The sequence below is a fragment of the Molossus molossus genome, unplaced genomic scaffold (genome assembly GCF_014108415.1).
Source record: "Molossus molossus isolate mMolMol1 unplaced genomic scaffold, mMolMol1.p scaffold_m16_p_14, whole genome shotgun sequence".
NCBI classification, from domain to species: Eukaryota; Metazoa; Chordata; class Mammalia; order Chiroptera; family Molossidae; genus Molossus; species Molossus molossus.
The window spans coordinates 62266433-62410611 of record NW_023425349.1 but is presented as its reverse complement, the minus strand read 5'-3'; positions in this window follow the sequence as shown (position 1 = coordinate 62410611).

Here is a 144179-nt window from a genome sequence, read left to right as displayed (position 1 = left end):
GTAAAATGCTACAGCAATTTTGTGCATTGTTTAGAAGTTTCATATAGAGTTACACCCTCAAGTACCATAGAACTGGGAGATTGCTGTTTCTACAAATTATATATATGTTAATATAAGAGTGGTATACTCATGCTTATAGCAACTTTAATATACACAGATTTAGGAGAAACACAAATGTCTATCATAAAAATCAATACATAACCTAATGTATTATTCACAGATGACAACAAATTTTCATGCTATAGCAAAATAACACAAACCTAAGGTGCCTTTAGAAATATCTGTCGTAGAGGCCACATGTTTGGACCAAAACCTGGCACTGTTGGCACCACAGAGTGAACACAACACGGAAGTGATAGGCCATGTTCTCTTCCCTGGGTGCCTTGGCCTTACCAGCACTGGTCATGTCTGAAATTCATCGTATTAAAAAGTTCCTGAACTTCCTTTGCTGCTGGAGATAAAGTGGAAAGCCACAAGAAGACCAAGGGGGCTATTTTGCTACTTAAAAACGTTAAGGCCTGATATGATATAGAAAAGGTCCGTGCCTGTCAGTGAATGAAAGCTGGCCAGGGCAAAATGAAAGAACGCCTTTGCCTCCAGCACTGGGACCTTCATCATCTATAATGAGAACAGCAGTATCGGCAGAGTTCAGAAACACACCTGGAATGACTCTGCTTAATATAAGCAAACTGAACATTGAAAAACTTGCTCCTGGGGGGCATGTTGGCCATTTCTGCATTGGGACTGAAAGTGCTTTCTGCAAGTTAGATGATCTGTGTGGCACTTGGTGTTAAGCTGCGTCCCCAGAGTAACTCCAACCTTCCCATGCAGAGATGCTCAATATAGACCTCAGCTGAAGCTTGGAAAGCCCAGAGATCCGAAGAGCCCTTCCTCTGTTCTCAAAACCAGGACTGTTTCAGTGCTGCCTCTCTCCAACTATTCTTCCATAGTCACACACTTCTGTGTTGTTTGGGTTTTGCAATGAAAACTACTAATTAAAAACAAATTAGAATGGACTTACTCTGTAACTCAGAAAGTCCATTTCTAAGAAAATATTTTCTTATAGTTGGAATCAGAGATCCATGCAACATTTATATGCAAGAAGATTCATTTTATAATGTTGAATAGAGAAACCAGAAGCAGCCAACTATCCAAGAGTAGAGGTAGCATTAGATTGTTTGGATGTAACAATGAGTTACTATCAGTCATTGAAATGCTTTTATGCTAACAGTAGTTTATGGCACAGGAAAGATGTAATATAAATAAAACTAAGATACCATTTTTAAACATATATATATATATATATATATATATATATATATATATATGCCAGAAAATACTCAAAATTGAGTAGTATTTCTGCAATTACCAATAACATTTATTATTTATTTATTTCTGTACTTTATAAGTCTAATATAAATGTGTGTTACTCTTATGCAATGAAACAAAAAGTATGTGCCTGCAGCATAACAGATGCTAAATAAATACTAGTTGACTAAAAATAAAATTAAGCAAAATGTACAAAGTAGTGCAATATGACTGGATAAGTTTAGATATTTCTATTGTGTGATAGGAAATAGAGAAAGGACTTTTATTAATGAATGGAGACTTAGGTTGCTTCATATTTGTGCATCAAATTATACTATATGAAATTGCTAGTTCTGGAGGTACAAATAGTCAAATATTAGCAATTTTCTATTTCAGTTTAATACATTGAGAAGATATGTCAATATATATGTTATGGAGATAAAACATCCACAAGCAACTCTTATGGGAAGAAAATATCCATTTCTGCCCCAAAGCAGTCATAGTTATATTTTCAGGTTTGAAGAATCAAAAGGACTTTACTAGGCTATATTTTCCATGTTGATCAATTTTTTTTTTCAATTTTTAGCTTAGATTCAGATTTCATTTTTTTATAGTAGCAACAGTATATGAGGTGATAATATCCGCAGTGCAACTCACAAAAGCCTATTTAACCCACAATGTAACTGAAATATAGTAGTAATTTTCCCACATAAAACCATGTTCATAATAATGTTGCTATAGGGAGTTGAATGTAGAGTTTATTTCTAATGGAAACATTAGAAAACATGGCTCCCTTGGGAGGAGAACCCACGTTCCCTTTGTTGTTCATTTCAGTGTGGAAAAAACTGCCCTAAAAGGCTTGTGGCCCCACAAGAGCATGTTTTGCTTTAAGCATTCATGGGTTGAGCCTGGTAATGCATAACGTTACTGCTTCAGCCTGTTGCCCCTAGAAGGTGAGAAGCAGGCCAGGCATCTGCCAGTTTGGGCTGGGTCTGTTTTGGTCCCAAATTGGCTCAGTGCCTTTAGTCAGGTCACTTAAGTGTTGTGTGACCAAATTCCCATCTCTGAGCAAAATATACTTCCTAACAATGTATTCATTGTGGTTGCTAGTAAATATGATGGAATCGATTAAATATTGTTTACATAAGTTTTTCTGCAGTTTTATAATAAAGACTCACATTAGCCAACTAATTTAACTCTGTGGATCCAAAGTACAATTGAATACTATCATAAAAGCACCAAAATATGTTCTCTGCATGTGTTGTTTTATTGGGTTATGTGTGTGCTTGTTTATTTTGTATTAGTACTTAGAAGAAGGTATCAAGGACAAAGAAGGGCAGAATAACCAGGGGGAGATACATGCACACATACATAAACACACCCTGCAGTGAAGGAGATAATGTGACATTTTATAAATAAGGGATAGATACACTGTTCCTCTAGTGGCATATCAGAATAATGAGTGTGGTTGTCAGGCCCTGTGCAATGTAATAGATTATTAAATTCCTATTGGAAAGGGAATTTTTCAGATATTATATTTATCATGTATTATACATACATTATATGTAACAAATATTATTTACTGTATATATTTGCTTTGTTTTACAATAAAGCAAAATAAAACAAAGTTTCATTGCAGTTAGAGAATACAACCCATATATGAAAATGCTATACAGCTAACTATGCAGATTATTTAGTCATGAATTAGTCACAGCCTCATTCATGTAGCACTTGTACCTTTGATACAAAAAAATTTTAGTATTTAATTTCAAATTTCTTTTTCTTTTTTATATGTGAAAGCCATGAGCCAAATGTGGCTAAGGAAAATATATCTGTTTTTTGTTTTTGTTTCAATTCCTTTTCCATCGGCCCTGTATGGCATTTTAATCCCATTGGGTCTATTTGGATGGTTATTTTTGCTATCAAGAGACAGCATAGGGTATTGGTTAAGAGCCTATCTCTAATACTAGACTCTTTGTGTTTAAATGCCAGCCCTGTCATTCCTACCTGTGTGACCTTGAGAAAGACACTTTATCTCTCAAAGGTTTGGGTTCTTCATTTGTATTATTGGAAATGGAATAGGGTTAATGAGAGGATTAAATGAGTTAGTGCACTTTGTACAGTTCTTAGAACATTTTCTTCATTGAATAGATGTCAACTCTTTTTTTCTCTTTTGGAATTTTGCTAAGTGTTCTCTGACTGTTCTTTCTTTGATTCCCCTAGTTTTGGGCATAATAATACTTTTAATAATGAAATAACAGAAAACAATGTTTATTGAGCACTTACAATGTGTCATGCATTGTACTAAATGCTTTAAATAAAATGTCCACTGATATTCACAACAGCTGTGCAAAGCAGTTTAAGGAACTTGTAAAGATCAGGTTACTAAAAAAGGTGCTAAAATTCTATTAGATCCATGCATAATACTTATTTTAACAGATGTCTAAGTAATGTCCTTTGGGTCCCCACTCTCATATATGCTGTATTCCAAATAAGCCTGACCACACGCCAGAGAACCCATTGCTATCTCTCCTTCTTATCCTGTGTCTGAACCATAAGGTCCTATGATGTACTTTTTATTTCACTGTGTAATATTTGGGCTATAAAATTTTTGTGTACAAAACGTTACAGCTCCAGATTTTGCTCAAATGCATAAACACTCCTTAAAACATTCTGACATGTAGCAAGGAGTGTATATTTTACTATTTAATAGATAGAATGGAAAATTAACAGAAAATTAAAAATGACTGAGTTGCTATAATTTAAGGGCATAATATCAAATTAAAACTGTGTAAGTACATTGCTTTAGGAAGAGAACACTACACAAAGTTGAAGTTAAAACCTGGTTATAACAAAGTATTATTTAGCCCACATAAGATGTACATGTGTATGTGTCTGTGCATGCACTTGTGCATGAATGAGCATTTTATTTTATTTTAGTGACATTGGGCAAGATATGGACTGTCTAGTTTACAGAGTTTACTTCTCCCTTCTCTGTTTGCCATGAACCAATACACAGCTAGACTAATCGACACCTGTATTTCCCCTTTGTGGGATTATTAAGCCTTTGAGTTCTAATTCCTTCATATAATAAAAAAAAGTCAGTATAAATAAGGAACTGAATATTTTCTGTGGGAGACTTCTAGTTTAGGACCACTTGATTACTTGCTTATACATTCCTCTCCCTTCCAATTCCAAGTAGGACATGAGAAGACTATTTGGGATATTTAATTTTTTCAGCCTCCAAGTTTTCTTACTTGATTCAGTTATATATAAATAGAAAATCTGAGATACACAAATAAGGCAGAGAATCTGAAAAGCCATCCCATTTCCTATCTGGATCAGCACTTTCAAGAAATTTGATTGTGTGCATCGTAATCAGAGATATAAATATATGTGAGTGTGTGTGGGGGTGTGTGTGTAATAAAGTGTGAGCATATGAGTGTTGACAAGATGCTTTTGGAACAAACATCTGCCAATTAGATATAGATTTTATTTGAGTTTCTGAGACTAAAATATTCATATATGTTTCCCTATTTGCTTTTGTGATGACTTAAAACAAAATGAATATATGCATATTAAAATCAAGATCAGGAAAAAAACACACAGATAAAATGGGTTAATATTTAATCAGAAGGGTATTCACTGGGAACCATAATTTGTGTTGTAACATGAAGCTTTCCATTAAATCCTGTTGTAATTTCCTCTCAAGAGTAATTCTGGAGAAAATATCTCTAAAGAGATTTTCTAAAGGGGATGGTGACGGGAAGAGGTGCCAGTACTGAACAGGAAATCCTGCGGTGCCCACTAAGATGAAGGCAAATAAACATAGTAGAAAATATTCTTTAATTTTTAATCCTCTGAGTTTTGTGGCTATCAGGATTTAGCATTTCGCCTTAATCACTCATCTCATTTTATTTTAACATAATGTAAATCATTTATTTACTAGCTGTGCCTTTCCTGTTTCACTCATTTATTGCTTATTTATATGAAAATATTTATTCCCTACTCTATTCCAGGCACTAAGGAGAGAGGCAGGTATACAATAGACAGACCCAACCTGTGGTGGACACTGTCAGTGTGTGGTCTGTGATGATCGGACATTATTACTGGGTGCTCTGTGTGATTTCTGCCTGCCATTCTGCATCTGAAGATCACTTGTGCTGGAACTGCAGGACTTCAGCTACCCTCCCCAAGCAGGCTGGAAGTGGGAGAAATCAAGGGCCCTTGGGAGCAGTCTTTACCAATGACTCTCTGGAGTTAGTATATAACTCCTTTCCTTGTTAGTAGGATAATATTGAAGAATTTATGCTGTCGAATTTCTCAGTTTCCCTATGGGATTAGGCTTCAGCTGGCCACTGTCTATTAGGACACCCTTTATAAGCTCCATCTCTTCCCCATATTGCATTTCTACTCCTCTTCTCTTCTCTAGTGGTTTAATCTGGATTTCCCAAATAAACTGCTCTCATTTGAATCCTAGTCTCAGGCTACCTCTTGGGAGGACCAAATTATGACAATAGTACCTGTCGTCATGTAATTTATACTCTACTACAGTGCATCTCATAATTAAGCCAGACACTACCTGCATCAAAAGCAATCTGTATGCTTGGGAAAGCGCAGTACTCCAGACACACTGAACCAAAATCTCTGTGGGAGGAGTTTAGTAATGTGGACTTTTAACCTCCCTCTGGTTGGTTCCTATGCTCTCTCAACTTTGAGAACCATTGGCTTAATGAACAGCTCTGTGTTTGCAAGTCTTCTGGCCTTTACTTGTAAAAATATTGAGTCATAATTATTTAATTTATTTTTGGTCAAATATTTAATATTAAAGGAATGAAAATATGTACAATTAGAGTAAAAATTTTAAGAAAAATAGTTACTTTTATTATTGTATTTAAAACATCAAAACCTATTTGAAAATCATGGGTATCTTTAAATTTAAAATTCTAAAATTCTTTAGAATGAAGGTTTAGGCAAACTTTGCATATGCTAAGAGTAGAGCCATAGACAGTAAATACCATTGTCATATTTTTGCTATGATAAGTGTATTTTGTGTTTTTAACTAAGCATTTTTTAGCATTTATTTATTTGTTTATTCACCCTTTAATCATTCAAAAAATATGTACTTAATACAATTAGATACTAAATTAAAATACAGAGATACGTAAGTGAAAAAGCAAGACATAGCCCCCATGGCTAAACATAGAACATTTCTATCAGATCTAGGACATTCCTACTGAAATATAAACTTGAAAGAAATTCCAAAAATAAGTATTCATCATAAATATCACATGGAAAAGATAAGATATTGTTAGTGATTAATATTTTTGGTTTCCTATTTTTTAAAAAAAGCCCTTCACAACTTTCTGTACACCTTTGTCATTTCCTAGGAACTGTAGTTAGTGAGAGGGATATTTACTTCGTGATCAGAAGAGATGACATGGTGTGTAGGAAGATGTGAGTTTTTCTACCTTGTATGTACCTAAAAATTCTCTAAGTGGAAATTCTATTGTTGTTGTTGTTTTTATCATATGCATAGCACAGAGAACTTGGCAAATTCTACTGTTTCTAGTGACTTCAAAATACATGCTTCTAATCAATAAGATTAGAAAGATTATTTATCTCTTAGGTGGCTGTCTAACTTTTCAAAAGGTTAGGCCTAGATATATGGAAGACAAATAGTCTGTCAAAATACAAAAACCACATTTGCATTCTAGGTTTAACCTACTATTATACTTACATCTCATAATATTGAAATTTTGGAATTTTAGTTCTGGACATTGTAAAGAAATCTGTTGATATTTAATAGCATTGTCTGAAACAAAACAAATAAGAATAACAATAATGTTTTGTACAATATGGTTATACATTTAACAGCCCATTTTAATAAACTTAAATGCTCATTTGAAATACTGTCTTCATCTGTATACTGTCCTGTGTGTTCACCAACTCAAGTTAGGTCTCATTCCATCACCATTTATTCCCCCTTTACCTTCTTCTTCTTCCCCCGCCCCTCTTTTCCTCTCATAATTTGTCTGTCTCTATGACTTGTTTTTTTCTTAATCCCTTCACCTTTTTCACCCACCCTCTAAAACCCCCTCTCCTCTGACAGCTATCACTCTGTTCTCTGTATCTATGAGTCTGTTTCTATTTTGTTTGTTAATTTATTTTGTTCATTAGATTCCACCTATAAGTGAAATAATATCGTAACTAGTCTTTCTGACTGGCTTATTTAATTTAGCATAATTCTCTCCAGGTCCATCCATACTGTTGCAAAGGTAAGATACCCTTCTTTATTGCAGCTGAGTAGTATTCCATTGTGTAAATATACCACAGCTTTTTCATCCACTCATCTGTCAAACCAATACATTTGATAATAAATAAATACATAAATAAATAAATAAATAAATAAATCCTTTAGTACCATCAAAGTGATATTCCAGCCAAAAGCGCCCACAAGAACCACTAAGCAAATGTGATGACAAACTGTTTTGTAGAAGAAAATTCTTATGTAGCCTCACAATTCTTGACTGTCCAGTTTCTGTTGTGTTCCTTGATTAGCCTGATGGAACAGTGCTACATAAAATATAATAAAATATGTATATAATGAAAACTATTATTTGACTAAAAACAATACTCTTGTGTCCATTTCTTTCTGTATAACTACTTTTTTTTCTCTGCTAAATCATGTGCCCATTTGAGTTTTGCATTCACAAGTCATCTTCCCTCCCCACCTCAAATGTATGTCTTGACTGCATTTCCGTGTCCTAAAACTTCCTTCTGCCACTTTGATGGTTATTTTTGTGCCTATTCTGCTCTCACGTTTTTTTTCTGCTACCTCTGGTTTATATTGTCCTTTTTCTGAAAATAATATGCAGGTTTTCAGAATTGTTCTCTGTTTTCTGATTAATTTACATAAACAACAACATTTATCAATATTCAAAATGATAGCATATTCTACTGGGTATCAAGGAAAGGACAATATCAAAATAAATACCTGCCACTGAAGTTGAAGATGAGGAAAAATGTTGGTCATCTTAACATTTTCTGCATTACTAGATTTTCATCTCACCATTTCGTAGACAAAATGTGGAAAATGATTTTATTGATTAAGTTTATCCTTCACCTCTGTGGTATGCAATGTACATTATGCATGCTATAGAGAATCTTCCATTGAAGGGAGTAGGAATTGTTTACACCTTAAAATTTTACAGAGGTTAGAATTACACAGGTATCAGAAGCTAATAGGTAAATTCAGAAAGAAAGGGAATCCACATTATGATTAGGAAAAAGCAAACAATGCAATTTTATGAAGAAATGAAAAAAAATAAATAAATAAACTGTGTAAGAGCAAAGAGAGACAGAAAGATTTTTAAAGGATTTAAAGTGAACTATCCCATATAAATAAATAATGCATGGACATACACATGTATTCTAAAAATGACCTTTGTGGATGACAGTGTTCTCAAAACTGTAGTACATGTGTGGACTGGAGAAGGATGTGCATAAAATAAGAGGTCCGTAATTTCTTCATTTTTTTTTTCTTTTATCTTGTGCTCACGTGGTTGAGATAGAACTAGCAAGTCTTTATATACATACTGCCTTTAGTGTTTAAATTATTTTCCCTAGCTTCAGCCTAATCAAAATATTTATGGAATGAACAAGTTGTTTTGTATGTTGGTAAAGGAGGAAAAGGAGGAAGGAAGCTTCCCACTTTTGATAACTGTTGATACGGCAGTTGAGGGTGGGACAGGTCAGAATGGTGCCGGCAGTGTCATTTCAAGTACAGGAGAGACACAAATTTCAGGGGAAGACTATTAGGCCCACATGGTCCATGTGCCTCTCTTCATGAGGACATTCTCTTTCCAGTGGTAACTTAGAAGTTTTAGGTTGTATTTTATGAATGGAGACCAACCTCAGGTAATTCTGATAAATCAAATATATATTACTTCTGCTTGCTCCCCAAATCACACTAAAATGTCAGAAAAATGATAAAAGTTTATGTATTCATCCATAAGATCAAAACATGTGAAAGGACAAACAGTAATACTTTGTGGAAAATGGAGAACAGGTGAAACATAACCGTTAGCACCAGAACAGAGGACTCTCCATGCAGCAAGGGAGAGTTCAGCGAACAGCAGATTTGACTCACAGAACCACTAACATTGGAGGCACTTCTGAGGGTAGGGTGCTTATCAGGCTAATGAAAAGGAGGATTGTTTGGAAAGCTGTATAAAGAACAATCACCTGCATTTAATTGAAGGCTAACGATCTGAAGAGGTTGAGCCATGGTTGAGACGTGGGCAGCAGGCAGAGAAGAGGATGCAGGTACGAAGAGGAAACCAGAGATGTGTAACAGCCCATATAGAGGTTAGTAAAACTGCTTCTCGCACTCGGCTCTGAGAACACTGGCTGCTGGGCTTGGGCCTACAGGCAGGATATGAAATAATCTACCTCCAGGGAAATTGAGAGATGAAGAGACTTTGACAGGTGTAATTCCCCCAAGAAACACTTTAAACCTGATCACCATACCTTGGAAGTACAGGAGAGACATGAATTTCAGGGGAAGACTATTAAACCCACATGGAAGTGGGCCTGGAAGTCAACATATATAAAAATGAGAATAGGTAGTATGTTTATAAATTAAGAAAAAGGGCTGAAAACAATAGAGAAAATTTTTTTGAAAATTAAGATATATTAAGAAAAATGAAATTTGCATTCAAAGTGTTGAAAAACAAAGTTAGCAAAACCTCCCAGAACATGGAAAATACCTGAGAAAAAAATGACATTGGATGACTTACATAAGGTATCCAACATCCAAACAATAGAAAGGGATAAACAGTGAAAAATATAAAAGGATAATAGAGAAAAAGAAGAAAAGAAATATATGTGTCACTAGAAACTAGAATTCTGTATCAAGTTAAATTATTAATCACATGTGGTGGTAGAATCATACAATTGCGTGGTTGTATGGTGTAGGGGTTAAGACATGGACTCTAAAGCCTGATTTTTATGCTGATGTAGTAACCCTCTCCATGACTTAGGATTTAAATTTAAATTTCTTAAATTTATCTTTGTCCCAAGAAATATGGGTCAACTATCTTACAGGGTTGTTTTGAGGACTAAATAAGTAAATAAGTATAAAATGCGAAGAGCAGTCTCTGGCGTCTAGGAAGTTTTTAGTAAGTGTTAGCTGCCATTGTTATTTTATTTAAAGGCATCCAAGTCATCAAAAATTTACTTTTTTTAATCCATTTTCAATAACCAACTATTCTATATGATCCATTATAATTAAAGCCATAAATCAAGAATAAGGAAAATTAGGAAATCCAATTCTGTAAGAAGTTGATGAGAACCCCTATGATGAGATTGAATGGAGATCTGAGGACAAAACAACAGTTATCTTGCAAGATTAAAACACCGACTTTAGAACAATAAAGAAAAGGAGAGAGCTTCATGAAGTATTTATCAAGAAAAAAATTAAACCAATAAAATATGTGATGTGTGAACATAATGAAATTATAGTTAATCTTTTGGAGGAGGGTTATGGGTTGAGTTAATAACAAGTAATGCTTAACCACATATAGATGAATAAAATAATTATTAAATGCAGTTAAAAGAAAAAGTTTCATGGAAAAATAATAGATTAGAAATGTTAAATATATATTTAATAAGTAATGCAATGTATGTAATTATAACATGTGGACTTTAAATATTGACGTAGTAAAACTATTTGCGTAATTTTATTGCGATCATCGTGTTTGTATATGTATCTTCATTTGGCGTGGTGGAAGTGGTGTGATAGGCAGTAGGAAAAGAAAATTCCCATTATTCATAGTAAAAATTCAGTGGATAACATCTGAAATATTAATAAATGGAGAATAAATATTTTATTGATAAATATAAATTTAAATTCCAGAAGAAATAGCCAAAGAAAATAACCAACTATTTTGGATAATGAAGATGTTGGAATTGGTATCAGAAATTCGAGGTGGGAAGATTGAGGCAGGGATACTGTACATTTGCTTATAAGCCTCATTTAGTTATTTGATATTTTAAACTATGCACTGGTAAAACTATTCATGTAAAAGTGCAGGACCATTGCTACCTATAGATAATTTGTGTTAATTATCTAATTGGCAGGTACAAGTGGTAACAGAGGTGGGTGAGTGCTGTGTGGGCCAGATTTCAGCATTATCTGTACCCTCAGTCAAAGACCCTTGATCAATGGAAAACCTGCACCACCATGCACCAAACCACCGAATACTGTGCAGCTATTGAAAAAGACTACCTGTGGCTTAATGATGTGGAAAGGTGTTTACTATTTTAAATACAGAGGATAATGGATTATACAGATTATATAAATAATATAATTTTGGTTACAATGAACTTTTAATAATTTCTTTCAAATTGCATTAATATGTAATTATTCTCTCTCAAAAGATACATTTCATATTTTTCGTTATCTCTAAGTAATAAAAATGTGATTAATTTTAAATATCTTTATTTTGTCATTTTATATAATGAAAATAATGGGGGGAAAATAATCTTAAATACCCCAATACCAAAAATAAAAGTATCTTAAGTTTTGTCCTTTGTTAGGATCCATGAAACAAAATGTGATATGTTTTGGAAAGGCAAAATTAGAGAAACCTTTAAAGAAAAACGATCCATTGTTGCTGGGAAGACATTATTCATAAAGAAAAATGTGTCTAGGGTGCCCAGGGTGTCAAGGCAATCGCTACATTTAGGGCAACACAGATAGCGGAGAGTTAGAGGATATTGCCAATCATACTCATTCCTGGAGGACTGGTAGTCTTTCAGACCAGAGTCATAGACCTGTCCCGGTGAGGGCATACTCATCTCTATGACATTTTTAAGTGTAGACCAGGTGGCTGAGAACACAAGAACTAGGAAGTGATCAATGATGAGGTGAATTAAGGTCTGCCCTTTCAAAATGCAGCCTATGGAATTTCATGAAAAGAAGCAGGTCTCCATAACTTATAGGACAGTTTATCAAAGGAAATCATGTCCAACATAAAGTGATGTATTATGCCAAGACTAAAGTGCAGAAGATAAGTGGAGTCTTTCTACCCCTAACCGCAGAGATAAGCAAATAGTTAATATGCACTTGATGATTTTTTTTTTTTTTTTTACCAAAGAAAGTATTATTATGAGCAGAGCTATGCTAGGAGAAGGAATTAATTCCTCTGCAAGAATGTAGGAGGTAATTTAATAGAGGAGAATTCCGTTGTGGGGAAAAAAAGGAAATTTAAGAAGATATTGCAAATGTCTAGCTATTAATTAATAGCTTTTATGTATTGGTGATTATGAGAATCTCATAACATATTAACTCAAACATTATTCAATGATTTAAATTTGATTACTGCAGAAAGTGACTAAGATATTTGTACAAAATGTATTTACAATTAAATTATAATCAAACAGTAGTTAAGAAGAATTGGAATAATTAATGAGAACCAGAACCAGATATGAAGTGACCAGGAGAGAATTTGCTTTGTTACTATATCTATACCCACATCAAAAGACAGATTTAATCATTCTTGAACATTAAGGAACCATAGGCAATTTTAAGCTGCCAGATGAAAATACTTTTCTCAGTAACATCTTCCCATTTAATAATTCTCCCTTGCAAAGACAAGTTTAGTTACAGTGTACCTAATATCAGTATGCTGCAGAGAAATATCATCTACCCCTTTCTTAATCCCCAATGGAGAAATTGGCAGATGCTCCTTTTCTTTAAAATGTAACTATTTTTATATTTTGTAACTATTCTCCAATATCCCCTCAGTCACCTTTGATTCAGTTTTAGTAATCCAAGTTACTCTAATCTATCCTTAGAGGCCAATTTTTCCAGTAGTTAATTATCTCTGTATCTCTCAACTGAGCACACTTTAATATTACCACATCTCTATTTTGCTCCTGAGCTCAGAATTGAAGATGTTATTCTAATGAGGGTTTGACCAGTGTTGAGTATAATATGATCATCTTTCAGCTATAGTATTTCCCAGTACATGTGTAGTTTTACTGTATAATTTTTTCATTCACATTTTAGTGTTTCTAATTCATAATTGACTTGTGATAATCTATTATCTCTAGATCATTTCCTATTGTAATTATAAATAACTTGAATGTATTGATAACTGAAATTTTACAGTCTCTTAGGAGTATTACTTTTACATGTTTATTTTGTTCTTGATCTAATTTTGTTACTTAAGATTTATAATACATATTTTACCCTTTAAAATGTATAATTTTTAACTTGGTATTAGTAATACATAAGCCATATAATCACTAGAAAAATAACAAATACAATCCTAATTTCAATGCCAAGTTTTGACTTTAATTAAGTCTCATTTGGAAAATACCATTTAACATGTTTTGTCAGTATTCTCCCCATAAAATAAGAATGTTGGAAGAGGAACATCTAAGATTTCTGTATCTCTAAAACTCTATAATTTACAAAAAAAAATTCTTTCCATATCTAGGATAAATATCAAATGAATATTTATTGAGCATTTGCTTTCTATGTGTCACGCACTATACGATACCTAGAATAAAGCAATAAACAAAAAATGCAAAAATACATTGTTGACATTCTATATAGGGATATGGGTGATAAACAATAATAGCACTTATTAGTCCTAAGGAAAAAAATATAAAGAAGAGAATTTGGAGTAGTGAAGGGGTGGATTTTTAAATAGAGTGAGCAGGGGAGGTTACACTTAGATAATGATCTGGGAGAAACTACCTAAAGAAAGCCAGCAAAACTATTATCAAGGGAAGAATGAAGAGCAAATATGAAAGTCTTGGGGTAGGAATGTGACTGGTATATTAGAACAGAAGCAAAGAGGTAGGTGTACCTGGAGCACAGTGATAGAAAGAAAGGATATTAAGAAAGGAAATTGGGGTAGTGTCTGATAGTGCATCAAGAAGACCTAGGTTTCATTTTGAGTCAGATAGGAGCCAAGGGAATGTTTAGAGGTCAAATGTGACAAGACCTAGTGGTATCACTGTGGATGCTCTATTAAACCAATCTGGTGCAAAAGCAGTGATCAGTAGGAGGTTGTGGCAGTAACTCAAGTGAGAGATCATGGTAAGGGGCTGTTGCACGGCAATTTGGACCAGAGTAATAGTATTAGAGGAGTGAGAAGTGATTTAAGTCTGAATATATTTCAAAGTTGCAGCAGACAAAATGTCCTGATCGGTCAGATGCAAGGTGGAGTAAAAATAAAATGTACACAGTAGTTATACAGTGATATAAATGTATATCTGTGTGAACATTCTTTTGTAAAAGGCATCAGATACATATAGGATTTGTATTTCCTAATCATTTTTAAGGCTTTCATCTTTTATATGTTATTAAAGGAGGCAACATTTTTAACATTAATATGTGAAAATATTTTTATGTAATTAAAATATATTATTTATTTGGAATAATTTGATTCAAATAAACCCACCTTTATACCATTTCCAGATGGTGTATCTCTATGTGTCTGTCTCTATCTCTACATCTAAATAAATATCTATGTCTATCTAGGTAGAGATACAGTTACATTTATTCTAATCTCAAAACAGTCTTGCATAACTAATAGAGTTAGAATTTGATTATTTTCACTCTATTTTTTAATCATCACTGTAAAATCTTCTGCCATTTGGAGTTTCTGCCCCCAAAAAATATTTTGTCTTTTTTTGGCCCATAAGTATGCAAAATTGCACAATGGGTACAAGTTCCCTAGAAGAAAGTTGTTTAAAACCTTAGAGATTTTGCTTGTTGGTTATCAGATTGCTTGAGGGAATCTTCTCAGTATCTTCAGATAACTGCATGCATTCATAGATTTTTTTTTTAGGATAAATATGGATATTTAATGCTTCTAAATGAAACCTAAGAGGGAAGAAAGCCTATTCTCTGAATAAATGGTGATAAACATGCTTTCATTCTTCATTACGATGTGTTAAAATGAAGAAGAAAAAAGAAAAGAAAGTGGGAAAAGAAATAACAGAGAAGAAAATCCAAAATCTTTGCCAAAGCAGGCTTTTAAAAATATCTTGACTTTAAAAATTGATAGATAGCTACATCCAGAACTTTTAGGAAAATGACATTTGGACTGGAAGCAAAGACATTCTTGAATTATTTTCTCTCATATTAATGATAATCTTAACTTCAACAGCCCGTTCTCTCTGGGTAAGTCCTTTCAAGTATTACTTGCTTTTAAAATTTTTTTGTATGGAGTTTTCATCACTATGATAGAAACTATGAGGCTAATATTGCTATCTTTATTATTAGATGCAGGGAATTTGAGAAGTAGACTCTCAAAAGGGATAAAAAAAAAACTGACCTACAGTCATAATCATAGCACTTAAGGTCTGTTCAATTTTTTATTACTGCTTTTACTTCACACCCACTGTGTTCATACTGAGCAGCCCTGAGAATGCATTAACTGCAAGCACTGGTACTCCCTACAGCTCGGTTAACAACATATCCCAGTCACCAGGATTCATCGGGGCTCAGCAGACAGTGTTAACAAAACACAGTTATTGAGCAAGGCTAGAGGACGCACAGAAAATCTCAACTCAATGACTCTGATATTCTTTCAGAATTCCCAGATTTTTTTTTTTTTTTTTTTTATCTATTCTCATTAGAATGTTGCCCTTCTATTTGAGAGCTCGGCCAGAGTACAAAGTATTTCTTTTTATTGTAATAGTAAAAATCTGCTTTTATAATAAATGAATTTAATTTTAAACTTGAAAAGACACAGGATGCTGTGTTTTGGTTGGGTAGACCAACAGAATATTAACACATGTGCGTGTGTGCGTCACACACACACACACACACACACACACACACACTGCTATCATCTCCCTGATCATCTATTGAATCTTCACTATAGTTTTCCCTAAGGAATCACTTTGAGGTGATATATAAAGTTTAACTTTTTTTTTTTTTTTTTTTAGTTTTATAAGACCCATCAACAATAATACAGTAGCAAATTGCTTTATATTTCATTTGTGTGTGTTTGGGTTTTTCTTTGAAGCTCTTTGTAGGCCTAAATATTTGACAACCACAAGTGAATGCAGTGTGTTATATACGTGCCTAAAATTAAAATGCACCCCCCTCCGCCCCGAACTTTTCAAATGAATGTGATTCTCAGGTTACACATTCTTTGGTTATATGCAATAAAGGGGACACTTGGAAGGTATAAGATACCTGGGCAACAGATAACATATGAAAATGTATCAAGTAGTAACAATTCAACTGGAAATGTTTTAGTTACCAGATTTCTAGAAATAAAACATAGAACAAGTTCACTTACCTTTTCTTTTTAATCATTCATTTTGTTTTTCCTTGTGCCTTATTTTATTTATTTAATTTTACTCAACATCTCCTAAAAATTTTAACATGGAACACTATTTTGTTATTGCTGTTACTATTTTAAGGAACTAGTGTTTTTTTTAGTTCACACTTTGAGTTAACACTGTGCTGTAGTGTATATTTTGATGGATGATCTCTGAACTGAAGTCACTGAGTTACTGGCAAACTATTCTTTGACCTCTGTGTTTAACTATTGCACTGGTTGGTACCATATGCTTTTTTTGATTATCTGTGTTTTCTTCTAAAAAATGTATTATTTCCTTTTATATTTATGTTCTGTTAGATTCTAGGAATATAATAGAGAGCAAATGCAGACTTTACCCTTGTGTTCATAAAAAATAAAGTTTAATTTAGGATGCAAAAATATATATATATATTTTTTTAATGGCTATCTTTGTTTTTTAATGGCTGTCTTTTTTCTTTTCTTTATGTTTATTATTGTAAACTGTTCCATCACTCAACAAGGAAACCCTGCATCAAAAGTACTCACTCCCCACTCCTCCTGCCCTGGCAACCCCCGATCTGCTTCCTGTCTCTGCGCCTTCACCTGTTCTGGATGTGTCCTATGAACGGAATCTTACATAGGTGCCGTTTTGTGTCTGCTCACATGCTTTTGTTTGGTTTTCTCTGAAAGAGCATTTTTGTTCAAGTCTGAGGAATAGGGTAGGCCCAGAGACGTGGAAGTAGGGTACAGACTGACAACCCTCAGAAGAGGGGGTGGTGAGGGGAGGGAAGAGGGAAACCACAGAACTTACATGCATGTCCGCATAACCGATGGACACGGACAACAAAGCTGGGGTCAGGGTGGGGGCGATGGGGAGGAGGCTGTCAATGGGGAATTAAAGGAGAAACATCTGTAACAAAAATTAAATAAATAGATAGATAGATGGATAGATGGATAAATAAAAAAATACTAATAAAATTAAATAGTATTTTTGTTATTTGAAAGGGAAATCCCAGATGGATTAGAGATCAGATGTAATAAAAGAAGCCCTTTTCGTAAGTGTGTGTATCATCTCGGGGTAGGGACCACTGTGCTAAGTGCAACCCCAGGGCCAGAAGCAAGTCAAGACTATTCCAAAAAATTCAAGAGGATAGAAGACACCCCAGCTTATTTTATGAGGCCAGCATTATCTTATTCTAAAACCAAATAAAGACATTACAAAGAATAAAAAAATACCCCTGATGAACATAGAAGCTAGATTAGTAAACCGGATCCAGCAATGCATTAAAAAGATCATACACCATGATCAAGTGGGATTTATTTCGGGGATGCAAGGTTGATATAATATCCACAAGTCAATAAATGCAATACACCACACACGAAAAATTCTTGACTCTAAAATGTTGTTTCAAGAGACACCACCTTAGGGACATGGTATGAATAGTCAGTAGAAAGCCGGAAGCTCTTACTCTTTAAAAGGAACCTACTACAAGGGAGATGAAAATAAGGACAAAGGCAGTGATATATAAAGTCATCCACATTGATGACTGAGTTTTGGAACATCAATCAGCAGCAATTAGCATCTTCAGTGATCCTCAGTTGTGACTTGTTAATATTTAAGACGAACAATTCTGATTGATTGAATTACACAAACCAGTTCAGCTGCTTAAAAGAGATTCATAAGCATCCCAGCACATTCCTTCTTACAACAAAGTGCTTGTGCTCACTTTATTTGAGGCTTTTGCATCTGAGATAAAGGCGCTTTCATAGTATCTTCCTTATCTCTTTCCTTCTTATTGTAATATAAGCCCAGCTGACTTTACCTCTCCTTCCCAGTGACAGCCCTCTGGGGAATGAGGCCAGATTCAAGTGCATTTGCTAGGAGTGTGGCAGGTCTAACCTAAATGGGCATATAAACTTGTAGGACAGTCATGGGCTCATGTAAGAGCTGAACTGACCTTGTGTTCTGTTGTCTCTGTGCCATTGTAGGCATCACACAATTTACAGAACTTGGGCCATTGATTTAGTTGTGTTCTGTCCAATATATATCTTTTAAAACTTCAAATGTCACTCTGAAAATTTCTATTTTTATTATACTTCTAATTTTCAGAAGATACTTATTTGTCCAAAATTGTCTTGCAGTTTATAAGGAATTGAAATAATTTGAAGGCCATAAATGAATTTGAGCCCTGGTGGGTTTGGCTCAGTGGTTGGAGCGTCGGCCTGCAGTCCAAAGAGACCCGGGTTCGGTTTCCGCTAAGGGCACGTACCTCACTTGCAGTTGGTCCCTGGCCCTGGTCATGCGGGTGGCAGCCACTTGATGTGTCCCTTTCACGTCGATGTTTCTCTCTCTCTCTCTGTTCCTCTCTCTCCCTCCCACTCTACCTGAACAAAAAATGGAAAAATGTCCTCAGGTGAGGATGAAAAAAAAGAACTTGAATGCATTTCTTAGCATCTGCTTTTGCCCAACATCTGCCCATTTTTCTCTGATAAGTGCATGCTAGTTTTGCTTGGGGAAACCAACAAATAGCTACCCCCTTGAACTTACTCCACGAGACTATTAACAGTTGCTCATCCTCCTCTATATCAGAAATTGAGGCACATAATCCCCAAAGCATTTTTTTTTTAATTGACAAGCAAAATGTTAGAAGTTGAGCAATGATAGCATTGGGATATGACTAAAATTTTAAATAAAATAATGAATAAAGCTCTCACTGAGAAGTAGATATTTAAAGAGAGACCCGAGGGAGGTAACAGGAGAAGATGGGAGAACATATGGGAAATTGCAGCTCACTGAGATAGGATGGGTCTGCTGTGCTCCAAACCCAGCAAGGGGGCCTTTCTGCAAAGAGAACAATGGTAAAAAAATAGAAGAAAGACAAGACATTGTAATGACTTATTATATTTTACTTGCAGTAATTAGGTGAGATGCCACTGGGAAATTTTAAGCTGAAGAGTGATATAATCTGATTTCTGCTTTAATAGGATTATTGGGTACTATTTGAAGGGGGATTCAAATATAACCAGGGTAAATGCAGATATATATATCTATATATATTTTTTTTTGAAGAAATAATGTATTATTTATTCATATGTATTTGATAACTACCTGCTTTTATCATTTCTTCCTATAACTAAAACATATATTTTCTCATTGCATTGACTGTGGGCTTGGCAATAGACCTGTTTTGGTCGATGAAAGATGCGATGTGACTTTTGCCACCTTTAAATAGAAGTTTTAAATGTACCTGTGTGTAGTAGACTTTTTTCAACCAACCCCCCTACTCTGTCCTCAGACAACTATCATCTTTCATGAGATCAGCATGCCACAGATAGTAGCAGTTTCTTCTTCCTTGATACAAGAATAAAAGAATATCAAACTCATGCCTGGCTATACCACAACAAGCCAAGCTAGGCCCAGAAAGTTCAGCAGAGCCCAAGAGAGCTACAGGCATCTCTAACCACCCATGGAGAATAAGCTAGAAGAAATGTTTGTACCTGAAAATCACTGAGATCTGTAAAGTTGTTTGTTGTTACATCAAACCTGAATAATACCAGTTGAAATATTGAAAGAACTCAACCAAAAGAGGCTCGGGCCAGGATTGTAGCAATGAATATGGTAAGACTTTAGGTATATTTTGAAGGTAATATCAGTAAGATATGTGGGATATTTATTGAGTAAGAGAAGAATAAAATATCATTACAAATATTTGAACTTCCAGCTGCTCTATGAATTTATAATCACAGAAATATTCAAGTATATTTTAATTTATGCAAATTATTATTCATTATTAACAAAAGACTTTCAGGCACAAAATATATACTTAATTAGATTACAATTTTGTGGGTGACCTATTTAGAATTATTTCTACTTTCTGAATGTAGACAGTTCATGATTGAAGTCTGTGAGCATTACATTTTATGGTATTTAGATCCCACTGACTATATTTTAAAGAATAAATGTAGCAGTTACATTTTATAAAGTATGTGTTTATAATACTTAAAATTACATTCTTTACAGTTAAATTTTCCAATATTTGGCATGTATGAGCAATATAAGCAGTTGTACGCTTTCTCTATATTTTAAAAAATCTTTGTAAAATCCTCTTCTTTTTAACATCACTAGCTAGAAATGAAGGAAAGTTTAATTCATTTTTTTAGCCATGAGGCAATATTTTCATGCCATATACACTTGATATTCCATGAGAGTAAATGAGAAAATTATGCTATTGTCTTTCTTCCACTTTTTTACTCTGAAAGTTTGTAAGTAATACTTAAGTAAATGTGGTTTCTTGGGTATATTGTCTTAAGTTTAATAATAAACATAGAAATAATTCAGAACCTTAGCTTGTCTCTGCATTCTTACTTTAAGATAAAACTCATTCTTAGAAATCATTACTTCCATTGTGATTTTAATAATGCTTTCCATTTTCATATTCTACACTGGTCTCTTTATTTTAGGCAAAGGAAAGTGGCTGAATATATAATCATATCTTTAGATTTCAGTAAAAAACATTTATTCTTCTAGAAGCATCTAACGGCAGAGTGAGCCAACTTATTAAACAACCCTAATTTGTTTACATTGAATTAAATAGTTCAGTGTGTTAAGTTTCTAGAGACTGTTTACCTCCTGGTCACACTGATCTTTGCTATAGATTTCCTAGGCTGAACGTCATCAACTTTGTCTTGACTGGTCAGGAGTGTGATTGTATGGGTAGCAGAATGTTTCCAAAGATCCTGGAGAATGATCTGAGAGAAAACATACCCCTTTTCTCCTGCCTGTGATATCCACATTGCTAACACTTCTAACCACTTCTAACACTGCTGAGGATAAAATTAACAAGTTCATATTGCCTGCTTTGATGTGTGAATATATTTGTGTGCGTGTTCTGTGCATATGTGTATATGTGTGTGTTTGTACATTTGACTAACTTTTTATTGAATATCTTTAGAATAATTGCAGATATAGACTAGTTGACTTATGAGGATCAGAATAAATAACTTCCACAAAAAAGAGATATTGTATTGATAATGATTTTTTAAAAAGAAGAGAATGGAAATTTATTTTTAACCAGTTTCTATGTCTCAGTTCCATGGTATATACTGTACTTACACTTACATGTATACTACTTAAAGAAATACTATGTAATAGCTATCATGAGCTTGATTTTTCAAATGAGACAGACAACTGCATTTTAGAGATATTTAATAATCCTCTAACATGCATAGCTTGTAAAGAGTAGTACTCAGGTGTGAACAAAACCTGACACCAGAGCCTCTGTTCTTTTTAATAAGTTGTATTCTAAACAGATAGCAAGGCAACACTCATCTCAAATTCCACAGAAATCAGAACGATATAATTGACTATTACATTTCCTTTTTTTTCAGGCAAAAATCTATGCAGCAAGCAAAAACATCTTCCCTGGGGATGATTTCTTGTCTATAGCTAATGTATATTTTCTAAAGGTCTAAACACGAGAAGACCTTTTGTTTGTATTAAGTGGTTTAGTTTTGGAGACATGGATAAGGAGCTAGGGAAAGATTGTCACTGCTGATTTTTCAGAAAGGACTGTTGATAGTGCCTTGCCAGCACTTTGTCTATAGCTAGCAGCAGAAAGCAGATAGAGTCTCTCTCATAAGGTCAAATGGCGAAAGCAGTGTGAAAGCAAAAGTGGCAAAAGTCTGACGGACAGTGTTAGAAGAGCTCCTTTTTGCATTCTCTATGCGATTTGGGGATAGATTTATACTCCAGGTTGGCTGCATTAAAGAGCATCTTCACAAATAAAAATCACCTTTGCATTTTGCTTTTTTCAGTTAGCAAGGCGAATTCAAATATTGTAGTAAGTTTTCTAATTCTCTATCAGCAAAGTGTGAATTTCAGTAAAATTACTCTGTAACTGTTCAGCAATACTAATACAGACCTCCTTTTCTTTTAGTATATTTTTTATGATGTCAAATTCAGTCCAATGCTATTTTCAAGGACATTTAATTTTCCCTAATATGGGGTATCACACTTATTCTAATTTACTTTTACTCTTTGTATGTTGACTATTCCAACTAAGCAACTTAGAGTTATGATAAAATTTTGAATCGGGAAAAAAAAAAAAAAAAAGACTTGTTTTCTCTCTAATTACTACTAAATGTAAATAATGATAAATAATTTCTAATACTATCATCAATATTTTTCTGTAAGTGTGGGCTAGATGTGAAGTTTCATAGTTTTGTGATTTTTAGTTTTGACATTTTTTTCTATGGTTGGCTTGTTGGCATTTTGCATTGTTAAAAATTTGTGGATATTGGAATGAAATGATATTCAGGATCATATTTTTAATTATGCTGTCTCTGTAGTTCAAATGAAATTTTATTATCTAGTCCATGATTTCCCTAAATGGTTTAATGATTTCTATGAAAGATTTATATTCTGGGTGAATTAAAATATAGTAGGTATCCTAAAAGTTAATGTCCATGGATGCTAAATTAAGTGAATTAAATTTCTTTACTGAAGAATTATCAGAAGTTTTTAATGAACTGTATATGTATTTCTCTAGAACACCTCTTACTATGATCTGGAACACAATTTGAGAAACACTTTTATTTTTAGATTGATCTGGATCAGCCATCTCATTCTCTTTCCCTCCTCCTTCCTCTCTCTCTCAAAATCAATTAAAAAAAAAAAAAAAAAGTCTTTAAAAAATGCTATTCTCAAAGTGAGAATATGTAGAGGTTAAGAACAAATTGTGACTAAAACACCAAATTATTATCCCAGTGACACATAAAACAGTCATCTGAAGCCAAGATATGGAAATGTTTGTGGATATACAGGGCCTGATTCTCACTTGGTTGCATAAACGTGCTTAATTTTTCAGTAATGATATTGAACTGTGCTTTTAGTTCTGGATCTAAGAGGTGATCGTTACTGAATCATGTAAACGTTCCTAATGGCTGAAACATGGTTGTGTAGAAAAGGCAATCACACATGGGTACTTGAGTGGTTGTTTACCTTGAATAGTGTAAGCATCTAAACCTACACAGTTTTGCCCTGGCCAGTTTGGCTCAGCGGTTAGAGCGTCGGCCTGCGGTCCGGAGAGACCCGGGTTCGGTTCCCGCTAAGGGCACGTACTTCGGTTGCAGCTTGTCCCCGGCCCTGGTTGGTCATGCGGGTGGCAGCCACTCGATGTGTCCCTTCACGTCGATGTTTCTCTCTCTCTCTCTCCCTTCCACTCTATCTGTACAAAAAATGGAAAAATATCCTCGGGTGAGGATAAAAAAAAAAATTAAAAAAAAAAATAAACCTACACAGTTTAGCTACAATCCTCTACCCTTTCTCAAATAGGACACACTTGTGTACAGCCTCCAAGTAAAATGCCTTCTCAGGGAGACTAGAAAGCTCCATTCTGGAATATATACTTCCACTTCCTTTTTGTTTCTGTGAGACAAATATTATGGTTAGTTCTTATGAATGGAGAATTTAAAAACATTCTGCATGTGTGTGTATGTGCATTAAATACTAAGGCAATGTTTTCTTATGAGGGAGGCATATCTCTTCAAAGCGGACAGTCTCTGAATGATATTTCCATTATTGGTAACTGCTTCTCTTTCCTGGCTGCTCTGAGTGTAAAATTTAAAGCCAAAGGGTAACATATTTTCTGCAAGTAGTTTTCTGTATTTCCTAGTATAAATATCATACTTGCATACATACATACATACACAGAACCTTAGGTGTGTTTGCTTTCAAGTTCTGATTGATACAACATTCATTTTTAATATACTACTACTACATAATTGCTACAGTTTTTCATGGTTGATTTTTTTACATACGACTGTTTTTTTTTGACTTGCAGTCTGTCCAAAGACAGAATTCTAAAGCATACTGAGAAGCCATCAGGAATAGGGAAATGTGTCTAGTTTGAATAGGGTTATACTTTGGCAATTGATGTTTTAAAAGAGCAAAGTTCAGCCAGTCAGTGTCGTTCAGTGGTTGAGCATGGACCCATGCACCAAGAGATCACCGGTTCGATTTCTGGTCAGGGCACATGCCCGTGTTGTGGGCCAAAACCCCAGTGTGGGGCATGCAGGAAATGGCCAATCGATGTTCTCTCTCATCGATGTTTCTGTCTCTCTGTCCTTCTCCCTTCCTCTCTCTCTCTAAAATAAATAAAGAAAAAAAAATTAAAAATAAATAAAAATAAAAGAGCAAAGTTCATGAAGGTCAATGGGATGTTACCTATTAGATAAAAAAACATTTTCAGTATGCTATGTTTTAGTATCAAAGTAGAGAAAAGAGTATTATGTGAGCATCTCTCAAACTGTTTATTTCAAAACTAGTATTCTGAAATTATTTCATGTAACTAAATTTTAAGTAGATTCTGTATTAAATGAGAAAAGTGTTTGAACTCAAGACCCGTTTCTTTCTAAATTACATAGTTTTTTATGATTATTTAACTTTTAATTAAAGGTTTAAGCAATTTTTTTCTCAAAAAGTGTTATAACTATAAAGATTAATCAAAACTTGTAATAGCTTTTAAATTAATAGGGCCTTTGGTTTAACAAATCTTTGTGCAGTAGGCAAGAAATAATTACATTTTATTTCTCTTAAATGTGTTAGTAATTAACGTTTCTAATTTTGTAAGTAAAGTAAGTGCTTTGATTTCAGTGTGAAAGGACATTGACAAAGACTGCACATGCTGTAATTTAAACTTAAGTCATGTGATCTACCTATTCATTTATTAACATTAAACTTTTCTTTAAACCTTTGACAATATTTGTAATTTTCTGAAGATGTAAGAATTTTTCTGACAAAAATATTCTTCAGATTCTGTTCTAGAAACTGTTGCATACACCTCTGAAATAAAATAATCTAAGGTTGAAAGTGTTAACAATGACAACAAAATATATATAGATGTGAACAGGTTCAGAGTATGTTTCAAATGCAAAGACCTGGCAGCACCTTTATACACTTTGGAAGATAGTTTATTGATCAAAGTGCCTAGACATACTTTAGATAGTAAAACTACAACACAAATTATAGGCCAGCACCATATCTTATCACTTGAAAAGGTACTGAAGTATTACTAAGTGTCATCTTGGGATCATCGAGCATAGCTCACTATGGATTGCTAACCAGAAGTTTAGTGTGTCAGACCAATATGTACCAAATTTTACTCATATGACAACTGATTAAATTTGCTAAATGAATGAAGACATATAATTATTTTCCTAAAAAACTAAAAGCAATTATTATAAATAAAAGCATAAAGTTAAAGTTGTAGGTATCAATTAATTCTTATAATTATAGTTTTAGTATATATATATATATATATATATATATATATATATATATATATATATTTTTTAATCTTCACCCCGGAATATGTTTCCATTGATTTTTTTAGATAGAGTAGAAGGGAAGAAGGGAAGGAGAAAGAGAGAGAGAGACACACACACATTGATATGAGACACATCAATTGTCTGCCTCCTGCATGACCCCAACCATGGCTGGGGATCAATCTGCAACCAATGTACATGCCCTTGACCAGGAATAGAACCCACAACCCTTCAGTTCATGGGCAACTCTCTAACCGCTGAGACAAATAGCCATGGCAGTAATATATAAAGTTTTTAGTTTATCTAATGTTAAGTTTGGTCAATAATTATTAATTGACCACTTTAGATGGCATTTCTGATTAAAATATTCAAAGTGATCATATTCATTTTCTGGATTCTTTTTTTCATTCTTAGTCAAATTGGAATATATGTTCAGGTAACAAGCCAATTTTTTATATATTACACTTAAAAATTCAATTTTCTTTTTTACTTTTAAATCTGTACAAAACAGCAAAGTTGTTTTCATTTCTGCAGATTTAGAATCAGTCATAAATATGTACCACAATGCTTTTTTATGACTTTTTAGAGAAACCTTTTGAGTAATAAAATAAAATCAGACTGAAAATGTCATTCTTGTCAACATTTGACTAAAGGGCTCACACTCTGTCTTCTCAACATTTCTCTTGTATTGACAATAAAAATAAAAAAAAGAGAGAGTTTAAATATAAGAGTATGGAGTACTATAGATAGTCTTATTCTGGAAGATTCTAATATAAATGCTTCAAATGATTAAAAATTAAACATTTCTCTTAACATTTCATTCCAAGAAAAACATTCTATAATACCAACCTATTTAGATAATTTATTAAATCCAGGGGTTATATAATCATTTAGATTAGGATTAGCCACAAAGTGAATGAAAGAATTTATTTAAATTTGCTTTTATTTTATCCTTTGTTTTAACATAATGTTGTAACATGTCAGCGAGATAACCAGAGACGCACAGGCACAGCCCAATTGTAAATGAAAGGAGCACTTTATTCACCAGTGGGCTGCAGGGAGCATAGTCTCCCTAGATCAACAGCCCTGCCGACAGAAGCCACATTCCCTTTTGGCTTCCCCTCAGGGAACCAGTACAATAATGGGTGCAAAAACGGTTATTGCAAAAGCTAAAATAAGCATTGGTCACTGGGCTCATGATTTTCCGTTTCTGATACTCAGAAACTGCAAGATACATCCCACTTACGTAGGTCAACCATAACCTTAGGCAAAGTTCCTTTACTTCTAGGGGTAATCAACCTATTATTGAAAAAATACTGAGGAAGATCCACTGCCCATACAGATGGAGTCACTAGTCTCCTTAGCTCAGGGGCCTAGATAAGAATGGAATCTAGTCGCCTTAGCCTCGGGGCCCAGCTCAATAACAGAAATAAAATAATTAAATGTAAATCTTTGAATAATATAGTATAATATGTTTTTAAGATTGATAACTTTTATTTTAAAATAATAAATTCTACTCTGGCCAGTGTGGCTCAGTTGGTTGAGTGTTGTCCAGTGCACTGAAAGGTTGCTGGTTTGATTTCTGGTCAGGGCACATGCCTGGGTTGTGGGCTTGATCCCCACTAGGGGGCGTGCTGGAGGCAGCCGGTTGATATTTCTCTCTCATATCGATGTTTCTCTCTCTCTCTTTCTCTTCCTCTAAAAATCAATAAAAATATATTTAATAAATAATAAATTCATCAAGGAATTGTGACATGAAGTAAATAATTTGTAGTTAAATGTTGAAAAGTAAGTGAAATTTTTTAGTTAGGTAATAGGTAAAACTAATTATTGGCCTGGTATATTATCTTCCATTAGAGTATAAATTAGTACTGAGGGACAATGAAAATACTATTTTCTTTTACTTGTTTTTCCTTTCAGTGTAACCTGATAAAGTTTAGATGTATTTCCCCTCTGAAGTTACTTACATTTGAGTATTTTAAATTGATAATAATGCCCCTGATTGATTTATATATATATTTTTAATTTTAAAGAACATTTATTAAAGCTAGGTACAGTGAAATAAGGAAGGGCTGGAGAAAGATCCCAGGCTGGTCTGCTTTGGCTCACTAAGAAGTCAGGGAAAAAGGGGCTTTGGGGACAGGTTGCCCCTGATTGATATTAACCAATGAATGTGGATGAGGGGATGGGGGAAATATAATGAGAGACTAGAAATACCTGGAATTATCGTTGCTAATCCTCTCATTGGAGTAGCAAATGGGAGTACAGTCCCCCTGTCCTAGAATCTGGTGTGAATTTAGTGACTTGTTTGATTAATAAAATGCAATGGGGACCAGATAATAGGAAGGTCTACACCTTCAACGCAGGGCTCCTGGAATATTCTCCCTTTGAGCCATCATGAAGGAAGTTCAGCAACCACGAGACAGCCACAGAGACACCAGAGGGCCATTTCAAATCTACAGTTGCTTCAGGCAAAATACTCTTCTTTTCTAATATTAGGGTTTTCTTCTGTAGGCCTTTTCATTTCATTCTTATAGCTTGCCTGGACTCTTCTTTTGTAAGACTCTTAACTCAGAGAGGCAAAGGCAATGACAATTTTTGGCTAAGGGAAGAGGAGAAAAACAAAGCTCTCTCTTCCTGAAGAAGTAACCCTCTTAGGCCCAAGGAATTGTACTGCTACTACATGTAAGTCTTATTCCACTGAGAGAGGAAAAGGACATTTCTGCCCAAGACCAGCTATAAATATAAAGCAAAGTTTGGATGCCATTACGAGGGGAAAAAACACTGGACACTCACTTATGTAATCATTTTTACATATATTTATATGTATATGTATCATTACATATAATCGTGTGTATATTATTTTAGACAAAATACTACTGTTCTCTTCCTTAGGTTTTCCACCAGGAAAACCATCATTCTACCATCAAAATATATTTAAGTCACAGGGATGGATTGTGACTGGGAAAGAGAAGATGGATGTAAATTGTATAAAACTTTTGGATCTAGATACAATTTTTTGTCTTATCTGTGAATTATTTTTCAACAAAACATCTTTTGAGATTTCATTTTAGATTTGCAAAGAAAGTGAAAGAATGTGTTCTTATAATATTTACAGACAATTCTACTAACTCAAGTGATCTAGGTAGTTGACACAAGTACCTGAAACTCTTCACTTTTTTCTAAAGTCTTCCTCTGTCTTCACTAAAATTTTTGTTAACTTTGCTAATCTTCTAGCTTGCAACTACCATATCTGTGAATCTACTTACTCTTGATTTCTCACATCTGCTTTCTTATTACAAATTATGTTTGTCTTCCTTCACCAAAGTAGAAGGCATTATAACCAGCAAAAATCAAAGGCAGAGCCCTTTTTAAGTTAACGTAAACTCTTTTGGATTCCTAACATTTGACCTCCGTCATCTTTAACCTGTTCAAACTCTGTTTCATCTGATCCCAGTAGAGGCTTTATTTTTAAAAACCATACCTGATGCTCTGGCTGGTTTTCTCTGTGGTTAGAGCATCGGCCTGCGGATCGAAGAGCCTTGGGTTTGACTCCCGCCAAGAGCAGCACATACCTTGTGGTTGGTCCCGGTGTTGGTGGGGGTTATGCGAGAGTTGATCTGTCTCTGTCTCTCTCTCTCCCTCTTCTCCGCTCTATCTAAAGATAAATGGGAAAAAAAAAAAATCCTGGGTGAAGATTAAAAAAAAAAAAAAACATATCTGAGTGAAACCCTGGCAGTCTGCATCAATAGCCTTTATTGCACACCACACACTTCTTGTAACTTCTTTTGCCCATTTCTGCTTTTAAAATACTTTTCCACATATCAGGTAGAGCTGTTGTGAGGACATTAGCTTGTTGAAAACTATTTTGTACAATGCATTGTGTCCTTGGGAAAATGTGCTTCCTTTGGCTCATTTTGGGAGCAGATCAAAGATTTAGTGGAATATTGTGCGTGTGTGTCCTTGGGCACCTGAAAAGATTGTCTATTCAGTTATTGTTGAATGGAGTGTTCAAAGAATGTGAATTAGTTCATTAGTTGATAGTGTTATTTAGGTCATATATATCCCTTCTGGTTTTCTGCCTACTTCTATCAATTACTGAGAAGGAAGTGTTGCAGTTTCCAACTATAATTCTGGATACTTATATTTTTTTTTTCCTTTTAGATCGATCACTTTTCTCTCATGTTTTGAAAATCTATTTTTAAATACATACAAATTAGAATTGTTGTCTTTTTTTGAAGAATTAACCCTGTTAGGAGTGTGTAAGGTGTCTCTTTGTTCCTGATAATATTCATATTTCCTCCTTAAAGTTTACTTTTTCTGAAATCAATACGACTAGTCCAGTTCTTTTTAATTAGTATTTGCGTGGTATATCTTTTGACATCCTTTCATTTTTAACCTATGTTTATAATTTTTAGTGGGTTTCATTGAACAAACTGCTAGCTTAATATTTTATTCAGTTTATGTGACACTCATTATATCTTCCTTAAGCAAATATTCTGTTTCTAACTGCAGGTATCTGTTCTGTTCTAAATGTGAGGTCAGTGGTTTTCCCCGTGACCTCAATTCTTTGATGGGTTCAAGAAATATAATTAATTTGTAGTTTGTTCTAATTTATTACTTGTTGTAAAGGGATCTCTTTATATATTGCTGAGTTATTTTATACCTTTAAAAATACATGTATTTCTTGTTTTGCTTTAGTTTTCTAACTTTGTATTTTAGTACAATGCTACTATCTATTGTGATCATGAACATCTCTTTCTTTTTTCAACTTCAGGAAGTAATGTTTAAATTGTTCATTATTAAGTATTTTTCTGTTAGCTCTTTGTAGATTCTCTTCATTAGGTTCTAGAAATCTCATGTATTCAATGTTTTCTGTCATTGTCCTTAATAAAGGATAAACTTTCCTGTTCCTAAATTATATTTTAATAAATCTGTGTAGGAAAAAAAATGTTCACTACAATTAAATTCTTTGCCCATATCTTCTGAAGTGTTAATATGATTTTTAAAATCAATTTTGATCACTTAATGTGATGACTTATATGATATTCACATATTAAACTCACCTTACATTTACATTCTTGGAATTTAAAAAACACATAGTTGTAATGTATTATACATTTTTAAAATATTTTAAGAATTATTACACCTTTTTACCAATAATTTACCTTACTAAAAATGAATGAGAGAGTTTTTCTGCAATTATTTTTCCAATATGTTATTCTCAGGTTTGGGGATCTAGCTTATGCTGGCCTAATAAAATAAGTTGTATAGTTTTCTCCTTTCCTCTTCTCTATAAAAGTTTGTATAATTTTTTGTTAGGAATTTCTTCCTCAGATGTTTGGTAGATCTGAATGATACACTCTTGTGTATCTGGATATTTTGTTTATGGAAATAACTTTTCATTAAATAAACAACCTATTTAATAGATATAAACTATCATGATTACATTTTTAATGAACTTTAAGTGCTTTTCTAAAGAATGTGCCTCTTTTGTTTAATTTTTATTTCATTTGAAATATTTATTTATAATCTACAATTTTTTTTGTTTAATGCTTGAAAATTGAACAATGGTGATATCTTTTTCTTTTCTGATATTATTAATTTCTGTCTTTCCCCATTTTTACTTGATCATATTTTCCACTGGATTATCAATTTTATTAGGTTTTACAAAGAACCAACTTTTTGCTTTGTTGATACTTATATTATATGTTTCTTTTATAGCTTTTTTATTTTCTATTCTTTGTTTCCTTAATTCTTGAGAAAAATACACAAGTCAGCGGTTTTCAATCATTCCTTTTTATAAATTTCATTTAAGGATATATATTTCCCTCTCAACATTTTATTTAGAGCATTGCATAGGTTTTGTTATAATGTAATTTACTATCATTCAATTAAATATGTCATTTATTTCTAATTTTTATTGATTCTTCAGTCCATGGATTATTTATGTATGTAATGCTAACTTTCCTAGTATTTAGGGATTTTTTCTTATAAACATTTTCTCACTGATTTTTGTTATTTCAAGAGTAGAGAGACACAATTCTCAGTATGTCTTAAATTGTTTGAAATTTGGGGATAGTGCCTTAGGTCCTAAACAGTGGTCCATGTGGATGATTTTCCACATGAACATGAAAAGAGAGTTCATTCTGCAGTTGCTTTGTGCATATTTTCTAAATAGCAAGTCAATATAAACATTCAGTCAAATTTTTCAAATTCTCTATCTCCTTACAGATTTTTAGATAAATTTTCCACACATAACTAAGAGAAAAATTTTCAAATCTAACATCACTGTTCTTCATTTTTCTATTTCTTCTGATACTGTAAAGTTTTACTTTGTATGTTATTTAATAATGTTTATTGTTGAGAGTATTATAGATGCCCCCATTGCTCCCCTCCTTCTGGTTCCCACCCTATGACAGGCCTTCACCACCCTATTGTCTGTGACCATGGGCAGTACATGTATGCATATAAATGCTTTGATCAATTTATTCCCACTCTCCTACCTCCTTTCCTTTCATATTTCTTCAGTCTGTTCCATGTTTCCATGTCTCAGGTTCTATTATATTCATCAGTTTATTTTGTTCATTAGATTTCACATATAAGTAAGATCAGGTATCTTGTCTTTCTCTGACTGGCTTATTTTGCTTAGCATAATACTCTCCAGGTCCCTCCATGCTGTTTCAAAGGGTAAGAGTTACTTCATTTTTACAGCTGCATAGTATTCCATTGTGTAAATGCACCACACATTTTAATCAGTTTATCTGTTGGTGGATACTTGGGCTGTTTCCAGATCTTAGCTATTATAAATATCACTGCTATGAACATAGGGGTGCATATATTCTTTCTGACTGGTGTTTCAGGAATCTTAGGAAATATCCCTAGGCATGGGATCAGTGGGTCAAACAGCAGTTCAGATTTTAATTGTTTGAGGAAATTCCATACTGTTTTCCATAGAGGCTGTACCAGTACCAGTCTGCATTCCAACCAACAGTGTACTAGGGTTCCCTTTACTTCACATCCTCACCAGCACTTGTTGTTTGATAATTTGTTGATGGCGGCCATTCTGGTAGGTGGCCATTTGATACGTCATTGTCGTTTTAATTTGCATCTCTCTGATGATTCGTGACTGAGCATTTTTTAATAAGTCTCTTGGACTTCTGTATGTCCTCTTTGGAGAAGTATCTATTCAGGTCTTCTGCCCATTTTTTAATTGGGTCGTTTATCTTCCTTTTGTTAAGTTTGATGAGTACTTTGTATATTTTGAAATTTAACCCTGTATCTGATGTGTCCTTGGCAAATACATTCTCTTTTACAGTGGGTTCTCTCTTCATTTTGGTGGTGGTTTCTTTTGCTGTGCAGAAGCTTTTCAGTCTGACGTAGCCCCACTTGTTTGTCTGCTTATTTTTTTTTCTTTGTATTTCTTGCACTAGGTGATGTATTGGTGAAAATTCTGCTACATGAGATGTCTGAAATTTTGCTACCTACATTTTCTTCTAGCATTTTATGGTTCACACTAAACTTACATTTAAGTCTTTTATCCATTTTGAATTTATTTTTGTGTCTGATGTAAGTTGACCAACTTATACCTTTGTATGTTTTATATGTTCACAGGAATACACCAATTTAAAATTGCTATATATACTTGATGACATGTTTTTATCTTTATGAAATATACTTCAAAATGTCATAACAATTTTGCTGAATACTTATACTGACTAATATTCATATTTTTCTGAGGTATTTTCTGTTAGTTTATGTGGTATGTTATTCCACACTTTCACTTTCACACGTTCCTGTTACTTTTAAGATGTTTTCTTTTAAGCATCACAGAGTTTCTTTCTACAATATAGGCAGGTAAAAATATTTTTAAACCATATACATTTTTATTTAATGTAATCATTGATTTATTTTACTTTAAATATATAGTCTTTGTTTTACTTATTTATATTTCCTTTATCTCTCTCTTTATATGGTTATATTTTGCTTAACTAACTTTTCTTTGTTAAATCAGTCTTAATTTTCTTCTTTATTGGATATGCATTTTTAAAAATATTATTCCGTTTTAGTGTGTACCATAGGTATTGTAATTTCTCTTTCATATTTGATTTCTACATAAAATATTAGTTTGGAAAATTTTGGATGCATAAGGTACTTAGAACACTATTTCTTCTATCTGCTTTTTTCCTGTTATCTTCATTCAACTGATATCTTAAAGTTGGTAAGATAATATTGCTATTTTACATAGCAAATTCTCATATGTATTTACATATATATATATATATATATATATATATATGATTTTCATTGCTTTGAATTCCTTTGTCTATGTATTGCTTACAATTATTTTCCCAATAGTACTACTAAAGATTTATTTCAGTTTATGTATGATAAAATATCTTCTAATTTTTTTTAATACACTTAATTTTGAAGGGAAATTATATTTGAAGTCAAATTCTGACCTGGTAGTTGTTTTCTCTCAGTACTTGGATCATGTATTTTATTATCTTTAGGATGCCATAATTATAGAAGTGAATTTAGTTGTTAGAATTACTATCACTCCTTTAAAGGCAACAAGTCTTTTGGTCCTTTCTTGATACTTTTATATCTTTCTCTTTGTCTTGTGGTTTTAGTAGTTTTGCTCTGATGGTTCTAGCAGTGGCTTTCTTTGGGTATATCCCACTTGGTGTTGTTTAGAACTCCTTATTGTCTTTTTGATTTTTTTTTTTTTTTTTTTTGTCTTTTATCAGTATAGAAAATTTTGGGCTATTATATCTTCTAATAGTATTTTTTCCTTGTATTTTCTTTCCTCATTTGTAACTTCATTGAAACTCATGTCAAAACTTTTCACCATTGTGTCTTATATTTATATAATACTATTTTATGTACATTTTAAACTTTATTCTCTACACCTGGGTATTTTTCATCTCAAAATTTTCTATGAATTTAGTGATTCCTGTCATCTTTTATATCTAATTTACTCTTAAGTCTTCTAGTGTTTTTCTAAATGCCAATTGGTTTAGTCTTTAATTTTATGATTTCCATTTAATAGTTACTTTATAATTTTCACCTTTTTAAATGAAAATATCTTTCTTGTCAGACTTTTATTTCTCTCTCTCTTTCTTCTGACTACAATTTTTGGATCACCCCTGTGTTGAATTTCATTGTTTGTTTGTTTTCCTTTTCATTCATTTGATTTTATTCTCTGGCATGCTCGTCATTTTTGCTGGTCATTTTATATGAAAACAAACTGAAATAAATGGAGACTCCAAATACAGTTAACTTTGCCTTGAAAATATTGTCATGTTATAGTCTGAGAACGGGAATAGATTAGTTTATTTCACTTTGAAATTGAGTTTGGCCAAAGCTGTTTTTCAGCCTTTTGTGAGGGTGTCTATTTCCAGTTTGTTTTACTCTTATTTTGTGGTACTGTGTGGTATCGTGTGTGTGTGTGTGTGTGTGTGTGTGTGTGTGTAGTGTTTATCAAGACCTTTAATACATGTTGGCACTGAAGCACATTTTTTCCTCCTCAGCCCTATGAAACTCCTAAAAATACTCACCAGCTTTGTAGCCTATCAGGTACCCCTTTCTCTGGTGTTAAGTCTGTCATAGTGGGACCACTTAGAAATCAGTAAATGCCTTGACTTTAAAAAGTGCCTTCAACTGTTGGGCTCACTTCAAAGTGCTTTTTTTCACCCTAATTTATTAGTCCTTCATGATTTGACTGAGTTGGCAGTCTAGAAACTCAAAATTTGTCCTCCTGCTTTAAGAGAGTATGAAAAGTTCACTTCTATTTACCAGCTAAAGTCATCAATATTCTGCTTGGATTTTTAGTTTCTCCTTTGGTGGCTGCTTCCAAAAAGGGTAAATGTCTTGTGGGGGAAGCACTGAATAGTTTTGATATGCTTTAATATTCTTTTCTTTTCTTTGAGATTCTCACCCCTCAAACCCTGGATGTTTTATACCTCTGATGCCTTCAAAGAGAGATTTTTTTTTTTTTTTTTTTTTTGCATTTTATAGTTATTATCAATGGGGATTTGATGTGCAAAAAGCTTATATGCCATCATCCCACCAGTTTCTTTATTATCATTTTTAAATATTATGTGCTGATCTCTGAGTGTGCAGCTTGTTTTTTACAAATGTATTTCACAGTACCTACATTACAGACTTTCACATATTTTACCTTATTTTTATATTTATACTTATCAATGTATAAATATGAACACTATGCCTCAGAAAATCAATTGTCTTAACTACTAAATTAAATCAAATTAAGTGTATATATAATGAGGTTGCCACGGTAACATAGTTTTTTGGGGGAGAGTTATTTACACTAGACCAAAATTACCTTTTCTTTCCTTTTCCTTGGCACTCTCCCCTACACATTTGGGAAAATTTTATACATTTTAAAAATAATGAGTAACATTTTTGTGCCATAGTGTAGTCAATTTTGTTCATGCTGCTGTGCAATCTCAAAAAAAGCACAAATGAAGAAATGGGGAATTGTTCCTGCTATTTTTCTTTTAAGTTGGGATTTTTTATTGGTGAATTTTATCAAAAGACAGGGGCAAAGGAATGACATAGTGTCTGTTGTTGTTATTCTAGTATCAATGTGACTAGACCAGAAAGTGAGACTGTCTTTGCAGTGGTTAAGAGAAAGATGATACTAAATTACAATACCCTATGTGGATTTTACAAACAGGAAAGAAATTCAGATCCACACTTTTATAATACCTTGTCTTTATTTTTTAAAATCACCACGGACCTTACCTGTGTGGGCAGATTAATTCCATTAGGTTAAAGTGCAAAATACATACATACATACATAATTGAATGAATGAATGAATAAATAAATAAATAAATAAATAAATAAAACCAATTTCAGAAAGGTTCTGTTTCTCATCATTTTTAATGATCATAATGCTCTTATTACTGATTAAATTCTAGTCTACAACATGTCAATGTGACCACTTCATAGGACATTTTACTCCTTTGGTAATGGAAAAATAATGGAGAAAGGATGCAAATATTTTAGAGGCAATTACAAATGACCTTGGAATAGTGCATTGACACACTCTGTAGAATCAATAACCAGACATTTTCAGTAATGTGTCCAATAAGGTGAAAGGGAACATTGTGAAGAGAGAGGGCTCTGAAGGGGGGAAGGTGACTACTAGGAAGAGGGAGTATGAGCAAGAAGGATAAGCCCAAGTGATACTGATATTTCCATTTTTTTATATATCACTTTTTTTTGGTACCTCTTTCTTAACTCTTTGGGTATTTTTAAGACAGATATTTGAAATTGTGTATCTAGTAAATCAGCCATAAGGCATCTTTCAGGGACAGTTTCTGTTGATTTATTTATTTTTCTCTTTGAAGGGAACCATATATTCCTATTTCTTGGTATGCTTTTTGACTTTTGGTAAGAAGTGGACATTTGAAACAAATATCGTGGTAACTTTAGAAGTCAGATTTTCCCACCTTACTCAGGGTTTGCTTTATTTTATTGTATTTCTTGTTTATTACTTTGGTTTTGTGAGTTTTTGCTGTTGTTTTGTGCTGTGTCTGTGCTGAGAATCAGCCTAAGGTATACAATTAAGATACATTCAGGTCTTTTCTCAGCCTGTACCTTTCCCTGGGCATGCACAGCGAATATATACAGATGCTTATGAATGTGCTGTTTCTGGCTCCCAAATAAGTTAAAAGGTAAAAATGAAGGGGGTTGGGAGCAAAGGTGCTTGCCTTTTAAATCCCCTTGAAGTCACTTTGGCCAGATACCCCTGCCTTTTTGTACCTCAGAGATCAGAAGTAGCAATCAGAGCACAGATACTCAATATTTGGAAGACGGGGTCCTTTTTCACCTGGCTCCCAATATTACATGCAAACTATTCTTGGAATCCATGCATGGCTGCCTGTATCAAGGCTGAGGGTGGGAGGTGGGCAGATACTAATGCACTGAGAGTTAAAATTCACTAAAATTGAAATATGGCATTCATTTACTGGACATTTTTATCACCGAACACTACTAGAAATGTAATAACATGGGTACTATCGGTGTGTTTGTTTTTTTCTTTTCCAAATTCTACAATGATACATCTGAGAAATTATCAGCCAAGTTGTATTTGAAGGGAGGTGGGCAATAAATCTTGCTTGTACTTGGGTTCCAGGTAACAATATATTGCATTTAAAATGAGGAATAGCAGGATTAATTGAAACAATGTGTTATAGATATCATAGAAGCATTAGATTCTATAAGGATTCTATAGTTCATTTATTCTAAATAACTTTTTTTAATGAAAAATGTAATCAAGAAAGGAAGTTTTTGTGTCTTGCCCAAGTTCCAGTGACTTCATAGAACTGGAGGTAGGATTAATAATGCTCATACATTTAGACAAGAACTTAATTTTAGTCTTTAGTTTTAATCATAGATATGAGTGTGGCATATTTTGCTTTGTCATTATTTTTAAAACAGAAATTCAGGTGAAATAAGTGTGTCTGTGTGTCTGCATGCACATTGGTATATTTGTACTCTCAAGCCAATTCTAAAAGTAAGATTTTTTTCCCCTAAAGATTGACTAAAATAATTTTTCATCTTTATAATTAATTATATTTTATTCTGATAATTGTTTTTACAAACCAATAAATTATATTCTCTCCATGACCATAAGGTTTCAGCAATAATATGACTGTCAGACATTCTTTCCTACCACTTTTGTTCAAGTAAAATTATATGTATCTTCATATACTGAGTATAGACCTCTACAGACTCTATGATACTGAAACCTTATAAACCAAGCCACTGTAGACTGTAAAAGTATTACCAGTACATGTACCTGAAATAATCTTTGAACCCTATCTTGAAGGAGAGAGTGTGAAACTACAAATTGAGTCTATTATTATGTGTACCTCATCTAAACATGTATGCAGAGTGGTATGAATCAGGATTTAAAGTCTTCCTAGGAAACATGCATCAGAAAATAAATAGAATATTGTAAAAGGTGATTATTAGTTATTAATTATTTAAAATCTTTTATGTATAGCCTAATTCTTTTGGTAATTAATAATTATCCTCAAAATAAAATTGCAACCCTAGCTGACGTGTTTTGGTTGGTTGATTGGGGCATTGTCCCATGCACCATAAGTTAGCAGTTCCAATTCCATCAGGGCAGTGTCTGGGTTGTGTGTTTGATCCTGGTTGGAGCATTTGAGGGAGGTGACCAACTAATGTTTTCTCTAACATTGATGTTTTCTCTTACATCGATGTCTCTCTCTTTCTCATCTTTCCCCTTTCTCAAAACAAATTGCTCCTCTTTTTAAAGGGTACCCTTTCTTGCCCAGCTGATGTTGCTCAGTGAATTGTGCGCCATCCCATAGACTGAGAGGTTCTGGCTCCATTCCCAGTCAGAGCACATGCCAGGGTTGTGGGCGCAATCTTCAGTAGGGGGCGTGCAGGAAGCCACAGTACATGTATCTCTCTCACATGGATATTTCTATCTCTCCCTTCCTCTCTCTCTAAAACAATAAATAAATAAAAATAAAAATCAATAAAAACATTAAAAATTTAAAAATAAAGGATACAATTTGTTGAAATTAAAAAAATGAACTCACTCTCTACTTCCCTTGCACCTCCCCCCAAAAAACAGATTTGACACATATTTCAAGTGAATTTAATATAGAAGTACTGAATTAGACTAAAATGATGCCTAACCACTGAGCCACACTGGCCTAAAATGAAAAAAATTTTTTTAAAGATTTTGGAGTGTGATAGTCCAACTATGGGCTAATTCTATTGCAATCAAAAATAAATTTATTTCAGAACCTTTAGGAAAACAAGTGAGGAGAAAACTATGAGGGTATTCTTTCATTCCTGCCACTTTTATTCACTTATAAAACATTAATTAATGTGCTAGAAACTGCAGTAAATTTACAGAAATATTAAAGTTACAGTGTATACTTTTCAAAAGGAATCAATGAATAAATTAAAATCTGTAAACAGCAGTATTTAAAAAGAATAGCATATTTTCAAATACAAAACATTTTTATTTTTCTACATATTTATCATAGAACATTTTAAGACTAAATAAAAGAAGACTATTCTGGCATTATATATATGTTTTGATATCCTGTCTACATTTATGTAGAGAGGAATATATAAACATTCCAACACATATTTAAATTTTAAATATCTGAATTAATCTGTAATGTCGTACCAAAGTATTGCTTTATACACAACCCATAGTTCAGACAAATATTTCTTTTGGTAAACACTTTTTCCATTGCTGTTTTCTTATATTATAAACAGTAGTGTAATAAATGCCATTATAAATATATCCATTTTGCATCTGTGATAACTATTCTCCAGAAATGACTTTCTACTGCAAAAAAGACAAACAAACATAAAAACCCTAGACACAGACAACAGTATGGTTATTACCAGAGTGGGGGTGGGTGGAGGTAGAAGAGGGTTTGGGGGGATAAGTGATGACTTGGGATGATGAACACACAATACAGTATACAGATAATATGTTATAGAATTCTACACCTGAAACCTATATAATTTTCTTAATGAATGTCACCCCAATAAATTCAATTTAAAAAAAAGGAAAGAAAAACTAGATGAACTGCCTAGCTGAGGCGTTCCAAAATCCCTTATTAATATAATAAAACAATGAATAAAATAAAATGATTTGGACCAAAATTTAGCCATGCACCTGAAATATTTTATTTTTCAGCTTTATTGAGGTATACTTGACAAATAAAATTGTTAGATAAATTAAAAATCATGAAGATGTGATATACATGTATATTGTAAAACAATTCCTCCCATCTAGTTAATCAACACATCTATTACATAGATAGAAAGATAAGATAGGTAAATACATAGATGATAGATAGATAGATAGATAGATAGATAGATAGATAGATAGATAGATAGATGATAGATAAAAAATGTTGAGAACACAAGTTGTATTTATTTGGCAGATTTAAATATACAGTACAGTAGTATCATTTATATTCACCATGTTACACATTAGATCTTCAGACATTGAATTTATAACTAAAAGTTTGTACCCTGTTAACAATGTTAACAGAAAAAATATAAAACAATGATTTTTCAGACATTGCACATTAGGAAATATTCCCTGAGATAGGGGAAACAAAGAGAGTTTTCTAATTACCCTAAGTTGGAGCCTAGAGAGAGTTTTCAGAATATGGTACAGAGTAGTAGAGAAAACCAAAGTGGAACTCAGTGGTCTCCTTAATATAAGGATTCGAAGTTAGGAAAATGAAAAGGCCAGGAGAGCTGTAGTTTGCTTAGCAAATTATCAGACAGTGGAGTGCTTCACCAAAATAGAAATCCAAAGATCTGCCAGAGTATTCCCCTTGAGTCTTCCACTGAGTGAACTGGTATCTGCATGAGTAAACCGAAACAGCCTGAAGGTAGGGGAAGGGCACTTGATGAATGAAAAGAAGCAATATCTAGAGTTCCCATAGGACTAGATACGATTCCTATTCCTACTGGTCAGAGGGGGAAAACTCATAATTTACTGTACAGTAGTTAGAAAGGTTTTACTTCAGTGGTGAAGACAAATTACATGTAGAATGAAGACTGCTCTGATATCTACTAATAAGTCTTAAGAGTCAAAAATGTCAAATGGTTTTCAAGTATTTTAACTATATCACAGAACAAAGCTCCTGCCTTTATTTATTTATTTATTTTTCTAATCCTCACGCGAGGATATTTTTTCATTGCCTTTTAGACAGAGTGGAAGGGAGAGGAGGAGAGAGAGAGAAAAAAAACATCAATGTGTTTGTCATTGATTGGTTGCCTCCCACACAACCCTCACTGGGGACAGGGATCAAACCTGCAACCCAGGTATGTGCCCTTGACCGGTAACCGAACCTATGACCCTTCAGGCTGATGCTCTAACCACTACTGAACCAAACCAGCCAGGGCAAGGTTCCTGCTTTTATTTATTTATATATATAATATTCTGACTATTATACCTAATGTGTATATATGTGTGTGTACATGTGTGTGTGTGTATATGAAAGTCAGTATCTGATAAAGTAAAAAAAAAAAACAGTCTGACAGCCAATAAAATAATACTAGACATACAATGAAGCGGGACAATAAAAAAATAATGATCGATGGAAACTGTCCCAAAAATGACATAGATGATAAATTTAGTAGGAAAAGACATTAATAAAATTACTATAACTAGATTTCTGGTGTGTTCATGAAGATAGTGAAAATGTAGTATGTATGAAATAGAGGAATGGAAGATATATTAAAAAAAAAAAAGACCCAAATTGAAATCCCAAAGATGATAACCACTATATCTAAAAAGAAAAATACCTTGGAAGGGAATAACAGTATATTAGACAATGTAAAAAGAAAAAAAAGTCCACTAGGACTTGAAGACCTAGTAATTGAAACTATCCCAAATAAAACACAAAAAGAAAGGAGACAGATAGAAATGAACAGAGGATCTGTGTTCCGTGAGATAACTTCAAGCAGCTACGTGTAATTGTAATAGAATTCTCCAAAGGGAGAATCGAGGCAGATAGATAATTATGTGAAGAAATAATGATTAAAGCTTTCCAAATTTGATAACTGTAAATACACAAATCCAAACTTAACAAACACCAAAAACATAAAGATAACTATACCAATGCCAAACAAAATAATATATACGTTTATAGAGCCACTAAATTTTTTGTTTTGTTATGCAGAAAAAAAAACCAAAAGACAAAAATGGTATTCTTTAGTTTAAAAAAAATCATAAAAATGGCATTAAAAGGGGCAAATGTATAAAAAACATTTAGGTCTTTACTAAGTACAATTTATTCTTTTTTAAAAATATGTTTTTATTGATGAGAGAGAGAGAGGAAGGGAGTCCAGGGGAAAAAAAGAGAGAGAAACATCAATGTGAAAGAGAAACATCAGTCAGCTGCCTTCCGCACACCCAGCCATGTGTCGTAACCAGGAATCAAACGGGTGATCTTCTAGTGCATGGGATGACACTCAACCAACTGAACCACACTGACCAGGGCAATACAGTTAATTCTTGAACAATGGAAGGGTTAGGACACCAACCACCTGCTAAGCAGCTGAAAATTTAGGCACAATTTTGGCTCCTGAAAAACTTAAATATTAATAGCCAACTGTTGACCAGAAAACTTATTGATAACATAAATGGTCAATTAACACATATTTTATATGCTATATGTATTATATACTGTATTTAAAAATAAAGTAAGTTAGAAAAGATAAAATGTTATTAAGAAAATCATAGGATATTATGTGTTCTGTGTTTATTGGGTAAAAAACAAACCTGTCTATGAGTGGACCTGTGCAATTCAAACCCATGTTGTTCAAGGATCATCTGTTTGTCAATATTGTACTTTAGGAAGTATGTTACAATTTGTTCTCCCACTGAATGTGAGAAAATGTGCTACTTTTCTTATTTTTTATCTTTTTCATTTTGCCTTAAGAGTTACTGTCATTTGTGTGTTTAAGAGCTTAGCTTCTGGAGTGAGTTTGTAACCGAATGCTACTTTGGCTACCTTCCACAACAAAAACCAAACTCGTGAGCTGGTGAGAAGGAAAGCAGTTTAGTCAAGTACCAGCCACCTGAGAAAATGAAGGACTCTTGCCCCAAAGCCTGCATTCCCATCTCAATACAGGCAGATATTTTTAAAAGGAGAGAGATTGAAAACAAAACAAAGACAGCAAGGGGAGGGAGTTGAGAGTTATGTATTGGGGGACTATGTGCAAGCCAACACAGTCTGTTCAGGTACCTGTTTGAACACCAGAAAATCTCCTGGAGCTGGAATGTCTGAAGGTCAGAGTCTGTGTCCCCTGAAGTCAGCTCCTAGAATTTTCTAGAGCAAATAGGCCACTTATCTGTATTCACACATCAGCCCAAATCAACATTCACAGAAACAATATCAAAAAATGGTGAGTGGGTTACAGATTGATCATGTGTAACATATCTTTTATATTCTTCAGAAAGTAAAATAACTTTTATGTGCTTGTTTTACATTAGATTTCAAGTGTAAAATGCCAGTAATAGAAAGTACTGAAATAATATCAGGTATTTTATTAAATAATGTATAGGTATTGAAAAGTTGCACTTTGTAATCTACTGTCAACCGTTTTTATTCTCCTTGCTATTACTATTTTATTTTTTGTTAACTTTGCTACTGTTATTTTTTTCTTTAAACTTATATTTATTGTTAAATGTATTACAGATGCCCCCCCCCTTTTTTCTCCCACTGACACCCTCCACCCCACTCCTGTACCCCTCCTGCCTTCTCCACACTATTATCTGTATTCCTTGGTTATGCATATAAGTTCTTCGATTTATCTCTTCCTGCCCCCTCCCCCCTTCCCTTTGAGGTTCTTCAGTTTAACAACCAATTTGTACTTAATCCTTTCACTTTGTTTGCCCATGCCCCCAACCCCCTCCCATTTAACAAACAACAAAAAATTTTCTTTATCTATGAGTCTGTTTCTGTTCTGGTTGTTCATTTTGTTATTTTAGTGTACAGTTGGCTCTTTGTATCTACAAATTCAGTTGGCTCTTTGTATCTATAGGTTCCATGTCCCCAGATATAACCAACTACAGATTTAAACTATTCAGATAAAAATTTTACATTGTTTGCTGATGTGTACTATGTAGTTAGTGCTATGTAAGATGATGAATTTGGCTGAACTGAACATGTACAAACATTGTTCTTGTCATTATCCCCTAAACAATACAGTACAACAGCTATTTACATACCATTTACATTGTCATAGGTATTATAAGTTATCTAGGGACGATTTAACATATCTGCAGAATGTGCATAGGTTATATGCAAATACTATGTTATTATATATAAGGGACATGAAAATCTGAGGATTTTGGTATCCATGAAGGTTCTTGGAACCAGTCTCCTGAAATTACCATGGAACTGTTGTGTTCAAGAAAAGAAGGGAAACTATACATATGTGCCAAGGCCAGGAAGCTCTTCTTATCAGGGCCAATTTCATGGGCATGATACCAGCACAAGTGTCAGGGCCCCTTTTTCAGAAGTTTCATCCTCTGAGGTCATCTAAAAATTTATAATAACTTGGCATTTAAATTTTAGAAGTTTTGTAACTGTTTTATAAATGAAGTCCAATTAGGACAATAGGGCACGTGCTGGGACCCTAGAGTGTTAGCTTATACCTTGTAGGCCTCCTACAATATACCGATTGCCCTGGTGGGGTCTTACTTTTTTGTTCACTCCCCTGTGCTCTGGCATCCAGCCCACCGAGCCTCTCCCTCTACATCCCTACCCAACCTGTTGCTATCCTCTACTCCTAATAGTGTCTGTTCACAGGCATAGCATAGAGTGAGGGTCTGGTTGGTACACACTGCAACATGTCATGGCAGGGTCAGCATGGTGTTCCCTGCCCTGGAGTGTCAGCAGGTAACTCAATGGGACAAGCCTGTCACCCACCCCTGAATCAGGTATCTAGAATTTCCTAATACAGAGGTAGAAATACACATGATGTTTACCTGTCCTTATTGGTTGGGTTTGGGTTTTGAGCCCATGATAAGGAGAGATGCATGGGTCAACTCTGTCCCCATAGATACATAGCCTTTCCAATAGCTGGTTTAGTTGAAGGGTTAGAATAGGAAGCCATAAATGTTTGCACTTGTTCATCAGTATACCTATGTGTGAAGGAGCACTCCCTAAAGCTACTCTGGACCTCAAGGGACCTTCTCTTCCTCCTTCTACTGTTGCTGGGTCTTGTTTGAATTTGTCTCACCTAGTTACCTTGAGCTATACTCTGTGGTAAGCCACAAAATACTAATTGTGTAATTTTGGTGACACCATATATAAGTTAAATTCCCTGATATATGCATTAAAACTAAAATTTCACACTAGATAAATGGTAAATGTTGTGCTAGTTGAAAATTTTATTTCTTCTTTAAATTTGGCACTTAACTCAAATCACAAAATACCACGAGGGGAGAGAAACCATGCAAGAAAAAGAAAGCTTTATATGTTAGTAATTAGCTCCTTTAAAAAAAATGAAGTAAAATTGATATGCAACGTTATACTAATTTCAGGACTATAACTTAATAATGTGATATATATATGTGTGTGCATATATATATATATATATATATATATATATCACAATAAATATATTCCAACACCTCACATATTGACTTTTTTGTGTGTGTAAGAACATTTAAATTCTCTCTTCACAAATTTCAATTACACACACACACACACACGCGCGCGCACGCACACACTAGAATGATCCTCACAAAAGTCTTAACATCCATCTCCATATATAGTTTTTCAAATTATCTTAAATAGCACTTTTGCTTGCTTTTTGAATAAGTAAACTTACATTTTCATTTTGCACTGGGCTCCACAAATTATGTATCAGGCCCTGCTCTTTTTAAATACTGAGTAGCAAGATAGCACATGGTTTGTGGGGCCAAACCACCTGGGCTCGTTAGTCTCCCCTAAAAGTCTTTACTATGAATGAGATCTCAGGTAAAATAACTTCTCCATTACCTCCATTTCTCTTATCTGAAAGTGGAGAATAATGTTATAAAATTGAATCAGTTAAGATGTGTAAAACTCCTAGAATAATGTGCAGGACGTAGTATTTAATACATTTTAGATAAAATGATTATCCATTAAGAATATTAAACTTGTCTTATATATAATTTTGTTTTCTAGTTGATTATTTTTTTTTTTTAATCACACCAAAGGATGTATTTCCATGAAGTCATACCTTAAAGATTTTTTTTTCTGGTGACATACTTTGTTATTCCTAAATTTATAAAACATCTATGAGTCAAAGCAGCCCCGCCTAGTCTCTCCTGTTCCTTCTTCTGTCCTAAGCTTGTCCTCGTTTCACTTTTCCCAGCTTTAATAAACATACTCTCTAAATAAATTTTTTAAAAGGATTATCTCATTGAGTTAATAAATATATTCCAACACCTCACCTCACTTATTTACTTTTTTTGTGTGTAAGAACATTTAAATTCTCTCTTCACAAATTTCAAATATATAATACAGTGTTACCAAGTATAGTTACCAGTTTATACGTTAGGTCCTTAGACCCTATGTATCTTGTACCTTTTTAAACAGCCTCCATCTATTTCTCCCACCCCTCAACCCCAGGCTCTTTTCCACTCTGTGTTTCTATTAGTTCATTTTTTTTTTTTTTTTAAGATTCTACATATAAGTGATACCCTGCAATATTTGTCCTTCCCTGTCTGGCTTGTCTCACTTAGCATTACATCCTATGTATGGGTTTATCCATGTTGTCACAAATTACATCATTTCTTTCTTATATTCCTTTGGTATGTATATAATATCTATATCTAGAAAGATAGATGGATAGATAGATAGATAGATAGATAGATAGATAGATAGATAGATAGAGATATATGTTGATATATGTATATATATATATACATATATATGTGTGTGTATATGTGTGTGTGTGTGTATGTATAATACATATAGTATTTGTCTTATCTCACTTAGCATAATACCCTCAAGGTCCATTTCTGTTGTCTTCAATGACAAGATTTCCTTCTTTTTATGGATGAATAATATTCCATTGTGTGTGTCTATGCATGTGTGTATGTGCATCTGTGTATTTTTTCTTTATTCATTTCCTTTATCTAGTCATCCATTGATGAAAACTTAGGTTGTTTCCACATCTGGGATATAGTAAATAATGCTGCAGTGAACATGGTGGTACATATAGCTTCTCAGGAGGTTAATATTTGCTTCTTTTCTTCATATAAGTACCTAGAAGTAGAGTTGCTGGATGATCTGGTAATTTCAGAGGGACTTCACCAATTTATATTCTTGCCATCAATGCACAAGAATTCCCTTTTCTCCACCACCTTACCAACCTTATTTCTTGTCTTCTTAATAATAGCCATTCTAAAGGTTTGAGCTGATATCTCACTTTGGTTTGATTTGCATTTATCTGTTGAAATGCATATGCTGAGCACATTTTATAGACCTGCTGGCCATTCACATGACTTCTTTGGAAAAATAATTTTATTCAGTTATTTTGCCCATTTTAAATTGGATTATTTGTGGGGGTTTTCTACTGAGTTGTATGACTCCCTTGCATATTTTGGATATTAACTGTTTATTGGACATGTAAACTATAAATACTTTCTCCCATTGCATAAGTTGCCTTTTAATTTTGTTGATAGTAAGATAAGTGATAATGGTTTTGCTATTGTCAAATGTAATGAGATCATATATTTTCTTCTACACAGGCAATTGAAGATCTTATATTTTTTTAAAAATTGTGCAAGCATTCTTCATATGACTATTATTGTACTGACCCCATATGAAAACCAGAGATATGACACTATATTGTTTTTTCTATTCTCTCCATAAAAAAAATAACCAACCACCACCTGGCCAATGTGGCTCAGTGGTTGGGCATCAACCCATGTACCAAGAGGTCACCAGTTCGATTCCTGGTCAGGGCACATGCCCAGGTTGTGGGCCCCATCCCACGTGGGGGGCATATAGGAGGCAGCCAATCGATGTTCTCTTTCATCAATGTTTCTTTTTATCTCTCCCTCTCCCTTCCTCTCTCTTTAAAATCAATAAAGGGGAAAAAAAAATACCAACAACTTAGTGGTCTGAAACAACACAAATGTATTACCTTAGAATTCTGTAGATTGCAAGTCCAAGTACAGTGTGGTAAAGCTAGTTTCTCTGCATAGAATGTTCAAGGCAGAAATTAATGTGTCGACAGGACCGATTTACTTTTGGATATTTTGGAAGAGAATCCACTTTCCATTTCATTCAGGTTGCTGACAGAATTCAGTTCCTCATGATTATAGAATGAGGTCCTTGTTTTCTTCCTGGCACTTGGCCTGGAGTTCTTCTCAGGCTGCAGAGGTCACCCTCATTTGCGAGCTCTGAGCCCTTTCTACATCTTCAATATCACCAAGTAGGGTCAAATCCTTTCCCTGTGCTTCTGACCTCTCCTTTTGACATATCTCCTTTGCCACTTTTTCTGCCACATCTTTCTGACTGACCAAGCAGAGCAATTTCTCTGCTTTCAAGAGCTCCAGTAATTATACTGAACCCACCCAAATAATCCTTGATTATTTTCCTATCTTAATGTCTATAACCTTAATTCCATCTGCAAAGTCCATTTTGCTATGTCACCTAACATATCTACAGGCATGACAAGGGACAAAGATTATAGAGGCCAAAATGCTGTCTAGCACAAGTATCATACTTTAAACTAATGAGCATATTCTTATTGTAAGCCAAGTTAATGAAGATCTACAAGAAACTAAGCCAAATACTGGTAATCAAATTTATACAGAAAAGGGGATATAATAAATCATAGCTGGTTTTTCAGATTACCTTATTTAGTAGCATTCATTTTAGGTAGATTTTTGGCAGAGCTGTGGGAGCAAAAAGTTTAGGCTAAACTTACCTGCAAAAACTTGGATGCCAAATATTCTCACAGAGATCCATATGTTTTGTATAGCAGATGTTCAAGTGAAAAGGTTGATATCCTATGGTGAATTAGGAAATGCTGGTCTGTATTCACACAGATATCATTAACACAACACAGGAAGGAGTCACAAACTAATTATCTTTGCAGATATACCCCAAATGGTAAATTTTTCAAAAGCCTTAAGAAATATTCAGAAAATTGGGGAGACATTCGAAAACATTTCACATTAAATAAGCTAGGTATACAAAATTTTGACCCTATCCTGTTAATGTCATTGCTTCTTTGAAATGAGTGAAAAATTTGAAATTGTGGTGAAATTGTATCTAGCTTTGGCTGAATTAGTCACTTAAATTTTCATAAGAAAATCTATTTAAATGAAATACTTTCAGATTTCTAAAAGTTTTTACTTTCGCCTAGAGAACTAAGTGTTTTAATATAATTTTAACAATTTTCTGTTATTATAATTACTTTTTTCTCATTAATAAAAGTATTATCTTCCAACTGTAGATAAAGTTTAAAATTATAGAGGGTTGCCCGCCTGGTGTGGCTCAATGGATGAGCATAACCCATGTACCAAGAGGTCGCTGGTTTTATTCCTGGTCAGGGCACATGCCCAGGTTGTGGGCCAAACCCCCAGTGGGGGCCATGCAGGAGACAGCCAATCGATGTTTACTGTCATTGATGTTTCTCTCTCTCTCTGCTCACTTCCTCTCTCTCTAAAAATAAATAAAGACACAAATTTAAATGAAATAAAAATAAAATTATAGAAGGTTAACAAAGAAAAAGAAAATGTATATAAATCTGTGTGTGTACATATATATATATATATATATATATATGTGTGTGTATATTTACCATTGAGAGACAACTATTGTTAATATTTTCTTATCATTTATATATATTTTGCATAATTTCAAATGGCTCATAAATTTTTATGTCCTTATTAAAAGTTAAAATTACCATGTAAATAATGCACTTTTTCCCCATTAACAATTTAGGACAATGTTCTATCTTAGAGCATTGTCTACTTATTTCTCCTGTTTTCAACTTTTTACCAACCAACATTATTTTTATTCAACAATGATAATATTCATATTTGCAAAAGAGAGGTAAGATAGTTGGTTGTTTCATTCTCATGGTCAACCAATATTAAAATTATGTTACAAGCTGGGTTGCATTATATGGTAGTGAATTGTCTTTATTTTGAAAAGAATTCAAAATTGAACACATGTGATCATACCCTAAAAGAGCCTCATTCCCCCAAAATCTACTTCCAATCAAGACTTGTGTTCCATCAGCTCACAGCAATGATGTATTTTCTTCCAAGAATATTCTTTTCTTCAAAATCTTTGTCTGTCTTTGTTCAACAGCCCAAGCTCAGTAAGCCTCACCATTCTATTCTCAGGGGCTCCTTAAGTATCCCTTGTAGTTCTGTCTGACAGGAGTCCTATCCATCCTTTACACACTTGTCCATTTTCAGACTAAGCCACAGAATAACATCTTGAAATACTTCGGTGCTAATAACTAATTTCCTAAGGTGACAGCCTACATATAACCCACAGTATTCTATCACTTTCCTTGCATGATGCTGCTATTTCCTGAATTCCAAGTTGTTTTAGGGCTTGAGTCCTGACCAGAATGTTGTCAGATGCTCATTTACCTGGAAGCCTTATATTTATATTTCTTTGGCACCTGTTCTAACATGTCTTATATATCTTCTTTCAGCTACGGTTGTTTTTCTCCTTAATGTGTGACTTGTAGTCATTCTTCACCTCTGACATTTTCTCATTCTCTATTGACCTTAGAGCACTGTTTCACTTATAATTTCACCTTTATTGGTGTGATTATTTTATCCATAGCTTTTCCCCTCAGTTGAGTCTTATCTTTATGAGTTCCATCTGCTGCTGCTTACCGTTTCTTGGCTGCATGTTCTATGATCAGGGTATAGAGATATGAATTGAAAGAAGTAAATGAATACAAACTCTGTTGAGCTAATATAGCTGATAGTTATTCTTGTAAAAGCAATGCATATATTTATCTAAATAGCATTCTATCCTGTGCACAGTTTATTAGTACAAAGAACATGAGTAAGCCTTATGCATACCTACAAAGCACAGGCACTATCTGTGATGAGAATTTTCATGCATTTTATTGTTTGTAGCACCTAGGACTCCTTGTTAGATTAATTATATTGCTACTTTTTGTATGAAAAATGCCTCCGAATAATCTGATTAACAAGCTTTCAAATATCATAAATGTAGTAAGTAGTAGATTTGAACTTAATTACAACCAGAACCGGAACTGATACTTTATGGATGTATTATACCATACCTAAAATGGGAAGCAAAACATGTTCAATAAAAATATATACAGTTGCCCTTGCCAGGTAGCTCAGCTGGTTAGAGTCTTGTTCCCATACACCAAGATTGCCATTCTGTCCCAGACAGGGCACATACAAGAAGCAACCAATGAATGCATACATTAGTGGAACACAAATCAATTTTAAAAAATAATAATAAAATAAAAAGTACAAACCATAGTATCCTTAGCAAAAAAGAAAAGTGATCCTTGTCTGGACTTCTGATTAGCCCCATTTTACTTTCTAATTTGAGAGAGTTAAGTGTGCACATTTTACATATCACATTTCACAGAAGAAAAATAATCAACTTTTAATTTGCATACATCATCATTTTGCAGAATGCTGAAAACCATTAATAAAGTGACGCCCAGGTTCAAAGCTTATAGGAGACAATGTGAGCTGAGGGGAATCTCCTGCTCTAAAAACAAGCACACTGGGACCAAACAAGAAGACTCCTCAGGCTGCTGAAGGAATTACTCTAAAACATGCCTCACTAAAAAGGACCTTTATTCCAGTGCGAATTCTATATTTAAGAGTTCATTTTCTCACAGAACAGCTGTGAAGAGAAGCTGAGAGCCTTGGTCTTTTTAATGGCAGGTCTCTCAATCTAGGACAATTGGCTTTCCTGCTCTGCACCCTGGCTTTTTAAAACATAAAACTGAAAAATCAACTCACAAAATTTAGTAGAGATTAAAATAGTTAATGTTAAAATATTATACATTATCACTGAAAAATACTTGACACAAGTTAGCAATTCATTAGCAACATTAACAAAAGCAAAATTTTAAGCACCTGTTTTCTGTGAGTTTTTTTTATTGCGTTTTAGAGAGAGAGAGGAAGAGAGATAGAAACACCAGTATCAATAGACTGCCTCCTGCACAATCCTGTTGCTGGGGATTGCTCCTACAACACAGGCATATGCCCTGACCGAGAAATTGAACCTGGAACCTCTTGGTGCATGGATTGACACTCAACCACGGAGCTATACCATCTGGGCTGAAGCACTTATTTTCAAATGAGGCACTTTGCTAAATTTGATGGGAGGTACATAGAAGCCTGAATGATAGCCAGAGCATCCAGGTTTATGCAATTTACTCAGGAAAAAGAACCAGGGAAACAGACTAGAGACTTAATAGAAACAAACATAAATGTTGACAGGCTGAAATATTTAATCAATGACCACAGCATTATCAGTCAGGGCAAAATATCACTTCCTGCTGATAAATGAAGAATCTCACCTAGAATCACAAAATGTGACAGAGTATCAAGTCTGCTCACACATTTGTTTATTTTATATTTAGTCTTAAAAAAAAAAAAAAAAAAAGCTCTGTTTGTTCTCCCTGTCAACTCTATGTGTATATAGTGTTGCTTTTTGTCCAATCATACTACCTCATTTTATTTTTACGTATTTCTGAATTTTTTCCTACTGCAGTCTTATAAGGATCTGCAGAAACAACATGCAGCTGTGATTTAGATTAGACAGCAGAAGCCCAGAGAGCAAAAGTGGTTGTCTGAGACCATGCACAAGGCAGAACACTGACTTCCAAGTATCCAGATTGTCATCTCATTTGAATTTGTGGCATTGCTACTTCCCATGAGTTGTTCATTATTGCTCCAAGTATACAATTATAAACCCCAAAACCTTGTTTTAAATGCTCCATTGACTTCACCAATCTTACTTGCCCTTGAAACAAAATGACATCCCCTGCTTCAATAATAACATTTGTTTAATTCACTACTGATAATGTATAACTTAGAAACTTCAGGATTTGGGGAGACATGAGACATTTTCTAGCACATTGATTGACACATAGTAGTTGTTTAAGAGGTCTACATATAATATCCATTATAATTAAGGTTCCAAGTTTTAGTAAATAACACAGAGATACAATTTAATGGCAAAGCTAACTCTTGCTTGCAGGCCCTGATGACCCGGTATAAGCTTTTTGCGGATCTCTAGTCTGCCATATTTTGGATAGCCAGGTTCTCAGATGAAGTCTAATCTCTGGCTGCTTTCCCATGGGGAGCAAGAGGAATGATAATTGCATAATCTGTGGATGCTTTAAATTGTGCACAGAGCCTGATGTAAGGTAGCATGAGCACTGGAGGTGACTGAGAATTTAAATATAAATGGAAAGGCTAGAATGATCTGGAAGAGATATACTTGGATATTTAGATTGCTACACCAGACAAGAATACAAAAGGGGACAAAGTTCATTGGTCAGTGCATTATTCCCTCATTGATTTTCCCTGCCAGTTCCTTTCAGCTCATTGATTTCCATTGCTGATTGAGTCATGTTCATGGGCGGCTAGGAGGGCACTTTATTTCCCTTTTGCTCATTTTTTTCTGCCGACTCGGCACTCCTCCACATGTGTGTGTCACTTCCACTAATCTCAATTGTCTGCTGTCAACAGGGTATATTCTTTTTGCACAATGAGCCATGAGATCCAGGGTGGGTGGCTCAGACAGCCACTGCATAAAGCTGAACCAGAACACACAGGCTCCATGCGGTCTGCAGTCACTTGGGAGTTTTCAGTTCCTCTGTATTAAATTTAAAGGTATGCCATGCGTATGTCCCCTGTGGTCATAAGCAATACACCCTAAGCTGGCAGGAGGAACTGATGTCCTGATCTCTGAAAACAACTGCTATCACAGTGCAGAGAGTCACAAAACAAAGATACCTAAAGGTCACAACGTTCTTTTCTCTGCCAAACTATCCAGTAGCCCTTTTGTTTCAGCAGTGTATGATATCGTAGGCGCACTAAGATCCATTCATCAGATGGAGGGAATAGTATATTTTCAGTAATAACATTTTGTATAATCTGTTTCAGCAATTTGGATTTTATTTATTAGCATACACATTTCAAAATACAGTTAAATATTTCCATCAAAGTATCACAAGAGTATGAGTATGTAGATTTGGTCTGTACATAGAAGGCATACACATTTCAAATCATAGTGAACTTTAATCACAGATACAATCCTTAGGAAAATAAAACCAGTTGGATAGCTGTGCAGTTTTATGTTACGCAAATTCTAAATGCATTAGGGACAAAGTGGACCATTCATTTCCAGTCTAAAGTCACAGACATATTCACAGAGAAGATAGCAGAAGCTTCTTTAAGACCAAAGAGTTACTATCTTTAATGAGATAGTTTTCAGGTTTGTTTAAACATTGAAGATTATGCCTTTAAATTTTTTATACCACTTGAAGATGTCATTTACTTTGTATTTATATTTAGTAATTGGCCATGCAAGTTTTGGTTTTAAAATTTATTATGCAACATTCAACAAGACAAATAGTATTAAATACTAATCAACTTTTAATAAGAATTATAAATGCTATCTCCTTGCTCAAGACAAGAAAAGCAATCACTGCAATCAATCAGGTAGTCTAATCAGTTTTCAAAATGGAATTAACCATGCATCATGTAGGGGAAAAAAACAACTTGAAGAATAGAATCGTATACTGTCTTTACTACAGGAGATAGGCTCAGTTTCTGCATGATCTAGCTGCTTTGATGAGTTTGCAAGGATTTCTGAGATTTATTCTTACATGTCTTTTCAGTGACTTGATGAGGGATGACAAAGAGTCAATAGATATATGTTATGAGAATGTAATTTAATATTTGCAATTTTTCTCCACATTAGCTCTTATCCAAATTATATCATGAAATGAAGTTCAGTTGCTCTACAATTCACCCACTTCCTAAAATGGTACGAACAATAAAAAATTTAACACATAGGTATATTTTATGAAAACAAGTTTTCAAACTCATAAGAAAATTATTTAAGTTGCTTCCCAAACAAGAAGTTTTGTCAAAGAGTGTTTAAATAAGTCTTCTCAAGTAATATTATGTTATATGAAGATGAGCCATACAATTTATTCAGTAGATAAGGAATGCAGGACCATGATGTACCAAGCAATACTCTAGGCACTGGGAACACCAATATGAAAAAAAGTTGCTGACTTTAAGGAACTTTAAGGCCAGTGAAGGAGACAGCTAGATAAACAGAATAAAGAAAATAGTTGCTAGGTGAAATGTCCTTTCTAAGAAATTGTACATACCTGACTGGTTAAAAAAAAGAGTTTTTTGTGTTTTTTTTTTAATAAATATTTCATACAGAAGTAAGTCTGTGTTATTAATAAAATAATAATGATAGTAATAAAACTTCTATTGAAAAATATTAAATGTTAGTTGTTCTACATAATTTACATATACTATATTATTTTATTCTCACATGATATAAACGAGCTTATTGTTATCATTATACTCATATTTATTTTCAAAATGAGGAAATCTGAGTCTCATAAAGTTTGAATAACCTGTCCAAAGTTACAAGCTACTAAATGGTCAACCTGGTATAGAAAATTATGAATTTGACAGTTAAGTCACCTAGATGCTTAACTGTTCTGTTGAGACACATTTAAATTCAAAGTTCAAAAGCAGTCATTTAACTCACTCTTTTCTTTGAGGCAGAAACCCATGAGAATACCCTGAAACCCCACTTACTGTCATTTCAAGTCATTAATCTGGTATCTAACAATGTGATACACATTTTAAATGTTATTTTATTATTAAAATTACAAAGACATTGAAATAAGCATTTGAAAAGTTGGGGACAATCTGCATAACAAATATGCTTTCTGTAAGATTCTACCACAAAAGGAGTTTGAGTAGGAGAGCAAGCGTACTTGACAGGAAGCCCAACATTATCCATTAAGGATACACACTTGACATGTCAGTACTTGACCAAGAATAAACAATAATCACTATTACATGACTTGAAGATACCTTTTTAAAGTAGCATCTAGCTTGTTACTAAAAAGACTCCTAAAAATCACTGAGGCATGCATAACTAAAAAATCCTTTAAAATTACTTTAAAATGTTTTCTGATGCTATTATTTTATAAATAGAGAATAATTTTAATGTTACTATTATTTAGAACATGTACCTACATCCATAAAGAATAATTCATTCTAAAGCATGGTAAACAGGGGAGGCAGAAATGACATGCCCGCTTATTATCTCCATCAACCTGAGAATCAACCTTGATATCATTATCCCCACTTATTCAGATATGGAATATTGGATGGTGGAGGTTAATGAATAAGCCAGAGTCTTGTAATACAGCCAGTTTCTGGGAATCCAGGATTCATATTTAAGACTAAACTTCCTACATTATTTTCCACAACACATTGTGTTCTAAGCTTCTTTAAAATTAACCAGAACATTTAGGATTATTTACAAAACAAAATTAAGCCTTAAATGTTTTATAATATCAAGACTTTAAAGCTCCAATGTCAGAACAATTACATAATTTGGCACCAAATCTACCAAGTAAAATTTAATCTCTAGCAAGCACATTCGTGTCTTTTATGACGTACAAACATGCCCACCACTCACACAGGAGGTGCCTGCAGCTCAGTGAGTAGTTCTGTACATAGGGAATCATTCCCTCCTAGACACCTAATTTCTTTTTCTCGCTTCTGGTTTCTTACCACTGACAATGACAAGTACTCATATCTTTCCTGCCCTTGTTACTTTCCATCTCTCTTTATGCATGTAGTCTCTGTTTATTGTATTGGTTTTTCTATATATAACCCCTTGTCAATACAAACTCTACTCAGTAATGAGTCAAAATGTTGCAGTACACCGACAAAGCCCTCACCATCATTATATTTACATTTTAATTATGGATATAGAAAATAAATAACTCATCTTGTAGTAATTCATCTTAAAGAGATAAAAAAAAAAATGATGTGAAAAGCATAAAGTGGCTTAAATGTAGAGGATCACTGAGAGATGGGCTATTTCAGATACACCTGTCAAGAAAGAGCTCTCAAGAAAGTAATATATTCTTTCTTTATTGATTTTAGAGAGAGAGGAAGGGAGAGGGAGAGACGGAAATATCAATGAGAGAGAACATCGATTGGCCGCCTTCTGCATGCCCCCCACTGGGGATTTAGCCCATAACCTGGGCATGTGCCTTGACTGGGAATTGAACCTGCGACCTCTTGGTTTATGGGTCGACACCCAACCACTGCTGGGTAAGAAAGTAATATTTAAACAGAGACTCACAGAATGAGAAAGAGTAAAATACAAGGAGTTTGTTGTAAGCCATGTTCTAGAAATTGAATCACTACAGGTAAAGTCCCTGAAGCAATAACAAGCTTAGTTTGCATGAATAAAAACAATCAAGAAAATCTTTGAACATTTTGATACAAGAAACTATGTTAATGACATTACTGTTGATAAAGGTGAAAGACCAAGAGCAGGGACAGTTTGGCATTGGTAGAAGTTGGATAAAAAGTTCTGGCTTGACCCTATTAGGTCAGAAATACCTGTTAGATAGGCAAGTAGAAATATTAAAAATGAGCTATGATATGTGATTCTAGCATTCAGTAGAAAAGTCAAACCTTGAGATACAAACAGGAATTTTTAATCTGTAGATAGAGTGCGAAGCCACAGGACTGCATGGGATCACAAGCAGACATAATATAAATAAACATATGCGGGTCATGGAAAATGATTAGGATGCTTCAGTCTTTAGGAGCAAAGCATAGGAGGAAGAACTATGAAGGGAGACTCAGAAGGAAAACTGTGGTGTAGGAACACAATTAGATGACAGTAATGGGCTAGAAACAAAACAAAGTGTCTCAAGGAAGTGACCATGGGAAACTGTGTCATATGCATTTAAGAAAATGGATAAATATGAATATTGACTATTAGATTTCACATGAGGTAGCTGTTAGTGGTGCTGACAAAAATAGTTTTACTGAGAAATGTCAGACAGAAAAAGACAAATCCCACATGATTTCACCAATATGTGAAATCTAAAGAACAAAACGAATGAAGTAAAAATAGACTCATTGAAACAAAGAACAACTTGACAGTTGATAGAGGCGGCAGTTTGGGGGTGCTGAGTGAAAAGGGTAAAGAGATTAAGAAGAACAAATTGGTAATTTCAGAATAGTCACAGAGATTTAAATTACAACATAGGAAATATAGTCAATAATATAGTAATAACTATGTAAGGGGCCCAGTGGGTTCCTGAAACATAGGGGGCGACACTTTGTAAAGTACATGATGTTATAACCACTTTGCTGTACATCTGAAACTAATACAGAATAATATTGAACGCAAATTGTACTTGAAAAGTTTTTTTAAAAGCCAAAAAACTAAAAAAGTTTCACTGAAGTGATGAGACAATTATTGACAAGACCAAAAGGAAAAACAATTATATTTTTAAAAAATAATGAGGGTTCCTTTTTCTTCACAACTTCTCCAACACTTGTTATTACTTGTATTGTTGATAATAGCCATTCCAACAGGTGTGAGGTGGTATCTCATTGTAGTTTGACTTGCATTTTTCCAATAGCTAGTGAGGTTGATCATCTTTTCTTATATCTGTTGGCCATTTGTATGTCTTCTTAAAGAAGTGTCTGTTTAGGTCCTCTACCCATTTTTAATTGAATTTGTTGGGGGTTTTTGTTGTTGTTATTGACTTGTATGTATTCTTTATATATTTTTGGATATTAACCCCTTGTCAAAATTGTTGTTTGCAAAGATCTTCTTTCATTGGGTAGATTGCCTTTTTGTTTTGTTGGGTTCTTTTGCTGAGCAGAAGCTTTTTACTTTGATGTAGCCACTATGGAAAACAGTCGGGTGGTTCCTCAAACACTTGAGAATAGAGTCCTAACCAGTGTGGCTCAGCTGTGTCCCATGCACCAAAAGGTCACAGATTCAATTCCCAGTCAGGGCACATACCCACATGGTGGGTTTGGTCCCCAGTCAGGGTGCATACAGGAGGCAACAGATTGAAGTTTCTCTCCCACATCAATGTTTCTCTCTCTACCTTCTCCTCTCTCTCTCAAATCAATAAAAATATATTAAAAAATAAATAAACAACCAAAAATACCCTTAAGAATAGAGTTACCATATGACCCAGCAACTCCTCTCCTGGGTATATACTGCCCAACTTTGAAAACATTTATTCACAAAGATATATGCACCCCAATGTTCACTGTGGCATTATTCACAGTGGCCAAGATATGGCAACAATTTAAGTGTTCTGTAATAGATAATTGGATAAAAAGATGTGGTACGCATATACAATGAAATACTACTCAGCTGTAAGAAAAAATGAAATACTGCCATTTGTGACAACATGGATGGATGTTGAGAATACCATGCTTGGTAAAATAGGCCAGACAGAAAAACTCAAGAATCAAATGATTTTACTCATATGAAAGGTATAAAACTGAAAGCAACTAATGAAAACTCAAGACAGAAAACAAGCACTCATAAGCACAGACAATGATATGGTGGTTACTAGAAGGAAGGGGGCTGGGGATATGAATGGTACAGGGGGTCAAATATATTGTGACTGAAGGAGATTTGATTTGTGTAGTAAACATACAGTGCAATATACAGATGATGCATCATAGTATTATACACCTGAAACCTATTACATTTTATTAACCAACACCCAGAATGACCCATAATGTAAACTATGGATTTGAGGTGATTATTATGTTTCTATATAGGTTCATCAATTCTAACAAATGTACCCCTCTGGTAGGTGAAGTTGATAATGGAAGAAGCTCCTCATGGTGAGAGGGAGGAGGTATATCAGAAATCTCTGCACCTTCTACTCAATTATGGTGTCAACTTAAAACTGCTCTAAAAATAAAGTTTTAAAGAAAGAGTTTACACTCAAGAGAAAAAATAAATAATGAGATAGATAAAGGCAGTTTGGGGTCAAAATAGGATGATAATTTTCCAATGGGACATTTGTTTGCATGTTGGTATACCAAATAATACTAAGGGCACAGATGAGAGAGTCCAAGAGAGGAGAGAATGACAGATTGATGGAGGTTCGCAGCAACAGTAGACTTTGATAAAATAAGTGAAGAGTCAGCCTAAAACTGAAGGGCCTGGCATAAGGTAAAAGTAAGTATATTTCTTCATGGTAACAGGAAGAAAAAATTCTGAGCACTAATACAGATAGCCCTTAGAGAAAGAATTAGGGGGATAAAATAGTTATTTCTATTTGCTTTTTTTTTCAGCTCATCAATTAAGAACAAGTGAGGACTGAATGTTGGCGAACTGAGAGGTGAAGAGAAGATGTGAATTTAGAAAGAAAATGTGGTAATATGAGAAATCAAATATCCAAGTAAACTGTGTTAGGATTATGGTTTATTCTTTATTGCTTTTCCTTTTCTTCCAAACACTTTTTGTACTATTTCAATGTAGATACATAAGAGATAGGCAGAGGCTGAATTACACGAGACTTGGATTTTTTCAGGTGAAAAGGCAAACAGATTCAGTACCTGTATGATTATATCTCTTAGCAGAAGTAAACGTATTTGACCACCACCCCCTTTCTAAAACTATTCTCTTGGATTTAAGTACACCATGATGTTTATTCTCTGTTTTCTTTTTGTGTTCCTTCTACTCTGTCTAAATATTTAGTACTGGAATCCCTCAGCTTTTAATCTTAGTGTCATTGTAAATTTTTCTGTAGACTATATCCACTCCCATAATATCAGGTACCATCTATCTATAGAAAATGCTTCCTAGTTTTATACCTTCACACCTGATGTTTCTTCTCAGTCCCAGATCTCAAACCAAACTGCCTCCCCTACATGCATCTGCATTTGGATGTATAATAGGATCCTCAAACTCAACATTTTAAAGCAGAATCCATCTTCTGACTAAAAATTTACTCTCTCCATATATTCCCTGTCTCAGTAAATGCCATTCTCTGTCCCATGATAAAAATCTAAAATTTGTCTGTTCATTCTTAATTCCTTTCTCTTTCTAATCCACCACACCAAATCAATCAAGTCTTGCCCATTCTTCCTTCTTTTTTTTTTTTTTATCCTCACCCCAGGACATTTTTCCATTTTTTGTTCAGGTAGAGTGTGAGGGAGTGAGAGGAACAGAGAGAGAGAGAGAAACATCGATGTGAAAGGAACACATCTAGTGGCTGCCACCCGCACAACCGACCAGGGCCGGGGATGAACTGCAACCGAGGTACGCGCCCTTAGCGGGATTGGAACCCGGGTCTCTCAGGACCACAGGCCGACGCTCTAACCGCTGAGCCAAACCGGCCAGGGCCATTCTTCCTTCTAAGTATTTCTCTAATCTAGTAGTTTTCATCTTTTCCTGAACATTACAATGGTCTGGGAAGCATTTTTAAAATAGATACTTCCCTGCATCCCATCTCTAGAGATTCTGATTCATTTGGTCTGATATAGGTCCAAGGTATTGAGATAATAATAATTTTAAACCTAAGGAAAATTCTAATACATAACCCGAGGAAGTTCTAGTAATATATTATTGTGAACCACTGCTATAACATTTACTTCTCACTATTCCAAATCTCCACATCCTAATACAAACTAATATAGCCTAAAAATAATCTCATACTTGGGTTGTTGCTACAATATCTAAAGAATCACCAAGCTTCTGTGTTTCTACTCTGTTTACTTTCTTTTCACTGCAACAGGAGTGCTTTCTTTATTATTTAGTATTTATTTATTTATTTATTTATTTATTTATTTATTTATTGGCTCATATCTGATCATGTTATACCCATGCTTGATATCATTTAGTTACATCCCACCACATTCATGTTAAAGACTAAAACATTATGTGTGGTTCAAAATAATAAGTGTAGTTTACCCAGGCTCATGCTTTGCCATGATCCCCTCTATTTTTTACATTCCAACCACAAGATCCTTCTTTCATTTCTTCAAAATTCCATAATTTTTTCTGCCTTGGGAAGACTTGCTCATGCCAATCTTTCAACTTGGGTTGAAAGATGCTCCCCTCTCCCCTATGCCTTTGCCTCGCTAGCTCCCTAGACAAGGGTATACCTCTTGTTTAGGATCCCCTGAGCGCCCTTCCCTGGCCTGCACACACTACAAAGCACCCATCACAAAGACAATATTTGTATTATGAATAATATTAGCAGAAACGTATTGAGCCTTACAATGTGCCAAGCACTATACAAAGTGTTTTACAAACACAATCTCTTATATTTTTTAAAAATTATTTTTATTAATTTATTTTTGTTACAGATATTTCTCCTTTCCCCCCATTGAAACCCTCCTCCCCATCCCCCCCCACCAGCTTTGTTGTCTATGTCTGTTGGTTATGCGTACATGCATGTAAATTCTGTGGTTCATCTCTCCCCCTCCACCCACCATGCCTTCTTCTGAGGTTTGTCAGTCTATACCCTACTTCTATGTCTCTGGGTCTATTTTGTTCATCAGTTTCTTTAGTTCATTTTATTCCACAAATAAGTGAGATCATGTGATATTTGTCTTTCTCTGCTTGGCTTGTTTCGCTTATGTAAAACACAAAGTAGTGCTCTAAGGGTTGTACTATCAACATGCCCACATTAAGATGAGCAAACTGAGGTCCAAATAGGTTAATTACCTTACTTAAGATTATATGGCTAGCAAGTGGTGGGGATAACATATAAATTCAGGACACTTGATTTTAGATCACACTGTTACAACCCCTAAACTCAAGTACCCAATTATACATTTTCTGTTTTAAATTGAGAGCTTTTTAAAAATTTTGTTGTTGTTGTTGTTACAGATGTTTCTCCTTTTTTACCCCATTGGCTGCCCCCTTCCCATCCCCCCCCACCCCATCCCCAGCTTTGTTGTCCATGTCAATTGGTTATGCATACATGCATATAAGTTCTGTGGTTTATCTCTTCCCACCCCCTCACCCCCTCATCTGAGGGATGTCAGTCTGTGCCCTACTTCCATGTTTCTGGGTCTACCATATTCCTCAGACTGTTATGTTCATTATATTCTGTGATATTTGTCTTTTTCTGCTTGGCTTATTTGACTTAGGATGACATGTGATTGATATAAAAAAAAGTTTCACATATTTAATGTATATAATTTGATAGCTTAGAAATACACATGTACCCATGAAACCACCACCATAATCAAGATGATAAAAATAACTATCACTGCCAAAAGATGTGTGTACCCTGTGCTGTATGTGTCCGGTAAGAACAATAACATGAAATCTACACTCTGAACAGATGTATTAAGTGCACAGTGCAGTGTTAACAATAGGTACCATGTTGTACAGTAGATCTACAGAACTTATTCATCTTGCATAAATAAAAATGTATACCCATTGAGCAACTTCCTATTTATCCTTCCCCCAGCCCCTGGCAACCACCATTCCACTGTCTGCTTCTATGAACTTGAATATTTTAGATACCTCATATAAGTGGAATCATTAAATATTTGTCACTGGCTTCTTTTAGTTAACATAATGTCTCTAAGTCCCATCCATGTTGTCACATAATGCAGGGTTTCCTTCTTTTTAAAGGCAGAATAACAGTCCATTATATGTATATACCATATTTTCTTTATTCATTAAATTTAGTAGACATTTAACTTTTGTCTATATGTGGTCCATTATGAATAATTAAGTAATGAACACAGAAGTGACGATATCCTTTCAACATACTAATTTCAATTATTTTGGATATATATACCCCAAACTGACATTGCTGGATCATACAGTGGTTCTATTTTTAATACTGCTTTTCATATGGATGTATCAACTTGGACTCCCCCAAACAGCTCATAAGGGTTTCAAATTCTTTATATCCTAGATAACACTTATCTTTTGTTTTTGTTTTTTGCCATCCTAACAGGTGTAAGGTAATATTTCAGTGGTTTGGATTTGCATTTCCCTAACAATTAGTGATGCAAGGTACCTCTTCATAGATCTGTTCAGCATTTGGATGTCTTCTTTGGGAAAAATGCATATTAAAGTCCTTTGCCCATTTTTTACTGAAATTTTGTTAAATCTTGCTGGTTTTCATATACATTTCATATGCTAGTTAGTAAAATTAAAAATAAAAAGTGAATGACCCTCTTACTTGTTAATATTAAGAAAAAAAAATTATATTATTGGGACATAGAACGCATTGAATAGAATCCCAAATTAATTTCAGATATAACCTAGATAAACACGTCTTACTAGTATCCTTTCAATTCTGTGTTAACTACAATCATCAATAAAAAAAGCATTGATTATCAACTCTTGTCAAGTCATGACAGCTTTACAATGAAATCAGCGATGGCTCAGCCAGTGTGGCTCAGTGGTTGAGTGTCGACCCATGCACCAAGAGGTCACCGGTTCGATTCCCGGTCAAGGCACATGCCCAGTGGGGAGCATGCAGGAGGTGGCCAGTTGATGTTCTCTCTCATTGATGTTTCTACTTCTCTCTCCCTCTCTCTCTAAAGTCAATAAAGAAAAAATATTTAAATAAAAAATAAATAAAATGTAATCAGCAATTGGGCAACAGTAGGTCTACCCAAGAAAGTCCATAGTTATAATGTAGGTGTGTACTGTGTCCAAATTCAATTTAAAAGCTTGTATATGGATAAATATATGACTACTTCCACCAACAACAAATAACACCTAGCCACTACTATGAACCAGGCAGTATAATTTAATACACTTGAATGCTTCACTTCATTTAATGCAACAACATTGAAGTGTGCACCATTATAATCCATACTTTACAGGTGTTGATAGAAAGTGTTATAGTGAGTAATGTATTCAAAATCACACAACACAGCACCAGCAGAGCCAGAATGAGAAACCCAGAGATGCTGAATTTAAAGGCCATGCTTATGTTTACTCTGTTATGCACACTTCCATAGAAGATGTGAGTTCTGGGTGGTTTGGTGAATTAGATGGGAAAAGACAGGTTTGGGAGTGTAAGAAATTCATAAACACCTGAAAGTGAATGGTAACAAAGTAAAAATTTTTCTGTATAAAGATTAAGACTGTGGAACTTGGCTAGAAATATGTTTCACAAAAAGCTTAAAATTAGATCTAAATTCAGCTGACATTTTCATGTGCTCCCTTATAGAGTTATGTTTTATGTATATATTCCTTCTCTGCAAGAAGTATCTGGCCTAATTAAGGGCAGGGATCACCTGTTACCCTTTGCATCCTACCATGTAGCTCCTTGATTCACTGTCTTGCTACAGGAGGTTACAGAAATTAATTCATATCATGCTCTACATATAGAAACCATGAGACAAAATGAATATCAGGTACTTACAGTTTGCTGACCTCAAAAACACAGCAGAATTCAAGGAGCAAATGGTGTAGGCAACATTTATATATACAAAATATGTTCTCATGTTTTTAATCAAAATATAACTGAGCAGAGATGTACTACTGATCCTGATGCTTTATGATTCTGATGATTTAGAAAATATGATCTTGAATATCCCAGTTGATTTTTTAAGAAGTGTCCTATTTTTTCTTAGTTTGTCTGCACCTGCACCTAATAGGATGACTTTTGTTTTCATGATTAAATTTGCAGTTGTTTCCCTCCTTCATACAATGAAGCACAGAAAGTTGATAAGTATTAATGAGGTATTTTCAAAGTAGCTTTAATATTTGGGGGAATAACTAGTGTGAGAAACAGGATGTTAGCAACAAACAGACACATATAATGGTCCTGTGATTTAATTAAAATCTTCCAAGTTTATTTCATCAACTCATCTAAATGTGCCTTAATTTTAGTCACCTTCTATTATTGGGGAATTTGCAAGAGTGAAAATAATCATACCAGCTTGTTAAGGAAGGCATATGTATATGTTGATGAGAAAGGCACACTACTGAAGCCATATTCCCCCTTGCTTCATGTAGGTCTGCTTTTCTGAAATGCCTCAAATTATTATTCAGACATTGAGGGGACTGTTCTGACAATGAAACGATTAACACCCACTCATTGTTCTGTCATCACTATCAAAATGGAAGGCAACTCACTTTAGAGAGATTAAGTAGGTGAACAGGGATTATGATTTTCAGCCGCTTAAAGCACCATGCTGCATTGATGTAGTCAAATAACTTTTAATATATTCTGATCAAAAAATAATCACTAAGAACCTAATAGAACATAATAGGAAAAAAAGACTTAGTATGGTAATGAATTCAATTGCCTTGAAACTACTGTTTAAAAATTCTACACCTTCTTTACATGTCAGGGTTACTTCTCTTGATGAATACTACAACTCTGGTCAGCTGGCCTGTTCATGTTTTCACAGAATCAATTTGTTACTGTTATTGGTTTATACTTCCCTCAAGCAGGAAATGTACCTGTTATTATAATATTATCATGAAAATTTGTACCCAGTATTCAATTAACTTGATGAAAATTTTCAGGCAACTCTTTTAAGCAACATTTTTCATAGGCAGGGCTTTTAAACATGTTAATATCTGTCCTCAACCCATTCAGAACATGGGCAAAATAATCACCCACTTTGAGTTATAGGGATTTGTTTTCAAAAAAGGAACTTCACCCAAGACGTTGTTTTTCAAACACATTTCCAATTCTCATTTAGTAGGAGAAACTGAAGACCCTATACCTTATCAGCAATAAATTGCTCTCATGTTGAACTGGCTGCTAAACAAGGAGCTACAATCCTATTAAAATCCAATTAAACATGCATCACATTTGATAGATATAATTAGAACAACTGCAGAGGGTAAATGGCTTCAAGCACTGTAGCCGGAAGAACTGTAGATTAGTGTTACAAGGCAGAATAATATACAATATGCTGGGGATTTGTTTCTGCAATGATACCTTCTTATTGTGGCAATTTTATTTATTACTGTTTAGCTATTTTTAATAGTTTATATAACTTGTGTGGAAAAGTATTGCATTTCTTCCATGTTTGCTTCTTCTAATAAGGATATTGCATCTGCTTTCATGGGGTAAATCCAACAGTGTAGTAATGAAATAGCAGATCTTGCAAAATACTCTAAAACTTGCAGTGTTTAAAATATTTTTAAATCATTTTGCAGGATTTTAAATGTACTCATTGCACCATATACAACTTAGGTACAGATCTCTCTAATTGTCTTTCTCACAAGGATAAAGCCACTAGAGACTGCTAACCTAGACATTGTGACAAGTAAATATGCACTTACTTGTTGCCTTATGCACTCATCTATTCTCCCATAGTGGCTTTTGACAATCTCTTTGCTGAATCCTTCCCAGTGATTCTTAGCAATAATTTGTACTCTTTGTCTCCTGTTTTTGTTCATTAAAATGTAAAGGAATGTTTTTGACTTTACATATGTCTATAAAGAAAAGCTCCTTTTATATTGTGGTTAAAAAGAAATATTCTAACCAGAGCCATGACCATTACACAATCTATGTTTACAAAAGATGACAAATACTGTAAATGCAACCATGTAGCATATAAATAGATTAACATCAGTTTACTTACACTGACTTGGTAATATTAAAATGGAGTATTCAGATAATAAATGTACTATGAGATATCAAGAACAAATCAAAGAGGATGATACTTGATCATTTTTATATGTTCCTTCCCACTAGTTAAATATCAGCTTATTTTTAACTATTAGCTATTATAATACCAAAATACTCAATCCTCCTTAAACAACCTTGTAATTTTGGTTCCCACTTCAAGGCTATGAATAATTTGGTCTTGGCACAGTTCACAGCCTGCATATCTATTCATGGACATATCGGATGAGAAAAATTGGACAAGAAGTTGGGAACTGGAGGGTCCGCAATTTATGAATTGTTCATTATCAGTGTTCCTCTCTCTTAAATCTTGCATTTCTGTCCAGCCAGTGTGGCTCAGTGGTTGAGCATGGACCCATGCACCCAAGAGGTCGCCGGTTCAATTCCTTGTCAGGACACATGCCTAGGTGGTGGGCCTGATCCCCAGTGAGGGGCCTGCAGGAGCTGGCCAATTGATGTTGGCCAATTGATATTCTCTCTCTCATCGATGTTTCTCTCTCTCTCTCTCCCTTTCACTTCCTCTCTCTCTAAAACCAATAAAGGAAAAAAAAATTTTTTAAATCTTGTATTTCTGTTTCTCCACAATTGGCCTCCTTTTCTCTTACTGAATATATTGTTACTGAGGGGGAAAAAAAAGGCGAAGGTAGCTCTCAACTCATTGTAGTATAGCTAGACAAAGGAAAAGAAGTTCACCTACCAACTCACTGTAGAAAAACTCCTGGGAAAGGATACAAACGGGCCCTCCTTGGTGCAAGTACACGATCTCTGTGACCATGGCTGACGCAGACCTTGTCTCATGCCCACTGATAAATAAGGAGGAGGATTCCATTACTGGAATTTGGGTTCTAGACAGGAATATATGTGCAAGGCAGACAGAAACCGTGGACACATTGGGTCTATTCCATGCTGCTTCTGCCAAGTATTCTTTGAGTTTTTTTCTGCCATCAGAGACTTCCTAGGCCTTCTCACACCACAGACAGCACGTGGGCTTTCTGTAAAACCGTGGTTTCTAGTTAACACACCTTTCTTGGTTCCTCAAGAGAGAAAGGAGGTGAAGCTATGTTCATCTATATTCCTGGGCTTTCTGTCTTTATCAATTCTGTTTTTCCTTTGCTCTCAACAGAGAACTCTATGCTATACTGTTTATCATCTAATGGCTCCGCTGTTCTTCAACCTTCCTCTATGTTTCTGTAATAACACCTTTCACATTAGTGTTAATAAATGTACAGTTATATTTTCTTGCAGTTTCACTTGAAAAAATGCTAACCAAAAGTGGCAAATTTATTCATATAAATTATTAAGATCAACATATATCCATATTTCTTAATAGAATTTCCCCCAAATCTTATGTACATACAGAATTTTTTGAATCTTTGGATTTCATCTAAGAATAAACTCTTATGATAGGGACATGTCTAAATATTTGGAGCTTTAGAATGCACAATATGAAATTTTAGGAACTATCAAATTATTTATATTTTATTTAAAATTTAATAAAATAATTCGGTAGACACACATTTAAAATAATAACTCATTTTGAACAAACTTGCTTTTGAGAATTTTTTTTAAATGCCATAAAGGTTATGCTAACCCCCAAATTGGTACATTGCTTATTAATTCTGTCTAGAATTATTATATTGTAAAGACATTTTAAGGTATGATATTTGAATGTTTATGATGACTTGTGTTTTATGACATCAGAAATGTGAAAGAATTATCCCAAAAAAAATCTTAGAGTGATACTGACTTTATAAGAGCAAAAGTACATTTAGTTATCAAATTATTTTAAAATTAAATAATAACATAATTTTCCATGAATTTTAGATTTAGAAAAGCATGAAATCTGTATTTTATTCTTTATTTTTATTTGTTTATATACATTGACCTGATGTGCCCTTATTTCAAATTAATACATATTATTTACAAAGTTGAGTGTTCAACTGTAAATACATGACTTTAAAGAGGAAAATATTTCATGAAAAATAGGTAGGTTAGTATTTAAAATGTATTTTGTGAAAATAACACATAAAACCAGAAACTATCATTTTTAAACTGTAAAAGACACAAATATATTTCAAGATATATAAATCAAATTTGTACTTTCATTCTAGCTACATAATAGAAATCTTAATTCATGGAAAAGCAATCGTGTGAAATTATGTGTAAAATTAGGCATGCTTTCAGTCTAAAATTAAAATTTGTGATGTTTACTAAACAAATGTTTCTAAATAATTAAAACTAAGACATAAACTCTTATAACATTTGGTGTTTCTCTTCCTAGTAAGCTGCTGGAACTTTCCTTTCAGAATCAGTGTCAATGGTTTAAAAAAAAAATGTTTAATTTCCTTATTCTATAATCTGTACTGTCAAACTGTACTGATACTAGAAGTTGCAAGCATCCATTTGCTATTTGGCCTATGCTCTAATTTTCCTATAGTCAACTTCTAGTCCTGAATAATATATTTTTTAAAGATAGGAAATAGATTAAAAAGTACAAATTGGTAGTTGCAAAATAGTCATGGGGATGTAAAGTACAACAGAGAAAACAGAGTCAATAATATTCTAATAATTATGTATGTAGCCAGGTGGGTCCTGGAAATATTAGTGGAACACTTTGTAAATTACATGATTGTCTAACTGTTATGTTGTAAACCTGAAACTAACACAAAATCAGAAGAATATTGAATATTAACTATAATTGAAAAAATAGAAAACAAAAATAGGACCAGCAGTTTGGGAGAGGTATGTGAAGTATTTGAACAATAATACTTGATTTTTTACTTATTTTTTTCAATATGTGTGTCTGTATACAGTAAGTAAGTGTTAGCAATGAAGTGGTGGTTGTTGTGATGGGGAATACAGTAGTCAATACAGTGGGAACTGATATTTATGTATACAATATGTGAATATGAGAAAGAGAGAGAGATGTGTACATATCTACATATTTATACACAAACCAAGTGGATGTATTTCAAATTTTATGTCCCCTTATCCTGATAATAAAAATTAATACACATTCAGTATAGGAAATATATAAAGTAGAAGACATTTATAAAATAAATTTACAGCCCTGGCCGGTTTGGCTCAGCGGTTAGAGCATCAGCCTGCGGTCCTGAGAGACCCGGGTTCGGTTCCCGCTAAGGGCATGTGCCTCGGTTGCAGTTTGTCCCCGGCCCTGGTCGGTTGTGCGGGTGGCAGCCACTCGATGTGTCCCTTTCACGTCGATGTTTCTCTCTCTCTCTCTGTTCCTCTCTCTCCCCCCCACTCTACCTGAACAAAAAATGGAAAAATGTCCTCCGGTGAGGATAAAAAAAATAAAAAATAAAAAATAAAATAAAATAAAATAAAATAAATTTACAATGAATGTATTTCTATCTTTGACCACTTACTCCTATGTTTAATAGTTTCATAATCACAACCAATGTTTGGGAATACAACTTAAGATTGTTTTGCATGTTATCTCATATACTATTTTTCACATTATTTCAAGCTTAAATATATTCTTAATATTTTACCATAACATTAAACATTTAGTGAAAGCATGAATGTTAATTACTATATAGTAGACCATAATATAATTCATTTTATTCGATTAACTTTTTTCTTTACTTTTCTCATTATATGTTCTTACTACTTTAAGTAGAATGAAGTTATAATCACTGTTAATTTTTATGCTCCATCTTTTTGGAATTGCTAAAAAGTGATTAAAAGAGTGTAAGATTAAAATTTAAAATACTTTAATATATATTTGTAATGTGGTATTAAAATACACTTCAAAAGTTAAATTATCTCCTTACATTTAAGTTGAGCGAAACCTCTCTGCCATCAATTATTTTTTTTTTTGCAAAAATAATTAGCATTCTCTTCATAAATTTTAGTATGGGAAAGAATCATAATCTTTTGTAAGTAAAGAAGTTCACTAATCAAATTTTGAATTGTCTTTTTAACTCTAATATTAGTATGGAGAAAATGTTTTAAAACTGTTGTGCAGTGAATAGAACATTTTGATTTGTATTGAGGAAGCACTGGATAATAAAAAGACTACAAAATTAGTGGTATTAATTCAGTTACATGTCTACTAAGTCTTACCAATTTTCAGTCAGCATATAGAATGATCTATCATTCCCTCTCTCTGGGATAATTTGATTGACATTAATCTGTTTACTTATCAGTATAAAAATTCCAAGTGTTTATGGATGCTAACCATTCTGGTTGGCCAGTGTGCATATCATTTAGATTTGGGCCTCCTTCCAATCAACCAGAGTGAACTTTTAAAAACATAAATGTCATGATAAATATTTTACTACTAAATTTTCTCTAATGGCTTCTTATATCTCTCAGAATAACATCTAGACATATTCTTATAACCTATAAGACCTTGATGATCCACCTATAACAAGCTAAACATGCTCCAAATTTAAAACCTTTGCTCTCTCTTTTTTTTTTTTTTTTTGCCGGATTAGTCTTCTCCTAAATGTTCACATGTGTTACTGCATCACTCAGTAGACATCTTGGACAACAAACTGGGGAAAGGGCAGGGAGGGAGAGGGAGGGGGGAATCAGTGGGGGAAAAAGGAGAAACATCTGTAACAAAAATTAATTAATAAAGAAAAAAAATGCCACTTTCCCAATGAGGCTTTCCCTAACCACCCTATCTGAAATAGTACTGTCCCTCACATCATACTCTATTCTCTTTCCCGGAACCCTCTCTCTTTGCCTTCTTTACCAATACTTGATGCTACATGTTTATGTATATGCTTGGTTTCTATTTGTCTTTACTACTTAAATGACAGCTCCATTACATCAGGTACTTTTTGTTTGTTTATATCTGCATGCTCAGAGCATGCCCAGCACATGATGATTGTTCAATGAAGATCTGTTGCAAGGATGAATATTTAAACCCATATGTTCAAAAAGATACTTAATCCATCCAAGGCTTGATTTTCTCATTTGCAAAACTGGTATAATGATAGCAATATCTATTCCACTAAAATTCAGTGAAGATCAATTAATATAATGAATGTGAAATTACTTTGATATTACAAAGAACAATTGCGTATCTCTGAGAAAATATAAATCCTTTAGAGGAAAATCTTTACTAAATTCATTTAGTTTTCTACTTTTTTATTTTCTGAAAAGTTTCTTTTATCTCTCAATATCCAGAAGTGACAGAATATAACTTGATTAATCACATATCGTAAAATAAGTACAATACTGGTAATCCATATATATTTTCATGGAAATGACCTCATTCCTCTTAGAAAAGAAAATTAATAGCATGATCTTAAACACCTTTATAAGACCTTAAATTACTGTAAATAGGATAAAATTAGAATGCTTGCAATATAGTCTGTTAGAATTAGCAGAAGAAACTTTCATAGTAACAAAGTAATTTTTCATCAATATTTTAAATACCTCCATTATGTAACTATTATTCCTGAAAATTGTGGTAACTATGGTTCTCTATAATTAGGAGGCTTATGCCAAAATAAAAATAAATAAATAAATAAATAAAACATTAGCGTGTATAACTGCTAAGATTCATCATCTTTATTAATTTACCCTCATAATATTATTCATTGTGTGAATCAATTCTCCTAATAAACAATGGACTACTTATTAATAAAACATGCAATAGCTCTTCTGGCATAGAAACTTTACAATTGTTTCTTAAATGTTTTATTTTTTATTTATTTTTTTATCCTCACCCAAGGACATTTTTCCATTTTTTGTTCAGATAGAGTGGGAGGGAGAGAGAGGAAGAGAGAGAGGAACATTGACATGAAAGGGCCACATCGAGTGGCGCATCTCTGGGCCACAGGTCGACGCTCTAACCTCTGAGCCAAACCGGCCAGGGCTCTTAAATGTTTTAAATACCATATATCAGGGGAAAATAATAAAAATGATAGTGATCTAGCTATTTTGGGGAAAAAAGCTCCACTTAAATGACTTAAATTAATTTGACTTCCTAGGAGAGGACAAATTTCCGAAATTAATGTATCTTTATCTTATACTTAAGTTCATAATTGCATCCCCAAAATTAAATAACTAATATATTTATAGTTCTCTTTACTGGGGATGGGGCAGGGGGGGAGAGGAGGAAGGTGTCAATGGGGGAAAAATGAGAAACATCTGTAACAAAAACAAATTAATAAATAAAAATTAAAAATAAATAAAATATAAGAATAAAATATTTTCTAAAGTTATAAATATATTATATCCAGAAACTCATTTGCATTATTTACTTTTACCTGAAGTAAACTTTTATTGGAAATACTTAGATATAACTTTACATAATACATTGCACCTATAAAAATGCGTTAGATTTTCTCAAGAACAATAAAATTTTTATTTTAAATTTAAGTACATCAAATGCTAAAATTAAAATAAAATCTGCACTAAAATTATGTTTCTGGTATTATAATTATATATATTGTCAATTAAAATAATAATTATATAGAAGCATCCCTTATGCAATTTAAAACCATCAATATGGTATTAATCACTATAACTTCAAAATATGATTATATATTGAATTTAGTTTTAATGAATTTATTTATACCCTCAACTATAAATTTCCTCCTAAGAATTATGAAGAATGTCAATCCTTTAACAAAAAGAAAACTAAAATATATCTGTAAAATTAAAAAGATAATTATTAAATTTGTGTTTATTCCCTTCCTTATAGTAATATTCCAATGACAAAATGAAAGGAAAAAAATGTATAATTGAAGACCTGCTAAGTCCTTTCAGCAGTCACATTCAAGGGTTTCACATGAGATCTTTGATTAAACATACAACCACTATCAACATATGCCAGTATTATAATTTGGTGTCATATTTATAAGGAAAAATTGCTAATAACTATAAATGCTTAAGTGTAATAAGCTTTCAATTAAACACAATGAGTCAAGATTAGGAAAAGATAAAGTACATCATCAGCATTTACTGGTGCTCATTGCTACCAGAGCCAGTGAGTTACTTGTTATGCATCTTGAAACTGCCTACTTTTGTAATTTATGGTCTATTTCTTTTTACATGGGGTCAAGATGAACTTGTCTTATATTCTATTTTCTCATTAATGGCTAATGTGAAAGGGAAACCCTACGATTTTTAAAAGCCAGTGACAAAGAGACAGGACTGCGGTTGGTGTTCTGGAATGCAGGCAGTCCAAGTCTGTGGCATACAGGCTGAAAGCCAGGCTGCCTTCACCTTGAGAAAGGGATGTCATTGCAGGATACGATGGAAAACATATCTGTAATCAAGGCTCTGACTCTATTTTTTATGTTCGACTAGTGACAATTTTTAAGCCTTATCTCTTGCAGTTCCCCCCTCACACCACATCCGGGCAAGCCCAGGCACTCTCCAATTTACCACCTTAGGGAAGTTCAAACCCAGTGCAGGAACGGTCATGCTGCCTAAACACAATGAAAATGCCAAGCCAGTCTCCTTTTTTTGCTCTCTCAAGTCTTATTTTAGAACTGCTTGGAGCCACCCTGCTCTCCCAGAAAACCCCATTATGTGAATAAGGAACCTCTCCCTACTCTCTTGGCGTATGTGTGGCAATATCAGGCTTGCTGACCAAACCACACCTTGGGGTCCATCTTTCTTCTGCAGTATGGCTTTAAATGTATCTCTTTTCACCTAAGCCAGGTTGTTCAGTTGGTTAAAGCATTGTCTCAATACACCAAGGTTGTGGGTTTGATCCCCGGTCAGGACACTTACAAGTCAACCAATGAATGCATACATAAGTGGAACAACAGCCTTGTCCAGTTTGGCTCAGAACTTAGAGCGTTGGCCAGCGGACCAGAGAGTCCTTGATTTGGTTCCCGCTAAGGACACGTATCTCGGTACAGTTCATCCCCGGCCCCTTTTGGGGTCGTGTGGGTGGCAGCCAGTTGATGTGTCTCTCATGTCGATGTTTCTCTCTCATTTATATGTCCTTGGGTGAGGATAAAGAACAAGAAAAAAAAATGTGGAACAACAAATTAGTTCTGTGGTCTCTCTCTGAAAATCAATAAATTATTTCTTTTAAAGAAAAGTATCTCTTTTCTTTGTGGAAGTGGTTCTTAATTTGGATGTTCTTTTTTTTCTTGTTTTCTTTAGATAACTAATTCTCAATACCCAGGATTTCTCTTAATGGGTTGTCTCACATAGATATAACAAGATTGATTTCTACTAGCAGCCCCATGTACAACTTCAATTTAGTGAGAGTAGGTATATCTGAAACAGAACTTAAAGTTTTTTAGTTTGTTTTTTTTCCCCAATCACTTGGGAATATGTAGGATTGCAAACATGTTTATCTTCAAATATAAATCAGTATTGATGTGTTAAACTACTTAAATAAGTCAAATATATGCACTTTGAACCTGGAAAATAAGTAAAAAGAAATAGCTAAGAGAAAGTAAAGAACTGATAAATGTTAGAATTTCAGGGACATTTAGTATTTGGGCAGGGCTTCTTTTTGTATTTAGTCACATAGTCGACCCAATAACCTAATTAACCAACATATAGAATATTCCTTGACAAGTAACTTTGAAAATTTATAATAGTACAATTTTTCCCCCCAAAGAAAATTATAAAAAGTTTTGGAATAAGAATCATCATAGCATTTGTGGTGGTAGAAGTATTTAATTAAGGTATGCTTATTAAAATTTACGTTACCTTAGTAAAGAAAAGCATGTAATTTACAAGTAGTAGAGACTCGTATATATGGTCATTGTTTCCATATATGACCATATATGTTACCATATTGTTACCATATATGACCATTGTTGCCATATAGGACCAATCATGATGATACATTAGTCCTGATGGGAAGCTAGGACAGCATTGAACATGGCCTTAGAAGACATTGAGACTTAGATTACAATCTTACTGGCTAGCTGTGAAACAGCAGACACATTACTATTCCTCTTCAATTTTCCTCTCCTTAAAACGGAATGATAACATTGAATTTCCATGACTATTGAAAGTATTAATGCTCTAATGCAAAGCCTATAATAGTGGTTATTGTTTCTATATTTGCCTTTATTTTACTCAATGAAAATTACTTATAACCATGTTTATCTCTCTTACTAGACTAAAGGTTCTTAGGACAAATATCATGTCCTTCTGTTACTTTATTTCTAGCAGAAACCCTTTCCAAGAATATCTCAGGCAATAAGTAAAAGTATAATGAGTTAATGATTCATAATGTTGATGATTTCCAATCAAGCATACATTGGTTGCTCTTCTAGCTGTATATGGTACAGTTGCTGAAATTTTCCAACAACTGGGCATCAACTTTATTAGGAAACTTTATTTCTACTGCATGTTTTGACATCTACTTCTTTTCTATAAATTATAAAGGCTCATTGTAAAGGATCATTGATTGTGATAATTTCTTGGTGGTATAAATGAACCTTTAAAAAAAAAAAAGATGGGTCTATTATTTTAGATAGCAGTGGACCACCAACTGAAAAGTCAGATGGTCATGATATTCTCTAACATCCTATAAGTTAAATTCAAATTAGCAGGTAAAACACTAAAATTTGCAATTTAAGCTACATTACTAGACCAAATAGTTTTATAAATGAGAAGTTTTAATATGCAATTTATAAACGTTGCCTGCAAATACTATTTTTTTGGAACAGTATTACTTAAACCCAGTTTCTGAAGAGTAATTTAGATACTATTTCAAATAAAGTTGTTTTAAAATGTGGCTTTCTAAGATTCACCCCACCACCACTATTCTTAATCCTAGGGAAATTAAGTAAACATTTCTAATGTAATGTTTGGTAGAAGGTCTCCAAAAGACTAGAAAAACAGATAATATTTGTTTAAATTATATAAACATTTACTGAGTCTCTATCCCGTGCCATAGATTATGAATAAGATGCAATCCTGGCCCTGAAGGAACTCACAAGCATATGCATAGTTGAATACAGCTTCAGCAATGAATTAATAGAGCTGTGCAGTAAGTGCTTATGTATGTGAAGGCAGAGGCTCAGAAAATTAATTTGCTATTTGAAAGGAAAAGCCAAGAAAGTCATGATAAGGGGCTTATGTTTGAAATTAATCTTGAAAGATAAATAGAGGTTTGAGAACAGCGGCGTTTCGAAAAAGAGGGAATATATACAATGTTTTACAATATGAGAAAGGGTGATTTGCTCAGAGAGAATAACAAGTAGTCACTACGTTAGGGGCCTAAAAAAAAGTGTCAGAGGAGAGAGATGTGAGATGAGAACAAACAGCAGCACAGGCTCTGACAGTGAAGTGCCTTGCATTCCAAGCGAGGAAGCTTAGAACTGAACCTGGAAAAGGAATTGAAATCCATAGTATTGAAGAAACCTAAAGATAGGACAGATGGGACGAAATCCACATTTAGGACATTCTCTAGTTACAGTGTGGGGAATGGATTAAGGCATGAGAAATGTTCAGACAGAGTAACCAGGTTGATGTAATAATCTAGGGAAAAGATAAGATCTGAGGAGTAGTAAATAGTAGTTGGATTGGACACGAGGAACAGATATGAGAGATATTTAGGGACTGAAATTAATACAATTTGATGATAGGATATGGACAGTAATAGTGAAGAGGTACAAAGAATAGCCATTTTATAGCTTAGGAAGATGGTGGATATAATAATCTCCAGTGCTTTTCTGTCACCGTGGTTACAGTTTTTCTCCAAGAACATGAAGCTGCCATTTGTGGAAAAGTGTGGCCACTTGCCTTTCTTTACTTAATGAAATTCAGGAAGTGACATGTCTACTTTGATGAGGAAGCTTTAGAAACCAGAGTGTGATTTTCCACGCACTCTCTCTTTGCTTCAATACCAGTAACGTAATATTGTCTGCTCCAACAGACTTGAGTAAAATTCACTTAGGTACTTAAGTAAAATCTATGCAAAACAAAAACCCTAGCCAAGCTACACAGACTTGTCAAATTATAAACCAAATTCTTGTATGTTTTTAAGACTCTGAGAAATTTTTGCTTGTTTTCTACTATACCATGGCCTTGATAATACTCAAGTGATGGTGAAATAAAATTAAATTAGGAATAGCCAAGTTTGCTAGTAAAATCTGAGGTTAGTTATAGACATAGGAGATCATATAATACATGACTATATCTGCAGTTTCCAAATTTATGAATTAGGTTTGCAAAATCAAAGTGTATATAAGAGATTTGGATGCGTGTTAACCAAAATCATGAAACAGACATAATAGTGCAGAAAAAATAAACAAAGAGCTGCAGAAAAAAACTGGTGAGGCTAAAACCCTCAAACATATCAACACTTACTTTTGCAAATGTGGACTTTACCTTGAAAAAAATAGTTTGTCATCAGAGAGTTTAAATAGAAATGAAATGATAACTGTGTTTTTGAAAAAACACTCTTTAGGTTATTGATTAAGAATAAAGATGAGCTGGATATTAACACATTTCTTCATTCTTTGGTTTATTCGGAAAATGTTTATCCAGAAATTACATCTTGAAAACACACATGACCCCTAAAATGTCTTCCTATGGCAGTCTTAAAATCATGTCATAGACAAATACTCAGGGTTTAGGATTATAATATAGTATACCCTGAAGACATATAAATTTAATATGTTTATGGCTCCTAAAGATCCATAGGAGATATAATTTCTTGGAGAGAAAGTGCTTCTAAATGCTGCATGTCCTTGAAGCCTGGCATGTGTGTTCTACAGGATACCTCAGAAGACAATATCCTGCCAATCAATTTATATATCCTTAGAAATTACATAGTGCTATTCACTGTAAGGGACACAGAGGAATATAAACTACATTGCTGACCTCAGAATACTAAGAATCAAGGAAAAGTCTGGGACAAAATATCTGCAAAGGTCTTTTTAAGAACAATAAATAGCTTAGCCCTGGCTAGTTTGGTTCAGCAGTTAGAGTGTCGGCCCATGAACCAAAGGATAGCAAGTTTGATTCTGGTCAAGGGCATGTACCTGGGTTGCACATTTGATCCCTAGCCCTGGTCGGGGTTGTAGGAGGCAACCAATCGATATGTCTCTCTCACACAGGTTTCTCTTTCTCTCCCTCCCTCCCACTCTATCTGAAAAAAATCAATGAAAAAATATTCTCAAGTGAGGACTAAAGATAAATAAAATATAAAAACTAAATTTACAACATTGATAAATAATGCCTAATAGGCACATGGTGCTATATCTTGAGCATCTTACTTATTTTTAGAATGTGATTTTTAATGAAACTTCAATTTGATTTTAATATTTCATATGTAAGTCCTCTACTCCATGCAAAATTTTAATTTTCCTCACCTTTACCCCCATTCAAAAATCAATTAACTAGCCCTTTCTCTTTTATTATTTATTTATTTATTTATTTATTTATTTATTTATTTATTTATTTTTGGTACATGCCCCTAGCTGCTAGGGCCTAGAGGGAATTGAACCCAGGATTATCTGGTCTGCAGGTCGACGCTCAAACCGCTGAGCCAAACCGGCCAAGGCCCTTTCTCTTTTATTAAACTACTTGAAAATGTTAAATTTACTAAGAACCCTTTATTTTCTGCCATATTTTACTACTTAGAGAAAAATACTAGCAATAGCAAAATATCATATTTTATATTACCCACATAATACAGTAAATTATTTGAACCTAGGTCAGGAAGTACTTTTCATAGTTGAATCATCCAGTTAATAATACAAAGATTAGGCATATATTTGAAAGTCAAAAATAATATCATATCTATTGACCGATTGCAGTCTGCTGACTCATGGAAGAATTGGAGAAAATAGAGCATCTGTTATTTGGATGCACACACACTCACAAGAGACAAGAAGAAAAAGGCAAGATTATATCTCACAAATGGCACAGGAAGGATTTTAACACCACAGAAGGTTGATTCTTTAAAATAAATGGGTGCCTGCAGCACACTCCAGATAGACTGTTGACCTTGCCTGAGTAAATACTGAAGCAAAGAAAGAAAAAAGAAACACACAGTATATAAAATGACCCCAAGTTGAATAAAACAGGAAATCTTCTTATCTGAAATTGCCCTGTAATCCCTATTTGAGTGCAGCAAAGAAAAGATTTCTATTTTGTACTTTATTTTCCTTCCCAATTTATAACAATCTAATTCTATTTTAAATTAATGCATCTACAGTAATAGTTTTCCTATTATACCCCAGTCAGCCACATGATGGCCTGTTCTAAATTATGACCACGTTATAAATCTGTAATATGAAATGTCACTTTTATTCCAGTTTCTTCTCCTACATAATATTTTTTTTAGAATAGTATACATAAGTTTTCCTTAACCTAAGACTATAATTATCATTAATTTATCCTAATTTGTGGCTAGCACTTGCCCATTATATGGATTAGAAACAGAATACAAAACAGAAATTGTGAAAAACAGAAAGAAATTGGAAATCTAAATACAATGAGTCTGAACATGTATCAATACAATATGTTATGTACAACTACTCTTTTTAGCTAACTTCTAAAATATTTTTAAGACATAACAGTTATATTTTTTGCAAGTAACATGGCTATATTTTTCCACACTAAATTCTCTGATTAGTACTAACAATAGATAAACAGAATATATGTAAATATTTTATCAACTGGCAACACGATTCATTGCCACCCAAGAAGTATGTTGACCTGAATGAGTTGCTAGGAGGCAGATATTTTGATATAAGTACTGTCATATTCTCAAATATGTTTAATCTTTCATTGTACCATGTGGAAAATTTTAAATGCTTATTGGTTTGAAATAATAATGATAAATCTAACTCTCTAAGGAACATTTTGAAATATAAGAGAAAAAAATATCTTTATTATAATTTTATAATGATCATTTAATATATTTATTTCTAAAAAGTGGACAACCAAATGTGAAACAATATAAAACTCTCTAATAACAAAAATCCATAAAAATGAAAGATCTGTCCTATCAACTTAATTAAGTTTTCAATTATTTATAGAAATACTCAACATTATTTTAACCAGCTCTATGTTTTGAAATTCACATAATAGATGTATTTTTCAATCAGTCCTGCTCACTTTTATCCTGCAAAGATTTATATTTTAACTTCTATCTTAAAACTATAGGAAAAGGTATTGTTTCTCCCATTTTTTAATTTAGTACACTGACACTTCCTAATACTAAATCAAACACGTATAGTTACCTATGAGCTTCCAATCATTCAAGCAGCTCTTAAGTTCTTGTCCCTTCTGTAAACCTTAACAAAAATCCTTCAGCAAATGCTTTTGACAATTTTCTAAAGAGAATATGTTTTTCTCTTTTGGCATGGTCATCAGTTCGGAATTACTGGTTTAAGTCTCTATTTCTACTAGACTGTAGGTTCCCAAAAGACAAAGACCATACCTTTATACTTCCCAAATATGGCCACAATACCTACATTATGACTATAAAATAGTATACGTACAATAAGCTAAGTAAGATGTAATGATAACTCATCCACATAAAAGTTTTCCAAGTGTGAAGTTGACCAGTAAATTTGGGATTTTACATTTTGTGAATTGCATTGTCTGAGCTTAGTATCATTACAAAAAGAATATAAGACAAATTCTCGTTATCCACATATCCCTTCTTGCACAATTACTGACTGAGATTCTAATATTTTGTGGTTATAAACCCAACACTGGCTGAGAAAAATAGTGCAAAGGGAGAGATGAACCTCCTTGGGTCTTAGCATTCTCTGTCCCCTGTTCAGTTTCCTGTCTCAGTGTTTGCATTCTCAGCAGGTCATTTCTTTTGGAAGCCTTGGTTGTAGTAGTTAGCTGTTATCTGTGCTTAGTTCAGTTGTTCATTAAGATGTTCAGACTATGCAAGTACAAAAATTAACCTGCATTATTTTTTAAACCTTTAACTGTATAATCTATTTGCAAGTCTGGAAGTGAAAATATACATTAATGTAAATGTAGTTGGTAAATAGGTTATAAATCACCTATTTAGCAGATTCTTTTACATTTATTTTATTTATTTTATTTTTCAATTATAATTGACATCAATATTGTTCATTATATTTTTAAAATCCTCATCCCACGATATGTTCATTGATCGACTTTTTTAGAAAGAGAGGAAAAGATAGAGAGAGAGAGAAAGAGAGAGACAGAGACATTTATGTGGTAAGAAACATTGACCAGTTGCCTCTTGTATTCACCCCGACCTTAGATCAAACCCAGAACCTAGGTATGTGCCCTGAATGAGAATCCAGCTAGCAACCTTTTGGTGTAGGGGACGACAATCCAACAGATTGAGCCACCTTACCAGGGCAATATCCAGTATTATTTTGTATTAGTTTCAGGTGTACAGCTTAGTGGTTCTACAATCATAATTTATAGATCCCCTGATAATTCTAGTACCACCCCCCGGGGCCATGAATAGTTATTATAGTATTATTGACTATATTTCCTGTGCTGTACTTTTCTTACCCATCTATTTTGTATCAAGTTATACTTCTTAAACCCTTCAGCTTTTTTTGAACAGCCCCATCAAACCCCCTCCCCTCCGACAACCATCTGTTTGCTCTCTGCTCTATGAATCTGTTTTTGTTTTGTGTGTTCATTTATTTTGTTCTTTAGATTCCACAAATAAGTGAAATTATATGGTATTTGTCTTTCTCTCTCAGATTTATTTCACTTAGCATAATACCCTCTAGGACCACCCAAGTTACCACAAATGGTGAGATTTCATTCTTCTTTATGGCCATGTAATATTCCATGTAGCACATCTTTAACCACTCATCTATTGGTGGGGGCTTGTGTTGCTTCCATATCTTGGTTATTATAAATAACACTACAATGAATACAGGGATACCTGTATCTTTTTGACTTAGTTGTATTTTAAATTGAAGTATTATGCACTTATAATTACTTAATAAAATCTAATGATATTGGAAAATCATAGTGTTGGTCATACATTGAAAGGGATATTATCTCTAGAGTTATTCACTCATAAATGTATATGTATGTATCCTAGTTAATATTCCTTCACAGCCTGACATTTATCCAAAAAGTTATATTTAAATAAATCACTGTCACATTAATACACAAAATCAAGGCATTATTATTAATACTTAAGTCATTATATTTTTTAAGTTCATTGATATATATTTCATATAAGAGCTCTAAAAACCCACATTCTATTTACTACCTACAGGCATCAATTATGTCTCGGCTATTTGTAACCTCTACCCACTCTTACCATCTTAGCCTGGGAAGACAAAGTCTAACATTCATTGCCGTGTGGTAATTTTCAGAGACAGGTAATGTCTTATTTCAGAGACTTATTAGCATTGGCTTTTATATTGGTTTTAAACATTTTGCTGAGATTGTACACAAAATTTATATCAGGATGCCCAGTTGTGGAAATGTAAGGATCTATAAGTGTCCTATCACATGTTCATACACTAAAGGGGTTATTCTTACAAATAAGAACCCTGGTCTCTAAATCCAAAATAATGTTATGCAAATGAGGTATTATCAAAAGCAATGACAAATAGTTATATAAAGCCATGTTTTGCATTAAAATAGGCATTGTCCATCATCACAATAGAGCTACTGAACACCTATGAATTCCTGATAAGCAGTACAACAACATAAGTAGTACAACAATTAACTAGCCTCACTCCCTCCAGGGCTCCCTAACTGGGGAATGGGAAAATTTAATTCATGAACATATACATTAAGTGCCTGCTATGTGACCAGCAGTGTGCTACAGAAATTAAGATAAGAGATCATTTTATAATCCATAATCAAAACATGAGCTCATGGTCTAAAATACACATGCAGTCACACACTTCTGGGAACTGTAAGAATGCCTAAACTTCTTTAGAAATCTGTGGTTATACCTTAGGGACATGTCCTAAATAATGTCCTCTCTTGGGAATCTATTTCTAATTCAGGATTCTTCAAATAAATAAATTAGTTAATCTTCAAAGTCAGATAGACTAGACTGTGGGAGTCTTCACCTATTTAGGAAGGATCCAAGGTTTCTAGAGATTATTGAAGTAGCAAGGAAATTTGACATCATCTGGTTTATTTCTACATAATTATTTCACCAAGAAAAGGTGCCAAATAAATACATTTATAAATTTAACCATTTAATGGTGGAAGTCTGAGCCTACACATTTACAATTAATAGCTCCTTCTACCAAAATATAATCTTTGATTGTTTCCCAGGAGTATTTGTCTAATTAATTTTTAAAAATTTATTTTTACTGTTGAAAGTATTACAGATGACCCCCCTTTTTTCCCTCCGTTGTCCTCCTCCACCCTGCTCCTGCCCCACCCTCTAGGACTTCACTGCACTACTGTCTGTGTCCATGGGTTATGCATATATGCATATAAGTTCTTTGGTTCATCTCTTCCTGCCCCCACCCTTTCCCTCTGAGAGTCTTACCTCTAAAAAATGCTGATGTTCAATATATAAGGTCAAGAAAATCAAAAGTATAAAATGACCTTGTGAGCTTGGTAATTATCCAAACATGAATATGTTTTAGAACTAGCCCTTTAAAAAATAAACAAACTACAACAACAAAAATCCTTATCTTTATTGTTGAATGTATTGCAGATGTTCCTCATTTTTTCCCCCATTGATTACCTCCTTCCCACTCCTGCCCCCCTTCCCGCCTTCCCCACACTATAGTCTGTGTCCTTTGGTTTTGCATATAATTTTTTTTGGTATATGTATTCCTGTCTCTCCTCCCTGTCTCCATTTGAGGTTCCTCAGTCTAACAATCAATTTTTACTTCTTAATCCCTTTACCTTTTTTGTCTATCCCCCCAACCTCCTCTCATCTGGCATCCAACAAAATGGTCTCTATATCTATGAGTTTGTTTCTGTTATGCTTGTTCATTTGGTTTGTAGATTCATTGTTGATAGGTATGTATTTATTTCCATTTTATTGCTCATATATTTTATCTTATTCTTCAAGGAGACCCTTCAACATTTCATATAATACTACTTGGGTGTTTATAAACTCCTTTAGGTTTTTCTTGCCCAGGAAACTCTTCATATGTCCATCAATTCTAAATGATAGCTTTGCAGGATAGAGTACTCTTGGTTGTATGTTCTTGATTTTCATCACTTGGAATAGTTTTTGGTACTCCCTTCTAGCCTGCAAAGTTCCTATTGAGGAATCATCTGACAGTCTTATGGGAACTCCCTTGCAAGTAATTAACTCTTGCTGTATTTAAAATTATTTCTTTGTCTTTAACCTTTTGCATTTTGATTATGATGTGTCTTGGTGTGGGCCTCTTTGGGGTCATCTTATTTGGAATTCTCTGTGCTTCCTGGATTTGTGTGTCTGTTTCCTTCACCAAGTTAAGGGAATTTTCTGTCATTATTTTTTCAAATAGGGTTTCAATTTCTTGCTTTCTCTCTTCTCCTTCTGGAACTCCATGATGTGAATGTTGGTATTCTTGAAGTTGTCCAAGAGGTTCCTTACACTATCTTCATTTTTTTGGATTCTTTTTTATTTTTGCACTTCTAATTGGGTATTTTTTGCTTCCTTATATCCCAAATCAATGGTTTGCTTCTTGGCTTCACCTAGTCTACTATTGATTCTCTGTAAATTATTCTTTATTTCAGTTGGTGGTGTATCCTTCATTTCTGACTGGTCCTTTTTTATGTCGAAGTTCTCACTAAGTTCCTTGAGTATCCTTATAACCAGTGTTTTGAACTCTGCATCTGTTAGATTGCTTATCTCAGTTTTGTTCAGTTCTTTTCCTGGAGTTTTGTTCTGATTGCTGAAGAGATCTTTCCCCAGAACATAGTTCTACAACACTTCCAAAATTCTTTGAATCCATTAAATACCCCAGAACTGTTCCTTCTCACTGACCATACTATGAAAGCTTATATCAATGGCTTTAAGGAATAAAACAGTATAAAACAGCCTGACTGATAAGGCTCAGTGGATTGAGCATTGGCCCATGGACTGAGAGGTTCCCAATTTGATTTCTGGTCAGGGCACATACCTGGGTTGTGGGCTCAATCTCCAATAGGGGGCATGCAGAAGGCAGCCAACTGATGTTTCTATCTCTCTCTCCCTTCCTCTCTCTCTAAAAAATCAATAAAACATATTTTTAAAGTATAAAATAAATAGAAATAGAAATTTTATAGGACAGACTTTTAATTAAAGTTATCTTTTCTTAATTTTTTTCTTACATTTTTAAATCATGTTTCTGACTGATTTAAAATAAATCTACTAAATATGCTAAAATTAAATATCAGTAAGTGTTCTCCCCTTATCTGCCACATTATGCTTCTCACAATTATTACAAGGCAGGCATTTTTATTTTATTACTCTGTCACTCTTCCTCAATCCCAAAATAGGGAAATCGTGAATGATTTGGCCAGGTAATTATTATATATGCTAATAGGACTTATGTTTTCACCAGATTACTAGTTATTATTCACCAGATTACTATAGATCTTATTAACTTCTTTGAAAAACACTTTTAAAAAGCGTGGTTGACAACTAAAAAAAAATATCATATGAGAGGGTCCTCTTTGTAGTATATTCAATCATGAAGAGAGAAAAAAATCTGTTGGCTTAGCTCTTATGTTGATATTAAAAAATGAAAATCTTAATACTTGTAAATCATATAGATTTAAATTCATTAAAAAATGAAAAATAGGATTGATTTAATCCAGATGCTCTATTTCTTAATGAGAAACAGTAATGAAGCTAAGCAGTTAACAGTTTTAGAAGTCTAGATACGACTCACTAATACAGAAGCATACAAATATAAACCCCAAAGAAGCAAATTTGGAATGCAAGTCTAGGAAATCAGTAATACCATCTGTGTCATCTACTGAATCACAAAATATAGATGCAATGATTAAGTCATCTGACCAGATAATTATTTGAAGTAAGCCAAAACACATAGGGAATGGGAAAAAATAATGTTTTTAAACATGGTTTATAGGATTATTTAATGTTTAAACAAACCACAATTATCTGTGTGTGCATGTGTGTGTGTGTGTGTGTGTGCCTGCAAATTTTACCTATGTATTTTATACACTGTAAGTTGTAAAGTATTTTAAAATCTTAACAAGAATGTCAGTGTCTGCTGTTTTTTTTAAATAGTATTTTTAAATTATAGTTTACATTCAATATTATAGTGTCTGCTATTTTTAAAGAGGCATACAAATCTATGGTTCCCATTACCATATAATAATTTTGGACAATATTTTCTACTCTAAAACAAAGGAAGCCAAAAAGAATATTAGGACTGTTTATTGATTGTATATCCACACCCTCAAGTTATTATTTGTAATATTTACTTTTTACTGATATTTAGAGAAATGCTTACTACTTTTTAAATTTTGGAATATACAGAAAAAGAAAACAAATCACTGGTAATATTATTTTATGCCTAATCTTAGGCAATCCTTAGCTGCACAAGTTCTTATGATTTGAACTTTCAATATTATGTTATGGGAAGCAATCCGCATTTTATTAAACTTTCTTTGAAAATATAACTTTAAATGTTAACATAATATTCCATTAAAATATATATCATTATTTAGATTTTCCAATATTTGCTGTTTTGAAGGCTATCATGTATATTCTTTGTATATTAATTATATTTCTCTCATTTAACTTCTAAGCAGGAAATTAATGTTCTGATGTGTATTGCCATTGATGGCCTCCCATATGTATTGAAAGAAGGGTTAGATTAAATGGTGCATAAACTGACCCTTGTTATTACACACAAATCTTTACAAAGTTACTCAATTTCCCTAAAATATTTGTCATGAGAAATATTTATGGAACCAAAGAAAGGCACTAAGGTCTGGGCTTTACAGAGAGCAGGTAAGCATAGACAGCATACACAGGATGTTCTCAGCTAATGTCTGGGGGTAGGGATGCAGAAATCACAGTTACACATGTGCTACTCATTGCAACCCTGAAATGGGCCAGACTTCTATGGCAGGCACGTCACATATATTTTTTAAAGAATTAGTCAAACTCTGTGAACTCAAAGAGCTGCTCCCTTACATGGGAAAGTTTGTAAAACCATGCTCTAACCTATGAGGTAGAAATTGAGGAAGAACATAAAGGCTTCTTGTCACCTTTCTCAGGAATGGAACGCTCCTATTTAAAGTATTCTTAGACCAGCGTTTTTACCCCTTCAATTTAGTTTCATTACAGTAAAATCCCATAGAATGTCTCTTAAACTCTGAAAAAAAGATTCTCTTCATCTTTGTTTTCAGAGCTATTGTTTGTTTTTTTCACCTTTTTAAAATATATCTTTGAAAACATAATTGTTGTAAGATGGTAACTCTATCAGGATCTATTAGACAAATGCTATTTTAATTTACAGACTAAAATATGACTTTTAATTTTTTCAAGTTGTGCAGAAGGAGTTAGAATTTATGTGAATTAGCTGTTCTTATTAGGAAAAGTAATTGAAAAATGTACTCTACTTTGGCAAGCATACCACAGTTCATTGTAGGGAGGCCAAGATACTATTAAAGTCAATAGTATTTTATTGATTACTTTGATGTAGCTATGCAACAACAGATGTTAAAAGAAGAAACATATATATAAAAACACATCTAGATTTATTGTTTTCTCAGAAACTGACACCAATTCTGATGTATTTTCAATGGATTTTTATTCTTTAAAGATGGAAAGTTTGTATACCTTAAGTATTTTATCTAACTCAGCATTATTAAAGGGAAGGAAATAACAGAAAATTGAATGAACAATGTATTTACATTGATCTAAAAGATGAGGAAAAGCCTTCCAGAAACAATATTAAATCTCTCATTATATGTGATATAATTGTCTGCTAAAACAAACAAACAAAAAAAGTGTCCCAGCTTCTGAACAAATTCTATTAAGGACCGTTAGCATGTTTAAAATGAGTGTTCTTATAAAGTACTTTTGTTCTCACCGGTGACTACTAAATATTCAGAGATAAGGAAACACATCATACTTTTGACTAATACAAATTCAAATAATGTGTCATTGTAAAAATACAAATATCAGTTCATGATGCTAAATTAGGCATTTTCCTGCTTTTTGCTTTACTAAAATAATTATAGCTGTTGTCCCTTATATTGCAGTTTCTCAAAATAAAATATAGGCAATTTATATTTGCTTTCTCTGAGAGGCCTATGACATCTGCAGTTGTAAGCACATCAAACAGAAAAAAAAATACCTTGTGAATTAGGTAAGTATTTTAACAGTAAATATAACTAAAAATAAGTATGTGGAATTTGGGGGAGGTAGAGAAATAGGGGCAGCGCAATTTTGCAAATCCTCATAAAATTAAACAGATCAATTAGATGGCAAAACCAAAAATACATGTAAAGTATTTGCAATTACACTGTAGTAGTGGTGTTTATTTTACAGGCAAGAAAGTTAAGACACAAGGAGATGAGTAACCTGCCTGCTGCTACAAAATGGACAGATTTAATAAAAGAGGGGGAATTTTAAAGTATAAAGTTATCTTGCATACCTGTTTCAATGAATGCCCAACTGTATCTGCAATGATATTTACTTTTGCAAATGATTACACTTATTTTTTATCTTAGTGTTCCATGGTAGAGATGGATGGTCCAGGTGATTAGATTCAACAGAACTGAACCCTTGGGAATGTATGATCTTTTCACTTCATTTTACATTTCATGAAAGCCAAGTAGCAGTCTATGGCAAGTACCTACCAATAAGGCAGATCCACTCATCAATACAGAGATATATTCTGTACTTAATTTCCCTCTGTGCAAACAAAATATCAACAAAATGGTCAATGCCCATGATTCATGAAAAAACGTGGGGGATTAATTCATGAATATGCAGTCCTGTCTGGCCCTGTTTAATTCTAAGAACATCATATTCTCTTCATCCATTGACACCATTTGGGCCAAGTATTTTTCAACTTTAATTTAGATACTATCTCCACCGCCCTGATCACATATTCAAATGAAGATCCTGATTCATGCTTCTTTTAGAAGACAGATTAATTATCTTCTCCAGACTAGATCACAAGACATATTTCCTTATAGATGTAAGGGAAAAATATGAGAAACTTTGAAATTTAGCGAGTGTCCTGACCAGCTCCACTTCTGAGTTATCTCTGCCTTTGTTTGCCATTAACTAGGATAATTTATTGCTGTAGAAATAGAGAATAACTTATAGAATGATGATATAATACAGAATTGTATCCAGTACAATGCAGTGATTATTATCCTATAAATATTAACTAGTTTTGCTATCCACTTATAAATTCATTTCAGAATTTATTTCCTGACTATAAATCTGTAGGATTTTGAAATCTCTTTTGAACCTGTTGTAATATTGTACTGATTTCCATATCAATTAATGAGATAAATAAAATAAATAAAAACAAATATTGAAAGAGTAATTATATATATACATATATATGTATATATGTGTGTATACATATATAATATTTAAGAGTCACTATTTTACATACTTTAAAATGTTTAATCTTTAGGAGTGCTACATCTTATTCTTTGTACTATCCCATTTTCAGAAATTCTGGCAAATTTCTAACACAGTAAAAATATCATGTATATACTAAACGAATTAATTATTTTCAGGTCAGATCATTGGGACATGTATTGTTGGTGAACTGTGTTCCAGACAGGTTTGTTTCTTTTTTTTCATCCTCACCCAAGGACATTTTTCCATTTTTTGTTCAGATACAGTGGGAAGGAAAGAGAGGAAGAGAGAGAGAGAGAGAAACATCGACGTGAAAGGGATGCATTGAATGGCTGCCACCTGTACGACCAACCAGGGCCAGGGACAAACTGCAACCAAGGTACACGCCCTTAGCTGGAACTGAACCCGGGGTCTCTCCAACTACAGGCCGGACGCTCTAACCGCTGAGCCAAACCAGCCAGGGCTCCAGACAGTTTATAGGACTTAAGTTTAGATAGAAACTTTGACCTAAGTCAAAAATGTACTCAAGCAAAAAAAATACTCATATTCTTAATCAGTGTAAAGGAATCTCAGAGACTTGATTGGTTTAGACTTTCTTCCTAAGGGTAAGGGATCCTTGGCAGATCTTGACTAAAAAAGAACTAGATATCTCAAAATGTTAGTTATGCTGAGAGGTAACCAGAAATTTCTAACGAGTCAGACCTATGGCTGAAGAGAAACTGCAGTGATTTTGTCAGCCTCCACCCCCAATTCACCATCAAAAGCATTAATGTTGGTTTCTTGACCTATAATCTCCAAGAGCTCATTATTTATCAATAGGAAAAAAAGCTGTTACTCATTGTTTTTGAGAGCTTGCATTTAATTCTCCAAGTTTGTATTCACACTGGAGTATTTTCATCTCTCACTTTCTTCTCCTGCTTGAATTCATTCTTCCTATAGCTGACAGTCTTTTCCTTTCCTTGCTATTGTCTATTTGTTCTTACCCTACTGCTTTTCCAAGACTTCACGTATTCTAGTTCCTCCCTCTATCCTTTCGGTCATTGGACATATTTCAATACTTTAATCTGGGTCTTCATGAAAATATAGTTTCAGAACATCAAGATTCATTTAGTAAACAAGTATTTAATTTTATGTATCAAACTACATCCTCTGCAAGTACAGAAAGATAAAAAGATGAACAAAGCCTGTCCTCATAGAATTTTATTTTATTTTTTATTATTTTAGAGAGAGAGAAAGGGAGATGGAGAGAGAGAGACAGAAACATTGATGAGAGAGAACATCGATCGGCCACCTCCTGCATGCCCACCACTGGGGATAGGGCCTACAACCTGGGCATGTGCCCTGATTGGGAATGAAACTAGCAACCTCTTGGTGCATGGGTCGATGCTCAACCACTGAGCCACACTGACCAGGCCAATTTTAGTAAAAATAAGATCAAATAAATACTTAGAACAATGGGTGACAATTGTTATAGGAGTTGAATATGGATGCACTGAGCACCAGTTAACCTAGTAGTATGAGACATCACAGAATAAGTAATATTAAATTTGAAACAAACAAACAAAAAGATAGACTAGGTTTGGTATGTGGGGAAAAATTACAAGTAATATTGAAATATGTGTGAAGTTTATCAGAATAAAAGTTTTATCATACTGAAACAAAGTCTAGTGTGGATGACATTGGAAGGGAAAACAAGTGTATGGAGGTATTTAGGGCTACACCATGAAATAGTGTACATCACATTCGCCCGGACTCTATTAGCCAAAATTTAGTCCAGTTGGGAAATGTCATTTAAACATATGCCTAGAAGGAAAGAGCAATAGTTAGGTGAGTACAGACTTCCATTTCTGCTATATCAGTTGTTTCCAATTCGATGTTCCATAAAATACAGTTGAAGAAGCACAGTACCACAAACACTACTGGTTCAGCAACTGTCATCTGTCTGCATTCCCTTTTGCCCATGACAACCTCTGGTACAGAGGCTAGAGAAATTAAATAGTCTATTGGCAAGGCTCTCCTGGATGATAGTTTTGCCAAGGGGGTGATGGTGCATGTTCACTGGAAGGGCAGGGCTTCTAGGGAAGATTCTGATTTATTATTTTAAAAAATAGATCTCTTTATGCATACCTTTTTCTTTTTCCTTCAATGGAGTCTAAAAGCCTCTGTTACATTGAAGGAATGCCAAGAGATTTATGCAAATGCCAAACCAGGGTCTTGTCCAGATTGAACCATGGGGAAACTAACCAGCAGAACTAGATAACTGAACAACAACAAAATAAAATGAGTCACTAGATCAGTCAAAGTTTCTGCTACTTAATTATTTCTAAAAGATATACACAGATAAACTCCAATTTTTATATTTTAGTTGAAATAGAGACTGGTTTACATAAATTTACATTGCAATCAATATTCTTCAAATCTAATTAATTTTTATAGTAAAAATTTTATATTTTAAAATAACATAAATATCTATTCACCTAATATATTTTACAAACACTCAAAACTGAGTCAAAAGTGTGCAAAATATTCTTAACTATAATAATAATTATTTTATTTTTCCAAATTTATTGAGATATAATTGACAAATAAAAATGACAAAGTGTGCTATATGATGGTCTGATATTTGTAGACATTGTGAAATGATTATAACAATCAAGTTATTTATCTATCACCTCACATAGTTACTATTTTTGTCTGTATATGTATTTTCTTTATACATTCATCTGGTAATGGACACTTAGCTTGCCTCCATGTCTTGGCTGTTGTAAATAACACTGGAATGAACAAGAAGGTGCAGATGTCTTTCTGAGATAGTGATTTGTTATTCTTTGGATAAATAACCCAAAGTGGAATTGCTGGCTCATATGATAGTTCTATCTTCAGTTTTTTGAGGAACCTCCATAATTCTTTTCATGGTGGCATTATCAATATACACTCCCATCAATGGGACTCACGGATTACCTTTTCTCCACATCCTTGTCAATACTTTCTTATTTTTATTTATTTATTTATTTTTTTATATAATGGCACTTCTAACAACTGTGAACATGTGGTTTTGATTTGCATTTCTCTGGTTAGTGATGTTGAACACTTTTTCGTGTACCTATTGGCCATTTGTGTATTTTCTTTGGAAATATATCTATTTGCCTATATTTATATTGATTTTTTTTCTGAGTTGTATGAGTTTCTTATATACCTTGAATATTAACCCCATATCCAATATATAATTTGAAATATTTCTTTTATTCTGTAGGTTGCCTTTCCATATAGCTGATGGTTTCCTTTGCTGTGCAGAAGCTTTTTAATTGTATGTGGTCCCACTTGACTATTTTTGCTTGGGTTGCCTGTGCTTTTAGTAGCATATCCAAAAATATTGCCAGAGAAATATCAAGGAACATTTTCCCTATGACTTCCTTCTAGGATTTTTATGGTTTCAGGTCTCACATAAGTCTTTAATCTAATAATGGCTAATTTTAAAGAAAAAAAAAAGTTTAGTATTCAAAATAAAAATGACTAAGGAGGTGATCATATCTCATATATTTTAAAAAGATACTACAAAGACTGTTCACTGTACATAAAAATTACTTTCCATTGACATACATATATATATATATATACATATATATTTAAGTATAAAATCACTTAATTAAATCTATTTATATACTGATTTTCTGACATGAAATTTATTAAAATTCTTTATTTAAGTAAGCCTGATCCCTAGACAATCCTGTAGGTAAACAAATACTGTAAGATGGTCTGTGCCAGAGCACTGAAGATAATTTGCATTCATTGACTCTGTAGAGGCACTGGACACAGGCTCATTTTTTAAATAGAGCACAATTCAAAGTTATGGACTAGACAAATCAATAATTCTTTATACGTGTCAGATGAAGTAATTATCTTGGTTAGCTAGTTGCCTTTAAGGAAAACATCTTACTAAAGCCTTAAGAGGTACAAATAAAAAATACATTTTCCCCTCTATGAAACCAAAGTCTAAATATCTTATTTTGAATGTTCAATGACATATTTATTCCTCATTTTAATTTTCTCAATTTTTAAAGATTTTTTTAAAAAATCTTTCTATTTTAGAACAGTTGAATTCTGGAAAGGAAAAATAAACTCACTATACTTTGCAAGATATGTGAGAATACTTTCTAGGTGATTATTCATTATTTGGAAGAGCCACAGACCCTGACTGCTTCTTTTAAACTTCCTAAAAAAGTAAATTTTAGATGAGCAGGTACATTATGTTGCTAGTAGCAATTGCTTAGGTTATATGCTGAAGTATTTACTCTTCAATACTTATCCAACTTGCAAAATATATAAATATCAAGGGTGAGGCCAAAGAAAGTATTTTTTGAGGAAACTTTCACAAATGGTCTCCTACTCTATAATTAGAATGATTAAAAATATTTCTACACCCCTCCTTATAGTATCATATCACCAATTTAATTGTGGAAGTGTGCTTTTTACTTCACAATTTCAAATTAGAATGATGCCAAATGTAATTATTTTTGAGACTCTAACCTATAAATTACTTCCCAAACTTCTCTTCTATATGGCCATGTATGGAAAATGTCACACTAAAATAGATAGACACTGGGAGCTGAATCTCAATAAATACTTTACTAAATACTGAGATAAATAATTTGATTTCAGAATCTTCTCAACAGACATAAATGAAAAGCCTAGTAAGTTTTTCACTCTTTTATGTTACAAAGGCCACAATTTAATACAATAAAAATTATTCTAGCCCAGTGGACTTTCTTTCCATCTGATTAGCCTATGGCACCCACTGATTTTCAAGTAGTCTGCAGTCAGTTCACCTTTAGAAAAATTCAGATCGTATCACTTATTTCTGTATATGTTTTTCTTTTATTGGTTTTTCATCTGAAGTGCCCTGGGAGTCTTTGATAGCTTATCTCTCCTTTCCTTGGACTTTCTGCAATTCAGTTACAAAATACTCATTTTCTCTCAACATTTTTTTTTAAACTTCTCCCAGAATGAACTATATCAATGCCTATTTTTTCCTGGCACTTATAGTGATGAGATGAAAGGCACTTATAGCCTTTCCAAAGTAGGAACAGCCTGTTTTCCCTGTTTCTCTTAGAATTCCTTTTATTGTTCATTATGCTGTCAAGGATTTCACACAAGCAAATTCTGTGCATGTCACTGATGCACAAATAGTTAATTTAGGAAATTTTAATGGAGACATAACAGGGGACCCAAAGTTCAGAATATTAATATGTCTCTACTAGTTTGAGGATAGAAAAGCAGTGTGACAAGTAGCCAAGATATAGTTTGAGTTGCTAAGGGTTTTTTTTTCTCATTTCTTTATAATCATGGGAGTAAGCAACAATATTCCTATGATAAACCTCTTTCCTAGTTTAGAACCAATAATTATTTACTGGTAGGGAAAACCTTAGACATTATTTGGAAATTTTTAGTGTGGGCTCTGGAGTATCCTTATATTCTATTGAGATTATTCTTGGATCTTCTCAAGAGATAAAAGAGAGGCCACAATTGAGAGCTTAAAATAAAAAAGTTTATGACTTTTCTATGAGAATAATTTCAATTCATCTAACATTGGATCTCCACTTCAATTTCTGTGAGGTATCAATTATAGTGATTAATACTTAGAAACTCTTATTTTGTGTTTCCCAACTTTTATTGTTCGAGCATCATAATAAATATTATATCCCTAAGTCTAGTTTTATTTACTATGTAGGACATCAGAATCCATTTTATTCATTCCATATTTGTCTCAAAGTCAGGGAAAGGTCCTACCCTTTTGCAAACTTGTTTGTAGGAGTATACACAATAGAATTCAAAACACCAAACCTTCGTGTCTGTAGAGTCCCTGCAAAGCTATCTCTGGTAACTGCTGAAGTCATATGGAGTTACTACTACCACACCTTGCCTCACTGAAATCAAACTATTCAGATGTATCAATACCCCAGAACTGTTGTAATCTCTGAGCCCTTAATGCAAAAAGAAACACACGGTGTTCCCTCCTTATGTAGGAAAGAAATCACTTCCGTAATTTTGTTAATCCGTGACTCCCTAGGCATAGGCAGTGCATTGACTTTCACAGATTTTAGTGAAAGAACTGTGTTTGTGTGTGTGTATACACACACACTTTCTACCAATTCTCTCTCCTCATATTTAACCACATTTGAAGATTAAGCTTAAAATAATATAACACCGAGCTGTCCAATTTCCCCCATTCTCTCCTTTCCCATGAAACCCTGAGACATAATTTTTGGGTCATGTATGCCTGGATTCTATTTTTTCTGGTGATGACATGTTTCCCAGGAGGTTTGATAGTTCTTCATATAATAATTCATAGTTGGATATGATTCTTAGACCTTTCCGTAGAACTCCTGTATACATGAGTCCTGTGGTAAGCAAAGCTGTTTCAAGCTGACACAGGAAATTGAGATCCACACAAGTGAGAATGAGTCCTTAAAATCCAAAAGCAAGTGACAGAACAAAGAACACACTCTTCTGATTCCCAGTTCATGGCAGCCCACAACTTCTCAGAAACTGTTGGTCAACACCTCCTCAAAACACATTCATCCCATATTATTTGACACCAAATTATATCAATGTAACTTGGAAAATAAAATTGGTAAAAAATAGATATTAGAAGAATATTTATTTTCTATTTCCTTAATTTTTATCTAATGTCCTTTTTCAGTTCCAAGATCCCATGCAGGATACTATATTCACTAATTTGTCGTGTCTCCTTAGGCTTCTCCTGGCCATGATACTTCCTCAAACATATTTTTTTATGATTGAAGAGCTCTTGAGGAGTGCTGGTCAGGTGTATTGTAGGATGTCCTCCAGTGGAACTTGCCTGATGATTTTCTTCTATTAGACTTGGATTTGAGTTTTAGAGAGGAAGATCACAGAAGTTGCGTGAAATTTTCATTGTAGCATATGAAGGGTACATAGTATCAACATGACTTATGACTGGAGATGTTGACCTCAACCACTCACTCCCTGGAGTAATATTTGCTTTTTCCCCACTATGAAGTTACTCCTTGCCCTCCATTTCTATACTTTTCTCTTTTGAAAGAAATATCTATGCATAATCCATATTTCGTAAGTGGGGAGTTACCTTTCCCCTCATTTAGGATGGAGAATCTAAAATTCTCTTGTATGGAAGATTGATTACTTTTCCCATTCTTAACTCACTAAATTATTTATTTATATCAGCATGGACTCTTGGACACTTGTTTTATACTTTGCATTGTATACCAATACTACTTTTTTTGTTTTCTAATTGTTCCAGCTTTGGCCACTGGAAACTTTTTCTGTTAGTTCAAGTGCTTTTTGACAAACCACAATAATGTGTTTTTGTTTTTCTTTTAGCACTTTCTTACTTCTGGCATAGGAAGAATCTCCAGGCTCATTACATGTTTCCTTCCCTAGTTCTAGAATCAGCCATTTCTCTAAGGAACCATAATTCCTTTAATGAGAGAATATTATTCAAAAACAAGATATAGGCTCTAGGTGTGCACATTGTCACTGGGGTGTCATTTATTTTAGGATCTCTTACCTGACAGGACAAATAAATATATTTTTGTATACCAACTTCTATCTATCTATCATCTATCTATCTATCTATCTATCTATCTATCATCTATCTATGTAACCTTCTGTAATAGTATGAAGGTAAACATGAGTTCTTACTAAAAATAGTTAATTTTAAATTTATTCCATCTCCTAATTTTTATCCCCTTCACATTTTCTAGTTTTATTCTGTCTCTGAATTGTTTCCTTAAAATGAGGCTAGTTCATCTAAGTAACAGTATGCTGTAAGATTCTAAAGAGCCACCCCCAACTGCTGCTAATTAAAGCCCTGAAGTAAATGAGATAACTCATAGAAGCCTGAGAGAGATGAGAGGACACTCTGATGAGTGGCCTCAACATTTAAGAGACAAATCCAGAAGAGGAAGAACCAATAATGAGTGTTGTTATTGAAGTCAACAGAGAACTTTTATAGCCAAGTAATCTTAATTTCCCCAACAATCTTTGTTCTTCCATGACACCAGGGCTTTGAATATGTTGTTTGCTCTGCTTAGATTTCTCCACCAAACTCGAGCTGGTAAAATTTGTTTTGCCGTGCTATGCTCCTCTCCTACCACCCACTCCAGTCGGAATGGAACTGTTCCAGTGAAGGTTTTCTCATTGTCTTTCCCCAAATAGGTATCTGTACTTTTTTGTCCCCATTTTGTAGTAAGTGCCTTTTTTGTAATTGTTATCTTCTTATACTATAATTAATTATGCATGTAAATGATTTATCTTACAATAACTTGTAAATATTTTAAAGTCGTTAACCTCCAAATCTAAAACAGTGTCTGGCACATAGTAGGCATTTCATAAACTTTATTCATTGAATAATTAAATCATATAATGCAGAGAATATAAATTTAATTTATAGGGATTAAAAGGAAAGTATATAGATGAATTTGAAAATGAAACTTGGAACAAAGTTATATTCATGTTGTTAACTATGGAAGTCTCCAGTTCCAAATTATCTACTCCATTTACTTGTCACAGGGTCTAAAATTCACCATTAGAATTTCTTCCATTCAGTACAATACATTTTTGTTCAAGGTAACATTTTTTAATGTGAGAACATATCCACCAGGGTAAATTTCGAACTGGCAATTAATGCATTGTCTAATTTTAATACATGAGCATGTACAAAATCATCAGATCTCCTGATAGCTTTAATACTGAACACTAACTACCTAGGTAGAAGAAGAGGCTATTTTGTTCTAAAGAACATTGATAGGAACATTAGACTGGTGAATTCTTAACCTTCTCATATATAAACTTTGCCCTCTATAAAAAGGTTTCGAGAATCTCCACCATTAAAAGTTATTGTGAAGATTAAACAAGATAAACCAAGGTAATCTCAGTGCCACATCTATAGCAAACACCAGATAAATTTCAACCACTCTTACTATTTTCATATTACCCAGGAATGAACATTTTGATAGAGTTTGGTAAAGAGGGATTATTTTTCTCTACAAAGTATTGCCTGTATTGAAAGACACCAAGTAGGATATCAAAGAGATTTTTAGAAATGTCCTGAAAGCCAGGGCATCTACCTGTTAGAGAACTGGACGCAGATTAGAGAATTGGAAGCAGATTAAAGAAAAAGGAAAGATAAGATTGAATGCTAGCACAGGATAAAATATATCTATGATGGATGTTTAAAAGAAACATTTTTTTCTGTTATAAAGTATTATGGAGGATTTTCCTGGCATGGGGAAACTGCAAGTTGACCAATGATTCATTCCTTCAACAAACATTTACTATCAACACACTATGTATGGTCCAGGCATTAATCTAGGCCCATAAAATACAGCAGTAAACAATAGTGAGAAAAAAGTCTGTGCTAACATTTTTTTTTTTTTAACATAGACAGATACTGTGTGGTGATTATCACAGGGAAAGAGTGCTGGGGAAGGTAGAAGAGAGTACAGGGGCATAAGGGGGTAAATGGTGATGGAAGGAGACTTGACTTGGGGTGACGAATGCATAATACAATATACACATGATGTATTGTAGAATTGTACGCCTGAAACCTGTATAATTTTATTAGCCAATGTCACCCCAATGAATTCAATAAAAAAAAAGACAAAAAGTTAACATCAAAATTAAAATGCTAGTGGTGGAAGTGGTATCTCCCTAGGCTGGAACTAGAGCTCCAACTACAAATGGTTTCTCATGCTGCAATGATTGAAAGTAGGTTATGCTTTACTCTTCTGAAATATATCAAGATGACCTATAAAATGTGAACACACATTTATTATACACTTAACATGTGCAAGGGACAATTCTAACACTTCTATTAGATAATTAAACTCTCACAACAAATTTATGATATAGGTGTCATTATCTCAAATCTTCCAGTGAAGAAACTGAATCACAGAGAAGGGGATTCACTTTCCTGGTGTCACACACCTAATAAATGATACAGTCAGTATTCACACCCAGAAAGCCTGACACAAGAGCTCTTAATCACCCTCCTATGTAGTGAAGTTTAAGACAAATAAGAATGTCCTTTACCAGCCTGCTGCTGTCATCATTTTTCCCTAAGACTCCACAGAGATTAGTCAATTGGCACTTTTCCAATACTCTTTCTCCCTGCATAGTTATCCCCTTTCAAATCCATAGGGCATGAGTCATGCAGAAAAGAAATCTGAACCAAAGAGGGCCACATTTTTGCACCTTAGATCTCACATGATTTTTTTTTTTTAATTGAATACACAAAAATCAATATACTAGTTATCCTGGGAGCTATACTGTTCCTCTGTAAGTATTAAAAGGGGATATTTATATTTCAATAATCCAGAATATGCCTTAAAAAATGGGCCTTTAATATACCCATCCCAAGCCTAATCTGCAAAGAATAACAAGCAACATAACCAGGTAACATTAATAGTCTAGTGTAATAGTAGTTGGCATTGAAAGCATTCATTAAGAAAGAGGAATCGAGCAGGAAAAAATGATTCAAGGAACTTTTGATAACTATAAAAGCAAAACTGCTAAAATACATGAATTCTTTATTTCTTTAGCGGATTGTTTATTTTTAGACAAGGAAAGAGTACAAATCTCAAGCTATTTACATAGGATTTAAAATCCTATTTTTACACATCTGTATAACTCACTCCTGTTGTGTCACAAAATAAAAATTTTGTGGGTTAATAAAATCACTGAGGTACAAACTGAATGAGGCATGTTTAATATGAGAGGGATAGTCTTAAAAATCCAGTGACTATCATTAATTTGCTTAATGGAAATACTCAAATCACATGATTTAAACCAAAATGATCAGCTTTGATTTTGTTATTTCTATTTATTTATTATCCACAGATTTTTTTTTAAATAATATTTTTCTTTATTGATTTTAGAGTAGAGTAAGGGAGGCAGAGAGAGATAGAGACATCAATGAGAGAGTACACTGATTGGCTGCCTCCTGCATGCCCCTCACTGGGGATCGGGCCCACAACCTAGGCATATGCCCTGAACAGAAATTGTACCCACGGCCTCTTGGTGCGTGGGTTGATGCTCAACCACTGAGCCACACCAGCCACGCCACATATATTCTTTATGTTGTTTACAAATAATCTACTGGAACTAAAAATCATGCCAATATTTAATAATTTATAATGTTTACTTATTGCTTGTTTATTTTTGCCTTGTATAAAATTTTAATTGATCATATTTTGTCTTCTGCAACTATTTTTTATTTTACCAGATTATCTCTCATCTTTCATAGATCTTTTTAGTCTTTCTAGACTTTATAGTAGAGCATTTTTCTCTTCATCATTTCAGATGTTTTAAATATCCTATTAGAATTTGAGTTTTATTTATAGACTATAGAATTTAGTGATAGTTTCAAGTGTCATCTAAATGCAGGGAACAGGCATGAGAAGTTATAGAGCCATTTATTGGAATTAAGTATAACAGAATTTCCCATTTAATATTTTTATTGCTATTTCACATTTATAATTACCTTGCAACTTAAAAGTAATTTTAAATCTTTCATGTGTCAGCCTTTCTTTCAGCATTACAATTTATAAAGTGCTTTTATTTTCAGTTTTAACTTGATAAGTACAGGAAACGAAAAACTGACTTTTTGATCTCTTAAACTGAAATGGACAGTATGTCATAATTAAAAACTGGGATAAGAGCATCTCTGCAGAAAAAGAATCAAATCTCATCTCCATTACTAACACATTGTGTGATCCAGAGAAAGGCACTCAACCTCTTTTAAATATAGTCCACTCATTGGGTAAAGTGAGGTTCAATATGTCTGCTTCATACTGAGGTTGTGAGGATGGACAGTAATGCAAATAATAGGTGGCTTGACATAGAGTAGGATGCTTTCTATGCATGTAAACTAGGTTATATCAAGTGATTCTTCTCTTCCTCAAAGAGTATCATCTTCATTTCTTAAACAAATTGGTGATGAAATAAATATCTGTATTATAAATATAAATTCTTTAGCAAGACTATGAAAGAGAAAGGCATCTTCATATTCACAGAACACCAAAGCCATGCAAGATTGGGATTTGAGAGATTTTAAAAGTCACATTAGCAATAAACCAGGTTTCAGCCCTCTGTGTTTGTGAATATAGGTATATACCACACACGTGAGCATCTCTGCCTCTGTAGATCTTAATTGGGAGAGGAGTGTGATTCACTTTGTCAGTTTCAGTTTCGAGGTTTGTTTGTTTTTGGTTTTTTTTTACATGTTGGAAGTGTTGACTTGGTTTAAAAGTTGTATGTAGACTTTAGAGTTTGAAGAAGAGAAAGAGAAAAAAACTGAAAATCTAGGTTTAGGTATTTTAAAAGAAATTTCCCATGGCATTGCAATACCTACATGGAAGAGGGGCTAGGATATTGATATCCAAATTCAAGTGGATCTCAGTCAGTTAAAGGTATGATCTGAAAACAATACTAATACTTATGTGGAAAATATATGAATGAAAATGATATTTAATGAAGAACCAAAATTGACTTTTTTGTAGAAGTATTCTGATCTAAGAGCAAAGGGAACAAAAAGTCAGCCTGAGTCAATATATAAATCAAAGTGAAGGGAGAATATCTATCATCAACATTGTTTATTTATGGCTTGTTTTGTTTTCCTTTGCTTTTTTGGTGTGACTGGACATAAAAATACTAAACAAGAAGTTTTATTAAGATTAGGCATATGAAGCAACCTTTAATGGGATATAAAGAAAACAGCAACAATAATAACAGCAAATGTTCATTGATTGTTTTAAATGCCAGTGTAATGTCTCATTGAATTAATATCCTGTACTCTATCCACTTCTTCACTTATCCGAGAAGAAAACTGATTTGGAGAGGGGAGTTAAATTATCTATGGTCAAATAGAACTATCACATGTTGATTTGATTTAAATTTACCTTGAGAATGTGAGTTGGTGAAATGGGTTTAAGATGCAACTCAAAGAAATGTCATTAACACGAGATTTTTTTTTTTTTTTTTTTATCCTCACCCGAGGACATTCTTCCATTTTTTGTTCAGATAGAGTGGGAGGGAGAGAGAGAGAGAAACATCAATGTGAAGGGACACATCGAGTGGCTGCCACCCGCACGACCAACCAGGGCCGGGGACAAACTGCAACCGAGGTACATGCCCTTAGCGGGAACCGAACCTGGTCTCTCTGTACCGCAGGCCGACGCTCCAACCGCTGAGCCAAACCGGCCAGGGCAACACAAGATTTTTAAACAGTAAAGCAATTGCAAATCGCAAAGGCAACAGCTTGTCTTCCTCCTGAGGTCATTTAGCAGTTATTCTTTTTTTTTTTTTTTTTAATTTTTATTTATTTTTTATTTTTTAATTTATTAATTTGTTTTTGTTACAAATGTTTCTCATTTTTCCCCCATTAACACCCTCTGCCCTTTCTCCCCTTCTCCCCCACCCCCCAGCTTTGTTGTCTATGTTCATTGGTCATGCATACATGCATGTAAGTTCTGTGGTTTGTCTCTTCCTCCCCAACCCCTCCTCCGAGGCTTGTCAGTCTGTACCCCACCTCTATGTCTCTGGGTTAATTTTGTTCAGCAGTTTGTTTAGTTCATTATATTCCACAATAACGGTTATTCTTAAAGGTAGGTTTCTTAACATGAGCTTCAGGAATTTTGGCTATACCTTTAAACTGCAAAATCATGTGTATGTGAGTGTGAAAGTGTTTCTATATATGTGTGTGGGTATGTATTTTGATCTGTGGTACATGTAGATGAGTTTGGGTTTGTTTTTTAGGGGAGAAAAAAACAGTAATTATCATCAAATTTTCAAAAGTTCCCATGAAACAAAAGAAGTTTGTAAGCAAGCCATTGGATCCTATACGGAGCAAAGTTTTGGACCATTAAAAAATAAACTGAGGCATATAAGCATTTTAAGAGTTGATAAAAAAGCTGTGGTACATATACACAATGGAGTACTATGCAGCGGTAAGAAAGAAAGATCTCTTATCCTTTGAGAAGACATGGAGGGACCTGGAAAGTGTCATCCTAAGCGAAACAAGCCAAACAGAGAAAGACAAGTATCATATGATCTCACTTATTTGTGGAATATAATAAACATAACAGTCTGAGGAATGGGGTAGTCCCAGAGAGGTGGAAGTGGGGTACAGACTGACAATCCCCAGAAGAGGGGGTGGGGGGAGAGATAAACCACAGAACTTATATGCATGTGTGCATGAACAATGGACAGGGACAACAAAGCTGGGGAGAGGATGGAAAGGAAGGGGGAGGGTAAATCAGTGGGGAAAAAAGGAGAAACACCTGTAACAAAAATAAATTAATTAATTAAGAAAAAAAATATATAAAGCAAATAAAACACATTTTTAACGTTAAAAAAAAAAAAAAAAAAGTTTATCAGAGCAAACATTGATTGGAATCGAGCAAGGCCAAACAAGTAGTTAGGAACACTCCACTTGGGGTTAAGAGTTTTATAAAGAAAAAATGTAAACAAAGCAAGATAATTATTTGAGTGGCTGTAGCTTAAGTGTTTGCCTTGTTTAGAAAAGCATAGTTGGCTGTACGTGACTGGTTGTCCTTGGGTTTTGTTTTCTTAACCTTGAGGCATTTATAGGCTTAGATTTTGGTTTGCTGAAGTGTCTGCTAAGGTATTAGAACCACCTCAGTTTAATATCCTTCATGTTAATGGAACAAGAACACTGGTTTGAATCTTTCTGAACTTTACAACACTTGGAAAGATTTGTAAAAATATTGGCTCCACTAATTTATTTAATGGTCTTGGGTGCAACTCACATATTGCCCTCTTGGAAAGCTGTCCAGATAATTCTTATGAGTAATTAGGATAGAAAACTATTTATTTAAATAAGATCAAATGGATCATTTCAATATTGTGTAATAGCAATACCACACTCATTGTTTCATTACCATAAGGGAGGCTAACTTTGATTTTACTTTCAATTAATTTTTTTCATGCCAAAGCTTTTCTGTCTTAAAGTATATTTAACTGTAGTTCTCAAGTATGTTTTTAATTTGTCTACATATTTTGAGGAGTTCTTAGGGCTTAACTTTTCTTATTATTTTTGGACCATTGTTTTCAATATAAATAAGTTTAGAAAATAGACACTTGCATTGTAATTTTAAGAAATAAAACCTTCAGGGAGCAAAATATAAGCTTTTCAAAGTAATTTACACAACAACACATTAAGTGATCGGATTGACAAAGGAATAAGATTTTGCTCATTAATTCAGATTGTGAAAAGAGATTGGCATCAGTGTTGTTCTCCCGGGTATAGAGCATTTTAGTAGAGAAAAGCATACTTAAAGTCATTGTTAAAATCGATCACTATCTGAAAATCAATCATTAATATGATGCCAGGTCAGTTAAAGGTCCTTTCACACAAAATAAGAGACAGGGAACATAGCTCTGTGTGTGTGTGTGTGTGTGTGTGTGTGTGTGTGTGTGTGTTGAGTGTATTAGAGAGAAGACAGATTTTCATACTTTAATTAAGGTAAATAACTTTAATTATTTTGTGTCTATTTTAATACAGTGTCTTTGGATATAATGCTTCTCAATTTCTTCTGAGGCAGGTCTGTTTTATTTTCATATCACTTTAAGGAAAACAATGAAAGAGCTACTATTGGGGACTTCCGGTCAAGATGGTGGCGTAGGTAAACATGGTAACACATCCTCCCACAACCACATCAAAGTTACAACTAAACTACAGAACAACCCTCATTCAAAACCGCCTGAAATAGAGCTGAATGGAAGTCCTACAACTACGAAATTAAAGCAGCAGCCACATCCAGACTGGAAGGAGGGGCGGAGGCAGAGGGGCTGGTCCCACACCCATGTGTGGCAGATAAAAATCAGGAGGACACCTGGCTGGGAAGGTCCTCTCTGAGGACTGAGAGGTCCCCATCCCACACCAGGTGCCCCACTCAGGATTCCAGTGCCAGGAAGAGAATCCCCATAACTTCTGGCTGGAAAAACCAGCGGGAACTGAGGCTCAGGGAAGCTGACGCGGCTGGAGCCCCAGGCAGCTCCTCTTAAAGGGCCCGCGCACAAACTTATCCCACTCACTCCCTCTAAGCTTGGAAGGGAGGCACCTGGAGGGACACCAGAGACATACAGGGAAGAACTGAGCTGTTTAGCACTGGAGCGAGGGCTGGAGAGGGGGCTTTCTCCGGCACAAATGTGCTGTCAGAGGCCTTTGTTCCTTTGGTGAGCCCTTCCGGGGGGCGGCAGACAGCAGCCATATCTGGGACTCCAGCAACCTGGCTCACACTGGTAGCCCCGCCCTGGTGACTCCCTGAGGCTCCGCCCCACCCAACTTTCAGGCCCACCCAAGCTGTTGCCACTTGCTTAACCATAGGATTGGCCTGTCTTGGATCCTGCTTCAGGTTTTCCTAAATTCTTTCAAACAAGCAGCATCTGGTCTCAGCTAGCCCCATACCTCTAAGTAATACACAGAAACAAACACAGGGAGGCAGCCAAAATGAGGAGGCAAAGAAACAGGTCCCAAATGAAAGAACAGAACAAAATCCCAAGAAAAGAACTAAGCGAAATGGAGATAAGCAACCGAACAGATGCTGAGTTCAAAATACTGCTTATAAGGATGCTCAATGAACTGAGTGAGAACCTCAATGAACTTAGGGCCTCAAGAGCATATAAAAGGACCAGTCAGAAATTATGGATGCACAGTCAGAAATGAAGGAGGCATTAACTGAAATTAAGAATAATTTACAGCCCTGGCCGGTTTGGCTCAGCGGTTAGAGCATCGGCCTGCAATCCAGAGAGACCCGGGTTCGGTTCCTGCTAAGGGCGCGTACCTCGATTGCAATTTGTCCCTGGCCCTGGTTGGTTGTGCTGGTGGCAGCCACTCGATGTGTCCCTTTCACGTCGATGTTTCTCTCTCTCTCTCTTCTTCTCTCTCCCTCCCACTCTATCTGTACAAAAAATGGAAAAATGTCCTCGGGTGAGGATAAAAAAAAAAAGAATAATTTACACAGATTCAATAGTAGAGTACATAAATCCAAGAAGCAAACCATTGATTTGGAATATAATGAAGCAAAAACCACCTAATCAGAACAGCAAAAAGAAAAAAGAATCCGAAAATATGAGGATAGTGTAAGGAGCCTCTGGGACAACTTCAAGCGTGCCAATGTTTGCATCTTGGGGGTGCCAGAAGGAGAAGAGAGAGAACAAGAAATTGAAAACCTGTTTGAAACAATAATGGCAGAAAACTTCCCTAACTTGGTGAAGGAAACAGACATACAAATCCAGGAAGCACAGAGAGTCCCAAACAAGATGAACCCCAAGAGGTTCACACCAAGACACATCATCATCAAAATGCAAAAGGTTCAAGACAAAGAGAGAATCTTAAAAGCAGCAAGAGAAAAGCAGTTAGTTACCTACAAAGGAGTTCCTATAAGGCTGTCAGCAGATTTCTCAAAAGAAACTTTGCAGGCCAGAAGGGAGTGGCAAGAAATATTCAGAGTGATGAAAAGCAAGAACCTACAACCAAGATTACTCTATCCTTCAAAGCTGTCATTTAGAATCGATGGCCATATAAAGAGTTTCCCAGACAAGAAAAAGTTAAAGGAGTTCATCACCACCAAACTGTTATTATATGAAATGATGAAGGGTCTTTTTGAAGAAAAAGATAAAATATATGAACAAACAAAATGACAATGAATACATATCTATCAACAATGGAATCTACAAACTAAATGAACAGGTAGCACAGAAACATTCTCATAGATACAGAGAACATTTTGTTGGTTGCCAGATGGGAGGGAGGGGGGTTGCGGGAATGGGTGAAAAGGTGAAGGGATTAAGAAGTACAAATTCAATGCTAGACTGACAAACCTCAACGGGAAAGGGATGAAGGGGGTGGGAAGAAATAAACCAAAGAACTTATATGCATAACCAATGGACACAGACAATAGTGTGGGAAAAGGTGCGAGGGGGGCGGGAGTGAGGAGGAGGGGGTCAATGGGGGAAAAATTAGGAACATCTGTAATACATTCAACAATAAAGATTTAAAAATCTTAAAAAACATTTTTAAAAAATTTAAAAAAGAAAGAGCTACTATTCATAACTAGAGATATGATTGATTATTAGACTCTTAACAAAACTTTAAAAAACAGAATAATGTTTTCAAAACTTCTCATGCTTCATTTTTTAAGCAACCATATTTGATAGATGAAAGCACTGGGTCTGAAGGAAATTATTGATCCAGCTTCACAAATCTGGTCTTCGATGACACAGGGATAATCTATCCAGTAACTTCTGACTAGAGAAATAATATTCAACTTCTATATATTCTCTCTGTTTTTGTACAACACTCTTTTACCCCTTCCCAGGTCCTCTCCCTGAATTTGTGATGGTCAAGATTGGGGGAATCATTTCTGAAAGCTACTAGATTCACATGGGCCTCAAACTGAGGGCTTAGGCTTAATGAACAACATAGAGCAGTATTTTGTTGATGTGAAAGGCAATGATTTTAAAAGCAAGAGACCCAAGTTTTAAACCCAAATATTCTCTGAAAAGTCCTAGAGTGAAGAATTCCTTTACTTTTGCTCATCCAAATATATCCTACTATATTTTAACAGAATATTTTTTGTTTTTTCCAATGGAGAGCTAATTTTCTAATATACCAAATACAAGTTGGATAAATTTTATTATGGCTTTTACGTTCTGTACCATAACCAACCTTAGGAGACATATAAGGTATGTATACTTCTCTTTTATGATACCATTTATCTGCACAGAGAGAGGCAGGTGAAACAACCCACTAGAGATAATATTCACTGGATACTGCTAAAAGCAGATTCTGCGTCAGATGAAAGAAGTCTATCTCTCTTTCTCCCTCTCTCTCTCCACATATATATTCTTAGATCCAGTACATTCCTGAGTCATATGCCAACTTGTAATTTCCTAAGATACATAATGATCACAGATATAAGAAAGTAGAAAACATTTATCCTCACTTTTTATCCCCACTAGGCTTTGTTAATATTCTAGATATCTCTATATTTTCACTATGCTAATGATATTCTCATCCTTTGACTTCCTGTATATCCCTCTAGAAAATCATTAATTTTTTAGAAAAAGCCTGTTGAGTGGTATTCTTTAAGTGAAAGTAATGCCCAACTGGTGTGGCTCAGTAATTGAGCATCAACCCATGCACCAAGAGGTCACTGGTTTGATTCCTGGTCAGGTCAAATGCCCAGGTTGTGGGCCCAATCACTAGTGGGGGGCATGCAGGAGGAGGCCAATCGATATTCTCTCTCATCGGTGTTTCTATCTCTTCCCTTCCTCTCTCTCTAATATCAATAAAGAAAAAGTAAATAAATAAAAGTGAAAGTACTAATCTTTTACATAGACATGATAACATGTAAGAATAAGTCAGAATGATGTAAGCTTATTAGTTGCCCTTACAATATTCTCCGATATCTAATCTAAGAATGGGAGTCGGTATCAGTATCCATAGGAAAATATTAGAACAGATGAAATAAAACAAATCTGGGTGAGTTGGAGAAATAACTAAAAAAAGAGAGATATGTTCAACAGTGCATATTTGGATTTAAATATCTATTTACACAAAACCTCAGCTTGAATCTCCTTTGTTTTGTCTGTTGAAGTAAGTAGGTTCCTTTCAAATGCCACCCGCCTCTGGCACCAGTGCCTCTGTGTTTAAATCAGGCTTCTTGTATCACATCCTATGTTATTCCAATGGGCATAGTTAGGATCTTCAGCTGCCTCAGATGAGACTCATGCAAAGCTTTCTCAGTAGTAAGCAGAATATGGGGTGCTTTTCTTCGAGATGTGTAAGAACCATGATTTGAAGGGGGCAAAAGAACACATGCATTTATTTGCTCCATTTGTAAGAGTTTTTATACACATTTATATATGTTATGTATTTATCATACATGTATTGTTTGGTGTAAGATTTGCCATGTATTTTTCACATTCCTTATATATCAGTTATTTTTTAAAAGTTTAGTCTAGTTTGGTCAGATGTTTGTCTATTTTTAGTATATTAGTTTTATTGAGCATATTAATAGCATTTTTAGTCCATCTTAACTCTTATTATTTTGTTCTCTAAGTTTGAATACCATGTGTCAATGATACAAAATTCTCATTATCTTGGAATAATTGTATTCATTTTTTATTTTTTTTTAATATTTTTTCTTTATTGATTTTAGAGAGAGAGGAAAGGAGAAGGACAGAGAGATAGAAACACTGATGAAAGAGAACATCAGTTGGCTGCCTCCTGCATGTCCCCCACTGGGGATTTGGCCCACAACCTGGGCATGTGTCCTAACTGGGAATTGAACCGGTGGCCTCTTGGAGCATGGGTCAACGCTCAACCAGTGAGATATACCGGCTGGACTCGTGGGGTAATTTTAAATATCTTCCAAGGCATTTTCCTTGGAAGTTTGGTCAATGTTTTTTAATGATCTTGGATTCTGGCATTATTTAGAATCTAGTAAAATTATAATATTTTTGTTTTAACTGCATGTGTATGAATATATATGTCTGTATATATAATACATATGTACTGCATATATAGGTGTGTAAGTGTGTGTAATAGGTACTTATAAATAGGTAAACATTTTTATTTTTCATTTATAATAATTCATACATGACATAAATGTGTAATTTGATGAATGGTTGGTGTCTACGAAAAATAACAAATAATTTATTCCCTTATAAAATATAGACAGCTCTTGTGTGAACATTAATAATAATTAATTTAATCAGTTTTCATTTTAGTATGTCATAATATATATAATGATTAAGTAAACAATAAATAATGTTAGTCCAGATTTTCATGATCTGGACCTGGGATTAAACAAAAGTAATCTAGAATGGTGAGCATCTATAAGAACAGATATAAGTGGCATCAAGTCTTATAGCAAATAGTATTGATCTTCATAGATATTCCCTGCTGCTGCTGTTTCATCACTTTAATACTGACACATTGTACCACCTCTCACTAATTCATGGGCCCAAAGACATTTTGATTCATATTCCTACATTATGCACAGACACACTGTGATAAAAACTGTCTGATTTTGAAATGTAAATAGTGAAGAATTTATCAGTAAAGGTGCTAAACAACACTCTAGTGTCACGGCAATTTCAAGAATTATCCAGCAAGTAGTTTTAAGATGAAATTTACTCCTGATGCTGGATTTGGGTGGTGCTACCAGTAGTTCAATTTTTAATATGAAGTCAAATGTGTAATGTAACATTTTGACAATAAAAGTAGTGTATTTTAATATAGGGCCTAAAATCTTATTAATAAAACTTTATGTACAGTTTTGGCCAGCCAGATAACTTGAGTTCCTCCAATACATTCTTTTCTTCACTTTCCCTAGGTAAGCCTGATAGCTTTTACCTTGAAGATACCATTTTTATGAGATTTTTAAAAAGCTTAGCTACTCTCTACACTGTGAATTTAAGCCATAAAGAGCAAACAGCTTGATGCTATTTCTTGGCATACCTTTCTCATACTATAAAATGTCAAACCACTAAAATGTTCAGAAATATAGGACACAGAAGTGTTTTGAGTAGTGCCATTCTCACCACTTGGAAAATGATCGGGAGCTGTTTCACATTACAGAGCTGTTAGGATGGGATTATGATCATAAAGGAAACTTCCAAACTCCAAACTCATATAGTTGTCAGTTTTAGGCGAAGGGCACCTGATTTTAAAACGATCCACCAAAATGTAAATATAATTCAACTACTATTTATGTATGCTTAATATCAAATCTGATTGTGAAATTTTCACCCAAGGACACTTAGATTATATATTATTAGACGTAAACTACAATGAGGCCATTATATGTCCCTCTCTAAACTTTTCTTGGTACCAATGAATCTCTACAATGTAAGAATCATTGAGGCTATTCAAGCTCTCAGTAATTGTTCTCAAAACTATTATATTGATCCTTTTGGAGTTACCTCAGGTCACCAATGACATGTTCTTTTTTTCTGTTGGTGTGGGGTTGGAGAGTTGGAAGAAGGACGTTTTTTAACCCTGTGTTAAGCACTCTCAACCTTGCATTAATGCATTCTCAGAATTCTAGCCCAGGGAAACCTGGCCCACCCAGGTGAATTGGGTGCCTCATTTGCATGTGAATAAGGGTTTATTATCTTTTGGCTTCAAGGTCTTTTCCGGTAAAAAGCAAGAGACAAAGCTAGGGTGTATGCAGTATTGCCATCTCAAGGAAATAATTTACTTAAATCCACTTGTGACTTAGGGGTACCAATCTGCAAATAAATCTGACTACATGCAGAGATCTGGAGCATCTGCTACCTTGCAAAGCTCCCCCTCACTCCAAGCAGTATATGCTTGTAGTTTCATTGCGTTGCACCCGGCAAGCCGAGAGACGACATACTGGTTTGCATACAATTTCTGCTTTAAGTTATGGCATTTCTTGGGCATATCTGAAAATAATAAAAGCTTACAAACATAGGAAGTTAAAGACCACAACTTAATTAACTACAATCTTAAAGGATAAGGACCCATAACTTATAATTGAAGTATATTACCATTCTCTACCTTTCCAAGTTATAAATTATTTGTTTTTACAAAATATATTCATCACATAAAAACACAGGAATGTTATAATGGGTACTAAGTTTCCCCCAGACAATCCACTGCAGCCCATTTATCCTGCAAGGAGATTTAACTATAGAACTATTAACTAAACAATTCCTGGTATGCACTACTTTGACCTATTTCTGATCATGTTATACAGGAAGGAAGGAAAGATACCTCCTGTTCCCTCACCACACACATTTGATTCAGGAAAGGTATAAAAATTTTTTCTGTAATTTTTCCGTCACTTTCCTATGTTTTTCTCTATTTCTTGTTCATTTTACTATTCTTTCTTCAGTCTCTCTTTATTCATTGTCCTTCCAAATTATTTCCCTCTAGATAATTACACCTTCCATAATTCAACTAATTATCAATTTATAAAAATTCCCATGATACCCATTAATTATTATGTTTACCCACCTTAAGTGGTAATGATATCATGTTCCTCATGTTGGACAATTGAATTTTTATTTTGAAAACCCATAGTCTCATAGCCTTTGTAGGAAGGAAAATAGACATTCAGGTATTATAGGAAGATATTTGGGCAGAGATTTATAAAATGGGGTAGGCCTCCTTTGGAATTTACACTATATGGTCTTTCTGCTATCCATAAATGTATATATTTTTTCCTTTCTCTATTTTGGAATCTACAGAATTTTTAAGAGTTCTCATGGCTTTCATGACTGTCCCAAGAGTTCTACTAGTCGGGAAATTCCCTGGGGAAGGGCCAGGTACAGGCGCTTTCACATTCAGATTGTTTGTAATTTGTGACTTGTGAGTCAGTCAGAAACAGAAGCCTTTGAATCTCTTTGGATAAAGAAAATGCCACATGACCAGGCAATGTGGCTCAGTGGTTGAGTGTCGGCCCATGCACCAAGAGGTCAATGGTTCAACTCCCGGTCAGGGCACATGCCCAGGTTGTGGGCCCAATCCCCAGTGGGGGCATGAAGGAGTCGGCCAATCAATGCTCTCTTTCATTGATACTTCTATCTCTCTCTTCCTCTCCCTTCCTCTCTCTCTAAAAATTAATAAAGAAACAAAAATGTTGAAAGAAAAGGACACGTGCTCTCTTCTAGGTCCTTGCTTTTATTATTGCTGCTTAGGTCCTGAACTCTGTAGGTATAGTTCCTAGAGTTATTCTAAGTTACTCTAGCATTTCAATTTACTAGTTATTCCAATTTAATCAGCTTTATCTCACTCTGCTATGTTGCTCTGTTCTTTTATTCTTATTGCCTGTTAGAATAAAGAGAATCTTGCTACAATCCATCTTTTTTATCTTTCGGTCCTCAGTTTTTACCAGTCAGGTGTCCATGCTTGCCCTTTCTCTGGGTATATTAAGCCTTGAGTTGGACACATCAGATATTTCTTTCCCAAACAGAAGAATGTTGCTGTAATCTAAAGTAGGTATTTTTTCCTTTCAAGGTTTCTTTGTTCCCATTTAAGACCAACTTCTCTTTGTTCTCTTTGACCGCAGGCCTTGTTTCTGACTTTGTGTCTTGTCTGAATTAACAGACACTGTGTATTCCAAGAAGCCTAACGTTTATTTTTTAGTACCTGTATAGTATGTGGCTTCTAATTACTTGTTCCATTTCTGACTTGCTTCTTGGATTCAGTGTGTTGCTTTTGATGACATAAGAGCAGTTTTCTAATTCAAATGCACTCCTCTGGTTTGATCTTGGGCAATGCTGGTCAGCCTACTCATTTTGTCAAAATTGTCTTTAGAACACTATTTTGACCTATAACATGTTACACTTTTGACTCTCAATCAGCTATCCATCTATTTATATATCTAAGTATATAGGTATCTATGTATCTATCTATTTATCATCTATGACTGTCTTATTTTATCAACCTGAATTATGTGTTCATGTCCCTTAGATAAATACCTTGGATCAAATGATAGGTAAAAGTGTAATATTTTAAGGGACTTTCAGGTTTTTTAGTTTTTCAATGTGTTGCACTATTTGACAGTCACATTGGCCATGGATAAGTTCAAATTGCTCCATATAATCAATGATACTAAGTATTGTTAACTCTTTAATTTTAGCCATTTTCATTTTTGTGGTTTTAATTTGCATTTGCCTGATGTGAAACTCCATTACACATGCCCTAAGCCATTTGCACAGATTCTTTTGTGAACTCTCTGTTCAACTATGCCCATTTCTTTTGAGGGCATTAATTTTCTTATGACTGAGTTATAACAGTTCTTTATATATTCTGGATATGAGTCCTTTGTCAGTTATATATATATATATATATATATATATATATATATATATATATATATATATATAATATTTTTTCTAGATTGTGACTTGTTTTTTCTTTTCTTAAGGAGGTCTTTCTAGAGCAATTTAAAAATTTTTTGATAATACTCAATATTTTCTTTTATAGCTTATGCTTCCTTGCCCAATTTAAAAAATCTTTGCCTACACCAAGTCACATGGATTTTCTACTATGTTTTCTTTTAGAGTGCTATACATTTGCTTTTACTTTTAAACTCATAATCTATTTTGTGTTAATATTTATATATGATGTAAGAAAAGGATAGATGTTCTTTTTCTTTTTTCTTTTGGGTATTCAATTGTTTCAGAACTATTTGTGAAAAGACTTTCCTTTCCCTATTGATTGGCTTGGGACGTAAAAGAAATCAATTGGCCATACACGTTCAGATCTATTTCTGAACTCACTTTTATGTATTCATCTATATGTCTATTCTGTATAGTATAACACTACTTGATAAAAACAGATATAAAATAAGTCTTGAAGTCATATAGTATAAGTGCTATTGTTTTCTTTTTCTCTGGTTATATTGTTTTAGATATTCTAAGATGTTGACTTTCCACATATATATTAGAATCAGCTTGTAAAATTCTAAAATAGGTTTACTAGCCTACTCTTTAAGAATATAAGCTATATCACACAAAAAATGCCTGTTTTTACTTGTAATATTATTGCCAGATCCCAGAAAAGGCAATCATATATGATAGACATATAATAATTGTTTGTGTGATCTATAAATTAACAAAGAAATGACATTTGCTTGTGTAGTTTAATAGAAAAGCAATAAAGTTAGAATCATAACTGAGACATTTTAGTACAAGAATTGTTGGTATAAAGATTGTAGAGAATTTGAAAATATCATTTGACTTTTTCTCATACATAAATAAACATCTTTGATGATATCTTCTATGAGGTTTCCTTATTCACAGGTTACAGACGCTCACTTAATGGAGACTCCCTCAGGCCAACTTAACACTTTTCTAATATTTTATTTTATTTTATTTCTGCCAAACCAATTTTATGCTATGTTGTAACATTTTCTGTACCTGTATATATATATATATATATATATATATATATATATATATATATATTAGCACAATGAAGGCAGGATTAGTGCCTTATTTTTATATTTATATTCTGATCACCAGGCAGAGATTGCCTCAAGCACATTTCAAAAAGGATCCATGATTGAATAGCCAAGCAAATTTTTGGTGATTTTTCTTTAGAGTGCTACATCAGGTAGTGCTGATAAAACTCCTCAAGATGATGAATATGGCATTCTTGGCAGTTATATTTCCTGTGACCATATAGATTAGACACAAATACTACTCCAGAGACTCGCAGCTTTGCATAGTTACTATATCATTACTGTCAACTACCCAAAAGACATACTGACCTTACTTAATCAGTGTATCATTTAGAATATGTGGCTATGGAGTTTCTTGACAACTTTTAAGCTTGAAAACCATAGTCTGCATGTAAAGATTCCCGTGTGCTGGCAGCCCATGATTTCCATCTTCTTCATGCTCGTCGTTAGCGGTACTTTGCTGACTCTGCATGTCTTCTTTAACATGCAAGAATGCAATCATTAGCAGTTTCCGGATTACTGTTGTAAGGGTTTATGCTGATCTTCATAGCCTGTTAAGTTGGAAAAAAAAGTTTCCCAAAGGACCAGAAGCACATTACGATACCAGCTTCCATTTTTAGCATATGTCCCAGGTAAATTTAATGTAGTGATGGCTGCTTTAAAATAGACATTCCTTTCACTTAAGAACTATACTTTTTTTTTTTCTTGGTATGTGCCCCTAATGGGAACTGGACTCGAGACTCTCTGGTCCACAGGCCAATGCTCCAACCTCTGAGCCAAACCAGCCAGGGCAGAACTATACTTCTTTCTTTCTGGGTTTTGTTGTTGTTGTTGTTGTTATTAATCCTCACCCAAGAATATTTTTCTATTGCTTTATTGCTTTATTTATTTATTTGTTTTTAGATAAAGTGGAAGGGAGGAAGTGTGAGAGAGAGAGAGAGAGAGAGAGAGAGAGAAGAGAGAGAGAGACATCTATGTGAAAGAGACACATTGATTGGTTGCCTTCTGCACAAACCCGACCATGGCCAGGGATGAAACCAGCAACCCAGTTACATGCCCTTGACCAGGAATCAGACCTACAACCTTTTGGTCCACACACTGACACTCTAACTGCTGAGCCAAACTGGCCAGCGCAGAACTCTTTTAATGAAACATATTCTGTCCACTCAATTAAAAAAAAAAAAATGACAACCAGGAAAAAAAAAAAAAGAAATAAAATCAAAAGAAAAGAAAATTGACATAAATATCAGTAGGCAATTGTCTCTCCATATATTTAAGTAGACTATAGAGTTAACATTATGTGCTGAAGATGATTTGATAGGGTGATGATTATCTATAATTCAAGTTTGTTACTTCAAGAGTTAAAAATCTGAAGCATGCAAATAAATCAGTTATTATTTTCCTCTTCCTCTTAATTATTTACTTTCAAAATTTCACAATGTCATAGCTGACCTTGTGCTATTAAAATGTTTCATCCATTTTGATAACTGATTCAAAAATTTATAAATACACTTCAGTCATTTTATGTTTACATATAATTTTTTTTTTTTTTTTTGATGCTAGAGAGAGAGGAAGGAAAAGGGAGACAGAAACATCGATGAGAGAGAAACATTGTTTGGCCACCTCCTGCATGCTCTGCACTGGGGATTTGGCCCACAACGTGGGCACGTGCCCTGACCAGGAATTGAACCGGTGACCTCTTGGTGCATGGGACAACGATCAGCCACTGAGCCACACCGACCAGGCTACATATAATTGTTGTTGACAAAAGTCATAATGGATAGTTACAAGTGAGAAAATCATTATACAACCTGGGAACTAATTTCTAGGGATTTTTGGTTGGTGGTTTGTTCCTGTCATATTTATAGGCATAGGTACCAAAATGTCCCAAATATAAATGGAAATGATAAGATTATGATACGACATAAAATATTATGTTGAGAACAAAAGAGTATAATAAATACTTAGACTTAAAGAAGTATAAAAGCCAGTAGAGCCCTGGCTGGTTTTGCTCAACGGTTAGAGCGTCGGCTCAAGGATCAAAGAGACCGGGGTTCGGTTCCCATTAAGGGCATGTACCTCAGTTGCAGTTTGTCCGTGGCCCCTATGGAGTTGTGTGGGTGGCAACCCCTCAATGTGTCTCTCTCATGTCGATATTTCTCTCTCTCTCTCTTTTCTTCCCTCTCTCCTTCCCGCTCTATCTGAAGATAAATGCAAAAATATGTCCTTGGGTGAGGACAAAAAAACAAAAACAAAAAAACAAATACAGTAGCCTACCTGGTCTTTCTGCTTTTATGCATGATTTTTTAAAATAAATTATCTTTATTGTTGTAAGCATTACAGATGTTTCCTCCTTTTTTCCCCCATTGAACCCTTCTCCCTGCTTTCACCCCCCTCACATCTGTCTTCACAGCACTGTTGTCTGAGTCTATTGGTTGTGCATATATATTTTTTTTCCATTTGAAGCTCATAATCTTTTTTTTTATAAATTAAATTTTTGTTACAGATGTTTCTCCTTTTCCCCCCACTGATTCCCCCCTCCCCCTCCCTCCCTGCCCTTTCCCCAGTTTGTTGTCCATGTCCACTGTTCATGCACACATGCATATAAGTTCTGTGGTTTATCTCTCCCCCACCACCCCCCTCTTTAGGGGATTGTCAGTCTGTATCCCACTTCCAAGTCTCTGGGACTACCCCATTCCTCAGTTTGTTATGTTCATTATATTCCACAAATAAGTGAGATCATATGAAACATGTCTTTCTCTGTTTGGCTGGTTTCACTTAGGATGATACTTTCCAGGTCCCTCCATGTAGTCTCAAAGGATAAGAGGTCTTTCTTTCTTACAGCTGCGTAGTACTCCATTGAGTATATGTACCACAGCTGTTTTATCCATTCGTCTACTGATAGACACTTGGGCTGTTTCCAGATCTTAGCTATTGTAAATAGTGCTACTATAAACATGGGGGTACATCGATTCTTTCTGATTGGTGTTTTAGGCTTCTTAGGGTATATTCCTAGAAGTGGAATCTCTGGGTCAAATGGAAGTTCAATTTTTAATTTTTTGAGGTAACACCATATTGTTTTCCATAGTGGCTGCACCAGTCTACATTCCCACCAGCAGTGTACTAGAGTCCCCTTTTCTCCACACCCTCACCAACACTTGTTGTTTGATGGTTTGTTGATGGCTGCCATTCTCACAGGTGTGAGGTGATGCCTCATTGTTGTTTTAATTTGCATCTCTCTGATGATTAGTGACGATGAGCATTTCTTCATAGGTTTCTTAGCCATTTGTATGTCCTGTTGGGAGAGGTGTCTATTTAGTTCCTCTGCCCATTTTTTCAATTGGATTCTTTGTCTTCCTTTTGTGGAGTTGTATGAGCACTATATATGTGTTGGAAATTAACCCCTTATCTGATATATCATTGGCAATTATGCTCTCCCATACAGTGGGTAGCCTTTCCGTTTTGATGATTGTATCTTTCGCTGTGCAGAAGTTTTTGAGTTTGATGTAATCCCATGTGTTCATTTTCTCCTTTGTTTCTATTGCCTTAGGTGATGTGTCAGTAAAAATTCTGCTGCATATGATGTCTGAAATTTTCTTGCCTACAGTCTCTTCTAGGATGTTTATGGATTCATGAGTTACATTTAAGTCTTTTATCCATTTTGAGTTTATTCTCATGTAGGGTGTAAGTTGATGGTCTAGTTTCATTTTTCTGCAAGTAGCTGTCCAATGTTCCCAGCACCATTTATTAAAGAGGCTGTCCTTACTCCACTGTATGCTCTTGCCACCTTTGTCAAATATTAATTGAGCATATTGCCTTGGGTCCATTTCTGGGTTTTCTTTTCTGTCCCACTTGTCTATATGCCTGTTCTTGTGCCAGTACCAGGCTGTTTTGATTATAGTGGCTTTGTAGTATAACCTGAAATCTGGTATTGTGATCCCTTCAACTAGGTTCTTCCTTTTCAAGATTGCTGTGGCTATTCGAGGCCTTTTTTGGTTCCATATGAACTTTTGAAATAATTATTTTAATTCTGTGAAGTATGCCGTTGGTATTTTGATGGGGATTGTGTTGAATCTATAGTTTGCTTTGGGTAATATGGACATTTTAATGATGTTAATTCTCCCAATCCATGAACAGGGTATGTGCTTCCACTTTTTTATATGTTCCTCTATTTCTTTTTTCAATGACCTGTAGTTTTCTGCAAATAGGTCCTTTATTTCTTTGGTTAAGTTTATTCCTAGGTATCTTAATTTTTTTGCCACAATGGTAAATGGGATTTTTTGCTTAGTTTCTCTTTCTGTGAGTTCATCATTGATGTATAAGAATGCCATCGATTTCTTGACATTAATTTGTATCCTGCTACTTTGCCAAATTAATTTATTAAGTCTAGTAAACTTTTGATGGAGTCTTTGGGGTTTTCTATGTATAGTATCATGTTATCTGCGAATAATGACAGTTTCACTTTCTCCTTTCCAATTTGGATCCCTTTTATTTTTTCTTCCTGTCTGATTGCTGTGGCTAAGACTTCCAGTACTATGTTAAATAGGAGTGGCAAAAGTGGGCATCCTTGCCTTGTTTCTGTTATTAAGAGAAATGCTTTTAGTTTTTGCCCATTGACTATGATGTTGGCTGTAGGTCTTTCATATATGGCCTTTATTATGTCTAGATATGTTCCCTTTATTCCCACACTGCTGAGCATTTTTATCAGAAATGGATGCTGGATTTTGTCGAAGGCTTTTTCAGCATCTATTGATATTATCATGTGGTTTTTATTCTTCATTTTATTTATGTGGTGTATCACATTTATAGATTTGCGAATATTGTACTAGCCTTGCATCCCTGGGATGAATCCCACTTGGTCATGGTGGATAATTATTTTGGTGTATTGCTGGATCCAATTTGCTAGTATTTTGTTCAGGATTTTGGCATCTATGTTCATCAGGGATATTGGTCTGTAGTTTTCTTTCTTTGTTGTGTCTTTTTCTGGTTTTGGAATTAGAATTATGCTGGCCTCATAGAACGTGTTTGGAAGTCTTCCTTCTTCTTGAATTTTTTAAAATAGTTTGAGGAGAATGGGTATTAATTCTTCTTTGAATATTCGGTAAAACTCCCCCGTGAAGCCATCCGGTCCTGGGCTTTTATTTGCTGGGAGAGTCTTGATTACATCTTTAATTTCTTCTGTTGTTATTGGTCTGTTCACGTTTTCTATCTCTTCCTGATCCAGTTTTGGGAGATTATGTGTTTCCAGAAATTTGTCCATTTTGCTTAGATTGTCGAATTTGTTGCCATATAATTGTTCATAGTAGTTGTTAACGATCTTTTGTATTTCTGTGGTGTCAGTTGTTATCTCTCCTGTTTCATTTCTTATTCTGTGTATTTGGGTTCTCTCTCTTTGTTTCCTGGTGAGTCTAGCTAAGGGTCCATCAATTGTGTTTATCTTTTCGAAAAAATAGCTCTTTGTTTTATTGATTCTTTGAATTGTTTTTTTGGTCTCTATGTCATTTATTTCTGCTCTGATCTTTACTATTTTCTTCCTTCTACTTGCTCTGGTGTTTTCTTTTTGTTTTCTCTCTAGTTCTTTAAGTTGTGAGGTTAGACAGTCTATTAGAGATTTTTCTTCTTTTTTGAGGTAGGCCTGTAGTGCTATGAACTTCCCTTTCAGAACTGCTTTCGCTGCATCCCATAGATTTTGTGTTGTTGTGTCTTCATTTTCATTGGTTTCCAGGAAGTTTTTGATTTCTTCCTCGATCTCCTCGGTGACCCATTCATTGTTTAATAACATGCTATTTAGCTTCCATGTGTTCAAATGTCCTTGTATGTTCTTCTTGCAATTAATTTCTAGTTTCATGCCATTGTGATCTGAGAAGATGCTTGATATAATTTCAATCTTCTTGAACTTGTAGAAACTTAGTTTGTGCCCTAACATATGGTCTATCTTTGAGAATGTTTCATGTGCACTTGAAAAGAATGTGAATTCTTTAGTTTTGGGGTGTAGTTCTCTGTAGATATCTATTAAATCCATTTGGTCTAGTGCTTCATTTAGAGTCTCTGTATACTTGCTAATTTTTTGTCTAGAGGATCTATCCAGCGATGACAGCGGGGTGTTGAAGTCCCCTGCTATGATTATATTGCTATTGATTTCTCCTTTGAAGTCCTCCAGAAGTTTTTTAATATATTTTGGTGCTCCTATATTGGGTGCATACATGTTTATCAAGGTTATATCTTCCTGTTGGATAGATCCTTTCAATATTATGTAGTGGCCTTCTTTGTCTCTAATTATGGCCTTCATTCTGAAATCTATTTTATCAGATATGAGTATTGCTACCCCAGCTATTTTTTTCTTTTCCGTTTTCTTGGAAGATTTTTTTTCCATCCCTTCACTTTCAATCTATGTGAGTCTTTTGTTGTCAGGTGGGTCTCTTGTAAACAACATATAGATGAGTCATGCTTTCTTATCCAATCAGCTACTCTGTGTCTTTTTATGGGAGCATTCAGTCCATTTACATTTAAGGTGATTATTGATATGTACTTATTTATTGCCATTTTTGTTTAGTGTGATTCTATTTTTCTTCCTATTTCTCCTGGTAATTACAGCCGTACTTTTAACATTTCTTGCAGTGCTGGTTTGGTGCTAATGTATTCCCTTAGCCTTTTTTTGTCTGGGAAGCCTTTATTTGACCTTCTATTTTGAATGATAGCCTTGCTGGGTAGAGTAGTCTTGGATTCAGATCCTTGTTTTTCATGACCTTGTTTACTTCATGCCATTCCCTTCTGGCCTGTAGTGTTTCTTGTGAGAAGTCAGCTGAGAGCCTTTTGGGGTTTCCTTTGTAGGTAACCTGTTGCTTATCTCTTGGTGCTTTTAGGATTCTCAATTTGTCCTTAATTTTTGGCAGTTTGATTACTATGTGTCTTGGTGTAGGCCTGTTTGGGTTTTTCTTTTTTGGGGCTCTCTGTGCTTCTTGAACTTGAATGCCTCCTTCCTTCACCAAATTAGGGAAGTTTTCTGTCACTATTTCTTTGAATATATTGTCTAACCCTTGCTTATTTTCTTCTTCTTCAGGGACTCCTATGATACGAATATTAATCCGTTTCCAGTTGTCCCACAGTTCTCTTAAGCTGTCTTCCTGTTTTTTAATCGTTTTTTCCTTTTGGTTTTCTGATTGGTTGATTTTTTTCTACCCTGTCTTCTAATTCACTGATTTGGTCCTCAGCTTCCTCTACTCTGCGTTTTAGATCTTCCAATGTGTTTTTCATTTTTGATATGTCATTCTTCATTTCTTCATGTTGGTTTTTAATTTCCAACTGGTTGATTTTCAACATTTCTATGTCTTTACTCATGGTGCTCATATCCTTACACATGCTGTTGAGCTTCCTCAACATCATGGCTCTAACTTCTAGTTCTGTTTACTTGCTTAACTGCACCTTATTATCTCATCTTCCGTAGAGGTCTCATGTTCTTTCTTTTGGCTTTTGTTTCTGTTTTTCACCATTTTGGCTATCACAGTGGGCTGTGGATTCTGCCAAATTTTCCCTGTGGGTGTTGGTATTCTGCTGTTTGTGGTTCCCTCTCCTGGGTTTGGATGACCCAGGGAGGACCCACTTTAAACACCACCTTCAAGTCTTAGCTTTTCTGGTTAGTGTTGCTAGCCCAGGGAATGGTAGTTATCCTCTAGTTTTTCTTTTTTTGCCTGGAGGCTATTAGTAGAGGTCACCTGAAGACCCTTAGTTTCTGAGTTGCCTGAAAAACTCCCTCAGGTGCTCAGTGTAAGAGGATTTCCAGAAGTTGGGGCAGCTGCTGGTTGTTAATGGGCCTCAATTAACATTTCAGTGGCCACCCAGTGGGATTGAATCTGTGAGGTGGGGGCCTTCGCCTCACCTCTCCCCAGGGCCCTGGGAAGGAGCAAAATGACCACAGTCCTACGAGGCTGCATTCGGCGAAAGCTCTTAGTACCCTCCAAAACCCGAGTGTCCCTACACAGTTCCAGTCCAGTCTTCCCTCCCTCTGCTGAAGCCCAAGGTGAGTGGCTGCTGCCAATTTAGTCTCTGTCTAGACTCTGCATCGTGGAGCCGCCTGGGACTTTTAACCAGAGAGCGCTGCTTCCAGCCAAAGGCAGCCACAGCTGTGGCACCAGCAGAGGGTTTTGCACTCTGCAGAAGCCCCAGGACTGAGACACGGTAGCGGGACACTGCCGGGGTGGCAGCACCTTCCAGCAGAGTCCCCTGGTCCCCGCGAGTCTGTGCGGCACCAGCCAAGGGCTTAGCACACACTGTTCACAGGAGTCAGCCTGGGTAGCAGCATCCCGCCGAGTCCCCTGGTTGGAGCCAGTCCGTGCCAACCCTTGCGGCACCAGCTGAGGGCTTAGCAGGCAGCAGAGTTCGCAGGACTCAGGCGGGGTCACAGTGGAGGTGTTAGGAGCAACTTCCCACCGCCGCTGAGTTCCCTGGCCCCAGCGACTCCATGCAGCACCAGCGGAGGGCTTGGGAGGCAACAGAGTTCCCAGGACTCAGGTGGGGTCTCAGCAGAGGCAGTAGCAGCAACTTCCCGCCGCAGAGTTCCCTAGTCCCCGCCCAGGCCTCTGCGGACCGTGGGCTCCCGGCCCCCTCTCACGTCCTCGCAAGCCTACCAGGATTGAGTCGGTGTCCCTGGTTATGTGGTCCTCCAAGGTGTCTTTCGGTTGCCCCTTCCTGAAGATTTGCCTTTATTTTCGTTGTGAATCCAGTTTGGTCCTAGGAGATGGTCTGTGTAGCTCCATTCACTCCGCCGCCATTTTCTCTTCTCATTTGTGCATATATTTATATGAGTTCTTTGGTTTATCTCTTTCTGCCCTCCCACCCCCCATCCCTCTGAGGTTTGTCAGTCTGTTTCCTACTTCCATGTCTCCGGGTCTATTTGGTTTATCATCTTATTTTGTTCATTGTATTCCTCAAATAAGTGAGATCATGTGGTACTGGTCTTTCTCTGAAAGGCTTATTTTGCTTAGCATAATACTTTCCAGGTCTTTCCATGTCGTCTCAAGGGGTAAGAGATCTTTCTTTCTTATAGCTGCATAGTATTTCATTGTGTAAATGTACCACCGCTTCTTTATCCACTCATCTACCGATGGACATATACATGTTTTTTACCAGGGAATCTCCACCCAGCAGGGTTTAAACATGTAAATCAGGTCATCCTAGTTTCTTGCTCAAAATCCTCCAGTAGATTCTCACACTTAGAATAAAATCCAACGTCCTCTCTAAGGCTGAACAGCCCCACATGACGTCAGCTCTTACTGCTTCTCCAGTTTTGTCACTCTACCTCCACCCCAGTTCATCATCTACTTCAGCCACTCTGGCTTCATTGCTGTTCTTGACCAAGGAAAACATGTCCCCTTCTCAGGGACCTATTGCTGCACTCTCTGCCTACAACACTTTTCATCCATGTATTCACTGGGCTCTCTGGCACTTCGTTCAGGTCTTGGAGTTTTCTCTTGTACCTTTATGAAAGTGTCCTCTTAACCATTATGTCTCTTTACGCTGCTTTCTTTTACTACATAATTTATCACAATCTATTTTACACTTACTTATTGCCTCTCTTCTAATCAATGAAGGCAAAGACTTATCTGCTTTACTGTACGCTTTACTTTCTCATGTTTAGTTTTCCACCTTGTTTTTTAAAGATCATTTTCCAGTAGACTTCTCGAAGGGGGGGGGGGCTATAAGAAGTAATTGTTTGACTGGCTGCATGTTGTAAAATGTCTTGAATCAATCACCCACCCTCCCTTGGAATAACAATAAAGGCACTGCTTTATTAAATCCAGTGTGCTGTGAGGAAATTATTTCAATGTGCATGAAATGGTAAGGAGAACAGAGGGAATATGAATCAAGTACTATCAGCAGCTACTACACCACTTCTTTAACCACTTTTTTATTCCTAAACCTTTGTTAAAATCGTTGCTGTCATTTTTTTCTCTCAGTAGTATTGGGACATTACACTGATTTTGCTTTACTTTAACCCATGATACCAATCTGACATATTTATTAAAATTTGCTAGAAGTACTAAGGTTGTTTTATTAATATTCTCTACTTTTTGAGGAAAGAAAATATTAGGCAATGTAAGTAAACATAAAATAATATAGATATATTTAGAGGAAATATTATTTGTTGATTAATACATATATCATGTTAATAAAAATATTCGTAGTTATAATTATTTTGTATTAGATCAATCAAGTTGCTCAAAAGTAGTAGAGAAGAAAAGAAAAAGTGTGAAGGACAAAAAATGGCAGAATCATTTGAATTGACAGAAATGGATAAATCACTAAATAATGTTTTTCAAAGATTTATGAAACAACATAAAATTATGTTAATAAAGTTGCAGTTACCATTTAATAACAAAACTTTAAGTTTTATATGTAATTGGAATTAGAAATGTCATCACTTATTAATTAAGACCATTGATATTTAGAGATTTGAGGATTCTTTTGCATTATTAAAAATACCCTTGGTATTTCTATCTAGTTTTCTAAAAATTTGTTTAAAAAATTGCAAAAGCTTACATTTATTATCATTAAATGTAATAAATTGCAAATTAATTATTCTGAGGAAGCAGCAACTTCTACAAATATCATCAATTTTATTACCCGTTCTTCGCCCTCCCAAGTAATTAATGATTAGGGCTGGAAGGTAAATGCCTATGGTTTTAAAATGAGCAAGTCGAAGTGGGCCTGGGGTCTATTTCCAGTTTCTAGCCATTCAGAGTAAATGTGTTATAAATATCTATAGATATAATTATAGGTAGAGGTTTATATGTCCAATTTGAGGTTTTACATAAGACGGGGGTCCAATAACAAAACTTGATAAACCTATTTTCCTAAATGCTTAATTACTTTCTGTTTATCTGATAGCTCTATATCGCACTACATGTTTTCCACAAATGTTTTTCTTGACAATCAGTGTTGTCTTGAAAATTGCCTACAGTATTTAGGAAAGTGCTAAACATATCATAATCGGTAAATTGTGGTTATCTGACAATGAATGAAACAGCAATTTTTAAAGTTTGAAAGTCAGAAAATGCTTCATATTAGAAAAAATATCAAGCAGTTTTATAATTTTTATTTATATTACAAAATATCTGAAACAGCAAATATCTAAGTAAAAATTAGTACAGCAAATAATTAATTTTCAAACTCATTTTTCTGAACTGTATAATAGAAGAAAATAAAAATATATTTGGTCAATCTATTCCTGCTATGATTTTCTAGCACTTTAGGGAAGCTGATTCCTTAACAAAAACCTGAAAAAGTAAATTTAAAATCACAGAGTAGGCATTGTTTTCCAATTCATACATATTAAAAATACTACCATGCCCTGGCTGGTTTGCTCAGCAGTTAGAGCATTAGCCAACTGACTGAAGGTTCACAGGTTCAATTCCCAGTCAAGCACATATTACCTGGGTTATAGGTTTGATCCTCAGCCCCAGTCTGGGTCATGCGCGAGGCAACCAATTGATGTGCCTCTCTCACATCAATGTTTCTCTCTCTTTCATTTTCTCTCTTTTTCACTCCCTTCCACTCTATCTAAAAATCAATAAAAAAAATACTCTCCGGTGAGTATTTAAAAAAAAGAAAATACTACCATATTTTCAAAGCACATATTCAAAGAAACTTTAAATTGTATAGCACACAAAATTAAAGTGAGTTCTCTATATACAGTGAATTGTTTTGTGATAAAAGATATGTTACCAGGTATATTCCTATTCAATCAGATCTTACCTGAGAACCAGAAATAACTCAGTGGAGAAGATGTCTTATTGGTGATATTTAGTTTCCTTGAAGATAAAATACTAGCCTTTCTATAGTATTTACTCTGAGCCAGCTATTGTTCTCAGCACAATGCTGTCCTCATTTTACAAATGAGAAAACTGAGGCACAGAAAAGTTAAGCCAATTGTCTGCTGGGTGAATCAAATTGGCTCCTTTGTCCATGCTCTTATCTGCTTTGAATCACTGTTTCATGAAGAACAGCTCCTATGGCATTAGTCAACAGAAATATTTCATTGTGCCTAGAGTTTCTTCTTCTCTTTTTTTTCTCCAAGTAAGAAGATATATGAGAATAAGCACGGAAATGGAGATGGTAGCTAGGTGCCCCTTGGAGGCAATGTCCAGATGTAGGGTTCCAGTATAGTCTACTGGGGTTTAAAGTTGAAATGAAAGAACAGAACAAACAGGGTATATATGACATAGGACTCCTGGTGGATAAATTTTAAATCTTCCCAATGTTTGGAAAGGGAGGCAACCTTAAGAATAAGAAAAATAAAAGGACAAAAGAAGGTATAGAAATTAGAATTAATAGAATTAGAAATGCATTAACTTTTGCTTTTCAAAGATTTATGAGCCTAGAATGGCTGTGCATTAATAAACCACTGTGGAATTTTATGAGGTTGTAGTTTGTCCAGCACTGCCATGGGCTTTTTGCCATGGAAGTATGCAAATCTGTCATGGTATCCAATTTAGTATTTGGGGTAATATCTTATATGAATATGATGGCAAGAGTAAAAAGCTCCACTCTGTAATGACCTCTTAGACTAATATATTTGGCAGCTCAATACTGTGGTCCCAGCAAGTAGCTAACCAAGTCTATCCTTGCTCGTTGTCAAGAACAAAGCAGAGAGTGAACACCATTCTATTGCATTATTTGATGAATCACTTGTAGAAATATTCTTTTGAATTCTAAGTCTTAGCAAAGTCCTTCACCCATGCTGAAAATACAAATAACTAAACTAGGTCTCTAGTATTTTACCCTGAAAATTGAAATATTTAAATATTTTGATACTTGTATTCAAATTTTATTGTGTCTTTGCTATCATATATTTATGATTTATAGCAATTATTGCCTAACAGATTATAGTCAGAGGTAGTGATACGTAACTCAATTGCCTTGTGCTTTTTTATAGCCTGCAAAGCACATCCAAGCATTCAATGTGAAAGATGAACAGAGTATCAACATGGTGAAAGACTTAAAACACACACACACACACACACACACACACACACACACACATGAATATATTGCTATCTTAGCTTAAATGGAATAAAGCATACTTGCAAAGAATAAATTGTCATTCATCCCTTGACACAAAGAATCTAAATGAATATGTTTCCTTCTTTTCTGAGTTAAAACACTAGTTTGAGTCACCTAATCCTTTAATCCGGATTGAAATACTTTAATCCTGCCAAGTGTAGCCCAAAATGGGAGTTAAGGAAGGTATTCCAAATGCATTCATAATTGTACCAATAAAAGTTTACTCCTTGTCCAGGCTGATCCAATCCTCAAATGTATTTTAAACATTCATCTGTTTTAGATAAACAAACAGATAAAACGAGCAGCTTCCTAGCAGATAGAAATGGAAAGAACTGAGAGCAAATTTTTGTTTGCCACAATATTGAATGTATAACCTAAAGTGTTGTAATTTTGTATTTTTTATTTACAGATGTGTTTAGGATTTTTATAGTGTGTGTTGTTGGGAAAGTTTGTTTATTACAACTACTGATAATAATATTGCTTAAGATTAAGAAACTGATCTGTAACATTTGAGGAGTACTAAGAATATACTGATTAGAAAATATCTTACAGGACAATAGAATTAACTCCAAACATGTAACAAGTCTGAAAAGTGCATCATACGTTATTTGAATTTTATCATTCATATTTCTTTTAGCTTTTGGTTTTATCTTTGACAAATAGATATTATAAATACAGACTTGTGCTTAATTGAGAAAGTAAAAGTGTATTTTTCTGTATGAGCATAGAGGAAAATGCATTATTAAATTGTGGTTACCTAGAAGGAGCTTCAGATATATCTGTTGAGTGATTGATTAAGTACTTCATCTTGATCATTATAAATCGTAGGGCTAGTAGAGTTCTTCATATGAGTCCACATATTTTTTTTTTTTTGCAGTCTGAATTTTTTAATCATCCTAGAGTTGCATTTTTCATAGTGCAACATTTCTTGTCCCATTTAAAAATTGGGTGATTTAGGAAAGATATCTGAAAAATATACACATACAATTACCTTAATATTTATTCTAGCTTTAGGGTTTGCTTAGTCCTAGTATTAATAGGGAATAAGTATTAAGTGACAACAATTTCTTCAAAAGTCCTTATTGTGGGCTTAGTTAAGTGTCACTCATTGTTTCTTTTTTAGGAAGAGGATCCAACTAGTGACTTACATACCCCAAATATTCAAAGTCCATCAAAAACAAAAACACACCTAGGCATATCATATTCAAACTGCTAATAACCAAAGACAAAGAGAAATCTTTGCCAGAAGCCAGGGATTACACTTAAGCTATAAAGAAACAGAGAAATCATACATGAGGAGAGTGGAATACAATGTTGAAATTTAAAAAACAAATAAACGACTGACCTAAAATTCTACATCAATCAAAATTATACTTTAAATAGGGATACAAGGGCTTTCTTCACAAACACACACTGAGGGAATTTACCACCAGCAGACCTTTCTGTAATAAATACTAAAGAATGATTTAAGTTATAAATAAAATAACATAAGCTAGAGACTTGAATCTACAGAAAGACAGGAAGAGTGTAGGAGAAAGAATTAATGGAGATATTTCTTTTTTCTTTTTCTTACTCTACATTGACCTAAAAGATAACTAAAAATAGTAATACCCAACTGAATATAGATTCAACACAATAAACACAAAAAATATTCAGTAATTTATTTAATAGGTAATAACAAAGCTATTCTAAAATTTACATGGAAAGGCAAAAGTCCCAGAAAAGCCCACACAATACTAAGAACAAAGTTGGAGGCATCACACTACCCAATTTCAAGTCTCATTATAAATCTATAGTAATCAACAGTGCAGTATTGGTTAAAATGTAGAGATAGATCAATGAAACAAAATAGAAAGTGCAGAAATGACCCACATAAACATAGTCAATTATTTCTTAACAATGGTATAGATAGATGCAATTCCAAGAAGAAAAGATTGTCTTTTCAGCAAATGGTGCTGGTAAAATTGGACACACACACACACACATATACTCACACACACACACACACACACACAAATGGACCTAGACACAGACCTTACATATTTACTCAAAATAACTCAAATTCCATTATTCTCTTAAATGTAAATACAAAACTATACCTTTTCTAGGAGAAGAAAACCAAATCTCTAAGACCTTTGACTTAGTGATGAATTTTTATAATCAATACGAAGAGAAAAAAAGTTGAAGAAAAATAGATAAATTGAGCTTTACTAAAATAAAATAAACTTCCACTCTGAGATAGATATTGGCAACAGAATCAAAAGATCAGCAAAGACTGGGTGAAATATTTGCAAAATCTATAGATGATAAAGGATTTATATTTGAAATATATAAAAAATATCTTAAACTTAATAACAAGAAAACAAGCCAATTAAAAATGAGGACGAGATCTGAAGAGAAACCTTACCAAGGAAAATGTACAGATAACAAATAAGCATAGGGAAATATGTGTGTGTGGTTTTTCCACATTAGGAAAATGCAAATTAAAACACCTAGATACCACAGCATACCTAATATAATTGGGGAAAAAATTCCACAATGCTGGTGAAGATGCAGAGCGTCAGAACCATTCATTCAGGGCTGATGGGAAACCAGAATGGTACAGCTACTTTTTAATATAGTTTGGCAGTTTCATTCAGAGCTAATCATAAGCCTATTATATAATCCAGGAATCATACTCCTGGGTGTTTGCCCAACTAATTTGAAAATATTCTATACAAAAGTCTGCACTTGGTCCAGCCGGTGTGGCTCAGTGGTTGAGCGTCAACCTATGCAGAAAAAGGTTGCCAGTTCGATTCCCAGTTAGGACACATGCCCGGGTTGTGAGCCAGATCCCCAGTAGGGGGCATGCGGGAGGCGGCCAATCGATGTTCTCTCTCATCGATGTTTCTATCTTTCTCTCCCTCTCCCTTCCTCTCTCTCTCAAATCAATAAAGGGAAAAAAATATTTTTTTAAATTTTGCACTTGAATATTTATAGCAGCTTTATTCATAAGTTCCCAAATTAGAAACAACAAAGTTGCTCATCAATAAATGACTGGATAAGACAACCGTACATCCATACAGTGAAATGCTATTGAGCAATAAAAAGAAATACACTACAACAAAGATATGGATGAATATTAAAAGTCTATTGCCAAGTGAAAATAACCAGTCTGAAAAGGCTGCATGCCTTATGCTTGCAGTTTATGACATACTGGTAAAGGTAACCTATAGAGATGATAGGTTGGTGGTTGCCAAGACTTTGGAAAGCAGGGAGTTGAATGGGTAAAGAGCAGGGGGTAAGTTAGATGGTGAACTTACTCTGTGTAATACGTACCATCATATACATTACAGCTTCCATGGCATTACCACTACAATTGTTCCTTTTTAATCTTCTTCACTAGTTGTACTTCCTAAACTCAAACTTCAGATGCAAATTTCCTGAACTGTCCTATTGTCCTTTTAAAATTGTATAACTGTTCCCTGAAACCTCATCCACTTGTATACTTTCAGATATCATTTAAATGTGCATGACTTCCAAATACATACCCTGGGTCCAATTCTTTATTTTAAAATTCAGAAACATGGGTTTCCTGCATTTTCAGACATTTCATTTGTATTTTCAAAAAAAAAAAAAAAAATTCTGAAAGTCCACATATTTAAAAAATGAACTCATAATTATTGCCCCTTGCTCTCTCAAATTCTCCTAAGTCTGGTTTTCCTTTCTTAGTTGAGGACACCAGCACCTACCATCAGGGTGCCTCAACCATCAACTTATTGTTCATATGGAATAACAGTATCTCAATGACTTCTTTCATTCTATCACCAAGACCAATGAAGTGTCCCTCCCAATGTATATCCTGTTGTTCTCCTGCTCTCTATTTCCACTTCCACATGAGCTGACATACACTGTTTACTTAGAGTAGTAGGGCGATATATGCTTAACTGGTATTTGTCTCCAACTGAGCTGTGTCAGTCTTCCTGCCCTTGCTGACCAAGCACAAACCTGATCACAATATCATCATATTAAAAAAAAAAAAAAATCCAATGTCTTCCAAAGATTTCAGAATAATATTCAACTAGTATCCACCTGTACTTCCATCGTTCATGTCTTATCTCATGCCATTTGCTCCCTCAACATTTGATCAAGCCATAAACAATGATTTGCAGAGTATGCATTTGCATGAGACCACTTAACACCAGCATGACTGTTGACATTATTTGGAATACACTGTCCAAACTCAGCACACAATATGTACCCAAATAACTCCAATTCATCTTAATTCATCTAGCTTTTTATTCTTAGAGGAGTCCCCTTTGATCCTCAACTTTTACCCCCTAGTGCATCTACCTTGTGATCCAATAATTCTCCAATATAAATCTGCCATAACTTAGATCACAATAAACTGTTATGTTCAATTTACTTTTTTGATTCCAGATACTAGATGTTAGGCTGTGGACGGTTAAAATCGTCCTTAGAATTTTAATGTCAGGGACAACCCTGGCATTCTAAAGTTTCCTAAAAAATGCTTATTTGAGCCCCAGCCAGTGGTTAGAGTGTCAGCCTGCAGACCGCAGGGTCATGGGTTTGATTTCCAGTCAAGGGCACATACCTGGATTGCAGGTTCAATCCCCGGTCATGCGGGAGACGACAAATTGATGTGTCTCTTTAACATTGATGTTTATCTAAAAATCAGTGGAAAAACATGCTCAGATGAGGATTAACAACTTGACAAAAATCATAAATTGTTAAACAAAAGTTTAATAATAAAGCATTAATATATATGTCATCACATTTCCCTTTTTAAAATCAAAATGCCTGCACACAAAATTTAACCCAATCATTTACTGGGAATAAAACAAATAAGTGGTATGAAAATAGTGACACACTTCATTTTTTATGTATTTTTTCAAGTGTATAATCCTAATTTGTTACTGCCCAAGGCTCTTGACTATGTCTTCAAAGCTTTGTCAAGGACCAGGAAATAACATTCGTCCCAGTATTTGCAGAAGTCTGGTATTTTCCCTAGTTTCTTGATCTTGCCTTTTTAAATTACAGTTTCATTTGAAATTATATACATTTTCACAAAAACTCAGGAAGCCCCAGTTCATTAATTTTCTCTAGATTTTGACTCTTCCTTAGAGATTTAAAAACACTCTGCTGGAGAGATATTCATGACTAAAAATGGTACACTGCCAGTTTAAATGAGAAATAAATGTTTGGTTTCATACCAGTGGAAAGAATCCCCTTCAGGCAAGATGATTCTGAAAGAAGAGTATGAGAAATGGATAGAGGAGATAACTGCATAGGCTGTAGGTTCTAAAATATGATTTTGGTACAGTTATTGAGGCTGTTAGTAACTGTAGTTATGGATGTGAACATTCAGTATTTATAAAAGATGTATTAGTACACAATGATAGATCAATTAAATTGCCCTTGCATGGACTAAATGCAGCAATTCATGCATCTTGTACTGTTCCTTTTGAAATAGTACAAGCAGTCTAATCCCCAAAATACTTTGCTCCCAGTTAATTATATGAGTAATTTATAACACGAGAATACCTCATTATTGCCCTGGAAGACTTAGAGTTATAAGTTTCAATACAAAGAAGCCATAATATTTTAGTTTTTACATCTTATTGGCACTGTAATCTATTTTTGCATTAAGAATGTATTTTCTTTTACTACTTCTCAAAGGAATTCTTCTTTACTATGGATAGCTGGAAAGCAGATGCAAAGCAATGGCTTCTGGACTTTGTGCTAGTTTTGGGTGACGTGCAATTCCAGAAAGCAGAGACGAAGGCAAAGGGGACTGACACGGGGAAGAAGAAAAGTCACTTCAAGCATCAATTACTAGTATCAAATGTGACTGGTTGTTCAGTCTTGCATGATCATCTCAGAAAGGCCACAGATGCAGCTTCTTCTTCGGACAATCTTTGAAGTTCCAGGAAGAACTCACACGGAGTTGAGCAGAGTGGCCACGTGTCCAGGTGTAGGAAGTGACAGAGGGCAACGTATTCTGTGTAATGGAGACTTATGCTGTTGAGATGAGCTGATGTAGCCCTGAAGGCATCTGATACAAAGTGTCTGTGTTTCAGATTCTTGTTTCTGGAACTGCTTCATGAAAACGAGTATTCTGCTTCTTTTTTTTTTTTTCTATTTATTGCTTTCAAATTCATTGCTTACTACTTACATACCCTATGGCTGTTTGCAAAATTATAAAATATTACATGGCTAATGTGATTATTTTAGTCCTCTCTATGGAAGATGTAGTATGTTTCCTAACAGACTGGGCATCAGGATTGCTTTTGATGATAGAAATAGCTAAAATGACTAGAATTGCTATGCCACAATTTAATCATACCATTCAAGGATGAGCTTTTCTCACTCATAAAGCTTTGGAAGAAGTGGGGAAATTGCTCATTGTTTTCCTTTGTCACTTAGTCCATCAGTTAAAGATGAGTTTCATCAATCCATCAATTAAAAACATCACTGAGGGGTGGCCTGCTACTTTGCATGTCAGGGATGATAAAAGATCTCAAGACTACCGTGTAAAAAAATACATACACATTTGTTCTAGATATAAAAAAGAGGTATGGAGCAGCCTCATTTCAACCTTAATAGGATCATACGGAAGCTTAAAAGTTGGCAGTTAATATAAAAGAAGGCACTTAGTTCCCCATACTCGGGCCAGATGTGTGGCTATTTCTGCTTTCAAAGTTTGAGATTAAATGGACATTGCACAAAAATCTGACTTATTTATCACGTGCTCAGAATAAACTGAAACGTAGGAGATAATTAAAAGTATATTAAGCCCTTGCCTGTTTGGCTCAGTTGGTTGAGCAGTTGTCCTATAAACCGAGAGGTCACCGGTTTTATTCTTGGTCAGGGCACATGCCCTGGTGGTGGCCTGATCCCCAGAAGGGGACGTGCAGGAGGCAGCCAATTGATATTCCTCTCTCTCTTAAATCAATAAAAAAAATTTTTAATTTTAAAAAGAATATGAAAACTCTCTATGGGAAAGACAGATATTTGGCTCCTGGGGTCTTGTCTCTAGAAATATGTGGACACATTTCTTCAAAAATATTATCTCTGTTTTATCTTTTCTGGTGTTATGTTCTCTACTCTACCTTCACACATGTTACTTATCTCCAGCTGTCTCTGTCACAGTTTGCAAATTATTTTGTCAATCTTTCTCTTGAGCTCAGCTGAATTTTAAGATCAATGAACTTACTTGCCAATTTGACAGGGCTATCAGTTGTTCTCGCAATTAATTAAGCCTTGCAAATTATTTTAACCCAGGACTAGCAGTCTCTACACCACTTAATTGCCACTCAATCACAAGTTAAATTTGCCTGAAATTAACACTGTGTTCCACAAGGGAGACAATTTCAACCAGTCTGTACAGTTGCTAATTTTCTGAACATTTCCTTAGGCATAGCTTTGAAAAAATATTAAAACTTCTACATAGGAATCTTATTGTTCCGAAAGCATTTGAAAATGTTCTTTTCTCCTTCAAAGCCTAATTGGAGGTCAAGCAAAACGTGTTTATGAGGAAGCATCTTTTTTTTTTTTTTTTTTTTTTCCTGCCTTTGTTATATTCAGCACTAAGTTAGGGGAGAAAAACCAACTGCAGAACAGGATATAGGAGAGAAGGGCAAAAACTGCAAACATATGCAAACATACACATCCACATTTTCACTTATCTGGTTTGTTGACTTTGTCTTATGAAATGATAGCCAAGAAAGAGACTGGTAATGTGAGCAACTTCACAGCTGATCTTCACACTTAAATATCACTCATCATGGCAAGCCGACTTGGAAACTAACAGTCTATCCACCTGTAAAAATATATTTATATCTGCGCATTACTAGCAGGGATTCTTCACTGGGATGTCTCTAGCATCGGCTTTGTGGTTGTACCGCAAAATGGAAGTATTAGGGTTTTTTTGATGATTTGAGCCCAGATTTTTAGTTCAAGCTGCATAATGCATGCATTATGTGATCTGTCTTTGAGATAGCTATTTAAAAATGACATGTTTCCATTTCTAAGCGCAGAAATGCACATGTTAATCAGTTCCCAGCAGGAGAGCTCCCTCCTCATTCTTTGCTTCTGTGAAAGAGTGGGCTCTCTTGAGAGAGGGAGAGAGGGGAATTAGGTTCTAGAGAAAAACCATCTTCCTTATAGAATTGGAGACCAGCTTCCCAGAGGCCAGGAGCTGGTGAAGGGAATCTAGTTAATAAGTGCCTAATATATTTTTGTCACTGTACTAGCTGCTTTATATACATAGTCTCCAATCTTCACAGCAACGTTGGAATGGAACCACTATTTTTTTTTTTTCTTTTTCAGAAGAGAAGGCTGAGGCTAGGAAAGTTATGCAATTTAGCAAGGTCTTAGAATCCATTAAGTGGAGCTATCTCTTCACCAGCTTGCCCCTTCCAAATCATTTGCCACACTTCTAGTCAGGCCATATAACCCTTCCATTATTCTCTATTCCCTAAATCATAAAGTCCAAAGCAAGATTCCTTCTATATCTTACCTTTCCAGCATCATCTATCAGCTTTGTGACTTTGTGCTAAGCTACATCAATAGCTAATCACCATGGTTTCCAGAACAGAACTCTTGACTCCATGCCTGAGAGAGCTGACTCTTGCCTCCCTGACTCGCTCCTTCCAAACCAATATACTATGTCTCCTGACTAATTCCTCACATCCTCCCAAATTCAGAGCAGGCTTTACTTCTTTCTGAGGCTTCCCAGGACCTGGCCTTGCTTCAGTTTTTTCCCCAGTTGTTTCCTTAGTCAGTTTTGCTTGTATCTTAACCTGTGGTTGGATTTTTATCTATTGATGTGTCTGCCATGCACAGGATGTTGGAGCTTTGAAACAGAACCCTGAGTTACAGCTCTAGAAGCAGTACTACAGAGGAACTCAGTAAAATTTGACAAAAGGGATGAATGAATTGAGTCAGGCTGAAGTAGATGTCCAAGTAAAGCTAACCAAATAATACTTGGTCTAAAAGAAAAAAGAGTTTTCCATCTAGAAAAAAATCACTATATAAAGATATTCCTGAAAAAGAGAAATGAGCAGCTGAAAAATCTTATAAACCTTGATTTTAGAAGACACTTCAAGGAAGGGATGCTGTCTGAGTTATACTAGATTAGGTTTCCATTATGCAACGTTCGCTACATTCCAGAGTGATAAGAATGACAATTTTTCTCAAATTGACTGTTTTTTATTTTCACCCAAGGGTACTTTACATTAATCTTCAGATAGAGCTGGAGGAATAGAGAGAGAGAGAGAGAAACATCGATGTGAGAGAGACACTTCGATTGGTTTCCACCTGCACAACCCCAACTAGGGCTGGGGACGGACCGCAACCGAGGTTCATGGCCTTGGCCGGAATCAAACCCGGGACTCTTTGGTCTGTGGGTAGAGTGCTTACTGCTGAGCCATATCAGCCAGGGTTTGATTTTTTTTTCCACTTAATTATTTTGTCATCAGGATAAACATGTAATCTTAATCATACCTAGCCTGGCAATCCACTAGTAACAATTTGACGAATTTGTTGTACGTGGGTGAGTGGTGGGGGAAGAGAAAATGGATAGAAAAACAAAAAAAACTGATGTGAATTTCATCAACTGATTCTCAGTAAACAAGTTGATAGTTGAAATGTCAGTAAATTTTATCTTAAGGTTATCAAAGTTTTGCTTACAATTTTATAGTCTTTACATAATCATTAACCAGATACCAATGATTACTTTAATAAATATTAGGATTTTTTTTTTCATTTCTTTGTAGGTGTGTATGTGTGTGTGTGTGTGCACTTAATAACCTTATTGCAAAAGAAGATTTGAGTTTTCATGTATCTACTGCCAAACACTGTGTTTGCCCAATGCACTGTAGAATTTTAGTAGATAATACTTATTATTGAATACTTCCTTTATTTTGAATAAATTTTGGCTGATTTAGAAGTTTTCAGGGAATTATAATGGCTTCTGTGTATACTCTTCTCTCCTAGAAAATTAGTTCTATTGCTGACATTTTATTCCTGGATTCTCTCATGAGAATTATGAAAAGAGAACCCACTTCGCACTAAATTGAATTGTCTTACCATTAAAGAACCCTGTGTTTTCCTTCTATAATCCAATTTTTGTTTCCCAAACTTTTCATTATAATGTACTTCAAAGATACTTATTTGTACTTGTGTCTTGGTAAACCAATAATGATGTCGTAAAGCATACATAAAGAAGATTGCTGCTGCTGCTAGGGTGCACCCATGGGAAAGCTGGTCAATGTACAAGAATGTAAACCACCCTTGGCGAGAGACATTGGTTGGGAGAGAATGGCCACAGTAAGTGTTTCTGAGAACGTGCAGCAGGTGCTTAGCAAGGCTCCCTCCACCCAGCTCCACAGAGCATCAGCTGCAGGAGAAAGCACTGCTTTCAGGAGCTTGGTTAAGACTCACTTCCACTGTTATCTTGATGGGACATGTAGAGCTCAATGTTTAAAAAAAAAAAGCTGATCCAGATAAGTTATTACCTTTTACTATTGATATTTTGCCTCACTTTGACTCCATCTGCACTTTAAGTAAAAGAAAATACATATCTAGAGCAGCAACCTTCTATAAATATGATTGGGAAGATGCATTTTTTAAAACTCAATAAAAAATAACTTTTTCATGAAGAGGCATCATTTAGAAAAGAATTGCTTTAATTTACATAACAGAAAATTGAAAGTTAGGTCCAGATATTTAAAATTAAAAAACATTAAGTATACTTAAAAATAATATTTTATATATTATATTAAGATATTTTTAAACCGGCCAATATTAAGTGGTTTAAAACAATGTTTATTGTGTTGTTGATTTTTTTTCAAGGAACATAACCTAAATATCAGAATATAATATTTTAATACAATAAGGTTTGGAAGAATTTTGAGATACATCCCTCATCCTTCTCTCTCTCTCTCTCTCTCTCTCACATACACACACACACACACACACACACACACACACACACAGATACATATTTTTTATCAAGCAGAACTATTTTTCAACCAACATTTTGGAATATAATAGAGACTATATTTAAAGGTACCACCTTTTTGCTCTGCTCTATAATATCTTCCTGGAAACCCTTTCCAATATTTAACAAAGATTGCCCATCAGGGAAATCTTCCGTATGGCTGACTTCAATCACTCATGCTGTAATCGAGAGTCATTTACAGTGTTGTCCTCAGCCTCCTCAGAAGGAGAACCGATGAGAAGATAATCACTAAATTATCCCTCGTGCACTTTCTGGGGCTTCCCCCACCCCTCTCTTTACACAAAACTTACTGGTATGAAGTTCTCGCAATCTTTTGAAATTAAGCATTGACTAAACGCAGTTAGAATTTAAAACGAAAATAGTTTTTTATTGAATTTTTTTAGAGAGAGAGAGGAAGGGAGAGAGAGATTGAAACATCAGTGCGAGAGGGAAACGTCACATTGATTGGCTGCCTCCTGCCCGCCCTTCACTGGGGATTGAGCCCACAACGGGGGCATGTGTCCTGACAGGGAATTGAACCTTTACTTCTCTGTCCATGGGACTACACTCAGTCCACTGAGCCACAGCAGCCGAGCATAAAAAAAAAAAAAATTATATGCTGCTTTTGATGGGGTTTAGGGGAAGAGAGATTTTTAAATTAGACCTCGTCATTCAGGAGCTAAAAATAAAATCTCAGAGTCCATAGGTTTGTGATAACTTTCAATTGTGGTGAAACCCCCTGCACCAAGATAAACCGTCCCCTGTTTGTTATAGAAGGCTTCAACTGCTCAGTAAATTTCTAGTTTCTAGTTATCACTTAATTATGTATAAATTACTCTCTACTACCATAAGTCAACAACACTATTTTTTAAATTTATCTTTATTATCGTGTTACAGATGCCCCTCCTTTTTTCCCATTTAATCCCCTTTTCCTCACTCTCATCCCTCCATGTCTTTATTCACCACGTTATTGTCTGTGTCCATTGGTTATGCATATATGCATGTAAATTCTTTGGTTAATCTCTTCCCACTCTACCTCCTTCTCTCTGGGATTTGTCAGTCGTTCCCTCCTTCCTTGTTTCTGAATCTGTTTTGTTCATCAGTTTATTTTGTTTATTTTATTCCACAAATAAGTATGATCATGTGATACTTGTCTTTCTCTGATTGGCTTAATTCTCTTAGCATAATATTCTCCAGGTCCCTCCATGTCTTCTAAAAAAATAAGAGTTCTTTCTTTCTTACAGCTGCATAGTGTTCCATTGTGTATATGTACCACAGCTTTTTAATCTACTCATCTACTGATGGACACTTGGGCTGTTTCTAGATCTTAGCAATTGTAAATAGTGCTGCTATGAACATAGGGGTACATATATTCCTTATGATTGGTGTTTCAGGCTTTTTTTTTTTTTTTTTTTTTTCATCCTCACCCGAGGATATTTTTCCATTTTTTTTGTACAGATAGAGTGGGAGGGAGAGAAAGAGAGAAACATCGACGTGAAGAGACACATCGAGTGGCTGCCACCCGCACGACCAACAAGGGCCGAGGACAAACTTGCAACCGAAGTACGCGCCCTTAGCGGGAACCGAACCCGGGTCTCTCTGGACCGCAGGCCGACGCTCTAACCTCTGAGCAAAACTGGCCAGGGCTCAGGCCTCTTAAAATATATCCCTAGAAGCAGCATCACTGGGTCAAATACCAGATCTATTTTTAATTTTTCGAGGAAACACCATACTGTTTTCCATAGTGCTTGCACCAGTCTGCATTCCCACGAGCAGACTTTTCTCTACAGCCTCACCAGCATTTGTTTGTTGATTTGTTGATGGCAGCCATTCTAATAGGTGTGAGGTGATACCTCAGAGTTGTTTTAATTTGCATCTCTCTGGTAATTAGTGACTTTGAGCATTTTTTATATGTCTCTTGGTCATTTTGTAGATCCTCTTTGGAAAAGTGTCTATTCACGTCCTCCTTTGCCCGAGTTTCTTCAAAAAAGGGTGTTGGGAAAATAGGACAGGTATATGCAAAAAAGAAAAAAAGAAAAAAGAAGAAACTAAACTACTAACTTACACCATACACAAGAATAAACTCAAAATGGATAAAATATTTAAACGTAAGTTATGACACCATAAAAATCCTAGAAGAAAACATACGCAGCAAAATCTCAGACATCTCATGTAGTAGCATCTTCACAAAAACATCACCTAGGAGCAAGACAAATAAATGAAACAAATTAACAAATAGAACTACATCAAACTAAAAAGCTTCTGCACAGCCAAAGAAACCAGCATCAAAATGAAAAGGGCATCCACTGTATAGAAGAACATATTTGCCATCGGAGAAGGGGTTAATTTCCAAAATATATGAAGTACTCATACAACAGCACTATTTTATGTATGTATGTATGTATGTATTTATTTATGGTACATGCCCTTAGCGGGAACTGAACCTGGGACCCTTTCA